Below are 141,022 nucleotides of genomic sequence, written 5' to 3' on the forward strand. Positions count from 1 at the left end.
TCCAATTTTAATTATGTTGCCCTTATTTATTTTTATGCTGCTTTGTTATAAAGACAACAACCAGCATCTGTCTTTAGTTACTACTCCTGTGTTGTGATTTATAATAAGACATAGTTCGGTCTACGATCATGGCTCTGGCTCACAGCTCCCATAACCCTTGTCATTTTCTAAGTGTTTAGAGCAAAAGGGGCAACTTTTTGTTATGATATTTGGGATTTTGAGGCTCCAGAAATAGCCCCATTATTCCTTATGCCACTGCCCAGCCTGACGGTGTGTCCTGTTTGTACAGGGGAGCGGAAAGAGCCACAGAAGTTGGAGAAGAAGCGAGAACAGGCTCACTGGGGGAAGCAGATGGAAAACTGGGCAGACCCAGTGTCAGGAGGATGGTAAGGAGAGCTCCCTCGCTCCCTTTTTCTTCTTCTCTTATTTCTTCCATACACAGTTGCCGAGCCCTCTGAGGACGGTGTGTGGAGTATACGAGACGTTTCTTTCCTGTGGCTGTGGGGAGATGGCAAGCCTGGCTGTACATGTTTAGGTTACAAATCGCCACGGATATTTTTGCTTGCTTGTTTCTTATGTAAGGAGACTATTTAAATAAGTAATGAAACCGGGTCAGGGCTCCCTACTTAGACGTGGATACTCTTTCTGAGCCGGGGCCCAATCTGACTTCCAAACCGGACTATGCATAAGATTGTCTTTTAAAAAATACATCCCCCTTGCCTCCTCCAGCAAAAAAAAAACGGGGCGGGGAGGCACCTGGGTGGCTCAGTCGGTTAAGCGTCCTGATCTCCGGGTCCTGGGATAGAGCTCTGCGCCTGGATCCTGGCTCAGTGGAGGGGGAGGCCTGCTTCTCCCTCTCCCTCTGCCACTCCCCCTGCTCAGCTCGCTCTCTCTCTCAAATAAATAAACAAAATCTTATTAAAAAAAAAAGGCACAAATACCATTCAGGAGGGCTCCACCCTCATGATCCAAGCATCTTCCAAAGACCCCATCTCCCAACAGCATGGTGGGGATGGTGAAGAGTTGGAGGATTTCAACATAAGAATTTTGCAGGGACACATGCCAAAGAGGAATTAAAGTAGCACATGGCATTGAGGTCGCTAATCAACTCGCTTGAAAATAGGGAGATTATCCTGGATTATCTGGGTGGGCTCAATGTCATCACAGGGATATAATGTCCTTAAAAGTGGAAGAATGAGGCAGAAGAGGGAATCAGAGATATGGCAGCATGAAGAAGACACCCCCTGGGACTCCCAGGTGGCACAGTCGTCATTAAGTGTCTGCCTTTGGTGCAGGTTCTGGTCCCAAAGTCCTGGGATAGAGCCCCAAGTTGGGCTCCCTGTGCGGCGGGGGGCTTGCTTCTCCCTCTCCCACTCCCCCCTGCTTGTGTTCCTTCTCTCGAAGTCTCTCTCTGTCAAATAAATAAATAAAATCTTAAAAAAAAAAAAAAGAAGACTCGCCCTGATGTTGCAGGGTTTGAAGACGGAGGAAGGAGCCACTGAGCCACCCAGGTGCCCCGCATTTTTAAAAAATATTTTATTTATTTATTCGACACAGACATTACAAGTAGGCAGAGAGGCAGGCAGAGAGAGGAGGGGGGAAGCAGGCTCCCCGGTGAGCAGAGAGCCCGATGTGGGGCTCGATCCCAGGAACCTGGGATCATGACCTGAGCTGAAGGCAGAGGCTTAACCCACTGGGCCACCCAGGCGCCCCGCATTTTTTTTTTTTTTTAAAGAAAAGGACGTCAACAAAAGGCCCGCGGGGAGTAGCTGATAGGTACCCACGATGATCATTCTCTTATGCTGAGAGCTCCAGTAGAGATGAGGTGGGGAATATGGCTAGGTAGACAAATGTGGGCAGAAAACAGGGAGCTCTCTGGGTGTTCAGGGCAGGGGAGGACGGTGGCTGACTAGCAGGGTGGGCTGGAGGAGAGATGGGTGTAGGATGCTAGTTCACTGCCGGAAGGAGCAGTGGGCCTTGGAGTAGAGAGAAGCCGTAGGCAAGAGATGTCAGCGGGGAGGCTGGCCAGCACTTGGACAAGGGTGAGAGGGAAGATGGGTCCAACTGCCCGGGGTTGCTGAGCCGTGTGCTTACGCCGGGGGAATCTGTGAACAGACTGGAGAATCCTAGAGAGCTCGCCTCTTTCATGACCCTTAGCGTGCTCTGCCTTGTGTTGTCTTTTCCTCCTGCTTTCCTTACCCTCACCTCAAGGGCAGGGAGTGTCTTACTCATCTTGGCATCACATAGCGTCCTGTATGCCATAGAGCTACAACAGGTGCTCAGGCAGTACTTACGGAGTTGTTTTTAGATAAGCAGGGCTTGAGAAACGGATGCGCCACCTTTGATCCCATTAGTTCTAGAATCATCCCGTCCCTCCAGCATGCTGGTTCAGCTCTTCCAGTCCTCTGTCAGGCAGATGTTACTCCCGGGCCTCTCATGAGCAAGACAGCATGTGCCTGTCAAATCGGAACGTCCATCAGTCACGAATGCCTGAACATAGACTGTGTCACATTCAGAATTAGCTAGGCATTTCTCTGGGGCACACTGAAGGAAGTTTCTCTAGAGGGCGGAGAAGTAGCCACTACCAATCAATGCAAAGGGTCTCCTGCCTCCTTTGTATCTCCTGAGGCAGTTACTATACCCTAAATACCGCAGGCATCGATAAATGCCTATGGGGCGGAGGGGTGTAGGGAGCAAGGGAGCTGCACTCAAAATGAAACATTCACCCAAATATTTATTGAGCATGTTCTACAACGTGTGGACACAGGCCCCGCATGTACCCTAGTTTCAGAGGTCAGCTTCAAGGCTCTGTTCTCCCAAAAGCCCCTGGACCCCCCCCCCCTCATGTGGATTAGGGCTATCATAGCACCTTGAACTTACTTGACCCTATCATTTTTTTTTAAAGATTTTATTTATTTATTTGCCAGAGAGAGAAAGAGAGTGAGCACAGGCAGACAGAGTGGTAGAGGGAGAGGCAGGCTCCCTGCGGAGCAAGGAGCCCGATGCAGGACTCGATTCCAGGACCCTGGGATCATGACCCGAGCCGAAGGCAGCCGCTTAACCAACTGAGCCACCCAGGCGTCCCGACCCTATCATTTATAAAACATTTTAAACGCCCGTTTTCTGGTCGGCATGTTCTTCCAAACTGGAAGCTCTCTGAAGGCAAAACCCCAGATTTTGTCCTCAGCATTGACCACATCGCCCTGGACAACGCAGGCACCGGATTAAATCAGACCAGGGCGTAGAGAGCGAAGTGGAACCCGAGGAGATCAGGGCAGGGCTTCTCTGAGTCGCATCTGGACGTTACAAGGGTCAGTGGTCAGTTCACCAGGTAAAGCGATGCGAGAACTCCGGCTGTGGAACAGGTGTGTGCAAAGTTCGGGAGGCATTCTTGAGAAAGGTGTGAAATTCTGCGGTTGGAGCCCAGCAGTGTTATCTGGAAAGCGAGGGTGCTGGAGACCAGACGCAACAGAACCGCGCACCCGTTAGGGTCAAGGGCATAAAACGTAGTCGAGGCAGCAACCATGGCCAGAGGACCAAGGTGCCAACCCCCAAACCCCCGAGAGCTAAGGACCCCACTGGGAGCGCCTCGCACCTCGCCTTGCCCGCAGCACGTGCCGCCCGCCTGCCGCGCACCCCTGCCTGCTTGGGGACCAAGGGGACTCCCAGGGCGCCCAGGGAGCACCGCCCCGGGCGGGACGCGCAGGCGCGCTGAGGCCTCGAGCCCCAAGAGGCGGGCGGGTGCGCGCGCTTCCTCGCGCACGCGCGCACGGAGGGGGCGACGGCCGCGGTGACGCTGCTGCGGCGGGCGGGCGGCGGCGCGTGAGGCGCGCGATTCCCCGTGTCTTGGGAGCAGTGTCCCGGCCCCCGCCGCTCCCGCTACCGCCATGTCGGGCCGGTCGGTCCGGGCCGAGACCCGCAGTCGGGCCAAGGACGACATCAAGAAGGTGATGGCGGCCATCGAGAAAGTGCGGAAATGGTGAGGGGTCGGACCCCAGGGTGCCGGCGAGGTCGCCGGCCCAGGCCCACAGGAGCGCAGGACTGGCTGGCGGGGTGGGAGCCGACCGGCGGACGCTTGGGGGGAGGGGGGAGCGCGAGAAGGCGGGAGGAGGGCGCAGCTCGCGTCGGCGTGAGGTCAGAGGGCGCGCCGGTTCCCACCAATCAGGGGGTCGCCCGGCTCGCGGGCCCGCCCACCTGCCCGCGGGCCGCGCGTCTCCCGGCGGGGTTGCGGGCTTCCGGCTGCGCGAGGGGCTGCGGGGCTTTGCCCGCACGCAGGACCCGGCTGCTTCCTCCCCGCCGTCGTGGGTCTCCGGAGCCCTTCGCGTTCCGAGCTGCCCGCTGTAGTAGCTGACATGTCCGGGGGGTTCCCGCCGGCCGGACCGGGCGCTCTACGTATCAGTTCTAAGTTTGGCGAGAGCGGCTCGCGGAATTTGCCCCGAGAGCCGGCGTGGCCGTCGGCCTCGGAGCCCCTGTCTTCCCCCGGTGCTGGGCCGCACGGAGCCTGCGGGGCAGGCTCGTGCTGCGAGCTGGTGAGGGAGTCGAGAGCTGCCCTTACTTGGAAACGGCTTGTGTCATGTTCCTTGCGGGGCCGGTTGCCCGCCTGTCTCGGACCAGGAACTCCGACGATTTATGACGTTCAAGTCTAACAGCTCACTGTTGGCGCCGACTTTCCAGTCCCTTTTCTCTGGCTGACTCCGAGTCCTAGCTTTAAAGCCCGGTTAGGGGTTAGCTCCCTCCAGGAAGCCTTCCTTTCCAAGACCTCCACCCCCTATGGGGGCATCATTACCTGGTTTTTTTTTTTGGGGGGGGGGGGGTTGTTTATTGGTTCAATTCCCCACAAGTTCCTTATCTCGTATATAAGGGTTTTATATTAGTTAAATAATTAATGATTTTTTTTTCTTCCTTCAAATCTAATCCTTGTAGGATTTTTTGGTGAACCTAAGAACCACCACACCTTTCTCTTTTGGCAATCTCTACCTGCGGATTCCCTCTTCCCCCAGCCCCCAGCCCCCAGCCCCCAGCCCCCAGCAGCCTAGGCCAGATGACCATCCTCTCTCTCCTGGAACTCTTAGCTTGCTTCAGCTCTTGCGCCATTACCCAGTCCATTCCTCACACTGCACGGAGTGATTTCACTTTTTTTTTTTTTTAAGATTTTATTTATTTATTTGACAGAGATCACAAGTAGGCGGAGAGGCAGGCAGAGAGAGGAGGAAGCAGGCTCCCCGCTGAGCAGAGAGCCCAATGCGGGGCTGGATCCCAGGACCCTGAGATCACAGCATGAGCTGAAGGCAGAGGCTTTAACCCACTAAGCCACCCAGGAGCCCCGCAGAGTGATTTCACTTTTCTCGAGAGTAAATATTATAGCACTCCCCTGCTGTAGAAACAAGGCTTCAGTGACTCTTCTTGATCTTAGGTTAAAGACCAGATGGTCCTTGCCATCTCACCAGACCGGCCTCAAACTGCCCTCTTTCTGGGAGTTTCTTGTCATCTTTCAGCTGGAGCCACATGCTGCCTGACAGCCTCTACCCTCTTTTCCTCCTTGCCTAGTTAACTCCTGGCTCTGCATAAAACTTGCTTTCTCAAGGGACACCTTTCAAGATCCCTAATCTAAATCAGGTCACCTTCATAGAACTTTCCACAATTGTATTAGATTGAATTGTAAGACATTTCCTGTATTTGACTTTTTAACTTAACAGAAGGGGCAGTTTGATGTGGTCAAACCTAATGATTAAGTGACTACAAAATGAGTTGTTTGATGTCTGTTTCCGATTGGAGTGAGGCTCTGTGAAGCTAGGGTCCGTCTACCTTGCTGCCTGTGTGCCCAGGGTCTAGCACAGGGTCATGTGTAATATTCGCTGAGTAAAGGATGAAGTGAAATGGTCTGTCCAGGAATTGATTTTGATTTCCTAAGTCTGTAGTTCATTCTTCTTTCTGTTTGCTGAACAGCATCATCAATATCTGCATTCACAACAGTTACTTTTTCTTTTCTTTTTTTTTTTTTTTTTCCTTTTTTGTAACCTCACATTTGGATTTGAAACATTTAGGCTCCCCAACTCTGCTTGTCCATTATCTGGTCCTTACTCAAGAATGTCACTTTCATGTCCCCAAATGGGGGAAATTTCTTTTAGCCTTAATTTTTTTAAGGCTTATCTCAAATGTAGCTTTCTCTGTAGGATAAAACCTTAAAGCAGTCTTTGCTTTAAGGTTTCAGAAACCAGTGTAAGACTTGGAAGCACCCCGTCCTGTGCCTGCAATTATTATTTTTTTTTTTTTAAGATTTTATTTAGTTATTTGACAGATCACAAGTAGGCAGAGAAGCAGGCAGAGAGAGAGGAGGAAGCAGGCTTCCTGTTGAGCAGAGAGCCCGATGCGGGGCTTGATTCCAGGACCTTGAGATCATGACCTGAGCCGAAGGCAGAGGCTTAACCCACTGAGCCACCCAGGCGCCCCGCTGCAATTATTTCTAAGTGGAATCATGTTTCAACCAAAGTTTCACAGAGGTCCTGGGAACTCTCCTTCCATGCCATAGCCCAGTCTTTCAGCCTTCTTCTCAACTTCCTTTTTTTTTTTTTATAAGTACTACAATGATTTGATGCTTTAAAGTTTCACTCCACCCCCCCCTTTTTTTTTTAAGATTTTTATTTTATTTATTTGACAGACAGAGATCACAAGTAGGTAGAAAGGCAGGCAGAGAGAGGAAGGGAAGCTGGTTCCCTGCGGAGCAGAGAGCCTGATGTGGGGCTCAATCCCAGGATCTTGGGATCATGACCTGAGCTGAAGGCAGAGGCTTAACCCACTGAGCCACCCAGGGGCCCCTCTTCTCAACTTCCTTATCACCATGTATCACAATGATGTCCTTACTTAGTTTTTTATTCCTATGTGCTGCTATGTGGGACCGTATCTTATACATTCTTTATCTCCTATAGGGCCTTGTGTAATAGGGCTTTATAAATATAAGTGGAATTGAATTAATTTTTTTTCAAGATTTTATTTATTTGAGAGAGAGAGAAAGAGGTAGTGAGAGAGAGAGCATGAGTGGGGAGGAGAGGGTGAAGCAGGGTTCCAGCTGAGCAAGGAGCCCATGTAGGGCTCAATCCCAGGACCCTGGGATCATGACCTGGTCGGAAAGTAGTGGCTTAACGGACTGAGCCACCCAGGTGCCCCTGAATTACTTTTTGAAAAATAAAGAAATAATGCCAGGTAGATACCTGAGTGTGAAAATGTGCTGGTACTCAGTACGGATGTAGTGTGTGAGGTAAAAAGGGCTTTGGTACACTGAGAAAAGGCAAGTAGGGGGTTCAGAGCTAAAGGAATTTGATAGGGAAGTCTTTCTTGAAGGGATGATTTGCAAGGTAGGATATAGGTATAATTTGATGGAAAGAAGTTTAGAAGACGTTTAAGATTGAAGGAGGTTGGGGCACCTATCTGGCCCAGTTGGAGAGGATGTGCTCCTTGATGTTGGGCTTGTGAGTTTGAGCCCCACGTTGAGTGTAGACATGACTGAAATAAAATAAACTTAAATTTAAAAAAAATATTAAAAAGATTGAAGGAATGATCCACTGAGAAGTAGCAAATCACATTATGAGCAAAAAATCTGTTCCATAATCGGTTTTAAGAAGTGTTTTTCTTTCAGGGAGAAAAAGTGGGTGACCGTGGGTGACACGTCCCTTAGAATATTTAAATGGGTTCCTGTGACAGACAGCAAGGAGGTAAGTGTGGAAGAAAATCAAAACAATAAAAAGGTACCGTTTATTTCCTTTGCTTCTTTCCTTGGTTGTCTCTTAATTATAAAGGAATTTATTTCCCAAAATCGAGTTGAAAGTACTTCAAGGCACCCTTGAAGGTGGTTGATCCATGCAAAGCCTCTCTTTCTGTATTATTTCCCCCCTTTATTCCCTTTTCTTAACCCCTTCCTTTTTTTCCAAGGCTTGGTGAACCACAGCCCAGGCCTGCTCCTTGTGATTGTCAATATGGTTTTATTGGAACACAGCTATGCCCAGTGGTTTCCTCATCATCTGTGTCCGCTTTTGAGTCGTAAGGGCAGAGTCAAATAGGTCCATAAGACCTAAACTCCTGCAAAGCCAAAAATATTTCTTATCTGGCATTGTAAGAAAAAGTTTGCTGACTCCTGCTCTTACCTGACTAGCTATCCGCTGTAGTGTATCATACGTGCTTTATGTGTGTATATACTTTTCTAATCCCTCTTCCCTGGGTTTTTGTGGATAGCAGTGTATTCTTGAAAGCTACATAGTGCTGGGGCACATGGGTGCAGCAGTCAGTTGAGCGTCCAACTCTTGGTTTCTGCTTGGGTCGTGAGCTCAGGGTGGTGAGATAGGAGCCCGGGGTGGGGAGGATAGAGCCCCTTGGGCTCTGCACTCATTGTGGAGTCTGCTTCAGATTCTCTCTCCCTTTCCTTCTGTCCCTCCTGCTCTGCGCTTTTACGTGTTCTCTCTCTCTCTCTCAAATAAATAAGTCTTTAAAAAAGAGAAGGAAAGAAAAATATGTAGCATTGCATGGTATTTGTATTTTAAAATTTATAGAGCATTGTGCTAAAAACTTGTTTCTTTTCTTTTGCTCAGCCTTGTTTTTGAGAACCGTCTGAGTTTCTATAACTGTAAATAGAGTTACTGCCTTTGCATCTTGCATTGTGTTCTCTTACACACAGTGACCACATTTACCTACACCTTCCCCGAGTGGTAAACACCCAGATTGTCTCCAACTTGTGTTCCCGAATTGTTTTCAAAAAGCTCAGATTTAAAACACATACGGAGGGCACCTGGGTGGCTCAGTTGGTTAATCGTCTGCCTTCGGCTTAGGTCATGATCCCAGAGCCCCAGTATCGAGTCCCACATCGTGCTCCCAGTTCCATGGGGAGTCTGCTTCTCCCTCTGACCTTCTCTCCTCCTGTGCTCTCTCACTTTCTCTCTCTCTCTCTCTCTCTCTTAAATAAATACATTTTAAAAATAAATAAATAAAATACATACAGAAAAGAACGTAAGTCGTAAATATATGGCATAAGGAAGAAACATAAAGCTAGTACCCTGGTAAAAATCACGCAGGTCAAAACATAGAGCATTGCCAACTTCCCGAGAGACCTCTGCTGGACTTGTCCCAGCTTCCCCTCCCTGGCCCAAGAGTCTTTCTCCTACTTTTGCTTCTCTTACCACTTCTCTACTCATTTGTAAACACTTCTTTCTTTCTTTCTTTCTTTCTTTCTTTCTTTCTTTCTTTCTTTCTTTCTTTCTTTCTTTTTTTTTAAAGATTTTATTTATTTATTGGTCAGAGAGAGAGAGAGAACACAGGCAGACAGAGTGGCAGGCAGAGGCAGAGGGAGAAGCAGGCTCCCCGCCAAGCAGAGAGCCCGATGTGGGACTCGATCCGAGGACGCTGGGATCATGACTTGAGCCGGAGGCAGCTGTTTAACCAGCTGAGCCACCCAGGGGTCCCTGTAAACACTTCTTTAACTTTATATAAACAGCATCATAAATGATCTGTTTCGTGTGTCTTGCTTTTTCTGCACAGTGTAATGTATGTAAAATTGATCGATGTTGTCCTTGGAGCCATTTGTCCCTCTCCAGTGCCGGGTGGAATTTTATTATAGGCCCGTACCATGATTTACCTCTCAGGTCCTCCTGTAGATGGATGTTTGGGTTATTCCCAGTTTGGGGTAGCAGGAATCATGCTCCTGTGAACACTCTTATTCCGTATGTGGGTCAGCAGATACATGGGTTTTCCTAGGATATGTTCCTGGCAGTGGAATTGCTGGGTCTCGGAGTCTGCCTGTGTCGACCTATAGTAGTTCATGCCAAACTCTTTCTCAAAGTGATGGCACCAGTCTGTTCCCACCAGAAATAGGAGAGTTCACATGACTCCGCATCCTCATGAACAGTTGGTATTGTTTTTTATATGTAAAGAACTTGTGCTTTTAACTTGGTGACTAAGTATGTAATTACTAACAACGTTGAGCACCTTTTCAACGTTTAGGATTGAACCTCTCAGATTTCCTGTTTCAGGAAGTGCCTCTTTCATCCATTTGCTTGTTTCTTCCTTATGACTTGTAGGAATTCTCTGTGTTCTAGACACAAAGTCTTTATTGATTCTGTACTAGGCAGACCTTTTTCCATTCCACGGCTGCCTTTGCACTTTCTTTAGGCTGCCTTGAGTCACGGAAGTTGCTAATTTCAATGTAGACAAAATAATTAATCTTCTCTGTTACAGGAAGCAGGCTCCCTGCCGAGCAGAGAGTCCGATGCGGGGCTCCATCCCAGGACCCTGGGATCATGACCTGAGCCAAAGGCAGAGGCTTTAACCCACTGGGCCACCCAGGTGCCCCAAGATAGCAATGGTTTAAGAAGTTTATTTTACTCATTTTCTTAGTTGTCTATGGCTAGTGCTTAGAAGCTTGTATTCCAGGACTGGTGTGGTTCTGCTCCAGAAACCTCTAGGGGCCCAGGTTTCTTCCAGGCTTTCTGCTCCTTTTTTTTTTTTTAAACTTTTAAAGAGATTAATGAAAATTATTAATAAATTAATTTTGGTTTATAAATTTATTAATAAATTAATTTTAGTTTAACATACCATAATTTTACCATCTTAACCATTTTTTAAATGTACAGTGTTTTTTTATGTCTACATGTACAGTTTAGTGGTATTAAGTACATTCACCTTGTGCAGTGGTATTAAGTGGTATTAAATGTTATTAAGTACGTTCACCTTGTGCAGTGAATCTCTAGTCTTCATCTTGAAAAATTAAACTCTATACCGTTAAGTAACTCCCCCTTCCTCTGAGCCAGTTTTGACCTTGTATTCCAAGGTCAAGATCCAGCCATTTATTCTACACATTTAGGCTCTAACCAGCAGAGCAGAAGGATGGGCAGATAGAATTTTCATGATTTTTAGTAGGAGTCTCCTAGAAATTGCCTCAGGACTTATATATTTACCGTGTGTGTTTGTAATAGCCTGTGTGGCATCTAGTGGCCAGGATGGCTGGGGAAGTTTGACTACCTAAAAATTCTATTAATATGGACAAGGATTTTTGCCATAATACACTCTTTTTTTTCTCTCTTTGCCTCACGATGGCTAGACAAACTTTTCTTTGCTGATTTGAAAGTTCTGCATTCTGTTTTCATTTTTTTATTGCCTACTTCTAACTTAATAAGACTTATACTTACTGTTCTTCCATGTCAATGTATGAAGCTTATCAAAATCTGCATTTACCCTTGGAACCTGGTAACACCCGTAACACATTTTTAACCGCTTTTCCTTTAGTCCTCTCCTACTTCCATCCGTACCCTGTCCTCAGTTTTGACTGGAATTTCAGATCAGATATTTCAGTTCTTACAGAAGTTTCTTGTTTTAGTCACTGCTTAGACAAAGTAAATGTTACGTATTATGTACTCTTTGCCCCTATTTTATCATTGCTTTCTCCTAGATTCATTTTTCTTGCTGCAACATGTCCTCCAAGAGTTTTGTCAGAGAGAGCTTTTGTGGGGAAAACTTTCTGAAAATATCTTTTTACTCCTGAAAATATCTTTGTTTCACTTTTATGTTTGACTGATCATTTTACCCACGTCTGAAGTTCTAGGTTTTCCTTCAGCATTTTGAAACTATTGCTCAATTGTTGTGCTTCTGGTATTGCTATTGAACAATCTAGCGTCACACTAATTCTTCTGGATTCTTCCTAGGTGGTCTTGCATTCCTGGAAACTTCTAGAATTTCTTCCCTGTCTTTGCTCTCCCAGGACTTCTGTAAGACTATCCTGTGATGTTGATATCTAGCTTCTTTATTTTTCCCTTTCTTCTCATTTGTTTCATCTCTTCATTCTTTCTCATGTACTCTTGATTTCTCAACCAAGGTTTTGCTTGTTTTCAGCTGTACCTATTTCTGCTACTAGACTCGGTCACTTAATTTTTATTTTCAACAATTACATTAACCATACCAAATTTCCTCAATTGGTGGTTCTTCAAAACAACTTTCCAGCATCCTTATCTTTCTGAGGAGATTATGGTTTTTTTTTTTTTTTTTTTTTTTTCTTTTTTTTTGAGAGAGGGAGGGCCACACGTGAGTTGGGGTGGGGGGGGGGTTAGGGGGCAGAGGGAGAGAGAGAGAAAGAATCCTAAGCAGGCTCCACACTTGGCCCCGAGCCCAGTGAGGGGCTCAGTCTCATCACCCGGCGGTCATGACCTGAGCCAAAATCAGTAGTCAGACGCTCAACCACCCGAGCCACCCAGGCGCCCCGAGACTTACTGTTTTATTTAAATTCTCACGTCTTCCTAGCCTCCTTCTTCTAGTATAGCTTCTTCTATTTATTGTCTTTAATGGAGCTTGTTTCTTCCAGTGTCTGGCTAGTGTTTTCTGTGCACTTCTTTCTTTCTTTCTTTTTTTTTTTAACTAGCCTTTTTTTTTTTTTTTTTTTTAAACTTTTTTTTTTTTTTTTTTTGTAAACATATATTTTTATCCCCAGGTGTACAGGTCTGTGAATCGCCAGGTTTACACACTTCACAGCACTCACCATAGCACATCCCCTCCCCGATGTCCATAACCCCACCCCCCCTCCCAACCCCCCTCCCCCCAGCAACCCTCAGTTTGTTTTGTGAGATTAAGAGTCACTTATGGTTTGTCTCCCTCCCGATCCCATCTTGTTTCATTTACTCTTCTCCTGCCCCCTTAACCCCCCGTGTTGCATCTCCTCTCCCTCATATCAGGGGGATCATATAATAGTTGTCTTTCTCCGATTGACTTATTTCGCTAAGCATGATACCCTCTAGTTCCATCCACGTCGTCGCAAATGGCAAGATCATTTCTTTTGATGGCTGCATAGTATTCCATTGTGTATATATACCACATCTTCTTTATCCATTCATTTGTTGATGGACATCTAGGTTCTTTCCATAGTTTGGCTATTGTAGACATTGCTGCTGTAAACATTCGGGTGCACGTGCCCCTTCGGATCACTACGTTTGTATCTTTAGGGTAAATACCCAGTATCTGTGCACTTATTTCTTATTCCCTGGGGACTCTGAGCTGCCTTGGTTAGCGATATGTAGTTGAGGGAGGATGTAAGCTCGGGCTGTGGTTTTCCTTCCTCCCGGTGAATTTAGGTCACTGGGTGAGCTTTAAGATTCAGCCTTTCCCTCACCCCTACTCCCTCTTCCCCTCCCTCTCAGGGAGCTCCCTAGTACCAGTCTTCCAGGTGCTGCCTTTATCTGGGAGCTGCCGTCCTTCCTTGTCCCTGCCAGTCCCAGGGAGCTGGTGGGTGAAAGTTAGGGCAGCTCCGCTACCACCCTTGCTTTTTCATCCAGTCCTGGCTCTAGTGGTGCCATTACCCACAGGGGCCAAAGGTCAGGCAGTTAAAGCTCTTGGGCTTGTGAATGGGGAGTCGCGGGCACTGGTAGAAAGTCCTTCCCCGCCCTAACCCAGTTCTCACATGTAAGCCCCTGGCCCTTGCCTAATTCCAGTTCTCCCTGCCTGGGACCCAGCTCCCTTTGTCTCCCAAGGGCTTCTCCCAGTTTTTGCTCAGGCCTCTGAGTTTATCGTCCCTCCAGCAGTCCGTGGTAGAGGGCCATCCTGTAAGGAATTAGTATAGACCTGCCAGATTAGGAAAATGGGAAATGACAATCAAATTGGTGAAGAAGTGGGAAGGATCCGAGGGAATGGGACATCACTGACCAGAGAGTAGATTGACACAAACTCCACGTAGTGTATATTTCAAAGTTTTCAACGGGACGCCTGGGTGGCTCAGCTGGTTGGGTGTCCGACTCTTGATTTTGGCTTGGGTCATGATTGCAGTATCGTGGGTTCGAGCCCCACTTTGGGCTCTGCTGCTCAGTGTGGAGTCTGCTTGGGATTCTTTCTCCCTCTCCTACTGACCCCCGCCCCGCTCAAGCACGTGCTCTCTCTTAATAGATATTTTTTTTTAAATCGTGTTTTTGTAGTTTCTGTGGTTAAGTGTGAAGTGTAATTGCGTTAAAGTCATGTCTGCATATGAAAAAAGTGAAGGGAAAGTGGTTGGTGAATGTGCAGATGATTGACGGCAGGTTTGAGAGTAACAAAAATTAGATTCATGTATAATAAATAGACATGTATAAAAAGTATAAATTAGTAAATTTGAGATTTCTCCCAGATTTCAACTTTGGGCTGTTGGGGGTGCTCTCATTTGGAAATGTTTGGATGGATTTATTTCCTTTCCTTAGGGCTCATTCTTCGCAAGCTAGTGCTTACCTTTGCCCTGTGTTTCCCCACGTCTGTAACCTACATCGTGCTTGACGGAAATGGTGTTATAGGCAGAGGTGCACATGGGGTGGTCATTCTGGGTGGATGGCTTGACTGGTCAGTAATCAGGCTAGTGGGGCCTCTTTGTCCTGTCCCTACTTGCCTTACGTATAAAGCGACTCCTTCCTGGGTCCAATTAGAGACCCATTTTTCCTTTTTCCTGCTGTGCTACCAGAATAGGAATCCTCAAATGGGTTCTCTGTATTTCTCTTCCATCCACATGAGGATGGTTGGGATAGAGCATTCTGCTCAGGGCAGAAAGCAGAAGAGAACCACAGGGAGCGCTAGTGGAAGCCCATGTGTCTGCGTCTCCCTTCTGAGTCACGATATTTGCACCGGCAGGATCCGTTTTACAAGAAAGAGCAGAGACCCTGAGGCTTGGGGACACCTTATCCAGGATTCTGTTATTCCTTGGGTCCTAAATTCTCACACTGTTGTCGTTACTCCTGTTCAGTCCTAATCCAGACCTCTGTGGTGTCTCACACAGCACCCTTCTCCCTCTCTGTGGGTCTCCTGCTTGGCTCTGTCACATTCCTCTTTTTTTCCTTTTCTAGAAAGAAAAGTCAAAATCGAACAGTTCAGCAGCCCGGGAACCTAATGGCTTTCCCTCTGATGCCTCAGCCAATTCCTCTCTTCTTCTTGAATTCCAGGGTGAGTTGCATCCATATGTCTTCCTTGCAGGAAAAGCAGCACTTAGATCTGAACCCATTAGTGATGGGAAGAATAGTTCCACGTGTCCCTTCAGTGCCTGCTGCTCTGCTGATATCTTGCTGGCACTTTACATCAAGTCTTTTCCTTGAAGCCTCACAACAACCGTGCAAGGCAGATGATCGGAGCTTCGTGTTCCATTTGGGGAAACCGAGGCTCAGAGGGGTGAAGTTCTGTATCTCAGGGTACATAACCAGTAAGTGACAGACCCCGTGTTAGGTTTTCTGGCTCAGAAGCTCTCTTCTTCAGATGGTGTGTTTTATGACGATAGTGCCTTGGAGTAGGCCACCCAAAGCCAGGGCCTCTCCCGTCCACTTTCAGCCAAGTTCCACCTCCTGAATCAGTCTTCAGTAAATGTCCCGCCTGTGCTGGCCCTGCGGTCCCCGTACTACCTTCACACCTGGGTGGTGGCTGCTGTTCAGAAGGACTTGCCCTTGAGCTTCTTGTTTTTATCCTTACCTCAGCCTGTGATGTAAAGCAGGCGGTTATCATCAGCCCTATTGAAGGAAGCCGATGCTCAGGGAAGAAGTGTTTGCCTAAGCTCAAAAGTGACAGAGCTTTATTCTTTTTCTAGTAAAATGCTGCTTCTGTTTTAGTGTAGAAGATCCTGGTCTTTGTGGGAGTAAAGACTAGAAAGGGCTTACGATTTTCCCTTTGGAACAAGACTGGGAGCCTGCAGGTATCCACTCCCCGGCTCTCCCCCAGGCCCCCAAGGTCAGCGAGTATGATAGAGGAAGGGGAATGCAAGGGAACGGTTTTCTAGCTATGTTTGGGGTGTCCAGTAATCACAAAACTCTGGGGGACGTATGAAGCCCCGTTTCCCCAATCTGGCCACCATCCCCTTCCTTTCATTCAGTGAACATTTGATAAACTCCTGCTGTGTGCCAGGTACTGGGTAGCACACTGGAGATCCCAGGACGAGCCAGCCACAAAGCCTGCCTGCACAGCATGTAATAGAAGGAAATCAGCGTGTAAAATAATGAGTGTGGGTGTGCGTGTGATACAACAGGAATGTGATAGAGAAGGTGGTCATTTCCACCCAAGGGAGCCTGGGACACAGGGCTCACAGAGGACGTGGTGCTTGAGCTGAACAGTGCTCTATATTGGGGCTTTCCGGGAAGACTGGAAAGAGCAAGTCCTGCTGGACACCTGTGTGTGAAGCGGGTCTCCGTGCAGCTGGAGCCCAGGCTCGAGTGTGGACGATCAGTGGGCAGTGAGCCTGGAGGTCAGAGGAGATTTTGTAGGTTGTGATAGGGCCATCTGTGCCTGCCCTGGGGAAGCCCCGGAGTTTGGATTGTAACCTTCGGGCAGCAGGGAGCCACGGAAGGATTTAGAGTGATCACCCTGGTGACGGTGTGAAGTACAGGTGGGAGGACAGGAGACTGAAGGAAGGGCGGTCGGGGTGTGGCGAGAGCCAGAGGCCTGCCCTAAGATGGCAGGAGTGGAAGGAAGGAATGGTGGTGATGTCAGAGCAGTAGGATGGGTCAGCTCCGGGGACCAGCTGCTGCAGGGGAGGGAAGGGGAGGGAGGGGAGGGAGTTTCTGCCTCCTAGGTGTTGAGGTCAGGTGGAGACTTGCAGCCTTCAGACAGACCTTCCCAGGTGGGAATTTCTCGGTCCTCGAGGAGGTCCGGTGGCGCCCGGGCCGCTGAAGGGCCTGTGTGACCACCTGCCGGTACCACCACCTTCCTTGAGATAGCCAAGAAGGCCGCGCAGACTTTAGCGTTTTCTACACACCCCGTGTTGAGAAAGGTTGAGGGCACAGCTGCGTCCCTCCCTTCCACTGGACGTAAGAAAATATCACGTCCAGACTCTAATTGGTGGGTAATAAAGAAGGGATTACCAAGCCCATCCTGACCTTCCTGAAATATAAATGTTGCATAACCCTAAAGATTCCGGCTGCCTCTGGTGCTTAGAATGTGTGTTGTGAAAGAGAAAATGTTTAGATTATTCAACTCAGACTGGTGACCGTTTGCCCTACCTTGGTCTGTCTGCCTTTGGCTCAGGGGGCGTCCGGGCAGTGATCATTCCATTTGGTTGTGCCCATGGCTGCCTGAGGAGGCACCAGGCCCTCCGCTGCGAACTGTTCCTCCCAAGAAAAATGACTGCTCTCAGCTGTTGCCTCTGTCGTGCTTGGTTTTCAGATGAAAACAGCAACCAGAGTTCGGTGTCCGATGTCTATCAACTCAAGGTGGATAGCAGCACCAACTCGAGCCCCAGCCCCCAGCAGAGTGAGTCCCTGAGCCCAGCACACACCTCTGACTTCCGCACAGACGACTCCCAGCCCCCGACGCTGGGTCAGGAGATCCTCGAGGGTGAGTCGCAGTTGGCCCAGGACGAGCGTCTTGGAGGGGCCTGTACTCTTGAAGTTTCTTTTCTTTGGAGGAAGAGGTTAGAGAAGGTGCCTCTGGCCTGGCAGCCTTGAGCCATTTATTAACAGTGTGGGCTTTTGGGGGGAAGGGTTGTGTCTTCCCCGCTCGCGGGGTGAAGAAGGGAACAAGCAGCATGCCCGAGCAGCCGGCTCTGTGCGAGGCACTTTTCCCATCGATGCCTGGTGTACTGCTCTGAAACCCCGGGGCAAGGCAGGTGTGACCTCCGCTGTGCGGACGAGGGAGTGGAGCCTTAGAAAGGTTAAATGGCTTGTGCAGGGTCGCATAGCCAGTAACTGGTGGAACCGAAGTCTCCAGATTCATGCCTCCTGACTTCGGAAGTGATGCTTTTCCCACTGTATCCTGCGCATTTCTTCTGATAACATGTGTCGATTCTCCAGCCAGTGCTGGCCTCCACCGGCGTGGCTCTTAGGGAAGCTCCCTCAGCCTGAGGCAGGAGGCCGTGCAGTTGGACTGATCTTGCTGCCTTTTTTGTTTTTGTTTGGTTTTGTTTTGTTTTTAGAGGGGCAGGGTGAGGGAGAGGGAGACACAGAACTTTTTTTTTTTTTCTTTTTAAAGATTTTATTTATGTATTTGTCAGAGAGAGAGCACACAAGCAGGCAGAGGGAGAAGCAGGCCCCCTGCTGAGCAAGGAGCCCGATGTGGGACTTGATCCCAGGACCCTGGGATCATGACCTGAGCTGAAGGCAGTGGCTTAACCACCTGAGCCACCCAGGCGTCCCAAGACAGAGAACCTTCAGCAGGCTCCATGTGGAGCTTGACATGGGTCTTGATCTCACAACCGCAAGGTCACAACCTGAGCTGAAATCAAGAGTCAGATGCTTAACCGATTGAGCCAGCCAGGCCCGCCTGACCTTGCTGCTTTTTCAGAGCCCTCCCTGCCTGCCTCAGAAGTCGCTGATGAACCTCCCACCCTCACGAAGGAAGAACCAGTTCCACTAGAGACACAGGTAAGGAACACTTTGGGTTTTCCAGTTTTTTTGCTTTTCTTAAAAAAGATTTTATTTATTTATTTGACAGAGATCACAAGTAGGGGGAGAGGCAGGCAGAGAGAGGGGGAAGCAGGCTCCCCGCTGAGCAGAGAGCCCGATGTGGGGCTCCATTCCAGGACCCTGAGATCATGACCCGAGCCAAAGGCAGAGGCTTTGACCCACTGAGCCATCCAGGTGCTCCGGGTTTTCCAGTTTTTTTAAAAAAAGGGACTCTGTTGATATGAATTAGACTTTATAGCATCGAACATAGGGTGCGGAGGCAGCAAGGGAAACTGGTATGTCCGCTTATGAGGCGGAGGAAGAAGTTTGTCTGCAGGAAGGTTGCGGGCGGGCTTCTGAGCTGCAGTTAGGGTGGATGGGAGGTTCTAGTAGAGGGGGAGGCCCTATTTTAATTGCATGCTCTGTTCCTAGGTTGCCGAGGAAGAGGAAGACTCCGGTGCCCCGCCCCTGAAACGCTTCTGCGGGGACCAGCCCACAGCGCCGCAGACAGCATCAGAGAGCTAGCACCGTCCTGGCGCGCTCCGCCTCCTGGCCCCTTGCCTCTATTTATTGCGTTCTGGTTCTGGCCGTGCTTTGTTGCTGGGGTAAGGGCAAGCACTGGGGTCCAGAGCCTGCACATAGGAGCCTTCTGGGCTGGAAGGTGGGACTTGGGGTTGTAGCATCATCTTCCCGTCCCTGGCACCTGTGTCTGCGTGCTCCTGAGAAGAGGAGCACTCATGTCTTTTTTGCACCCCAAGCAGGCTGGAATGTCAGCCATCCCAAGGTCCATCTGTCACCTCCAGGTAGCAAGCAGTCTCTGCTCCAGGACCTCTGGACTGAGCTGCTGGCGCTTCTACAGGAGGAAAGAGATGTGGAAGGCGCCCTCTAGAGAAGAGAGTGCCTAGGTTACTTGAACTTGAGTGCAGACTGTACTTTCATGAACTTTCCCATTCGGCTCGGGGCCTGTAAGCTGCCATTGGAGAAGGCCTGGTAGAGACTTTGGAAGGAAGGGACGGGCTCTACACGAGGGCAGGAAAGTCTGTATAAGTTTCCTGCTGTCCTGGCACTTCTGCCCATTCCTGAGTTGTCCTGCCTCTCATGGGCTCTCCAGCTGTTGACAGTCCTTTGTTCCCTGCTGTAACCATCCTCTTCCCCCAACACACACCGAGCTTTCCCCAGTTCTCACCTGTACATTGCATTCCAGCATCCCCTGCTCCTGTTCGGTCCCCTGCCTCCTGCCACAGACTCTGCCCCAGCGAGGATTTGAGGTTCTGAAAACAGTACCCATCCCCCCCCCAACAGTACTCCTTCAGCTCAGACTTTCTAGAAAGTTCCCTCTTCTTTGAAATTTGCATGTTTAATTGAACTTTGTGATTTTATTTTTTGTTCAAAAAAGTTTAAGAAAATGGAAATGGGCAACAGTGAGTGAAGACATATTTTAGCACTGAATAGAATATTTTTAAAATTAAACTATTTGAAATATGTTTTGTTGGTATTGGAGTGCTTCATTCTTGATGGTCTTGGGGGCAGGAGCTAGTGGGGGGATGGCTGAGGGCCTGCCAATTGTCTTACTCCCACAAAGGGATCTTCTTCTTTTTTTTTTTTTTTTTTAAGATTTTATTTATTTATTTGACAGAGATCACAAGCAGGCAGAGAGGCAGGCAAAGAGAGAGAGGGGAGGGGTAAGCAGGAGAGAGCCTGATGCGGGGCTCGATCCCAGGACCCTGGGATCATGACCTGAGCTGAAGGCAGAGGCTTTAATCCACTGAGCCACCCAGGCACCCCACAAAGGGATCTTCTGATAGAAATGATTTGGAGACCCGCTTTGAAGTTGTCATGCAGTCTTGATTTATATTTCTGTCTCTGTGTACAGTGAATTCAGCCAATGTTTGTTTGCTGTGTCTCCAGGTCCTCAGGAGGCACTCATGAATGTTTTTTGTTTTTTACTTTTTTTATATTGTGGTAAAATGTACGTAACATAAAATTTACCATTTTAACCACTTAGAAGTACAGAGCTCTGTGGCACTAAGTACATTCACGGTACTGTGCAGTCATCACACAGAGGCCAGGAATCCTGTCCCTCGGGAGACCACCTGGCGAGGGAGTAGACCTGCCTCGAACCTCCTAGAGCACAGTGGAGTATAGGTGCTGGCGTGAAGCCCACGAAGGAGCATGTGGGATGATGAAAAAGATGTACCGGAAACCATCCTCTTCTCTGGCTGACTTCCACTTTAGCACCACCCCTCACTGATACTCTAAGAAACCAGGCTAGCAGTCTCCAGCAGCATCCCAGAATCTTGATGGACTAAGTAAGGGTTAGAGAAGAAAAAGAGAAGAGGAAACGTCAAGCAATGACCGCAGATTATTTGCAAATAATTCAGAAAACTCCCTCTGAAAATCAGTAGGCCCGATGCATAGGCACATTCGATTATTAAGAAAAATAGATACGAGCCCACAAACTAAATTCACTGAATAGAGTAAGCACAAAAGAGCAGCAGAGCTCGGATTTTGCCCAGGAGCATGTGGGAGTTCGGAAAAGTTGAGGCCGCGGGAGCAGACCTCCACGCCTCGGTTTGGGCCATCCTGAAAAACGGCATCTTTTTTACAAATATTTGTTGCAAGTATAGTCTGGGTTCTCTGTATGTAAAATACAACTGGTAGACGGGTGTCTGCCTTTCCGGAGCTTACAGTCTGGTGAGGTAGAGAAGAGAGACAGGAGCGTGTGCCACGGCAAGGGCGGAGAAGGTAGAGGACTCTGAGGGTCCAGAGGAAAACCTGGAGGCTTTGAGATCACAGAAGGCTTACAGAAGAGGTGGCTGGGCCTTGAAAACTGTTCTCTGGTTATGAGGAAAGACCACTCGGGGCAGGTTAGCATGGGCTAACCTAACGAATGGAGTCCAGGAAGCACGGGGTTATGTGCAGGGAGTCACCAGGGAATTGGGTTTCTATTTTCTCCAACTTTTTGAGACTTCAAAACTACAGAGAGCTGAACAAGATAGTTCAGTAAACTCTGTCCTTCATCTAGACTCACCAATGATTAACATTTGGCACATTCGCATCTCAATACACGTTTTTTTCTTTCTTTTTTTTGGAGTGGGGTGAGGTGGGTGAATTAACCTGAAAATAGCTGGCTGTCATTCTCACACTTGAGGCCGTGAATACTTGAGCCTGTATGTCCGAAGAACAAGGACATTCCTCAACAGGACCAGAGTATCACCATCACACTCAAGACATTGAACAGTGATACAACCATCGTATTTAATATGAACATATTTAAATTGCCCCAACTGTCCCAATAATAGTAGTAGTTCCTTCAAGCCCCTATCCCCAGACCCGGGATCCAATCCGTTGCATCTAGCTCTCACATCTCTTTCGTCCATCTGTCCGTCCTTCTTCCTTCCTTCCTTTTTTTCCCTCTTCCCTTCAAGATATTTATTTGATAGAGTGAGCGCACAACCAAGGGGAACAGCAGAGTGAGAGGGAGAAGCAGACCCCCTGCTGAGCGGGGAGCCCCTACACAGGGCTCGATCCCAGGACCCTGAGATCATAACCTGAGCCCAAGGGAGACACTTAACCAACTGAGCCACCCAGGAGCCCCTATTTATTTATTTCTAAAGATTTTATTTATTTTAGAGGACATGAGCAGGGGGAGGGACAGCGGGAGAGGGACAAGCAGATTCCCTGCTGAGTAGGGAGCCAGATGCTAGTCTCCATCCCAGAACCCTGAGATCGTGACGTGAGCTGAAACCAAGAGTTGGATGCTTAACTGAGCCACCCAGACGCCCCTAGTCTCCTTTTAGAGCCTTCTTTTGGAAGTAGGTGGATAGGTGTCTCTCGTCATTGATATTTTTGAAGGGTCTAGGCAGTTATTTGTAAAATGTCTCACAAACTGCATTTATCTATTTTTTTTAAGTTTTTTTTTTTTATTTATTTGACAGATCACAAGTAGGCAGAGAGAGAGGAGGGAGGAGGCAGGCTCTCCGCTGAGCAGAGAGCCCGATGCGGGACTCGATCCCAGGACCCCGAGACCACGACTCGAGCCGAAGGCAGAGGCTTTAACCACTGAGCCACCCAGGCGCCCCTATCTATTTTTTTTTCTAAGGATTTCAGGTGAAATTTTTTTGGTTAGAATACTGCAGAGGTGATACGTATTTTTTCATTGCCTGTATCAAGAGAAACATTGTCCTCTTCTCTCATTTTTGATAATGCCAAGATTGATCATTTGGCTAAGGTGTCTGTCACACCTTCCCACCTTCAGGGCACTTTTACATAAATAATCTGTTGGGGGATGATAATTCTAGACCGTTCACTTAGACCAGTGATTTCGGTATCCACTGATGATCTATTTCTGAATCAGTTACTTCACTGGAGTTTGCAAAGTGGTGAGTTTTTCTAAATCTTTCTACATTCATTCACTGGCAGCCTTCAGTAGATAACAGATTTCCCTTCTCTACACTTCTCTCTCTCCCTCTCTGCCTCCCTTCCTTTCTCTCTGAATATTACTACAGGCTCATGGTTTCCCTTTACATTCAATGCGTTCACAATCTGTTGCTGTCATTTTTAAAAAATGTTCAAATTGTCCCAGATTCAGCAGGAATCCCTTCCTGCTGGCTCCTGTGTCCTTTTGACGTGTCCCCATCACTATTTGAGCACTTCCTTACTTTCAGGGACAATGTTCCTGGCTCACCTTGACCTTTGCCAGCCCCAGTCCTTTTCCCAGGAGCCCTGGATCCTTTTACTGGAGAATGTATTTAGAAACCTACATAAACCTTGGCACCTGGGTGGCTCAGTTGGTTAGAAACCTCAATAAACCTAATTTACTGGAGTAGGGGGTTCAAGGGAAGTGGTAGAAAGATTGAAAACAGATCTTGGGGCAGGGTTGGGGGGAGCTTGAAGACCAGGCCAAAGAGTTTGGTTTTACTCTGTGGGCTTTAGGGAGCCAACCACTGAAAGCCAAGAGCAGGGGAGTGATTGTAGTGAGCAAATGCCACTGTGAGGAAAGAGCAGGGGGACGGGGGTACAAATTGGAACACCAGGGAGAGAGTGGTGATCGGTACATAGAAAATGAATTGAAAAATAGGCTGAAGCAAACCCGCAAAGACAAAAGAAAGGAAATGTGATCCGTCCACCATGTGGATCATCTGAATAATACATAATCATAAGTTTTACAGTGAATCGTGATTTAACCAATTGCAACAATTATTTTTGGAATGTGATCGCGTGTGTGAGGTTTGGGGAAATGTAAGAGGGTTATGTCCTCATCTTCCATTCAAGAAAAGTCAGCAGCTAATACTAAAACTGAGCAGCTAAAAAAACAGCAACATATATGTTCAGAAATATTCAGAAAATGGAGGCAAAAAATTAGTGGAAATAGCTTTTAACCTTAAAAACAAAACTGTCCTTTATTTCACCAGCAAAATGGGTTAATTCAGGAATAGGAAATCACAATTCAGAACCCACAGGTTACAGCAAAACCATAGACATGTCTACAGAACAAAGCACAGGAAACCTTGATGGAGAAAAGGGAGAAGTTGGGAAGGCTATTAGGAACAAGCCCATTGGTGGAAACTGGGAGTTGGAAGTGTGGTGGCTTCTCATTGGCTGAATGCTGACTCTCTCATTGGCTTGGCTGTTGCTGGGGGAGTAGGAAAGCTTTCTTCCTGTTGATGGGGTAGTGAAGTATGGGCTTCTTCGTATAGAAGAAGCAATTTACCAGTCTTAAATTGTGAGAGCTCCCACTTCTGGCCTTCTGGTTCCATTTTAAATGAAGTTACCTTTTACCATTTTTTTTTTTTTAAACTTTATTTATTTATTTGAGAGAGAGTATGAGTGAGGAGAAGGTCAGAGAGAGAAGCAGACTCCCCATGGAGCTGGGAGCCCGATGCGGGACTCGATCCCGGGACTCCAAGATCATGACCTGAGCTGAAAGCAGTCGCTTAACCAACAGAGCCACCCAGGCGCCCACCTTTTACCATTTTTTAAAAAAAGATTTTATTTATTTATTTGACAGACAGAGATCACGAGTAGGCAGAGGGGCAGGCAGAGAGAGAGGGGGAAGCAGGCTCCCCACTGAGCAGAGAGCCCCATGTGGGGCTCAATCCCAGAACTCTGGGATCATGTCCTGAGCCGAAGGCAGAGGCTTTAACACACTGAGCCACCCAGGTGCCCACCTTTTACCAATTTTAACACAGCTTAACAATTTGAAAATGGATGCTCGAGGGAGCAGGAAGTGCATGGGGGAGAGTTCCCCATGGCTGCTTTTTGTAGAAGCATTTGTTGTTTAAAGTACACTTACATGTTTCCTTTTGGGAACTATGCTCATTTTACCATTTTAAAGATATAATTTCAATGTAGTTTAAAACATTTTAAAAGAAGAGGGGCACCTGGCTGGCTCAGTTGTGCATAGAGCCTACTTAAAAATAAATTAAGACATTTTAGGGGCACCTGGGTGGCTCAATGGGTTAAAGCCTCTGCCTTCGGCTCAGGCCATGATCCCAGGGTCCTGGAATTGAGCCCCGCATCGGGCTCTCTGCTCCACAGGGAGCCTGCTTCCTCCTCTCTCTCTCTCTCTGCCTACCTGCGATCTCACTTATTCAAATAAATAAATAAAATCTTTAAAAAAAATAAATTAAGACATTTTAAAAGAAGAAAGTCATTATAGTAGTAAGGTTGGGCCAGAAATAATAAAGGCCTGAAGTAGGATGTTGTGGGGATGGCAAGAAAGGGATAGTTCAAGATTTCGTGCGGGTAGAATAGACGTTATCTGGTTGACCCTGTGGCTGTGGAGCTGGAGAAGTCAAGCCTGAGCCTGTGAGGTTGTGAGTGGGGCACTAAACAGAAATGGAAACCATCCAGATAAAGCAGATGATGAAGGGAAAGAAGATGGTGAGATTGTGGGTTTGGGATGTTTTGAGTTTGAGGATCCAACGGGACAGGGAGGAAAAGACCAGCTGGAACTGTCTGAGCAAGGGTTTGTGTCTGAATCAATGGCGGAGGGTTATGTGGCAGGGCACAAGTCCCCGTGACACAGACCACAGAAACAGATCTCGCTGACTGAGCTCATGTCCTAAAACTACCCAGCGGAGATCCACGTAGAGAAATGAGCGGTGCTTCTCTAGACAGTCTTACTCTTCCAGCCAAGCACCCACAGCTGACTTGGAGCAGTAGAAGCTTTGGTGCAGATACCCAGAAACGACACATTTTAATCTCTGCCCCTTTTTATTAACTTGTTTATTCAAATGTTGGGAAAGAAAACCACGAATTTCGCTACAATTACAATTTTAAGAAGCCTTGAGCGTTTAGTGAAAGCGGATGTGGGCTGGAACAATCGGGAAAAGGCGTTAGGAAGTGTGGGATTTAGATGCCCAGAGGAGAAAAAAGTACATTTCCGGCAGTTGGTAGTAATAAAGCTGATGAATTCCGGGAATTAGAAGGAAGTAGTCAACTTGGGGCCTTGCTTGGTCAAGAGCTTGAAGACTGAACAGGAAGAGCAAACTGAGTAGAGTTTTTGTTGTTGTTGTTGTTTAAAGATTTTTATTTATTTGACAGACAGATTACAAGCAGGCAGAGAGAGAGAGAGGGGAAGCAGGCTCCCTGCTGAGCAGAGAGCCCGATGTGGGGCTCGATCCCAGGACCCTGAGACCATGAGACCATGAGACCATGACCTGAGCCGAAGGTAGAGGCCTTAACCCACTGAGCCACCCAGGCGCCCCTCAGTAGAGTTTTGTCTGCCACAGGAGTCAACAAAAATATCAGAGCAGGAAACTGATAGTTACATTAATTTAGTCTGTTCTACTTTTTTCTTTCTTTTTAAATTTATTTTTTTTAAGTAAGTTTTACGCCCAAGGTGGGACTTGAACTCATGACCCCTGCGATCAAGAGTTGCATGCTCTACTAACTGAGCCAGCTAGGTACCCCCCGATTCTCCCATTTTAGATCTCTGTCTCACCAACACCAGGGTTGGGTTCTAGCCTACGGTGGCCCCAAGCCCTGAAATGATTACAGTCCCTATTCTCATGTGCAATTAGGAGCTTTTTTTGAAATATCAAAATTTTCCAAAATGTGTTTCTTAATGTTTTTGGAGTCCTTACTCTGTGTGTCATCTCCTATTAGGTACCTGGTCCTACAAGTGTCCATCCCGTTTGTCACCTAGTATGTGCCTCTTGAATCTGTCTCCCATGATCTTATTACATTTGGATTCCTTCTAAGTGGTCACTCCAAGCATCACACGCTGTGACCACGGTGATCTCTTCCTTTGCCACTCTGATCTCTTGATACTTTCCACCTCAACACCTCTGAAGTTTTAGGTCTGTTGTCCTGAATTTACCAACTCGGCCCTGCTGCTCCTCCTGCCAAGAACGTACATCTCTCATTTCTCTGCCTAGGGAAAGTGCTACTTATCTTTTCACAGTCAACTCAAATGCTCTGTCTTCTGAGGTTGCTCCTAATCCTCCTAGAAGAAAAGGCTACTGAAGAAGGACATTCTCCCATCTCTGCTAAGGGTTCAGAGGCACCTCCATAGCGATGGTGTCTGACCTGGAACTTAACACTTTACTGGGGTTGGGGGAGGGGGGATACGTCTCACCTCAAAATGAGAAGAAAAGGAGAGAAGGGCCTGGCACTGGCATGTGCCACGGCTTTCAGGGACACCTCAAAGTCTAGCTCTGCTCAAGGACAGGCTGGAAAGTAGGTACATTCTGAGGTCAGTGATCTTTGCACCAAAGGGGAGGATTTACTAGAGAGAGAATTATGGATGTGTTTCAGGTTATGCTGGAACACGTCGGGGACGACGTGGTGCAGTCTGCTTGGAGAAACGGCTGGAATGTCCTCACTCTCCCGGCCTTCAGTGCTGACTTCCTACTGTGCACTTCGCAGAGCCCGGATCACAGTCCTGTCCTACTTGGGCCTCTTATTTGCTCAGGGCAGGCTCTCATTTTCTCCCCTCTGCAGCTCCCAGTACAGGGCCCTGAACGCTGGAGGTGCCAGCAAAGGCTACCCGAATTAATGGGTATATCTTTAATAGGTACGCCCTTGAATATATTTTTCCAAAGAAGCTTGTCTATCATCTTTTTCCGCCAAGCTCCTAAAAACAAGCATCATACCCAGGTCTCAACCTCACTCTCTTCCAGAAGTTAACTTCGGGGTGAGCAATACTGAGGCTCCAGCGGTCCTTCAGCAGAACCTTCGCGGGGGTAAGGTCCTGGGTTTCTTCCCGCCAACGCCTCCTCCCTTCCGCCCCACCCGCGCATCCCCGGGCGTGGCCGAGCGCGGCGCCTTTAAGGAGGGGGCGGAGCACAAGTGGAAAGACAAAGCCCCTGGCCGCGCGCTCCCCCTCCCCCTCCGGCGCACCACACGGACAGTGGTGCCCGGATGTCGGTGTCGCCGTCGGTGACAGATGGCGCAGTGTCTGTATATGTTAAGGGGCTTCTCTAGCCTGACCTCTTTGAATTCCAGGCCTTTCGGTCCCCCGCTGTCCCCCATTTTCAACTCCGCTGCTGGAGGCCCTTAGGCCTCACAACAGCGCTTACATAACGTGACCTTTCACCTCTTCATACTGCCCTCTAGTGCGCTGCAACCCAACTACGCGGCCGGGAAAGGGGGCGGGACTCAAGCGCCAGAGCGGCAGCTCCCCTGAGCCAATAGACTGTGAGCCCTGATCAGCTCTCCGCCTATTGGAGCATTCGCCACCGGCGCCACAGGGGAGCAAGTTAGTGTGTGCGCTGGCCGGGCGGGGGGGAGGAGGGGAATCTCCCGCCATTTTTCAATAATTTCCTCCGGTGCAGCTGAGCAGGAGTCGTGACTGCCGAACGCGGGGACCCGCAGCGAAGGTTGGGCCGGAGGCTGCCGGGCGGCGCAGCGGTGTGCGTGGGAGTTCCGTGTCCTCGCGTCCCGTTGCATGGCCCTCGCGCGGCCGCGCCAGCACTGAGGGAGCCGAGTTCGCGCCGCCCTCTCACCCCTCCCCTCCCCCACCCCACCCCCGGGAACCAGGCGCTCGCTCCGGGCCGCGGGGCCTAGTGCTGCGCCGCGGGCTCGCCGAGGAGCCGCCGCCTTCCGGGCCGCTGCCTCCGCCGCTACCACCGCCGCGATGGCGCCGCTCCTGGGCCGCAAGCCCTTCCCGCTGGTGAAGCCGCTTCCCGGCGAGGAGCCGCTCTTCACCATCGCGCACACTCAGGAGGCCTTCCGCACCCGGGAGTATCCTTTCCAGCGCGGCCGCCGGGCCGCCCGCGGGGTGGGGCGGGATGGGCCGGGGGGCTCGCCGGGGCCGGGCGGGCCGCGCAGCCCGCGCGGGTGGCAGCTGTCAGCGCGCCGGGCGCCGGAGGGCCTGCATCCCGAGCCGGAGCTCGAGCCCGCCGTTCCGCGGGGGTGGGGGCGCGGGCCGGCCCGGAGCTCCGCGCCCTCCATCCTTTCCACCGGCTCCGCACTTTGTCCCCGGGCCTCGCTTTCGACCAGCGGCGCCCCTGCCCCCGGGTGGCTTTAGGCCCGAAGCACGGACGGGAGACGGCTTTCCTTCTGCTGCGTTTTTCTTTCCTTTTAAATTAAACCTTCAACTTAAGTTTTTGAAATTGTACCCACGCGGCCTCGTGATCCGGCTTGTGCAAGATTTTTTTTTTTTTTTTTTTTTTTGGGTTTTTTCCCGGCCCCCCCCAGGGCTTTTGTTTTTTTTTGCTTTTTTTTTTTTTTTTTTTTTTTTTTTTCCTCCCCTCCTCCGGAGTGGAGACCTGAGGCTGGTGATGAGCTGACAAGACCGTGAGGCGCGTCACCAAGAGCGGATTCCCAGACTTAGGGGAAGGGCAAGGAAAAGTTGTCTCGGAGGAGCCTGCCTTCCCCGGCTCGCCCAGGTCTGAAATGCTGACGGCCGAAGAGGCGATCGGCACGCATTGGACAAACACCGAGGCATGCTTCAAGTTTTCATGGTGCATTTCAGAAATGGGAGACTGGTGTTTTCCAGAAGACGCACCCCCTCTTTTCTGATGGCTGAAGGTTCCTTGCACAAGCTCGGTCTTTCCGTTGTATGACGTTGATTTACTTTTTTTTTCTTTTATGGATGCCCGATTTGAAGCTTCAGTGTAAAAAGTAGATTGCCGAATCACGCTTTTTTTAGGCAAAGCTTCAAGGCCGAAGGCCACTGTATTACGGAGTTTCATCAGCCCTTTCCTTGGAAGCACTGGGTTTTTTAGTTTCTCTCTGCTTCTTTGCCCTCCGTATGGGAGGAGGTGCCCATGCGAGCGATGTCATTTGATTTCATGTCTCTTTGATCCTCTCTTTAATGCAGTCTTGTACAAGATAACCTCATTCTTGTTCCAGTGCGGTTTGTGGAGTTGGATGTTTACGTACAAAAGGACCCAGAAAGTGGGCCCGTGCTGTTAGGAAGGCTCTTGGAGAAAGACAGCTGGAGTAGCATCTTGTAGCTGAAATGGATCTCGGGGATGGTCAGGTTCTCCTGCCTCGTTTGCCAGGTGGGCCCAGAGGGTTGAGGTTGACCTGTTAAAGGTCAGACACTGAAATGATGAAAGTCAGGGGTAGGATGCAGTGCTTTTTCTACCGTATCCCTATAAGTAGATCCAGAAAAAAAGGCAAGTTCCGTGTCGTGGTTTGAGGTGAGGTGCCTTTCAGGGACGGGTTCAGGTGGTAATGCGGTTCTTTTTCTTGTCCTGTTAGGACTTTCAGAAAGCTTTGGAGAAGTACTCCACCTCCGCTGAGCACAGCATTATTCTAACGGTGTCCTACTTTTTATTTTTGTTTAATTTTTTAAAAAAGATTTTTATTTATTTAGTTGGCAGAGACAGACACAGCAAGAGAGGGAACACAAGCAAGGGGAGTGGGAGAGGGAGAATCAGGCTTCCCACGGAGCAGGGAGCGGATGCGGGGCTCCATCCCAGGACGCTGAGATCAGGACCTGAAGCAAAGGCAGATGCTTAACGACTGAGCCACCCAGGCGCCCCTTGTTTTTATTTTTTGAGATATTTAAAAACATCAGTGGGGTAAAAAAATTACTGTAGGAATCTGCCATATCCTTTTAAAACGGTATTTAAATATCATTTTTTGAACACTTGATGGGTACTCACTAATACTATCAGATGTTTATTTTTCATGTCTGGTTCTAGTGTAGCATGCGAAACACGCAGTAGAGACAAGTTCAAAGTCTGATAGGTATTGAGCCATGTAAAAAATGGTTATAGATGGTTAATTTAGAACTGGCAGCCCTGGCCTTTTTGTATCCTTTACTGAAATCATTGAAATGTAGTCCTGTATTGGAGGAGGTTCTGTTAACAATGACAGTAGAAAATGGAAACCTGAAACTTTTTTTTTTTTTTTAAGATTTTATTTATTTGACAGAGGTCACAAGCAGGCAGGGAGGCAGGCAGAGAGAGAAGGGGAAGCACGCTCCCCGCGGAGCAGAGAGACTGATGCGGGGCTCGGTCCCAGGACCCTGGGATCATGACCTGAGCCGAAGGCAGAGGCCTTAACCCACTGAGCCTCCCAGACGCCCGAAACCTGAAACTTTAAGTGTTAGGTATTTAAAAAAAATTCATTAAAAAAATCTCCTATGCTGGTATTTAGAACCCTTTTTAACAAAGGAGTTCTTAAATTGAGTTGCATAATGAGGGGGAAATTGCTTCCTTGGGAATTTCTACAAGTGTACGCACTTCAAGGATGCTTTTAAACAGTTGTACTGTGTGGTTCGCAGGTTATTACGTTTATTAGGCTCTTAGTGATTTCATAGGGAACAAGTATGTGGTTGGTTAACAGCTGCATTTGAAGTATGTTCTTTCTGCTTCTTAATTTATATTTACAATTCTGTTTTTAATAGAATTTGATACTTTAATTTTCTCCTAACACTTACTTTTGATTGCATGTATATGCCAGAGCAAATCAGTGAGATGTTTTATTAACTCAACGCTGTGAGTGTTGGTATGTTCTTTGAAGGCATTATTGTACCTCCTCATTAAACTTACAGTGGTAGCTGGGAATGATGCACACATTTAATGACTGAGTTTTATACATTGATGATTATGTTTATTATATTACAGCTTTGAATCTATGGTACAAAAGTTGCTTCCTGGGTTAGTCCTAAGGCAGAACACTGGATCTTCCTTGGTGAGAGTAACTTTATCAGAATCATTCTTGATGAGATTATCTGACAACAGGATAATCACAGTGGCTAAATCAAGATGGGTTTTGAGGAGGAACGGAAACTGCACGCAGCCTGCTGTAGGCTGGGGTTTTTGTTGTGTAGCTTTAACTGTCCTCCTCCTTAAAGCTTAGAAACAACTGCTTTGTAATCTTTGTAGCCTCAATATACGAGAGCTTTTAAAAGGTCTGATGAGGAGGGGTTGTAAGAACAGTTCATCTGGCAGTAGGCAAGAGTGAGTAGAGCATGTTTTAAGAGTTGGAGTTAAATTGTCGTTGCAAGCCAGGATTTTTTACTGGATGTTGGAATAGTGAGTTTGTATGTTGATTTTTATAATTTAATTTCTTTAAAGTTACACTAAATGAGAGTTGCTTTTCACTTGATGAAGACTGTTCCAAAGACAAAATAAAAAGCAGATTTTGAGTTGGTGCTTTGTCATTTCACATGGAACTCTGAGGGTTATAGTTATACTTGTTTAACCTCCATACTTTTCTGGGCCACTTCCTTTCAGGCTATCAAGTACTTTATTGAAAGAAACAGTCCTTACAAGGCTAAAGAGAACAAAGAAGCAGCATATTGTGGTAAGGAGGTAGCTCTTGAAATCACAAAAAAGTAGGTGCATAATGAGATATATAGGATTGATTTGAGAACATCTTGTCGTTTATAACTTACACAACCTTTGGAGAATTGCTTTGACATTTTGTCTGCAATTATATGTGCAACAGTGGCTGGAACATGAAAACCTCAATTGGCATTTGCTCTGAGTAGTTATTTGAGAGTAAGTGACTTATTTTGGTAACCTAAAATCTGAAATAGGATTTAGAGGCAGCTGACCGAATATCCTTGTAATGGACTTTTTTTCCTCTTGATTTTGACTTTTTTTCGTTCTTTCTCCGGTAATAACCAGAACAGAGTTACATAAACTTAAAAATACCCAATGTTGAGGTTGTAGGAATTCTAGTTTTGAACTTTTGAGATTAATCTTAGATGACTAGTCAATTAAAATTTTTATTGTTAGAGGGCATTCATTCATTCCTAGATGTAAACCTTATTAGGTAGATAGTGTTGTCCAATAGAAACATCATGTGCCAAATAAATAAATAAAATTAAGAAAAAAAGGGAGGGATGCCTGGGTGGCCCTGTTGGTTTAAATGTTTGCCTTTAGCGCCGTCCTGATGGGTCCTGGGATCGAGGCCCGCATCACGCTCCTTACTCAGCAGAGCCTGCTGCTCCCTCTGCTTGTGCATGCACGCTCTCCCTCTGAAAAATAATTAAAGTCTTAAAAAAAAAAATACAATGTGAGCCATGTGGGATTAAAGGTTTTCTAGTGGCCACATGTGGAAAAAAAGGTGAAAAAGAGGACAGACATAACTTTTCTTATTCCAGGACCCAGGCTGAAGGAGCAGTTCTTGTCTCTAACGTGCTTTTCTAGTGGCCGAAAGACCTGGAGAACACCAGGATGGCTTTTTCAGCTTCTTGGTGGTGGCATCTATCCTGTCTGTCCACATCTGTTCACCGAAGCAAGTCATGTGGCCGAGCCTAGCATCAGTGGGGAGGGTTGGGGGATGGGCACTACTCCTGTCTGAGACCTTGCAAGCCACAGGGCAGAGGATGAAGTAGAATCCTTTTCTGGAACAGAGGTGACTGTGTGGAAAGAAGAGTACAATCTACCCTATTTCAGGGTTAGGGAGTGTTTCCTGGGGGAGGTTACTTCTCAGTTGAGATCTACAGTATAAGCAGAATGTTGTAGTTAGATGAAGAGTAGAGGACTGTGCTTTTTGAAGAGTTTGTGAATTTGAAGGTTCTTGAATTTTAACACTTGGAAGAGGTTTTCTGTAGCTGGAGTGAAGAAGTGGGAATGGAGATAGAACTGCCAAGTGGGGCTGGACATAGATCCTTGGCAGACAGGTTGAGGAATTTGGTCTTTGTCGTAAGTTTATGGGAAGCGGTTTATAAATCTGAGCAGGGTAGACGCTGACTCTTAGGAAGCTGTCTGTGGCTGCCGTGTTGAGAATGGATCTGTAGCCTGAAGACAAGCGGCCATGAAACTAGGGAGGCCATTATGCAGTAAACCAGGCCACAGGTCTGGAGGTCTGCACAAATTTACTACCCCTTGAGGAGTACAGTAGATTTCAGAAATAAGTCAGGGAGATTTTTTTTTTTTTTAAGATTTTATTTATTTATTTGACAGAGATCACAAGTAGGCAGAGAGGCAGACAGAGATCACAAGTAGGCAGAGAGGCAGGCAGAGAGAGAGAGGAAGGGAAGCAGGCTCCCCGATGAGCAGAGAGCCCGATGCGGGACTCGATCCCAGGACCCTGAGATCATGACCTGAGCCAAAGGCAGCGGCTCAACCCACTGAGCCACCCAGGCACCCAAGTTAGGTAGATTTGATAGGATTTGGTGATTGGGGAGGAAACAAGGATAATGTTGTGGTTGTCATTTGGTTAGTGGGTCATTCTCAGATAAGAAGAGAACGCTGGAAGAGGGGCTAGTCGTTTTTTCCTTTTCGTTTTGCTTGGGAATGGGTGGGGAGGGTAGGAAGTGAGTGTTTAGTTTGGAAGTTTTTCTTTTGAGTTGCTGTGCATATATCGGAATGGAGGTGTCTGTATTGCTGGTGTATTCTAGGGGTCTGGAGTTCAGAGAGGAGACTGAGCTGGTGATAGAAATTCCTGGCAGATAGGTAGTAGTTGAAGTTAGGGGAATGGATGCAGTCAGTCCCCCAGAATGAGAATGCTCTTCTGATAGTGAATTTTCAAAGGAGGGTGAGAAAGATAAGTCTCAGAGTAGGAGGCTCTTTTATGGTTTGCAAATGCGTAATCAGTAAAAAATTATTTGGTATTTAAGGGGCGCCTGGGTGGCTCAGTGGGTTAAATAAAGCTTCTGCCTTCAGCTCAGGTCCTGGGATCGAGCCCCACATCAGGCTCTCTGCTCAGGAGGGAGCCTGCTTCCTCCCCCTCTCTGCCTGCCTCTCTGCCTACTTGTGATCTGTGTCTGTCAAATAAATGAAATCTTTAAAAAAGGGACGCCTGGGTGGCTCAGTTGGTTAAGCAGCTGCCTTCAGCTCAGGTCATGGTCTCAGGGTCCTGGGATCGAGCCCCACATCCCCACATCAGGCTCCTTGCTCGGCAGGGAGCCTACTTCTCCCTCTGCCTCTGCCTGCCACTCTGTCTGCCTGTGCTCACTCTCTCTGACAAATAAATAAATAAAATCTTTAAAAAAATCCTTAAAAAATTTTGGTATTTAAATACGTATTTGAGGAAAAAAGCTTCTCTCTTTTCTTTCTTAAAAGAATAAAAATCATGGAACTTGCTCAACAAAATCTTGATTGGTGGAGTGATTTTCAGTCCTGTGGGAGCCAGAGGCTTGCTTCCCAGTGTGAATATATTTGCATTTCAGGGGCCGGCGGGCAAATGAGATTTTAAAGGAAGAAGAACTGGGTTTAAAAACAAATACGTTTGAGAAGAAGGTTGTTTGGGTGAGAAGCATAAAAGACCAGAGGAGGATTACCAGTGAGGCCAATTAAAATGTTTAAAAATGTTGTGGCTAGCTGAGAAGTGAGGTTCAGAAGCTGAATTTGAATAATGGCTCTGTTGCGGAAGAGGAAGGATTGAACTGAGCAGTAAGTGCGTGGTTGCACTTAGGGACTGAAGAACTGAGGAGGATTCCTTGGTTTCTGACTTGGACACGAGGGTCTTTCAGTGGGAATCACTGTTACCGACACATCTTAGGAAGGAGGGAAGGGGTAATAAAAGGTTGGATTGTAGGTATCACTGAGGCATCCGGGTGATACCACGTAGCTGGCCCTGTAGGTCTAGATCAAAGGAGGATGACTGGGCACATTATTCCTGCCTTTAAAAATAACGCTAATAACAAAAGCTAAAATTCTTTCTTTAGGACATGTTTGTCTCACATTCTCTCTGATCATCTAGTGAATTTCTTCAGTGTAAGTAAATACTGCGTTAGAATTATCAGATGTTTTGAATGTTTCAGTCCGCTTACTGATTCTGTCATTATTTTACCTCCCCTTCCCCAGTGGAAATAGACAAAACCAGAAAACAAACTTATCTTGTTGATCAGTTACGATCATGTCGCTGTGGAAGGCATGCTGTTTCCTGCCTGTAAGTTTTTATAAATTTTCAGTGAGATTGAATTTACGTAATATTATATGGATGCTTGCCTCCTGGCTTTTGGTGGTACTGCTCTTTTGTTCAGTCGTTTAAATAATAGTACCCCCAGCCCCCAGGAAAATAGACTTACTGTTTTGCTTTTGGCAGACCCAGAGAAAGGTACAGTAAGGGAAGGTGCTATACTCTTGGCTAAAACTACTGTTTCTGGATTACTTCTGGATTTTTCCCCGTCCTCTGTCTTTTCACTGATCATTAACCCTGGAAAACAAAGAATCTTCATATATAAACAATGAATTATTTGTTTAGTTGTAAGGTAATATTGCAGACGGGCTGTTTAAATACATTTATGTCAACTACTATAAAAAGCGTCACTTGGAAAGTACAGAGATTGGCAGCTAATTCCGTAGTTGTGGTATCAGTTTATTTTCTTGGTAGCGTCTGTTGCTGTGCCTAATTAGTTAGTTGTCATTTGAATTTGAATGTGGCTGGCTGATAGTGAATTCTAGTCCGGATGGGTGTGGAAAGTTACCATTTATATGGCGCTAACTAAAGGCCGATCTCTTCATCTGCCTTACAAAGACTGAACAAGCGTTTCTTTCTTTTTTTTTTTTTTTTAAGATTTTATTTATTTATTTGACAGACAGAGATCACAAGTAGGCAGAGAGGCAGGCAGAGAGGGGAAAGCAGGCTCCCCGCTGAGCAGAGAGCCCAATGTGGGGCTCGATCCCAGGACCCCGAGACCATGACCTGAGCTGAAGGCAGAGGCTTAAACCACTGAGCCACCCAGGCGCCCCTGAACAAGCGTTTCTTAAGCGACTTGTGAGTGTAGTATTATTGGAGACAACGTAAAGACTGGGTAAATATGGTATCAAAATTATTTTTAGGGCTTTATGGAATTTATTTTTTTAAACTCTAAGGACCGGGCGCCTGGGTGGCTCAGTTGGTTAAGCGACTGCCTTCAGCTCAGGTCCTGATCCTGGAGTCCTGGGATCGAGTCCTGCATCCTGCTCCCTGCTCAGCAGGGAGTCTGCTTCTCCGCTGACCTCTCTCCTCTCACACTTTCTCTCTTCCATTCTCAAATAAATAAATAAATCTTAAAAAAACAACAACAACAACAAAAACAAAACTCTGAGGACCAACCAACAGGTGATTCTGAGGTAGACTGGACGGCTTCTAGTAAATGGATCATTAGTATATGCACAGGATTATTCCAGACTGCCTGTGAAACTGGGGCAGTCCTCTCTCTCATCTTTCCATGGAGCAGACTCAAGCTTGCTGACCATCTCAGTTGTGTAACAATTCCACATACCTTAAATTCTTATTCCTTATGACTTGTGTTTAATTTACCTTTATATTATAAATTTTCAGTGCTGTGGGAGTCTTCTTAAGATGAAATAGGTGAAGTGAAGAAATCACGTAACAATACTAATTTTTAAAATTTATTTTTAAGTAATTTCTACATCCGATGTGGGGCTCGAACCAGCAATCCCAGGGTCAGGAGTTGCGTGCTCCGCCGACTGAGCCATCCAGGTGCCCCTACAATACTAATATTTTATTTGTAAAACAAAACCATGACAAACCATTTTAGTCATTCTTCAGCTTTAATCATTTTATTTGGATTTGCCACTTGAAAACTCTAATTTCTATTTTAGTTTTTTATGCTATACGTTATAGAAAGGATGCTGTAGTTTTTTCTTTATGTTATGAAGTATTTTATGGATGTGGATAAGTTGTCTCTGTTGCTTGAATATCGTTTTCCTGAGCCACCGCTAACAGAGAGTATGAGGCCCGCCTGGAAAGGTACAGTGAGCGCATTTGGACATGTAAGAGTACCGGAAGCAGTCAGCTAACACACAAGGAGGCCTGGGAGGAGGAACAGGAAGTTGCTGAACTGTAAGTAATAAAAGTATTGCTCTTCTAGCACCATCTTCATATTACTAAGAAGGGGGGAGTATTGACAGTAAAACTATATTTAAAATTATGGGCATACATTGGACTGTATTACACGAGTACAGTGTGTTGGTGTCTTAGTGCCCTTGCCTAGTGGCATTTTGCTGGTAACAAAGTACATGGAATATATAGTTGTGTACACTTAGCTGTTTACCAGGCTCTTGCGTGTTCTTGCTCTATTCTTTTACCTTGAAAATACTCTGGAAATGTAGGTTTTGTTTTGCTTTGTTTTTTTAAAGAGAGCGAGTACATGCATGAGGGGTATAGAAGGGCAGAGGGAGAAGGAGAGAATCTTAAGCAGGCTACATGCTCTGCACAGCCCAATGTGGGGCTGGCGGGGCCTGATCTCACAACCCTGAGATCCTGACCTGAGCCAAAATCAAGAGTCAGGCACTTAACCAGCTGAGCTACCCAGGCACCCCTGGAAATGTGGTTCTGAGCAAAGGAAGTTGATAATAATCTAGAAGTAATACAGAGTCAGCAATTTAGAAAGATTTCTTTATTTTGTGGTCATTTGAAATTTTAGGACAGTCTTTCAGTAGCTATCAAAAATAAATACATGGTTTGAAGACAGTTTATCTAAATGGGTTAAGCCTCTGCCTTCGGCTCAGGTCATGATCCCCGGGGTCCTGGGATCCAGCCCCATATCTGGCTCTTTGCTTGGCGGGGAGCCTGCTTCCCCCTCTCTCTCTGCCTGCCTCTCTGTCTACTTGTGATCTCTGTCTGTCAAATAAATAAATAAAATCTTAAAAAAAAAAATCCTGTCTGTGTTCAGAGTACCTACCCATCTGGGTGTTGCCTCAAAGAAAACAATTTGGGGCAGTAGGAGCATGCAAAAGATACATGAAACCAGGGGTGATAATAAAACAACTCTTCTAGGAATTGGGAAGAGAAGCTTTTTCTGTGGATTTTTTCATTGACTTCTCTTGATAGCAGATAGACTGAGAGCATACGGTTGAGTAATCTGATACTGTTCTACTCTTCTGCTGGTGTGAAGACCCTAGGTTCAGTTGACACCTGGTTCTAGTAATGGCTTCATAACTGACTAGTAATTGTTGGGTCTGTTAACCTGGTGTTTGTTCCTTCTTTGCTTGGTCACTTACATTGTTCCATTTTGGATTAGTGTAATTTATGTATATATTTTGTTTTGTACATTAGACCAGGGGTTAGCCTGCCTTATCTGTAAAGTGCCAGTTAGTAAATATTTTAGGGTCTGTGGGTTGCGTGATTTCTGTCTCAACTGTTCATCTCTGACATAGTACAGTGAAAACAGCCATAGGTAAAATGTAAATGAATGTGAATGGCTGTAAATAGAAGAGAATTTTATGTACAAAAACTAGTGGGTAGCTGAGTTTTACCCATGGGCTGTTACCGGCCCTCATAGTAGCTTGTAGACTTCTTGAGGGCAGGTCTCATGTTTGACTTATTCAGGAATTGGTTATGGTGTTTAGGCACTATCCTCTGCGCTATATAAGCATTTACGGCTTGCTCTTTGCAAATAGAGATAATGCTGCCTTTTCTGGGTGTCTTTTTGAGTCAAAGAGATGTGTGTGATGAAAATTCATTGTAAATAAAAAGATGGTGACCAGTGACCTACGATAGAGAGTATGAAGACTACTAAGGAGCAAGTCAGTGATTGTTACTTGTAATATGATTGTGTACCAGAAAAACCCAAAGAGAATCAAGTGAAACACTGTTAGGAATAAGTAAGAGAATTCACTTTCAAAATGTGAATAATGTAGGCTTTTCTATATGCAGACAAACGATGGGAATTTAGAGGCTAGGGACTAACCTGGAGTTGTTAGGGAAAACTTCATGGGGCTGCCTTTTTTTTTTTTAAAGATTTTATTTATTACAGAGAAAGAGATGGTGAGAGCAGGAACACAAGCAGGGGTAATGGGAGAGGGAGAAGCAGGCCTCCCCCAGAGCAGAGAGCCTGATGTGGGGCTCGATGCCAGGTCCCTAGGATCATGACCTGAGCCAAAGGCAGATGCTTAACGACTGAGCTACCCGGGCGCCCCTTCATGGGGCTTCTTGAGGAAGGTGAACTTGACAGGATAGTTTGTACCAAATTATAGAAGACAGGATGAGACATTTGTATTTAATTTAGTGAGTAGTGGGACAGTAATTTTTGAACAGGAGAGAAATACAAGATTGGAGTTAGGCTTTGAGATTAATCTAGAAGCAGTGTATAGGGTGAGTTAGAGAAGGACGAGCAGATGGATGTTGATGCAGGCTTCCCTGGGATAGTATTCAAATAGAGAGTCATGGCATTATTGGGAATAGAACTAATAAGATGGCTTCTGTAATTGTTCTTGAAAAGAGGGTTTTTAGCCCTAACTTTGGAAAAGCTCTACTAACGTTGTTCTTGAAAAGTCATAAAACACATGAGCATATTAAAGGTTTTCAGAAGACTTCCAGTAAAGAAACTGTAGCTTGGTTTAACCTTGTGGGTTTCAAACTCACTTGACCTTAGAAGCCATTACAGCAGAGGGAAGTTCTAAAGAACACATTTGGGGTATGTTTTATGTGATTTGATAGTGAACAGAATATAGGGTGTAATGGGAGGGATTACTGAAAATGTATGGGTTTACAGTTTTTATTCAAAGTAGAACTCACGTTTTTTCCATTTATAAAAGTTATGCGTACTTTTTATAAGAATGTAAGCAATATATCAGGGACCCCTGGGTGGCTCTGCAGGGAGCCTGCTTCTCCCCCTGCTCTCGCTGTCAAATAAATAAATAAATAAATAAAATATTTAAAAAAAAAAAAGAATGTGAGCAATACAGAGTTGATATAAAGATCTGAACATCACTGTCCAGCCTCACTGCCCAGAAGTAACTGTGGATAGTGACCTTTGAATTCTGGTGACTGGGAGGCTTGATGGAGAGCGGGCTTTTATAAGGGTCAGGAGAGGCCTCATGGAGTTAGGGAAGTCTGAGGGCATCTTGGGGCGGTGATTAAACTGGGAGGGAGAATGGTAGGGAAAGGATAAAGGTAACAGCCTTAACAAAGGCAGAGAGACTTCTGTTGATTGGACTGGGGAATAGCAGATAACTCCATAGGTAAATTGTAAGGCAGTATGATAAGAGATTTTTAAGGCTAGGACTCAGTTGGAGGAACATTTTTGGGTATAAACAGCACAGAATGATTGGGAGTATTACGATTGTAAGCCTGATAGGCTGTCTGCAGTGCATGAGTGCCACATCGCACTCCTCATTTGTTGCTGTTGGGTATGTTAATTAAAATTCTTTTAGTTTATTAAGTGAAAAGTAGTACTTCATTGTTTTACTTTTGCAAGGACTTTGGGTTCAAGTTATGGTTCCATCATGTTAACCCTTCCTGATTTATTTCCCTTATTCATAAAGTGGTAATTCTAGATACCTCACAAGGTATTGTGAGACCTTTTAATGAATGTGAATACATAGGAAAAAATTCATTGACTGAGACTTAACACAAATAGAATCAAGATTTGGGCTTCTAGCAAAAAAAAAGGATGGGGGTAAGGATATGAGTAAATAATTCACACCTAAAAAGGAAAATCTCCTATATAAACAAATGGGAAAATGTTCAGCCTTACAGATGATGTGCCTATTAATTTTATTTTCCAGATGAGAAAATTAACCTGGATAGGCCCATCTGACAGAGCTTCTTTGCAGTTCTGCCTTCGTCCTGCGTGCCACATGGTTTTAAAGCTTTGTATTCCCCAGTGCTTGCTTGTATTTGCCAAAGAAGTGTTTGCACTAACTTGAATTAATTCTCTAGATAGGTTTTTCTGCATTTTCTTGGTAACTAATAACATGTTTGTTTAGTTTGAAGGAGGAGTTCCCGGCCTGGTATGAGAAGCTTGTTCTGGAAATGGTTCACCATAACACAGCGTCTTTAGAGAAATTAGTAGATACCGCTTGGCTGGAGATCATGACAAAATACGCTGTGGGAGAAGAGTGTGATTTTGAGGTAAGCCCATTTTTTGGGGGTACGATTTGACTCACTAGCCATACATTGAGATTAGAGCTTCCAGCATAGATCACAGAACGTGGTTCTGTTTGTAAAACTGTGTTATGTTTGAAGTCTGCTTTACTTAGTATCAGATATTGTAAGGAACTGTTAGAACTCTAGTGTAGGAATATAACAAATTTTAGAACTGTATTCATTGTTGGGAATGTTTAACATTATGTTAGTATTATGGTAATTGTTGGGGCACCTGGGTGGCTCAGTCATTTAATTGTCTGCCTTTGGCTCAGGTCATGATCCCAAGGTCCTGGGATCGAGCCCCCATCCAGCTCCCTGCTTAGTGAGGAGTCTGCTTGTCCCTCTCCCTTTGCCCCCCTGCCACTCCCCCCGCTTGTGCACTCTCTCTTGCTCACATGCTCTATCTCTCACAAATAAATAAAATCTTTTTTTAAAAACTTTTATTATTTACTTGACAGAGATTACAAGTAGGCAGAGAGGTGGCAGAGAGAGAGAGGGGGAAGCAGTCTCCCTGCTGAGCAGAGAGCCCAAGGTGGGGCTCGGTCCTAGGACACTGAGATCGTGACCTGAGCTAAAGGCAGAGGCTTAACCTACCGAGCTACCACGTGCTCCTCTTTTTTTTTTTTTTAAACTAAATTTGTTTTTTAATTTTCTAGTCCAGATAGTACCAGGGTAGCAATGATTAAAGTGAAAACCTAACACTAAAGAAATCCCTGTATAATCCTTTGAAAGCTTAAAGTAAGATTCAGGAGGAAGGGGACTAACATTTGTTAAATATTTGTATGTACTGGAAATCAGGCTGATTGCTTTGCCATAATATCTTGCAGAATGTGCACAAAAAATGTCGAGGTGGTAAACAAGCTCACCTATTTATCTATTTTTTAAATTTATTTTTCTTTTTTAATTTAAATTCAATTTAATGAACATATAGTGTATCATTAATTTCAGAGGTACTTTTGTGATTCATCAGTTGCATAGAGCACGCAGTGCTCATTCCATCGCATGCCCTCCTCAGTGCCCATCACCCAGTTACCCCATCCCTCCACCTACCACCCCGCCAGGAACCTTCAGTTTGTTTCCTGTAGTTAACAGTCTCTTATGGTGTGTCTCCCTCTCTGATTCTGTCTGATTCTATTTTTTCTTCCCTTCCCCCATGTTCATTTGTTTCGTTTCTGAAATTCCACATGTGAGTGAAATCATAGGATATTTATCTTTCTCTGACTTAATTTCACTTAATCCTCTAGTTCCAGCCACGTCATTGCAAATGGCAAGATTTCATTCTTTTTTGATGCCTGAGTAATATACTCCATTGTGTGTGTGTGTGTACACACCACATCTTAATTCATCTGTCGATGGACATCTCAGCTCTTTCCATAGTTTGGCTGTTGTGGCTGTTGGTGCTGTAAACACTGGGTGCATGTTGCATGTCAGGCTCAAATATTTAAATAGCTTGTTTAGGTAAGGCTCCTGGCTGGCTCAGTTGGTGGAGCATGTGACTCTTCATCTTGGGGCCATGAGTTTAAGCCCCATGTTGGGTGTAGAGATCACTCAAAAAAAACCAAAACAAAAACTTAAAATATCTTGTTCAGATTGATTTTTTTTCTTTTTTAAAGATTTTATGTGTCAGAGAGCGCGAGCCAGCACAAATGGGGGAGTGGCAGGCAGAGGGGGAAGCAGGTTTTCTGCTGAGCAGGGAGCCCGATGCGGGACTCGATCCCTGGACCCTAGGATCATGACCTGAGCTGAAGGCAGCCCCTTAACCAGACTGAGTCACCCACCCAGGGATCACCAGATTGATATGTTTTAGTTAAGAATGGTTTCAGCTGTATGTAACGAAATAGCCGACTAGCAGTGTCAAGTACTTCTCAAACTTGAGCCTCAATGAAATCACTTGGAGGACTTCTGAAGATACATTCTTGGGCACCATTCCCTGACAGTTTGGTTCAGAAGGTCAGAGGTAGGGCCCAAAAGTATGCAGTTCTGACCAGCTGCAGGGTGTGATGATGACACTCTGGGGACATACTTTGAGTAGTCTTGGCTTGAGCAGTGAAGACATTTAATTGTCTCACATAGCAAGTCGTAGGGGCAGGTGGTACCAGGTTTGGGGTAGAGGCTGGGTAGTATTGTCAAGGACCTATACTTCTTGTCTTTCTGCTCTGCTCTGTTCAGGGTTTTGAGTTGTGTCCTTAGCTTTGTTGCCTCTCGGTTGTGAACTCGCGACTGTGTTCAGAGTGAGAAAGTGCCTACCTGAGCGTCATAAGAAAACTTCACCAGAAGCACGCACTAGACCCTCACCCTTACTGTGGCGTGGCTAGACTGTGTCTGTGTAGCTGTCCCTAGCTGCACGGGGGCTGGGAAAGTGAATATCGCCTTTTCTTTTTTCTTTGAGATTTTACTTATTTGAGAGAGAGCACAAGAGAGAGCATGAGCTATAGGGAGGGACTGAGGGAGAGGGGAAAGCAGGCTCCCTGCCAAGCAGGGAGTGTGATATAGACTCGATCCCAGGACCCCGAGATCATGACCTGAGCTGAAGGCAGACGCTTAACTGACTGAGCCACCCAGGCCTCCCCCTGATTTTTTTTAAAAGCCTCAGAAAAAGGCAGCCTGGCAAGAGAAAGGGGGGAGGGGAATGGGTTAGTAGCTTAACAGTAGCCAGTAATTACATGTTGGGACAAGGATTCAAACTTATGTCTGTTTGTGTGGTTCCAAAGTTCTTGTTCTTTTCCCTAATTTACTTTGACTCTCTGGAGCTCCTAGCTAGTTCTTTTTCTATTTGTAACGTCTGTGGGTTTTAATCACATACTTCACATTAGTCAGAGTCCTGGCAGGAAACAGATGGCATATTCAAATGGTGGAATTGAACTGAATTGAATTAAGGGACTATGGATGACAGACAACAGTGTGATCTCAGTTAAAACTGTCAAGGAAAGGTTAAGTACCTGATTGTTACCAACAGTAGAGAGACTACCACTTCTAAACCCCAAAGAAACAAGGGAGCAAGTGGGTACTGGAACGAGAAGAGAGTGTGTAGTTATAGAAGAGTACTTTGGTAGTAAGATGTAACCAATTTTCTAGGGAGACAATCAAGGGAATAAATACCCCAACATCACTTTTCCTCTACTATCCATCTGATTTTCTGCTCTTGCTTCCTGTGGGTTGAACTCAACAAAATCTAGACAGCAAGGGAGCCTTTTGGTGTTAGAATTTATGAGATGCTGCCTACGGTAGAAGTTAGGAGAAATGTATAGCGCTAAACAACCAGACAACTTATAGGTCTCGAAGCGTTGACCTTGGATTCTACCTTAAGAGATAAGAAAGAGAAGAGCAAATTAAATCAAAGAAAACAGAAGAAGAAAGGATTTAGTAAAGATCAAAGTAGAAATGAGTAAAATAGAAAACAGGAAAATCAGCGATACCAGAAGCTGCTAATTCAGTACAATTAATAAACCTCCAACCAAAATTCCAGGAAAAAAAGACACAAATTAACCAACATGAAGAATTAGGTGATACCTATAGTCTATAGATATTGACAGGGTAATAAGGGAATATTATGAACATTTTGACACCAATAAATTTGACAACTAAAGTGGACAAATCCCTCGAAAGATACAAACTACCAAAACCCATTCAACAACAAATAATACAAACCTTAATAGGTGATCTTGTGATCTGTCAAATAAATAAATAAAATATTAAAAAAACAAAACAAAACAAACTTGACGAAACTCCATGCCCAAATGTCTTCGTTGGTGAATTCTGTCAAACATTTAAGGAAGATACAATACCAATTCTATACAAGTGTTATCAGAAAATAGAAGAGGAGAGGGAGGTGTGAATTCTTTGGAGCTCATTATGTAAGGTCAGCATTACCCTGATGCCAAAACTGTATAAGCACATTAAGAGAAAAAACTATGCATTAAGAAAAAAAGTCTGTGTTCACAAAACCCCATTGTGAACACAGATGCAAATTTTTCTTTCTTTCTTTTTTTTTTAAGATTTTATTTATTTATTTGACAGACAGAGATCACAAGTAGGCAGAGAGGCAGGCAGAGGGAGAGGAACGGAAGCAGGCTCCCCGCTGAGCAGAGAGCCCGATGCGGGGCTCGATCCCAGGACCCTGAGATCATGACCTGAGCCGAAGGCAGAGGCTTAACCCACTGAGCCACCCAGGTGCCCCAGATGCAAAATTTTCTAATCAAAATTTTAGCAAATGAAATCCAGCACTAGGAAAAGGACAGTTTATCATAATTCAATGGGGTTTATTCTACAAATGCAAAGTTGTTATAAATTTATAATTCTCCTTATAAACAGGATGAAAAACCATATGGTCATCTCATTTTATACACAAAAAGCATTCAACAAAATCCAGCATCAGTTTCTAATAAAAAGTCCCAACAAACTGCAAATAGAAATGCCTTCAGTCTAATAAAGGGTATTTACAGAATAATCTCCAGCTAACAACATACCTAATGGTAAAAGAGTGAATGTCTGCTGTTCCACTCCATTTAACATTGTATTGGTGGTTCTAGTCAGTAAGTATGTCCAGAAAAGGAAATAAAGGGCATTTATATTGGGAAGGAAGAAATAGAGTTATCTTTATTTGCAGACAGCGTGATTGTCTATGTAGAAAATCTCCTAGAATCTCCCATAAAAGCCACTCGAGCTAATAAGTGAGTTTATGAGCAGGGTAGCAGGATACAAGATAAATAATAGAAAAACCAAACAATTGGATAAAATTTAGAAAGATCAGTACCATTAAAGATTTTTTGTTTGTATATTTTTGAGAGAGAGAGAGAACATGAGCAGGGCGAAGCGCAGAGGGAGAAGCAGACTCCCTGCTAAGTAGGAAACTCGATGTGGGACTTGAACCAGGACCCAGGGTCATGCCCCAAGCTGAGGGCAGACACCTCACGGACTGAGCCACCCAGGCTCCCAGAAAGATCAGCCATTCATGGTAATGTCAAAACATGTGAAATACTCTGGGAGTAATTTGACAAGAGATACACAAGATCCGTACACTAAAAAGTATAAAATGTTCCTGAGAGAAATTTAAGAGGGCCTTAAATGATAGATACATCTTTGCGCGTGGGCTGGAAAACTCAGTATTGTCAAACTATCAGTTCTTCCTAAATTGATGTGTAGATTCACCACAATTGCAATAAAATCCCAGCAGCTTTTCAATTACACTCAAAAAATAATAATAAAATCCCAGCAGCTCTTCTGTAGGAATTGTCAAGCTGATTGTAAAGTTCCTGTGGAAGGGTGCCTGGGTGGCTTGGTCCAACTCTTGGTCCCCCGCCCCTTTAAAGATTTATTTATTTATTTATTTATTTACTTATTTGACAGACAGAGATCACAAGCAGGCAGAGAGACAGGCAGAGAGAGAGGGGGAGGCAGGCTCCTTGCTGATTAGAGAGCCCGATGTGGGGCTTGATCCCAGGACCCTGAGATCATGACCTGAGCTGAAGGCAGAGGCTTAAACCACTGAGCCATCCAGGGGCCCCCCGATACATAAATCTTAAAAAAAAAAAAAAATAATTAGTGTGGAAATGCAGAGCCCAGCCAAAAAGAACTTTGACAAAGAACAACAAAGTTAGGTATAATACTGTCTGATTTTGGTTAAGATCATATGCAGTTGGTATAAAGATAGACTGATAGATCAGTGAAACAGAGTAGCATTCAGAAATAGACTCGTATCCATCCATACACACACTACTGATGTGGAGCCCAACATGGGGCTGATACTCCCAACCCTGAGATAAAGACCTGAGCTGAGATCAAGAGTCGGATGCTTAACCGACTGAGCCACCCAGGTGCCCTCAACTACTGATTTTTGATAGAGGTAGAAAGATAATTAAGTGAAGAAAAGATTGTCTTTTCTACACGTGATTCTAGAATACTTGGATAGCCATATGGATAGTTGAAATTTATTTACTAATTTTTTCGAGATTTTATTTTTAAGCAGTCTGCACCAAACATGGGGCTCAGACTCACAACCTTGAGATCACGATTCCTGTGCTCTTCCTACTGAGCCGGCCAGATGCTCCTGTAGAGTTGGTTTTCTTAAAAATGGAAATTCTTAAACTGTATTTTACATATATGTCAGGTTAGTGTAGTGATTGCCTTTTGGCCTTAGGACATTGGTGTGTGAATCATGAACTAGATAGTGGTCATTTTATTTCTTAAGGTATCCTGTTTCAATTTAGAAGTCTTAGAAATGACGTTGAAAAAAATCACTACTTGGCTACTTCAGAGTTTCAGTGAATTTTTGTCAGGTGAAGTGGGATGGATATTGGATAATAAATTCTAAACATCTTTAGCTTTCTGGTTCTTACTATCGTTGATTCTCGCCCGTCTCCTTTATAGGTTGGGAAGGAAAAAATGCTCAAGGTGAGGATTGTGAAGATTCATCCTTTGGAAAAAGTAGATGAAGAGGCGGCTGAAAAGAAATCGGATGGTGCCTGTGACTCTCCCTCCAGCGACAAAGAGAACTCGGGTCAGATTCCTCAGGATCATCAGAAGAAGGAAGCGATTGTAAAAGAGGATGAAGGAAGGAGAGAGAGTATTAGTATGTATGATGCTAGCTTTCCTTAGTGAGTTGTGCTACTCTGTTTATTTTATACACAAATCTTTCTGAGTTCTCCTGCACTTAGATTAGGATTTGAGTTTTGTAGATAGCTAGACATGTTTTTGTTCATTTATGATTCAGAAAGCAAAATATTCAGCAAGCGAATTAAGATTTTAAATCCACCCCACCACACACACAAAATATTTAAATCTCCCTGTACAGTTAAGACCATTGAGAAGTCATTACCTCTGGCTGCTTAGAAATCTGTGTGCACGCACCTGTCTACCCAGGATGGGAAAGAAAGGTTTACTTTCCTTTTCTCTAAGTTGGATATATGGAAGTAAGTGTGGAAGCAGGGGGATTGGCGTAGGAGGGGCTCATTCTAATTTCTGTTTCTTTTCATATTATAAGCCAGTGTGGTGCTTTTAAGATACTTCCTTTTGTCTATATTCTGTAATTCAGGTCCCTCCCAGATGGGGGCTGCCGGAATTGTGAAACACTAAAAATAATTTTTAGGGACCTGGAGACTTAACCAGTGATGTTTTCAAAGTTGAGAAACTGAAATGTTGCTTACTGGGGAGACTTTTCAGCCTCTGAGGGCTTCGTTGTTATTATTATTGTTATTATTATTTTTTAAAATTTGTGTAAATAAGGAATTTGACTAGATTCCTTCTCTCTCCAAAAATAGGAGCACTCAGAGTGTGTGTTTATCAGTCCCTTTCTCTGTGACTGTTCGAGGATTAAACAGTTTTCCCTCATTCTTTAACTGTCACAAAGTTTGAATTAGAATATTACATTAAAATGTTCTGCTCTGTGCCTTCCATTCTGTTTTGTGTCTCCGGGGGTCTGGGATATGTGCAGATGGTCTTAGAGGGCTGTCCTTACCCAGGCCCAAGGATGCTTTCTCCAGAGCGTGTAGCCGCTCCCTTCTCACCGTTGATGCTGCAGTTTTTGTTTTCTTCTCTACTGTGTTACGAATGCTAATGTCTGCGTTTTTCAGTTTCTCTCTTCTTTTGACACTGAAGCTTTATAATATGTGTGTTACAGTTCTGTTTTGGCTTGGTTGTTTTGGGTAGGTGTTGGCGGATCAGTCTTCTAACACTTCTAGAATGAGGATCATTGGAATACCCATGATGTGTTACAGCTGTTAGTTTTACACCTTAAGCATTATGTACCAGGATCTGCTGGTTTTAGGCTTTGGCTTATTTTTTAGAGTGTGTGCCCTAAGTGCAGGTTTTAATTACTGGGATATAATGTTATTGCTACTTTGTTGATAAGAGTAGTAGGTGGGCTACTAGAATTAATGTTATGGTATATTTGCATTTCTTCAGGGGAAAAATTCATTAGAATTTCCATAGAAATACGAGAGGCAAATTCTACTATGCAAAATATTTTCTTAACTGTGTGACCTTTTCTTTTACTTTGTGGGGGGAAGCAAGAATTTTTCAGGTTTGTGTTCCTAACCTCCCTCGTAGGACTCTGTTCTCCATCTTAGATGGGAGCTCTCTTTTCTCTTGGCCAAGATACTTGTGCTTTGAATACCATTTCCTCTGGGGCCCCTGGGTGGTTCAGTCGGTTAAGCATCTGCCTTCAGCTCAGGTCATGATTCCAGGGTCCTGGGATCAAGCCCCGCATCTGACTTCTTGCTCAGCGGGAAGCCTGCCAGTTCCCCTGCTTGGGCGTTGTCTTTCTCTTTCTTTCTCTCTTTTTTATAAATAAATCTCTTAAAAAAAAAGTGAATACCGTTCCCTCTTAGTTTCTCAAGGGCTGGGTAAACTTTTATCATTCTACCATACGCTGTTTTTTTTAAAGTAGGCTCCATGCCCAGCATGGAGCCCAATGCAGGGCGTGAAGACACGACCCTGAGATCCAGACCTGAGCTGATACCAAGAGTCGGACCCTTAACCAGCTGAGCCACCCAAGTGCCCCTCTACTTATACAGTGTTTTAAACTCTCTTTCTAATGGTTCTTCTCAGATTATAAACCAAGTCTCATTTTCTAAAAACAAAAGCATATCTTCCCTTGATCCTTTTCCATTTCTGTCTTACTTATTCGAGGTAAGATTCTTGAGAATGTCGTCTCCACTTTCTGACCACAAGTTTAGTCTTATGCTGTTACAATGTTCCTTCTGCGTCTTTACTCCTCAAACTGTTCCCAGCAAGATTAACAGGCGGCCTCCCTAATGGAGGATTCACGGATTTCTCCTTTGTGTTTGACTTTCCCGTTCCAGCAAACCGACACTGTTGGCCACTCTTGTATCTTTCAGCTTGTTTGATACCATAGTCTCCCTGGGTTTCCTCACTACTTTTCTGGGAGGAGGGGTTATTTGCTTTTTGTTTTTAAGTGTCTTCTGCCTAACGTGGGACTCCCGACTCATGACCTCGAGATGAAGAGTTTACACACTTTTTTCCGACATTAAATTATTTTTCATAGGATTTTGTTCTGCCTCCTTTTAATTTTTTTGTACAAGGGCATTGTTCTATTTCATTCCTGCCCACAGTTTAAATTCTTAATCTCTGTAAAGGCTGATGATTCCCAGACCCATGTCAGCTTAGCTTCTTACCTCTAGACCCAGTCTTCACGTGTATGTCCCAGGCAGTTTAAATTTAACACCTGTAAGGCTAAATTGTTCATCTTACTCTTTATGTTATCTTCCCAAGGCACCTCAACAAGAATTGCCCTGCTTTTCTTTCTTTCTCTTTCTTTCTTTCTTTCTTGCTTTGACAGACAGAGATCACAAGCAGGCAGAGAGGCAGGCAGAGAGAGAGAGGAGGAAGCAGGCTCCCCGCTGAGCAGAGAGCCCCATGCAGGGCTCGATCCCAGGACCCCGGGATCATGACCTGAGCCGAAGGCAGAGGCCCTAACCTACTGAGCCACCCGGGTGCCCCGTGTCCTGCTTTTCTTTCAACATTCTCTTACTCAGTTAATGATCCCCCCTCATCTTGGTCCCTAAAGCAGAAAACTTGGAAATTGTTAGCATTTCCACATCTAGTTGGTTACCAATCTGTCTTCTAAATGCCTCTTGACTCTCCATTTGAACCTCTTGAACCTTCATTCCACTTAAATTCATTCACATGTTTAGTGCTGTTTCTTGTGATTCCCAGTCTTTAGTCTCAGCTGACCTTTTCATTCATTTTCTAACTGCAGAAAGTGTTTAATTTTTTCATAGTAGTGATCTTTCACACCATAGTTAGACGGAAATCCTTTGTTTCCTTAGTGCCCACGAGACACATTCATCTCTTTAAATGGCATTCATTGTTGGGGCTCCTGGCTGCCTTAGTCAATAGAGCATGTGACTCTTGATCTTAGGGTTGTGAGTTAAGTTCAAGTTCAAGCCCCCACATTGGACATGGAGCCTACTTTAAGACAAAACAAAACAAAACAAAAACAAATTATTTGTAATTTGGCCCCTTAACTCTTTGAAGTTTTTACTGCAGTCTAGATGACAGTCACTCATCTCGTTGCTTATAGTCTATAAACGAGTCTTACTTTTTCTTCCAGACCAAGTTAGACATTGCTTCTCTTTCCTCTCACTGTATTTTTCTGTATCAGTCTGTCATAGTAGTTTATCACATTGTACTGTAATTTTTGTAGACTCATAGACTATCTGCTTTAGGTAAGGATTTTATAATTCATAGAGTAGGTGTTCGTTAAGATTATGAGTAATGAATGAATGGATGAAATTAAAGACTTGTTTTTTTCACTAATTTTCTATTGATTTGATTAGATGACAGAGCACGTAGATCTCCACGAAAACTCCCTACTTCATTAAAAAAAGGAGAAAGGAAATGGGCTCCACCAAAATTTCTGCCTCACAAATACGATGTGAAATTACAAAATGAAGATAAGGTTAGTTGGTACTTTGTATTAAACCTTTTACACGTAGTAAATGTTATTTCAGAAAATGTAGGGCTAGTTTTCTCGGAGAAAATGTGCTAAAAAAAATATGAATGAATGTGTTTCTACAATAAATTCTGAGGGTTTTTCTAGTCTTTGTAATTATGACCTTAAGTTAAATTGTATTTTTTCTCTAGGAGATAGCATGCTTTTTTTCTTTTAATATGAATTATTAGGGTATAAAAATAATTTGTATTTGAGCTTCAAGCTGAGTTTGAAAAATAAGAATCCGTTCCCCGCAGTTAAGGACTTTTCCCCAGGTAATAGCTCTTCCCAGTCAAAAATAAAGCAATTTGTAATATACTTAAACTCAGAAACTGAGTCAGTTCTAATCAGTACTTTTACAAGGAATTTATGAAGCTACTAATCTAGAATAGTAAATACCTTTAAAATGACTTAGTGCTTTGTTTTACTGATTTATTGATCCAGAGTCATGATACACCTTTAAAAAAAAAATACATATATATATATTTATTTTAGAGAGGTGGGGTTGGGGGGGGCACAGAGGAAGAGGGAGAGAGTCCCAAGCAGACTCTACACTGAGCTCAGAGCCCGACATGGGGCTCAGTTTCATGACCCTGCAGTCGTGACCTGAGTTGAAACCAAGAGTTGCATGCTTAACTGACTGACCCACCCAGGTGCCCCTGGTGGTTAGCTTTTAAATAAAAATAGGAGTATTCTGTATGTACTATTTTGTAGCTTGGTTTTTTTCATTTAGTATGCAGTAAACATCTGTGATGTCATTAAATTTTTCCCAAAACAGTGTTTTCAGGTTGTAGGGTGTATGATAGTCACCAGGGGAATTTACTAAAGATGTAGATGCCCAGGCTGTGCTGCCGGAGATACTTCTGATTCAATAAGTTTGGGGCCCAAACATCTGCATTTTAATAACACCCTAGATGATTCTGATAAATTTGTCCTGATTAAGAAATGTTTTTCCCCTAAGGTTGTATATATTATAGGTAATATATTTTATGGTTATATATGTTACATGCAGTATATTACATATATTTATATGTATATAATGGTTGCCTTCATTATATGGATGTATTTTAATTTAAAAAATGATTCCATTGCTGATGTACCTTTACGTAATTTTCCCTTCTGATTTTTTTTTTTTTTCATTTTATAAGCAGTTGGTGATGACTGTCCATTTACTTCTAAATTGTTGTGTTTTTTTTAAGGTGTTATTTATTTGACAGAGACTGTGAGAGAGGGAACACAAGCAGGGGGAGTGGGAAAGGGAGAAGCAGGCCCCCTGCCAAGCAGAGAGCCTGATGTGGGGCTCTATCCCAGGACCCTGGGATCATGACCCGAGCCAAAGGCAGACATCTAATGACTGAGCCACACACGCACCCCTTACTTCTAAATTCTTAACAAGAGGAATTGCTGATTCAGGGGCACCTGGGTGGTTCAGTTGGTTAAGTGTCTGCCTTCTGCTCAGGTCATGATCCCAGGGTCCTGGGATCAAGCCCCACATCAGACTATGTGCTCAGAGTCTGCTTCTCCTGGTGCCCCTCCACCCCACTCATGCTCTCACTCTCAAATAAATGAGATCTTTAAAAAAAAAAAAAAGAGGAATTGCTGGTTCAGTGGGTATGCACATTTTTAGGACTTTGATACATACTGATAAATTGCGTAGGGATGTGTTTAACATTCTGTCTCAGAAAATTCCTCTTTTTGTTTCATCTAGCTTATAGTAGCTGTATTTTATAGAGGGGATTCTGATTTTTCTGGAGAGAACATAAATCTTTGTTCTCAGTAGTTAATTGCTTATTACCCAGTGGTAAGTTATTTGTATTTGTTCACCTAGATCATCAGTAATGTGCCAGCAGACAGCTTGATTCGTACAGAACGCCCGCCAAATAAGGAGATACTTCGATACTTTATACGGCATAACGCGTTACGGGCCGGTACTGGTGAAAATGCACCATGGGTGGTAGAAGACGAATTGGTGAAGAAATACTCCCTCCCTAGCAAGTTCAGTGACTTTTTACTTGATCCATACAAGGTAAGGTCACTCTAATTTTTGAACAGCAAGATAGAATACTTTTAGATGAGTTTGTTTTCTCTGGTAGCTCCATTTAGATTAGATTGTGAGCTTTTAAAACAGAAAATGGATTCAGAAATTTTCACATCTGTCTGTTTTATGTAGGTGATGATGTGGGGTTGGTATTGAATATCTCCCCTAGTTCTATGTATGGTTTTTTAAATTGTGGTTGCATGATTAAAAAAAAATACATACTTTTTTGCTTCATTCTTCTTGGAATGAGGTATGTTATAAATAGAAAAAAAAACTGAATTTAAATATCAGATAAAATGATCAAAGACACCAGCAGCCTTGAAAAAGACTTGAAATGAGTATTACTTTGTGTGACAGATTAGTAGAAAATCTAGCATTTCCCTCTTGAGAATGTGTTGGACTTTTTTCCGTCAGTCAGCTCATTTGATCTTCAAAACATTTCTTACGAGGTCGTGGGGGTGGAGCGAGTGTGTGTGTATGTGTGAGTATAATCTTATTTTCCAGATGCACAAGCTGAGGCTAGTCTAATTAGAACCAACAGAAAGTAAAATGACAAAAGCCAAGACATTGGCCTCAGATTTCTGATTGTCTTTTTCATCTCAGGGTTTCTCCAATAAGATCTTTTTTATTTCAGTAAGATTTTTTTTTTTAAGATTTTATTTATTTATTTGACAGACAGAGATCACAAGTAGGCAGAGAGGCAGGCAGAGAGAGAGGAGGAAGCAGGCTCCCTGCCGAGCAGAGAGCCCGATGCAGGGCTCAATCCCAGGATCCCAAGATCGTGACCTGAGCTGAAGGCAGAGGCTTTAACCCACAGAGCCACCCAGGGGCCCCAAGATTTTTTTTTTAATGTAGGTTTTGAGAGTATTTTTGCTCTTTGTGGCAAGTTTACTGGTTTGCATACTGATAGTTCACCTTGATCTTAGGGTGGGAATGGGGGCCAGAGTCGCTGGTTCCTTAAGACCAAGTCAGAGTTCCATGATTGTTTTTTCCCTTTCCTTTTCATTTTGAAAAAAAACTAAGCACATCTGGTGTCATACAACTAAGTTGCCTCAATTATTTTAGGTTCATTTTGCTGAAAAAAGTATATGAGGGGCGCTTGGGTGGCTCAGTGAGTTAAGCCTCCGCCTTCAGCTCAGGTCATGATCCCAGGGTCCTGGGATCGAGCCCCGCATCAGGCTCTCTACTCGGCAGGGAGCCTGCTTCCCCCTCTCTCTCTGTCTGCCTCTCTGCCTACCTGTGCGCTCTCTCTGTGTCAAATAAATTAAATCTTTAAAAAAAAAAAAAGTATAATGAGAAATAATTTTTTATTTCTCCAACCATAGTTTAGCACTTAGCATGTTTTCTTATTCCAGACCAGCATGACCAAGCATTTTCTTTCTGTGCTCTTTAAATTTTTATTTGCATAAAAAGAAAAATTTAGAAATTAATAGGCTTTTTCTGGATTAGGACTAAAGTTTCTATGGAACTTTGGTAAACCTAAATTTTGTTTATTCACTGAGGGAAAATTTTAATTCTTTGCCATTTTATTGCTCTAGAGTTTTGGAGCTGTGATAACGGCTTTCAGTGGTTACAACATAAGATGATGATTATTATCTTATCATAAGATGATGATGATTAGTGTACGAAAATCCCATGCAGAATCATCTCTGAATGAGTTTCAGACTGTTGGATCATTTGAGTCCTTACATATTTTCCTCTTTTTAAATCTTACAGCTTTTATGTATTTTAGTTTAGGGATTCAAGTATATGAATAACATGGAAAAAAAAAAGAATAAAAAAAGAAAGGCCAAGTATTATTTATGGGTAAAAGGTCTTTGGGGCTTACTGGAACAAAAAAGCTGATCCACACTTTTTGTAGGAGCCAGAGACTAGAATTTTAGGAACTTGTATCTTGAAAAGGAGTTTCTGAAGAAATCAGTTACTCTCAAATTTTCTACTGAGGACTTTAGATACTTAATAGAATTTGGCTGTAATTAAGGTTGAGACTAGGAAGTATTAGCTTGTTTGGACTAAAGTGTTGTAAGAAGACAGTGATTCCGTTTAGAGAACTTGAGAACTTGTAAAATACCAGTCTAAGTAATAAATCTTACTCCCCAGTACTATTTGACATTTCCCTGATTTTGTCACCTGAGTTTTGCACATAAGTTGTGTTTTTCCTGTTTGTAGTTTCCTTCCTTCCTCCCTCCCTTCCTTCCTTCCTTCTTTCCTTCCTAAGATTTCATTTATTTGTCAGAGACAGAGAGAGAGAAAGCACAAAAGGGAAGCGGCAGGCAGGGGGAGAAGCAGGCTCCCTGGGGAGCCGCATGTGGGACTCAGTCCTAGGACTCCAGGATCATGACCTGAGCCAGAGGAAGACGCTTAACTGACTGAGCCACCCACGTGCCCTATTTGTAGTTTTCTTAAAGAACTTGGAGTATCTCTGCCAGGACGATATAGTAAAGAAACAGATAAGTAGACCATGAAACAGTGTTTCGGATTTTTTCCTCATCTAAAGGAAATTTTAAGTCATGCATTGAGGATTCAAGTTGATCACATAAAATCTGCCTTTCCCAAAGGCAATAAGTTTAAAATTTTTTTTTCTCTCTTCGTCTTCTCTTTGGTTTTCATAGAATCTCCTTTGGTTTTCAGCCAGGTGCAGCTCCTGTGAAGAGAGAGGAGACGTGGAGTTTAGGAAGCAAGTTCTGAGCAGTAGTTTAGGGAAAGGACCGATGGGGATCCTAGGTTGGGAGAGAAGAAAGTTAGAGATTTGGAAGTTGGAGTGTTACCTGAGTAGGGCCTGATGTGATGACGAGTGTGTGTTTGTGGTCTTGTAAATTTTAGAACATAAATTACTTGAAAATGAGAACGAGCTTACTCATTTTGTGTTCTGTAATATTTAGCATAGGTGTAATAGGTAAGTGGCTGGTGAATTCATCTCTTTAAGTATCATTTGTTGAGAAAAAATGCAAAAACAGTTGAGTTTAGGGATAATGACTTGGGGGAATGACCTACAAGGAATTTGTATGGTAACGGTCATGTAAGGTGAAATGTGCCATTTTGGCTCATTGCTCTTCCGTGGAATATATTGCAACTCCATTGTTTTGTTACTCATGCCACAGTGTTTGAACTCTTAATTTCAGGCTGCCAAATGCTCAGTAGGGAGGCTTTTGGATAGAGATGTAACAACTAAATACTACTTTTTTTTAAAGAGCTTTGGAATCCTGTCATAATTTGGACTGCTTTAATAGGGTTTTTAAATGCACTTTAAGAACATCTTATTTTGAAATAATTTCATACTGAAAGTAGACAAATTACTGTGAAGAATTTCTTCTGTATACCTTCAAGTGAATTTCCCAGATGTTAACATTTACCACATTTGTTTTATTATTTTCTCTCTTTTCAAACACACAAATTATTTTTTTCTGAGCCACTGAGAAGGCCCTTTCATTTGAATATATGGGATATTTTCTTTTTCTTGGTTATTTTTTTATTTTTTTATTTTACTTATTTGAGAGAGTGAGAGCATCAGCAGGAGGAGGGACAGAAGGAAAGGGAGAATCTCAAGCAGACTTCAAGCTGAGCCCAGAGCCCATTGCGGGACTCAGTCTCATGACCCTGAGATCATGATCTGAGCCAAAACCAAGAGTCAGATGCTTAACTGACTGAGCCACGTAGGGAACCCAAGCACAAGGCTATTTTCTAATGTAACTATAGTACAGTTTGCAAAATCAGGAAGTTAACATTGAAACAATACTATTATCTGTTAGTCCTTACACAAATTTTGAAAACTGTCCCAGCCCTGCCCTTTTAGCCAAAAAAAATATTGGTTTGGTTTCAGTAGGATCCAATACAGTATCATGTATGATGTTTCCTTGTTTTGTTTTGTTAAGAGACTGATCTCTGATCTGGAGCCATCTCTCAGCCTTTCTTTGTCTTTCCAGAACCTTGACATTTTTTTAAGAATACAAGCCAGTGACTTTTGTGTGATGCTTCTCAATTTGTGTCTATTTCCATATGATTATATTCAGGCTATGGATTTTGGGAGGAAATGCCACAGAACTGATGTGTTTTTCTTAGTGAATCATATCAGAAGGCACATGATGTAATTTTGCCTCATTACTAGTGATGTTAATTATATATTTTTAAAGATGTTTATCTCTTCTAGTTGTTTCAAGTAAGTGTTCATGGTTTAGATTTTTTCTTTAAATTGCCTTTTGATTTTTATTTATGAGTTAGAGACTAGAGCAGAAGCACTTTAAAAAATAAATTATGTTAACTTTAAAAGCACTTAAAACCTGATTTACGGCAACAGATTTTGCATATTGGCTGATAAAGATATCTGGAGATTGAAGCAAGTCCACTGTGCCAGTGTTGCCTTGAAACTCCTACCATGGCTCCTTGGGTGACTGAGAAGAGTGCAGTAAAAATCAAAATAATAGATTGCCTAAGTTTTCCAATTCATGGTTTTTTCTGCTTATTGTTAAGTTAAATTTAGCATCTGAATGAGCTGCTGTAAATAAAGTTTCTTCATTTTTATCTTAATAGATTTCCTTTCCTTATTTGTGGTGGTGGTTTGTTTTCAGGTGTGACAGGCAGCCAGGTATAGAATTGTATACTGTTTTTCTCAACGGCTTTCATGTTGCTGAGTCATTCATAAATATTTTGTTCCTGTTTAGCATTTAGGAAGGGCCTTTGCCTAAAACCTACATACAGTACTGCTATTTCGATGTCCATTCTTTTCTCCCTCCCTGTGCACTACGCTGGTAGATTACCTGTGCTAGGGGATAGGGGAGACCCTTAGCACATAAGCGGTTTTATACTTTTTCAGATCCCCCTGAGTCCAGCCATGCCGGCTCCCATTTGGCTGTGACCGCCCAGCATGCCCTATGCTGAGATGATCCAGTTACTGAAGGACTGCTCAAGCGGGGAGCCGGCCTGTTGGGAGGGGGTTGGGTGAGTTAATTTCTTTCATTTTTAAGAAAAAAAATTATGCGGTGTGGTTTGGCAAGAAAAACACACCTTATACATAAAAATAGGTTGCTGGACCCTCTCGTAGCTGAGACATCCCAGCTTTTTCTTACATCATTTCTGCATAATACGGTGCTTCTAAGTAGAAGAAATTGAAAGAACCTTACGATAATTTGAGTGACTTTTAAACAGGAAAAAAAAGCAAATTATGAAGTGGCCCTTATAATAGACCCTCTTAAAAGATAAGTGGTAAAATTGAAACCTACTCACACTAGTCTCCTTTTTAGTGATAAATTTCATTTTAGAATAACTTTAAATGTAGTCTGTTATCCTGAGCATTAGAAGTATCCGCTTTTTACTCTGAAGATGCTCTAAGGCCAGTGGAGGCACATATTAGTCGTTGATTTCTGCCTGGGTTGCTCTGGGCCGCCTGTGATTTGTAGGGTGAGTCCTGCAGCACTGGTCTCTTTGGGGTATTGCTACCATTACTGCCCTTCAGGGAGAGCCCTACGTAAGTCATCTTCGCTTACTCAGTTTAACATTTTGAAATCTAGGTGTGGTGAAACAGAACTAGGAAATTCTGCTTCTGGGGAAAGTACCCCCCAAGTTGAGGATGGATACTGTTTCTATTCCGTAAACTATGAAACCTCTTCGTCAGCCAAGACGGAGGACGGTAATTGGGGAACAGAAATAGCCAGCTGGAGGAAAATAACCTGTAATTGCCTTAGTCCTTAAAAGGCAGATTGGCCTTTGAAGTTTGGAGACTTGGCCAGGACGAGGATGTTAGGGGCAGCCCGCTCATTCTTCACAGACCAGATCTCTCCTGTTGCTGCTGCCTGGGTTCTGGGAGTGTGTCTGGTGGTTATATCCGTACTGTTTCCATCTTACTTGACATCGCGGTACAGCTTACTAAATTTTGCCGTGCCTGTCTGGTCACGCCTGACAACAGTGTCGGTGTTCCTCCGCGTCCTCTCTCTGGGATCGCTGTTGCTGTGCTGCTCCCCTCGTCTTTCTCAAGGGTCTCACGATTTTGTCTTCCGTAGTCTGCAGCTGCCTCCTTGCCTGCAGTGTCTCTCATGCTGACCTGCTGCTTCCATGTTGTTTCTCTGAAGTTCATCCTTCCCACTTAGAATCCTCGAGTTAGGTTCAAGGCTCCAAGTGCCTTCTGTGCTTAGTCGCTTTTGGTAACAGAAATCACATCTTCTGGAGATTATCTAGTTTCCATCCTACTCCTTTGAATTTTTGTGAAATTGGCTGTACCTTTTCATTGCTTCAGTATTTAATTTAGTTTGCAGTTCAGCTTTTTTTCTTTGTAATTACATTCTTGAAAGTTCCAAAATCAGCAGTTGGGGTTTTTTTTTAAACACACACTTCAACAGAAACAATAGTATTATGACAAGTTGACTGGTTCTAGCCTGTTAACTAATTCTCCGTAAGGGGACAGAAGATGTGTGTCCAGGGGAAAGGGAAGTGAATGGAGAAAGGGACATATCATGTCATTACTGGGTGGCATTTAGGATGCACTTGAGGTACCCGCTTCTGAATTTAAAGGGAGACCACACACTGTCTTTGTATCTTCTGTTGCAGTCATGGGTAAGCTGAACATGTGCACGCCAAAGGTAGCTCGGTGTAATAGAGCAGGAGAGACCAGGGAAGCGTAGGTTTATGCAAGACAGATTATAATAATGGACTGGAGTTTCACGCGGGTAGAAAGGACAAGGAAGTGAGTGTAGGGAAAGTGTGGTTGAATTAATGGGTTTAAGGTCCTGGCGGGATTGAAGGATTATAGTTGGGCTACTAGAGGGAGTGAATTTGAAAGCTGTGAGGGATGATGAAAGAGAAGAGTATGAGATTGAGACTGTAGAGGGCTTAGAGTTAATAACGTATTCATGAGGATGAGTTCTTGATGCGTGGGTAGAGAAAGGGAAGTTTGAGGAACCAGGGGCAGGAGGGCTCCCTGTTTGTCAGCAGTGATTTTTTTTTTGTTGTGGTGGTATTTTTAATAAAATATGCTTCTTCATTTGGACAAAAAAAACTTCATATACTTTCTACTTAAAAGGATATAATGTTCCCAGTTGGAACAGAGGTTTAAAGGCTTACAAATCAGAGTAAATCTTGATTAACTTCTTAGATGTTGCCATTATTTAAATCAGGTATCCTCAGTCTGGGATCCACGGACACACTCTGAAATTGTATGCATAATTTTTGTGTGTTTCTTCTGGGGAAAGGGTGCACAGATTTCATAAAAGTGTATAAGAATCGCTAGCACTGTATATTAATAGAAAACCAGTTACATAGCAGAAAGGTCTAATTTTACAGTATACATTTTTAAGTCTAGATATTAAGAGAATTTTGTATTGATGTGGCCAAAACATTAGCTAACATTCATGTGTTTGTTTCTTCAGGGGCATAGTGTCTGTGGGCAGAAATGAATCTGTAGCTTTACCTGGATAGCTGGGGAAAAGGGCCTACATGATGCTTTAATATTGCTTCTTCAAATTAGTTTTTTTTTTTTTAATTAATTTTGCTCTTGTTCTTAAATTCTAGTACATGACTCTCAACCCTTCTACTAAGAGGAAGAATACTGGATCCCCAGATAGGAAGCCCTCAAAAAAATCCAAGACAGACAACTCTTCTCTGAGTTCACCCCTAAATCCCAAGTTATGGTGTCACGTACACTTGAAGAAGTCCCTGAATGGCTCGCCGCTCAAAGTGAAGAACTCCAAAAATTCCAGATCTCCAGAAGAACATTTGGAAGAAGTGATGAAGATGATGTCGCCCGCCAAGCTCCATAGTAACTTTCACATCCCCAAGAAGGGCCCTCCTGCCAGGAAGTCGGGCAAGCACAGCGATAAACCTTTGAAAGCAAAGGGCAGAAGCAAAGGCATCCTTAATGGACAGAAATCTACAGGTAATTCCAAGTCTCCCAAAAAGGGCTTGAAGACTCCTAAAACCAAAATGAAGCAGATGACTCTGTTGGATATGGCCAAAGGCACTCAGAAGATGACACGCGCCCCACGGAACTCTGGGGGTACAGCCAGGTCCTCTAGTAAGCCCCACAAACATCTGCCTCCTGCTGCCCTACACCTTATTGCTTACTACAAAGAAAACAAAGACAGGGAGGACAAGAAGAGTGCCCTGTCCTGTGTTATCTCCAAAACAGCTCGCCTTCTCTCCAGCGAAGATAGAGCCCGTCTCCCAGAAGAGCTGCGAAATCTTGTTCAAAAACGCTTTGAACTTCTCGAGCATAAAAAGCGGTGGGCCTCGATGTCTGAGGAGCAACGGAAAGAATATTTGAAAAAGAAACGAGAGGAGCTGAAAGAAAAGTTGAAGGAGAAAGCCAAGGAGCGGAGAGAGAAGGAAATGCTTGAGAAGCTAGAAAAACAGAAGAGGTACGAGGACCAGGAGTTATCTGGCAAAAGCCTTCCAGCATTTAGACTGGTGGATACCCCTGAAGGGCTGCCCAACACGCTCTTTGGGGATGTGGCCATGGTGGTGGAGTTCTTGAGCTGTTACTCTGGGCTGCTCTTACCGGATGCTCAGTACCCCATTACTGCTGTGTCCCTCATGGAGGCCTTGAGTGCAGAAAAAGGCGGCTTTTTATACCTCAATAGGGTGTTGGTCATCCTCTTACAGACCTTATTACAGGACGAAATAGCGGAAGACTATGGTGAACTGGGAATGAAGCTGTCGGAGATCCCGCTGACTCTCCATTCTGTTTCAGAGCTGGTGCGGCTCTGCCTGCGCAGATCTGACGTTCAGGAAGAAAGCGAGGGCTCCGACGCAGATGACAATAAGGATTCGGCGCCATTTGAGGACAATGAGGTACAAGATGAGTTCCTAGAGAAGCTGGAGACCTCGGAGTTTTTTGAATTAACGTCAGAGGAGAAGCTGCAGATCTTGACTGCGCTCTGCCACCGCATCCTCATGACGTACTCGGTGCAGGACCACATGGAAACCAGACAGCAGATGTCGGCGGAGCTGTGGAAAGAACGGCTTGCTGTCCTGAAGGAAGAGAATGATAAGAAGAGAGCAGAGAAACAGAAAAGGAAAGAAATGGAAGCCAGAAACAAGGAAAACGGGAAAGAAGAGAACGGGCTAGGCAAACCGGATAGGAAAAAAGAGGTGGTGAAGTTTGAGCCCCATGTGGACCTGGGAGCCGAAGACATGATCAGTGCTGTGAAGAGCCGGCGGCTGCTCGCCATCCAGGCCAAGAAGGAGCGTGAGATCCAGGAGAGAGAGATGAAAGGTAAGGGCTTGTGTTGAGAGCAGAAGGGAGACCCTTTAGAAGACAGTAGAAGGAAGGAAGTTGCCAGGGTAACGGTAGAGGCTCTGCTTGTCGTAACTCTTCAGTTATCTTGGTGTGCGGCAGCCCAGACCCCACTGGGTGTGTGATGCTTGGTGGAAGTGTGCAGCCTGGCCTTCTGCAGCTAATGATGCTTTGACTTGGATTGATGTGACGGTGGCATCTTCTCTGGATTTGGTAAAGGACCAAAGTCACAAGTAGACATCGTGGAAAGACTACAGGGCTTGGGAATTGCTGGCCTGGTTTCAAACCCTGCCTCTGACTTCGTTGTAGTTTTTTGGGCAAGTTACTTTCTGTGCCTCAGTGTCCTCCTGTGCCCATTAAGATTGTTTTAACAATTGAGTGACAAGGTGTTTGAAGCCCTCAGTGCAGTCGCCAACTCAGATACGGATCTTTCCCTTATTACGATGTACGAGTGTAAATATTTGGGGCTTTGATAGCACCATCAGATCTGAATTTTTTTTTTTTTTAAAGATTTATTTATTTGAGAAAGAGAGTGTAGACGGTGGGGCAGAGGGAAAGGGAGAGAGAAACGCAGACTCTCTGCTGAGCGCAGAGCCCGTTGTGGGGCTTGGTCTCATGACCCTGAGATCACGACCTGAGCCGAAACCAAGAGTTGGATGCTCGACCGACTGTGCCACCCAGGGGCCCCAAAGCTGAACATTTTTAAAACAGCTTTATTAAATAGTTCACATACCATACAACTCGTCTATTTATAACATATAACTCATTTTTTTTAATATATTCATAGGTATGTGCAACTTTAGAACAATTTTAGAACATACTCATCTTCTCAAAAACAATACCTCTAAATTCTTTTTTTTTTTTTAAGATTTATTTATTTTTTTATTTATTTGACAGAGATCACAGTTAGGCAGAAAGGCAGGCAGAAAGAGAGGGGGGAAGCAGACTCCCTGATGAGCAGAGAGCCCGATGCGGGGCTCAGTCCCAGGACCCTGAGATCATGACCTGAGCCGAAGGCAGAGGCTTAACCTGAGCCACCCAGGCGCCCTTATTGGGGTTTTTGGTCTTTACACTATTTTAGTCGGTGCTGTAGTTTCCAGCCGTATCAGCGATTCCAGCTTATAAAGTGAAGATGGTAAAAACCATTTATTTGTCAAAGTTGGATCCTAGATACCTAGAAATAACTTTAGTAGCACTTTCTGAATATATAATAATTTCTTTTAAAACCGATTCTAGTTTATACTACCTAAGGCCACTGAAATGTCTTCACATGGATACAGGTACACTGTGCATCTGTATATACATATGTTTCAGTTTTAAAGACCATATATTGCATTCCAAGTAAAATAGCATGTAGATCAACTTTGTGTATATGTCACACTGCCGCTTATGTTACCTGAAATGTAATGACTTCTCCTTGAGTTTCTGAAGTGTTCCTGTGTGTGTTTTAGACACAGGACAAAGGAAAGGTCATGTGATACTCTTAAATTGATACATAGAAATAAGGGACAAAGAAAGTTAATATTTTGCCAAGGGTCAGTTCACTTCATTTGGTATCTAGTTCAGTGCTGTAACCTCTGGAACCGAGTTTGGTCTTTTGATAACTTGCCCAAGGTGGCTTTTTGTTTGTTTGTGGCCCTAAGAGAAAGAACTTTTCCTTGATTGTGATTTGGCCATTACTGTTTGTATTGTTTAGCTTTGTACTGACTTCTTCTGTAAGCACTGTTGCGAACATTTTGTTCCATTCAGGAGAGCAAATTTTGTTAAAGGAAGTGAGTATCATGTCGGTTTTGAATAAATGAGATGTGGGGCGCCTGGGTGGCTCAGTGGGTTAAGCCGCTGCCTTCGGCTCAGGTCATGATCTCAGGGTCCTGGGATCGAGTCCCGCGTCGGGCTCTCTGCTCAGCAGGGAGCCTGCTTCCCTCTCTCTCTCTCTATCTCTCTGCCTGCCTCTCTGTCTACTTGTGATCTCTCTCTGTCAAATCAATAAATAAAATCTTTAAAAAAAAATAAAAATTAAAAAAAAAATGAATAAATGAGATGTGTCTTAATTTTTTAAAGTAGCCTCTTTAGACTGATGTATTTTCCAGATTCTCACCATAATTAATGTAGATGTTCTCTCATCAGTAGAGTATCAGTATTGCACATTCTGGAGTTGTAAATAGTAGCGCTGTGTTTCAGAATTTTTTACAGTTATAGAAAAACTTAAAAGGCAAGATTACTGGGCTATTCTTGTTGTTGAGAGAAATTTCTGTCTGGATGAAATAAACCCATATAATGAATGATCAGAAATAAATTAATAAAAATTTTCTTCTTGCGATTTTATTTATTTTAGATTGCACAAGCATGGGCAGGGACAGGGGAGAGAGAGAATCTCAAGCAGAGAGAGTTGGTGCAGGGCTTGATTCCACGACCTGAACTGAAACCAAGAGTCGGGTGCTTAACCTGAGCCACCCAGGCACCCCCACACTTTTTTTCATCATTAACAGTAGTGACTTGCCGAAGAACTCCCCAGATAGTATTCAGTACGTAGTGATTGCTTTTATGCACAAGTGCTTGCCTGCCTTTGCTCTCCGGTCTTTTTTCTTGTCACCAAGGCTACTAAGCTTAATTATGGTCAAATTCCTCAGGACTGAAATAGGTTTTGTTTTGAAATAGCTGGTCTGGTTTTATTCATTCTGGTCATTTTGAGGATCAATTAATTCCATTTAAAAACTTCTAATAGAACTTACTACGACATAAAGTCTAGTTGATTCTTTTGATCTTTACCAGTGAAACTAGAACGCGAAGCTGAGGAAGAACGAATACGAAGGCACAAGGCAGCTGCTGAGAAGGCTTTCCAGGAGGGAATTGCCAAGGCAAAGCTAGTCATGCGTAGGACTCCTATTGGTACAGATCGAAACCATAACAGGTAACTTATTAGACTTAATTTTTGTCACCTTTTAGGGTTATTGTATTGTTCCTAGTTTTGAAACGCTGAAGTTCTAGAATAAATAAGCTATTCCGTTTATGGATTTTGGAAACCCTCGGTTATCACACATTTATTGAATGTTTTCTATGCCACAGGCTGGAGTTACACAGTTAAATAAGACACCAACCTGTTCTTTTTTTTTTTTTTTTTTTTAAGATTTTAATTATTTATTTAACAGAGATCACAAGTAGGCAGAGAGGCAGGCAAGGGGAGGGGGAAGCAGGCTCCCCACTGAGCAGGGAGCCCAGTGAGGGGCTCGATCCCAGGACCCTGAGATGACCTGAGCCGAAGGCAGAAGCTTAACCCACTGAGCCACCCAGGTGTCCCAGACACAAAGCTATTCTTTTAAAAAAAAAAAAAAAAGAAGGGGCGCCTGGGTGGCTCAGTGGGTTTAAGCCTCTGCCTTCAGCCCAGGTCATGATCTCAGGGTCCTGGGATCGAGTCCTGAATCGGGCTCTCTGCTCGGCGGAGAGCCTGCTTCTCCCTCTCTCTCTGCCTGCCTCTCTGCCTACTTGTGATCTCTCTCTCTCCCTCTGTGTCCAAAAAAACAAAAAAAGACACAACCCTCTTTTTGAAGATACCACAAATAGGAAACCTAAATTATTATGATGGGTGAAACGTAATCCAAACAGAGGTCATTAGAAATGGTAATACATTTTACATGTGTGTATTGGTTGGAACCTGAAGTAGAAAATACTAGAAGTTATAAAAATTATAGATACGAAGCGAACCTCATATTTCAAAAATGTTGGTATTCTGTGCCTTACCTTATCAGTTGGATGGGTCTGAACGCTCAGTGACACTCTGTAATCATGTCCCCCAACAGTAAAGTCATCCCATGCTCATGATCTGTCATTATTTTATTAACATACGGTTGTGATTTATAGGTACTGGCTCTTCTCAGATGAAGTTCCGGGATTGTTCATTGAAAAAGGCTGGGTGCATGACAGCATCGACTATCGATTCAGTCACCGCAAAGATCGTGCGGACCCTGCTGATGAAGATTACTGTCCCCGGAGTATGTGTATCTATCAGTTCTTATACCCTGCTCGAGTAGACTCATTAGTAAGGACTGTCTTTCCTTGGTCACTTTTTCTTTTTGCAAAGTTTATTTTCTCCTTAGGTAGATGTATTTGAGTGGGGTGGGAGGATATGAAATGCGTTGAAGAAGGAAGGAAACTAACATTTGGTTATGAGCTTTGTTCCAGGTGTAGTGTGGAAAGATAACGAGCTTGAATATTAGGTTATTTGGGTATTAGATTTTTTTTTAAAGATTTTATTTATTTGTTTGACACAGAGAGAGCAAGAGAGGGGATACAAGCAGGGGGAGTGGGAGAGAGAGAAGCAGGCTTCCCGCTGAGCAAGGAGCCCGATATGGGGCTCGATCCCAGGACCCTAGGATCATGACCTTGAGCCAAAGGCAGGCATTTAATGACTGAGCCACCCACGCACCCCTGGGTATTAGATTTTATACAAGTAGTCTCCAAACTCTCTTCCTTGGAAGTCTCTCTGTAGGTACCTTAATGGCTGGAATTGAGGTAAAGGGCTAAGAAGACAACTTCATAATTTATTTATTCAGTATATATGGAGCATCTCATGTGTGCCAACCAGTTTTTCATGTTTTGTGGTACCAGAAAGCAAACACGACAGATAGGTCCTAAATGTCATTTAATTAAAGTTCTAGTGAGGGGGGAACACAGCAAATAACTAAAAATAAGTGACTGAGAAAGAGTCATAAAGGGGCACTGATGTTCTTTTTCTTGGCCTGGGTTCTGATTACATGGGTGTGTTTGATTTGTAAAATAAATTAAGTATAATTTTATAAATGTGCATATGTATTTTTTTGAGGCGCATATATACATTGAACATAGATAATGTGTAACATTTGTAACACGCATATGTTATTTCAAGAAGTGAAAAGGGGGACTGCCTGGGTTGTTCAGTCCTTAAGCGTCTGCCTTCGGCTCAGGTCATGAACCTGGGGTCCTGGGATTGAGCCCTGTATCGGGGCTGCATGCTCAACAGGGTGCCTGCTTCTCTCTCCCACTCCCCCTACTTGTGTTCCCTGTGTCTCTATCTCTCTGTCAAATACATAAAATCTTAAAAAAAATAAAATAAAATAAAATTTTTTTTTAAATTAAGAAAACCCAGGTGGTCAGGTTAGATTAGTTTCCCTCATCCTCAGTATTATTAACATTTTGGGTCAGATCTTTTTTTTGTTTAAGAGTTGGGCGGGGTAGAGGGAGAGAGAGGGAATGCGACGCAGGGCCCAGTCCCATGATACTGGGATCATAACTTGAGCGAAATCAAGAATTGGACACTTAAGTGACTAAGCCACGCAGACACCCTCAGGTCATTCATAGGTGGGGCTGGTCCTGTGCGTTGTCACACATTTAGCAGTGTCCCTGGCCTCAGTGGAATAAGTGCTAATAGTGACAATTAAATGTGTCTCCAGGGCGCCTGGGTGGCTCAGTGGGTTAAGCCGCTGCCTTCGGCTCAGGTCATGATCTCAGGGTCCTGGGATCGAGTCCCGCGTCGGGCTCTCTGCTCAGCGGGGAGCCTGCTTCCCTCTCTCTCTCTCTCTGCCTGCCTCTCCATCTACTTGTGATCTCTGTCTGTCAAATAAATAAATAAAAATCTTTAAATGTGTCTCCAGACATTGCCACGTGTCCGCTGGGAGGCAGCCTGGTTCCCTGTGGAGAACCACTGGGTTAAATGATCTGCAGGTTTCCTGCTAGCTCTGCTTTCTGTGACCTAATGAAGATTACTTCTCAAGTATTAGATCATTAGTTTCTTTCAGAAATCTTTTTAAAGGCAGTTTTCCTTCATTTTAGAGACGCTCCTATCCTAAACTTAAAACTCACAAAATTGTTAAATAAGGAAATTAATATGTAGCCCAAAGTTTCACAGTTCAGGCCTTATTATACTGTGTTAATAATAGTAAGTGTTACGTTGCAGCACTTCGGTAGAAAAATCTAGTTTTGGTAGAGCTCATAAATACTTACATAAGGGCAGTTATGTTTGAGAGTGGTAAATGTACAGTCAGGACCTTTAGACCTGGGGGACAGTTTCCAGCTGGAGGAGACACTGATTTTATGATGTTTTCCAGAAGCTTAATGGGTGTCCTTAGAAATCAGGTCTCCATAGTTGTAGCTCCCAGGAGAAGATGGGCGTTCCGGGCCCGCACTCCTGGCGCATCCTGGTGGGCATTGTTGCTTCGTGTTCTCATCCCGGCAGGACCGGGTGTCTTCAAAATCACGTGACTCAGAAGACTAACAGGGTGATGTGTTTGTAGTGCAGGGAAGGTGCGGAGGGTTAAAGGGGAGAGGGAGGGGGCAGGGGACAGAACCAGTTACAGTGTTAGGTGAGGCCTCAGAGATTGGCTTAAGATCCACCCGTATGCATGTCCTACCGTGTGGGAGCTGACTTAGAAAGAAGTTCATCGTGTTTGACTTTTTGAGGTCTCCAAGGGGTAAGTTTATAGTAGTTTATGTGTTTCATTTGTGCCTTTGTGCTAAGCCTAACGTACAAAGAGCAAATGGATTATATGCTTTGATATAAGGGTGTTGAGTCATCCCGCTCCATTCTGAGTTGTGATACTCTGAACTTGGAACTGTGCAGCTGTTCAGCTGTGTGGCCCGCAGGCATCTCAACGAAGGTGCTGTGTGTAAGCCGTTGAAGAGAAGGCCACGCCTGTCGCACACTGGATGGCTTGGATAGGCAGCATCTGTGTTACTGGTTGTTGGATTGGCACTGCGTCCTGCTTAGGTTTGAAATGAGGGATTGGGGGGCGCCTGAGTGGCTCCGTCAGTAAGCGTCTGCCTTTGGCTCGGGTCATGATCCCGGGGTCCTGGGATGGAGCCCCACATCGGGCTCTGCCCCTCAGTGGGAAGCCTGCTTCTCCCTCTCCCACTCCCCCTGCTTGTTTTCCTTCTCTATCAAATAATTATAAATAAAATCTTAAAAAAAATGTGGAATTGGGTATTTACTGTATTAACCTAATGTTTACATTTTTTTTTTTTAGGTAAGAAAGCAAACCTAGGCAAAAATGCAAATATGAACGCACAACCTGGACCAGCAACAGAAGTTGCTGTAGAGACCACCATACCCAAACAAGGCCAGAATCTATGGTAACGTGAGCATTCATTGGGTTGCTCTTTCTTTTTCCTTTTTCATGTTAAGAAGATGTTTAATCTAGTGACACCAGTCTTTACATCTGTTAAGATCATTTTGTATGATTTTTGATTTCTTAGATATGTAAACTTACTGCTTTAAAAGCAGGTTTGAGTTTTGTTTTGTTGGGTTTTTTTTGATAAGAATATATTCTAAGCTTTGGAATTTTATTTCCCTGTTAGAACGTAAGTTTGTATATGTTCTTGGGGTAGATACAGGATTTTCATCTTTATTTATTTATTATTTTTTAAAGATTTTGTTTATTTATTTGGCAGATAGAGATCACAAGTAGGCAGAGAGGCAGGCAGAGACAGAGAGGAGGAAGCAGGCTCCCTCCTGAGCAGAGAACCTGATGTGGGGCTCGATCCCAGGACCCTGAGATCATGACCTGAGCCAAAGGCAGAGGCTTAACCCACTGAGCCACCCAGGTGCCCCAGGATTTTCATCTTTATTAATTGAAGAATATAAATTGTATACATAGCCATTGATTTGCTTTTATGTCCATATTCTTTTAGGCAGGGAAACAGGTTTTGAGAGGGTCCCTTTTATTTTGTGATTGCATTCACTGTTTTGCCTATGATTCCTTTTGGTTTAATGACCTTCTATCTTTAATTTTTAGATGTAGGTTTACTCTTCTCAGGTATATGGACAAGTGTGTCAGTTGACTTTATAAAATTTGTCTCGTATTTTATTAATTTTTTAAAGATTTTATTTATTTATTTGGCTGATAGAGATCACAAGTAGGCAGAGAGGCAGGCAGGGAGAGAGGAAGGGAAGCCGGGTTCCTGCTGAGCAGAGAGCCCGATGCGGGGCTTGATCCCAGGACCCCAAGATCATGACCTGAGCCGAAGGCAGAGGCTTTAACCTACTGAGCCACCCAGGCGCCCCTGTCTCGTATTTTAGTAGGAAATATTGGCTCCGGTATCCTAGGATAAAGTTAGCGTTAGGTCTCATTGAAATAATAAATTATCTATTCTGCTTGTGAGCAAGATTGGAATTCTGTTCTCCCAACTTCCACCAACAATCTTAGACCCGAGTTACTGATTCTGTGTTGCTCCTTTTAGGTTTTTATGTGATAGTCAGAAGGAACTGGATGAGTTGCTAAATTGCCTTCACCCTCAGGGAATAAGAGAAAGTCAACTTAAAGAGAGACTCGAGAAGAGGTAAGGATTTTCATCTTGCTCTTCATGGCTTCTCTTCAGCAGATGTGTTATAAATGTCTTAGGGCTTATTTGTTTATCCATAAAACCAGTAAACGTAAATTTTAAAAAAGTATCCGTAACCCTTTTATGTTCTTATTGCTTGGGAGTTTCTTGACTCATGCTTATTTGGAAAAGCATATTTTTTTTTTTTTTTTAAAGATTTTATTTATTTGACAGACAGAGATGACAAGTAGGCAGAGCAACAGGCAGAGAGAGAGGGGGAAGCAGGCTCCCCGCCGTGCAGAGAGCCCGATGTGGGGCTCGATCCCAGGACCCTGGGATCACGACCTGAGCCGAAGGCAGAGGCTTAACCCACTGAGCCACCCAGGCGCCCCATGGAAAAGCATATTTTTAAATGTATTTTTTTTTAAATTTTAATTAATTATTTATTTATTTTAATTTTTAAATAAACATATAATGCATTATTAGCCCCAGGAGTACAGGTCTGTGAATCGCCAGGTTTACACACTTCACGGCACTCACACCATAGCACATCCCCTCCCCAATGTCCATAACCCCACCACTCTTTCCCCCACTCTCAGTTTGTTTTGTGACATTAAGAGTCTCTTATGGTTTGTCTCCCTCCTGATCTCATCTTGTTTCATTTATTCTTTTCCTACCCCCCAAACCCTACACCTTGCATCTTCCTCATATCAGGGAGATCTTATGATAGTTGTCTTTCTCCGATTGACTTATTTCGTGGAAAAGCATATTTTTAAGCCACGTAGATACAGTGCAGCAGGATTTTTCATTGATGCCTGTGTGTCATGCACTGAGCTAGACCCTCATTAGAGTTAGGCAGCCTTACAAGGGCCGTTCCACGGCAGTTGGCATTCAGAAGTATTGTCAGTATTGGAAACAGCCAGAAAATGAAAACTCCCTAAATGCCCGTCAGCCGACGGGCGAACAGAACGTGGCACATGCGTAAATTCAGCCACGACACGGAACCAAGTACCGACACGTGCTGTAGCTGCAACGGGGCTGAAACGAAAAAACGGACCGAATCAAAGAAGCTAGACAAAGGCCCATATCGTATGGTTCTGTTTGTTTATTTTTATTATTTATTTGAGAGAGAGATTGCAGAGAGAGAGATAGAGCATGAGTTGCGGGGGAGGCGCAAGGACGGAGGGAGAAACAGGCTCCCCACTGCGCAGGGAGCCCAATGCAGGGCTCCAGCCCAGGACTCTGGGATCGTGACCTGAGCCGAAGGCAGACGCTCAGCCAACTGAGCCACCCAGGTGTCCACAGTAGGATTCCATTTATGTAAGACTTCCAGAGTAGGCACATCCACAGGGACAGAAAGAAGGTAGACTTGTGGTTTCCATGGGCTGGGGGAAGGGGAGAATTGGGATTGAGGTATGGGGTTTCTTCTGGGGTGATGAAAGTTTTGGAATTAGGTAGTTTTGATGGTTCTACAACATTAAAACCACTGCAAATGTATGCTTTAAAGTGGTGAGTTTAAGACTGAATTGTATTTTTAGAAAGCTCCAAACAAATACTATCTACGTCTAGATTTGCTGGTGTCCTTCCTGTTCTAGGCATTGCTCCTGTCAAAGCCAGGGCAAGGTTTTGGCTTAAGGCCACCTTTAGTATCTGACTGCATGCTTTCATAGTTGAATTTGGGTTTGATTGAAGGAAGAAATAATGTATCATTCAGTCTATCTACAGTTGCAAGTTTTCTAGACTTTTGTGAATGATAATGGATGGGCACATGATACTAGTCCACTGCTTAATGAATAAATTAATTAAAATTGTATTTAGAATCATGGTGTCTTATTGAGATGAACAGGTAAATTAAGAAAAGGGAAAATGTCAGTACACCAGTGACAAAGTAGTATGGTTCTATGATGTGCCTTCTGTTTGTTAACATATTTGATTGTCAGGGTTAAAAACAAAACTTACACTTTGTTTGGTTTTGTTGAGCATTAAAAAAAACCCCAGGGACGCCTGGGTGGCTCAGCGGGTTAAGCCGCTGCCTTCGGCTCAGGTCATGATCCCAGGTTCCTGGGATCGAGTCCCGCATCGGGCTCCTTGCTCGGCAGGGAACCTGCTTCTTTCGCTGCCTCTGCCTGCTTGTGTGTACTTGCTTACTCTCTCTCTCTCTCTGGCAAATAAAATCTTTAAAAAAAAAAAAAAAAAACCCCAAACACATATCTTGCTTTTCTGGGTTTGAACTTTCTAGAGGCTGTCAAGCATACATAATCTTCAGAGAATTAATGTTCCTTCCTTAGCATTATTTTACTATAGAGCCATCCATGTTTCATACTGTTTTGTTTTGTGTTTAATTGAAGTATAGTTAATATGCAAAGCACTGGTGATTTCAGGTTTCATCCATGATTTTTATAACTGAGTTCTGTCATTTTCCTTTCTATATACTGTTCTGGGAATTTGTATAATCTTTGTGATTCTACTTTATTTATCTCTTCTCTTGCTGGTGGTTATTTGTATTTCCTTTGGGTAGCCAAGGGGATAGGATAATGTATCTTAGACCATTTGAAGTTCACATTTATAAAACAGTTATATATGCTCTTTACAAGAAAGTTTAAGTGATGAAGGATATAAATTACAGGGTGTGCACTCAGTTACTCATTTCAATAAAAAAAGGAGTTTATATTTTTTAAGATTTTATTTATTTGAGAGAGACCACAAGCTGGGTAAGGAGAAAGAAAAAAGCAGACGTGAGCAGGGTGATGGGCAGAGAGAGAAGGAGAAGCTAACTCTCCTCTGAGCAGGAAGCCCAGTGTTGGGGGCGTAGGCCCATGACTCCAGGATCATGACCTGAGCTGAAAGCAGACACTTAACCAGCTGAGCCACCCCAGTGCCCCTCAGTAAAAAAGGAATTTAAAAACAAAATGATACCAAGCCAGTTGGAAAACAGAGAAGTAAAGTTTTTTCTATCCATTGAACATTTATAAAAATTAATCATATACTTAGCCACAAAAGCAGTCTCAACGGATTTTAAAAATAGAGTTTCGGGATATGTTCTCTGATCAGATTGCAATAAAATTAGAAACAAGTACCTTAAACATGTCCAAAGAGATCTTAACTGACAGGCAGTTAAACACATTCATAGATAACGTCAAAGAAGAAAATAAAGCGAATTCTGCAAAGCAAGGGAAATCCTTTGCAAGAAAACCAGTGGGACACAATGAAGCTGTATTCAGAGGAAAATAATATTAAAAATGCTTATTTAGGGGTGCCTGGGTGGCTCAGTGGGTTAAAGCCTCTGCCTTCAGCTCAAGTCATGATCCCAGGGTCTTGGGATTGAGCCCCGCATCGGGCTCTCAGCTCAGCAGGGAGCCTGCTTCCCTTCCTCTCTCTCTCTGCCTGCCTCTCTGCCTACTCGTGATCTCTGTCTGTCAAATGAAAAAAACAAACAAACAAAAAAACCGAAATGGGAGGGGCGCCTGGGTGGCTCAGTCATTGAGTATCTGCCTTCGGTTTGGGTCATGATCCCATGGTCCTGAGATCGAGTCCCTCACTGGGCTCCCCGCTCTGTGGGGAGCCTGCTTCTCCCTCTCCCACTCCCCCAGCTTGTGTTTCATCTCTCGCGGTCTCTCTCTCTCTGTCAAATAAATAAATAGATCTTAAAAAAAAAAAAAAAAAAAAGAATGAAATGGGAACTTAGTATACTTCAGCTGAGATGACCTTGAGCTCAAGTTTGCATTTTGTTGTAAGAAACCAACAGTGAAGCTTATGGTCTCGCCAGAGTGTGTGGCTGGGACCTCAGCGGGTCAGTCTTTAATGTGAGAGTGAACTTGGAGGTCCTTGTGTAGAATTTCAGCCGTTTGACATTTTTACTATGTTATGAAGCATTCTGGCAGGTGATTTAAAGTTGTCTCATGTTGGTAGCATTTCCTGTAGCTGACATGAGCAAGTGGATATTCTCTCTGGAGGAGCCCAGCTTCAAACCAGGCCTCAAAAGAATTTCCACAGATGAAATCCGAGAAATACATGGTGAAAAGGTTAAAAAAAAAAAAAAATACACAGACCAGGAACCATGAATGAGAGCTAGGTGTTAAGCAGGACACTTCAGGTACTGGGATTATCAAATACCAAAAATAAGAAGCGTGTTTTTCAAATGAATCAAGAATAAGACAAATTTGAAAATTTGTACAAGAAACACAAACCTAAAGAGATCACCAAGGAGAAATGAAGATCTGAGCAAGTCTTCTAGAAATGAGGCCTGTCATTCAGAGGTTCTTTATTTTCTCTTCTTGCTCCCCAACTTTTCTAGGTACCAGGACATCATTCATTCTCTTCATCTGGCCCGGAAGCCAAATTTGGGTCTAAAATCCTGTGATGGCAACCAGGAGCTTTTAAACTTTCTTCGTAGTGATCTCATTGAAGTTGCAACTAGGTTACAAAAGGGGGGACTTGGTTATGTGGAAGAAACATCGGAATTTGAAGCCCGGGTAAGAACATAAGCAAACACCCTTAGGAGATCTGTTACTCATGGAAACTCCATTTGGAATTATTCCCTGATATTGTTCTTGACTTCCCCGTATGACCCTGGAAATCATGTGTGGGTTTGTTTTGAAAGACCTGTGGAACCAAAAATTCTCCATGTACATTTGATACTTTTCCTTTGATATCCAGAAAAATGTAAGTGGCTTGGATCCTTTATTCAAAAAGAGCTTTTCTGGTTTTGTTTTTTTAAGATTTTATTATTTTTTAAAAAGACTATTTATTTGAGAGCAAGTGAGCACGAGCCGGGGGAGTAGGGGAAAGGGAGAGGGGAGAAGCAGACTTCCCACTTGAGCAGGGAGCCCCACACAGGGCTGATCCTAGGACCCTGAGATTATGACCTGAGCCGAAGTCAGACCCTTCATCAGCTGAGCCACCCAGGCGCCTCTAAGATTTATTTTATTTTATTTTATCTTTTTAAAGATTTTATTTATTTGACAGACCACAAGTTGGCAGAGAGGCAGGCAGAGAGAGAGGGGGAAACAGGCTCCCCGCTGAGCAGAGAGCCCGATGTGGGGCTCTATGCCAGGACCCTGGGATCTGACCTGAGCCGAAGGCAGAGGCTCAACCCACTGAGCCACCCACGCGCCCCTAATTTTAAATAACAAAGTCCACGTAACTCGGAGGACGCTAATAATTGTGGGTCTTTTCAAATCACTCATATGCATTACACCATGTGTATTAGTCCTATGTTTTGAGCAGTTGCATCTTTTTTCTCAATTTATAGAAGTACATTCCATTTCTTTCAGTCTTTATATCACTTTGGGGTACATAAAATAGCCCATGGAGTTGATAGGATAAATCTTCTACTGTTAAGACTTTTGTATTTTTATTTCTTTACTATTAGAATTAGCATATTATATATGCATCTTATGTATGTAGCTTTCTCTTTCTCCTTTATTTTTATTTATTTATTTTTTTTAAGTAACCTCAGTACCCACTGTGGGGCTCAATCTCATAGTCCTGAGATTTAGAGTCATGGGCTCTACAAAGTGAGCCAGCCAGGCACCCTCACTCTTTTTTTTTTTAAACTAGTCTGGTTATGAATTCATGGTACATTTTGTAAGAAAAAGGATTTAAATATCTGTATTGTTCTAATGATTTTTTACTTTATTTTTTTAAAGGTTGTATTTATTTGTCAGAGAGAGAGAGCACTAGCAGGGGTAGCAGCAGGCAGAGCAGGCATAGGGAAAAGCAGGCTCTCTGCTGAGCAGGGAGCCCCATACGGGACTCAAGCCCAGCATCCTGGGATCATGACCTGAGCTGAAGGCAGCTGCTTAACCCACTGAGCTGCCCAGGTGTTCCTGTTCTAATGATCTTTTAAGGAATTATTCAACACTAAGTATTTTTGCCAGTTTTAAATATAATGATTAACTTTTTTTTTGTTGTTTATTCATTTATTTATTTAAAGATTTTGTTTGAGAGAGAGAGAGCGCATGAGAAGGGGGAATGTCAGAGGGAGAAGCAGACTCCCCTCTGAGAAGGGAGCCTGATGGGCGACTCGATCCTGGAACTCCAGGATCATGATCTGAGCCAAAGGTAGTCACTTAACCAACTGAGCCACGCAGGTCCCCTACTTTTTTGTTTATTTAGCAGATATTTACCATTTGCCTACTTTGTGCTGAACCCAGGCTCACACCCTGCTAACATTGGGTTATCGTCATTTTTTGTTTCTCTTTGTAGTTACAAAATGGTATTTTTTTAATTGACATGTTTTGCATGACTGAGAAGGTAACGTTCATTCAAGAGTATGACTTGGATCAAAGTGATTTAGCTTCTGTTCTTAAGCATAAAATAGATGCGAGGCTTAGATGACACCGAGTATGGAAAGTGGATTACCTGGCTTACAGTGTGTGAGCTATGTAGTGGGTCAGTAAATGTTTATTTTCCTTCTCAGTTTTTCTTTCCCCTGAGTCTGTTGTTCGCACATAGTAAGCACTCGGTTGCTGAGTGACTGAATGAGCTCCCTAACTTCGTAAATTAAGTAGAGCGAGTTTCAGCATCCCGTGGGTCTCATTGTTGGGGAAATGGAAGTAGTCAGCTTCTTTTAAACCTATAAACCACCCACTGAACTGAGGACCAAGGTAAATTCATGTGGTGCGACCCGTTTGGGGCCCAGATTGATCTGAATTTAGTCAAGGATGGTCTCCTTTTTCTTTCCCCCTCTCAGACAGCATTCGTTGCTTTGAGTACATACAGAATTTTACTACCACATGTGGGGAGGGGTTAGCTTCAGTGAAAGACCTTTACCTCCTAGGAAAACCCCCAGTGAAGTTGCTTTTGGATGAACTTTCCCAGTGATGCTGAAACTGGTGGGGAGTTGCCACCGGGCAGCCTTACGATTAACTTCCCCACAACGCACGTCAAGACTAGTGCAGAGGTGACCGGAGTCCCGGTGTGGGGAGGAGGGGAGAGTCTCCCGTCACCTCAGCCTTCGTTCATGCTGTTGTTTCTGTCGTTTCCTGTAGGTGATCTCGTTAGAGAAACTAAAGGATTTTGGGGAGTGTGTGATTGCCCTACAAGCCAGCGTCATAAAGAAGTTTCTCCAAGGCTTCATGGCTCCCAAGCAGAAGAGGAGAAAGCTCCAGAGCGAAGATTCAGCAAAGCTGGAGGAGGTAGACGAAGAGAAGAAGCTGGCGGAGGAGGCGGAGGTCCGTTGTTCGCGAAGACGGGTTTTGTGCCTGGGAGCGCGGCTCTGATTCTGAATGGGCTCACCCGGCGCTTGTGCCGCCGTAAAGCCCCGTGTCCTGAGCTGGTGTTCATTTCCTCACTTCTCCTAAATGCTCTGGTTTTCACACTGGTCTGTGGAGCACAGCTGGACAAGGTCTCCGAGGGCCCCGTCCCCTCTTACCGGGGCTGATGGCTTTTTAAAAGGCGGTAGCAGTTTTTAAATTGGGAAAAATGGTGGTAAAATCACATAAGGAACAATGTGGCATCTTAACTGTTGCTACGTCGTGTGTTGTTACATCCGGTCACAGTGTTGTGCACCTGTCACCGCCATCCATCTCCAGAACGTTCTCCTCTTCCCAGACTGAAACTGCCCCCGCCAAAGACTGCACTGCCCGTTTCGCTGTGCCCTCGACCCCTGGCAACCCCATTTTCTTTCTGGGTCTGTAGGTTCAACTAACTCTGAAGAGTGTTACATAGAAGTGGAATCACCGTATATGTCTTCGTGACTCGTTTGTTTAACTTAGCGTAATGTTTGCGCAGCTCATCTCTGTTGCGTTACGTGCTGGAATTTCCCGTTAGGACTGAGTAACGTTCCCCTCCGTGTATATGCCTCACTGTGTGTTCATCCAGCGGTGCACACTTGGGTCCCTTCCACCTCCTGGCTGTTGTGGCTGCGGTGCTGTGGGCCTTGAGAGCTAGTCTGGAACCTCTAGCAGGGGATGTCGCTGTGCGCCCTTGGTCGAAGGACGAAGGATGATCCCGTGTGTTGGAGAAGGTTGTCCTTTGTGGCAGGGGCATGGCCTCAGGAGGGCTGCGCGGTGAGGGAGGGAGGAGACTGCCACCCAGCCAGCCGCACCAGCCAGGCGTCCTGGAGAACCGTGGGGTGACCGGTGTCACAGCCAGATGGCCCTCACGTCCAGTAATGCTGCTGGGAGCACGGGCGTACAGCTGTCTGTTCCAGTTCTTACGTTCAGTTCTTCTGGCTCTTTATCCAGAGGTAGAGCTGCTGCATCGTGTAGTAATTCTCTTTAGCTTCTTCAAGAACCGCCTTGTTTCCGCGGCGGCCGCACCATTTTCAGTGCCCGACGGTGGTGCACGGGGTTCTCGCTTCTCTACATTCTTGCCAGCGCCCGTCTCGTTCTCTCTCTGTCTTCCTGTGATTGCAGGGATGCTGACGGGTGCGAGGTGGTAGGTAGTTCACAGTTTTGATCTGCATTTCCCTAATAATTAGTGAGGGGCACGTGCTTGTCGGCCGTTTGTCTTCTTTGGGGGAAATGTGTCTTTGAGTAGTCAGCGGTCTTTTAATTGGATTGTGTCTTTCTGTCACTGAGTTATGTAGGTTCTTATATGTTCTGGGCATTAATCCTTTATCAGTTGTATGGTTTGCACCTATTTTCTCCCATCCTGTGAACTGCCTTTTCATCCTGTTGATGCCATCCTCTGATGCACAGAAGTTTTCCAGTTTGGTGAATTCCGCCTTACCAGTTTTCTTCTGTTGCTTCTGCTTGCAGTGTCACATCCAGGAGATCCTTGCCAAATTCAGCGTCACACATCCGGTGTCTTTCCCCTCTCTTTTTTTCTACCTGTCCTAGAACTTTTAGCTTTTACGTTTAAATCTTTGATCCGTTTTGAATTAATATTTGTAGACTAAGTGTCTAAATTCAGTTTTTTGCATGTGGATATCCAGCTTTCTGGTTTCTGTGATCTCTGTCAAATGAATAAATAAAATCTTTTTTTTTTTTTTTTAAGATTTTATTTGACAGAGAGGGAGCGATCACAAGTAGGCAGAGAGGCAGACAGAGAGTGGGGGAAGCAGGCTCCCCGCTGAGCAGAGAGCCCGATGCGGGGCTCGATCCCAGGACCCCAGGGTCATGACCTGAGCCGAAGGCAGAGGCTTTAACCCACTGAGCCACCCAGGCGCCCATGAAGATAGTTTTACTGGAATTTTACAGAACGGAATCATCTGCGTCGTGTTCTGCGTCTCTTACCCATCAACATATTCTGTGTGTCTCCCCCCACTCAGTCCATGTAGATCTATGTGATACCGTGTTTTCTCAGCTCCTTGATTCCTTACTGATGAACGTTACGTCTTCTCTGGTTTGTCTTTATTAGAATTATTAGCAGCTCCATTTTTTTCTGTTTTGTCTGTTAGCTTTTTGCACAAGATTACTTTCAAAGAAAAGAACATGAAACCACTGCGTTAAGAGAGGTCCCAGGCATTATCCCATAGAATCCTTTCCTTTGTGTGTGATTTCTCTCTCCCTTTTCCTTATTTCCTTCTTTCCGCGCCCAGCTGGTAAAGGCTTGTCTTGGGCAGTTCTGTGGTGAGTCTGGAGGTTGTAACGATGAGGAGGAGCCAGGAATCCTTGCCCTCCAAGAGTCCTGTTGGAGTGGGAGGGATGATTGTGGTGGAGTGACAGGTCCTGGCGAGAAAGCGCAGGACTCAGCCTACCTATGAGGGACACCTGGGGCAGGGGAGGGAGAACTCCCCAGAGGGGCAGATGTGTCAGCCGGGGTTTGGAGAATAAGCAGGAGTTAATCCAGTCATGGAAGGGGGCATAGACCTGGTTGGATTGAGCTGAAATTGGCTTTCTCCCCGCTGATAGCTGCTCCTTGTTCTGCCCTCGGCGTTTACACAGAGTGAGTGCACCCTCAGAAGCGCCTCAGATCTGTGTACACTGTTGTCCTGTTCCCTTTCTTCCCAAGGCCAAGTTGATGCGTGATGATGAAAGGAGAGTCCTTCGGGGGGAGGTAAGGAGCAGAGAGCGAGTATTCAGTTAGATCAAGGTCTGTAGTTCCTGGCGTAGATCCAGAGACTGGACACGTGTCAGCGCCTTCCTGGGACTGGGTTCTCACTGCCGTGTGCTCCGTTTAATGGCTGCATGTAGCGTGTGGGTCACCTTCCGGGTGGAGTCCGAGACAGTGGTGTATCGTCTCCTCTGCTCAGTCTCTCCTCGTTAGGCACCAGTTTTAGCCTCGCCAAGTACTCCATGGGCTTTGTTGTTAACTCTGCCAGAAGAGTCTCTTTCTTGATGTGATCTTTCCTTGGCATTTCTTTACCAGTAACATTTTCTTCTCTTGGGAAGTAGTAGCTATAGAATTCTCAAGTTCTTCTTTAGTACTTTTCGCCGTAGCAGAGGAACCTCTTTTTAGCCTATCATAGGAACTTCACTCTTAGTATGATTGGGAGGAAAGTCTGAGCGATGCACAGGTTGACCCTTGGGGCACAGGCCTATAGTACACCAATGGAAAGCATGGACGAGTTTCTTGGAAAATCAGTTAGGTTGCCTACTAAGTAGTTCAACAATGTTCTCCTTTAAAGGGCATCATGCCCTGCCTGCAGTTCCCGACCGAAGGTCGGCATTGCCACCGCTCTGAAGTTTTCCGCCGGCCGTTGCTTTGGAGGGTTCTGCGTGGCCCCGGCCAGCCCGCGTCGTGTGGTGGCAGGTGGTTGCGAGTCCGTTAGTATCCGTCTTCAGTAGGGGTCTCAGTTTCCTTATTTAAAGAAGTAGATTGTTTCTTGAATCCTCTTTTGTAATAGTCCAGATGATTTCAAATATTTAATGTTTGTTTGTTTGTTTCTTTTTGCATTAAGTGGGAAAGACCTTGTATAATTTGGTAAAATCCTGGGTTGTGTTAGGCTGTTTACTTTGGATGCATTTGTCCTGACAACCTGATTATCTCTTCTTCATTTTAAATGTTGTTTTGTGGAAGAATATGGTCGGAAGCCTTGTCCTGTCCTTTCAGGAAGGGATATTGCCTTTTCCTGTTAGTAAAGGGATTCATGGTGACTTTGCATACAAGGTGGCTTCCCTTTCATTCTGTCGTACCCACTTCTACCTAGGAACTGCCTTTACTTAAACATGCTGGAGCATTTGAATTTTTCATCAGGATAATGTGTTTAGCCATCCAGGAGCATTGTCAGACACAGGATTTTACTGGATGCCACTAGTGTTGAGTGTCAAAACTTAGTTGCCACTGTTCATCTGTTCCTAAAAGCTGTGTCTTAAAAAACCAAAACCAAAAGAAAACAAAACAAAAAACCCTGTGTCTTTGAATATGGTGTGGGTTTTGTTTGTTTGTTTTGGTGGGGTTTTTGTTCTAACGTATTAGCCTATTTGGAATTTTTTTCCAATGATGGGAAACCAGGATGGTCTTTTAAATCTTGAGTGCCTAATGTTTTGCCCTCAAAATTAAAGGTTGTTTGGAATCTAGGCTGGTCTGGGTGGATAACTTGGTGGGTTTAACCGACTGCTAGTGATTATCCAGTATCTGTAATGTCAGGAGCATTGCTGTTGTGGAGATGTGAAGGAGACCTGGTCCCAAATTGCTGGGAGACCTTGGGCAGAATTAATAAATGAAAGTTATACAAATGTGCACAAATATTCATAGTAGTGTGACTTATGATAGCCAGAAAAAGGAAACAACCAAGATTCCGTCACCCGATGAGTGGATAAACAGAGTGGGACTGATTGATGCATGCGGTGGAAGAATGTTCCACACTTACAGTGGAGTAAAATACTCTTAAATAAAGTACTGTCACTTGCTACTATTATGTGCCCTAGAAAAATTATGCTCCAAGAAGGCAGTCACAAAAAGCCACACGTTATATGGAATGTCCGGAAGAGGAAAGTCTCCAGACCAGAAGTAGATTAGTGGTTGTCTAAGGCTGGGCAAGTGGTAGGCTGGGGTGGAGAATGGGGAGTGACTGCTAGTGGGGGTGCAGGTTTTCTTTTGGGGGTGATGAAAGTGTTTGAATGAAGGTTATGTTGATAGTTGTATAGCTCTGCAGATACACGTAAAACCAGTTTTTCTTTACAAGCTGAACTTGTTAACATAGAAACTGTATATGCATTAAAATGAGATTAAATAACTTACTTCTAAGACCTTTCAGGGTTTTTAAAAAAGATTTATTTGAGAGAGAGTGTGAGTGTAGAAGGAGGGCCGAGGGAGAGAGAGTCTCCGGCAGACCCTGCGTTGAGCCTGACCTGGGCTCAGTCCCACAGCCTACGTGGTGGCCTGGGCTGAAGCGGGGATTTGGGCGCTCAGCCTTCTGAGCCGCTGGCTGCTCCGGGTGCTGGTGGTGGTTTGCTTGTGTTTTAATGAGGCTGGATGCCCTACTGAGGGCTCAGATCTTACGGTTCATAGGAGGTAAGTAAAAGGCAGTACTGTCTGCTGATAGGATTTTTTTCCTATGTGTGTGCGTCCGAGTGTCCACTAGAGGACAGCAAAGCCCATTTTAGCCACGCGCGCGCCTGTTCCAAATAGGCACTTTGTGTAGGGACTGGACTTAAAATTCCTAAATCCACGTTCCATCGGCGGGATGTGGGTTGTTCACACAGTAAGAGGACCTGGGTGGTGGCATATGTCGGCTCTCCGCTGCCCTGAGGCTAGCTGTGGTGTGGACCTCACAGATGATGGAGGATCTCTGAGCGGGGAGGAAGGCAGTTGTGCTGTGTTTTGAGGGCAAGTGTTGAACTAGCTGCACTGGGGGTTGAGGAATGGGCCCGATTGTACTAGAGTTGTAGCAGCCTCTCATTTTTGTTGTGTTTATGTTACGTATTCTCGTTGTTTATGAGTTTATGCACACAGGGCTCTGTGGTTCTCTGTTTCCAGAAGAAAGAGAAGGGGCAGCCTTTGTTCCCGTCTGTCAACCCTCGCACCACAGCTTCCGAAATAGCTCAGTGTCCCTTGGCAGCTCTGTTTTACAGCCGATGGCCTTCAGCATAACTAGCCCTTCCTGTAGGACGAAGACTCACTTCAGATAGACGCCTTTGCCTGGCGTGGGGCAGGGCAGTGCAGCAGCGGGGTGGTCAGCTAGCTAGAGCTAGTCCAGTTGCCCGAGCGGTGCACTGCTCCCTGGACTTCACTGTACGCACGACCGGGTTAAGGCATGTGGCCCCCACAGGGTGGATGATGGTGGAATGGCGCCCTCTCTCAGCCTCTGCTATAGGGAGGGCCTGACCCTTACCTTTGCCCATCTCTGTGGTGGTTTCTTTTTCTTTCTTTCTTTTGTTTAAGGATTTTATTTGTCAGGGAGAGGGACAGAGTAGAAGCAGGGGCAGCGGCAGGCAGAGAGAGAAGCAGGCTCCCTGCTGAGCAGGGAGCCAGATGTGGGGCTCCATCCTAGGACCCTGGGATCGTGACCCACGGTGAAGGCAGACGCTGAACTGACTTGAGCCCCCCCCAGGCGGGGCCCCCTCTGTGGTGGTCTCTGCCTGTCTGAGAATGATGACACCTGTGGAGGCATTTGTCTCTGCACATGCTGACCTGATTGATCATTTAGGCAAGAAATACTTCGAACACCTAAAAAAAACACCTTTTGACTAAAGAAACAGTAATGGAAATAAGTGAATTATCCTAAAATGGCATTTCTTTTTTTCCTTAGAATGTCTGTTTTATATAGAAGTGAGGGTTGTGTTTTATCATTGAAATTCCTGATTATATTTTCCTCCGTTCTAACTATGTTTTCCTGGGTCATTCTGAATTAATTTAGATTTTCTCACGATGGGAGGAGGCAGTGTCTATTATGCTGAGAGTAACTGCCCAGAAGGAAGTCAGCCTAAGCCCTGGCCCTCTGAAAGTTTCACTTAGTTAGGAGTTAGTGATAAAGTCAAGAGGAATGCTCTGTATCAGTACTTAATATTTTTAAGTGTTGTCGAATGCTTTATAGATGGTATTTACGGTAATGTCCGGGCCCTGTAATCTGGGATTGTGGCACGTACTGCAGAGACCTGTCCTCTTGTTAACCAGAGTTGTGTTAGCTCAGGACAGGGTTCCGTAAGTGTTCCTGCTTTTAAATGGTACTGAATCTTTAAGTGGATTTCATTGGAACAGACGGGTCTCTCATCACCCCTCACCCCTGCCTTCATTCTTTGTGTAACCTTTGGCAAGTTTTCTCACTCTTAGGAGCCTTGATTTTTGCTGTAAAAGAAATGCGTGAGGGGTGGAGAGGCTCTAGGAGGGGAACGTACTCAGCATTCTCTTGCCTCTTCTCCTGCTCTAGTGCTCAGTGCATATGCTCTGTGTCAGTACTATGTGAAAACTCTGTGTGTCATGTCCTTAAGGTCATTGTAGTAACGCTGACCTGGTTTGGTCTCTGTTCAGGTCGCATCTGCTCTGGAAAAGTGGAAGACCGCGATCCGTGAGGCTCAGACTTTCTCGCGGATGCACGTTCTGCTTGGGATGCTGGATGCCTGTATTAAGTGGGATATGTCAGCAGAAAATGCTCGATGCAAAGTTTGTCGAAAGAAAGGTATGTTTAGATCAGTGTTGCTTATCTGAGTGCAGTAGGGACTAGAATTTCCATTCCAAAGATATTTTCTCCCCTGAAGAATCCCGGGCACCTAACTTTGAAGTACAGTGGGACAGATTTACCCTCTTCCAGAGGTCTGTAAAATGCTCTTTTACATGAAGTAAATCAAAGCAAGCGCCTTATTCCTTAAGTTTGAGGATAAGAGCAGTTTATCTCTCCAATCTTTAAATTTTCTGCAGGGGACAAATCAACCTAAAATTTTATTTTTTATTTATTTTTTAGATTTTATTTATTTGACAGAGAGAGATCACAAGTAGGCAGAGAAGCAGGCAGAGAGGCTGGGGGGAAGCAGGCTCCCCGCCAAGCAGAGAGCCCGACGTGGGGCTCGATCCCAGGACCTGAGATCATGACCTAGGCCGAAGGCAGAGGCCCAACCCACTGAGCCACCCAGGCGCCCCCAACCTAAAATTTTAAATCTCTTTTCTCATCTCCTGGAGTTTGTAGTCATCCATGAAGTAAGACATCTGCCAGCAGAGGGCAGTATTTCCACACTCCCGCCGGGCCCACTGCCCAAGTCCTGCAGAGCAGGACTTTAATGGTCACAGCTTCTAGAACCTGTGTGAAAGAAACTTCATGACTGATAGCCCTCCAGCTATTGAGTCCTCGGTGGCTAACGTTATTTTGTGAGGTAGGTTAGGGTTTAATTCGCAAAGATAGAAAAACCCGTGAAAAACCTGTTCATTGCTCTAAACACTGTTTTAGAGTGAAGGTTGGAGAGGGAGGAGACCGTGTCGGGTCAGTTCTGTGCCTTTTTGGCACCAGGTGGTTTAAGAGAAACCACGTCAGATAGAAGTTGGGAAGTGCCGGGGGTGGAGGAAGAGGACGGGCAGTAAGTGTACTACTTCACGGGGGTTCCTTTCTTAGCGGGAGGTGAGCAGCGACCGTCCTTGCCATGACTTGGTTTTTGCTGCTGCTTCATAAATGTTTTAACTGTCCTCTCCTAGGCCGAGCTGGATTTGGGGATATAAGTCAGAAGGCCTGAGTTTAAATTACCAGTAGCCTAGTTTATGCTACATTTCTTTCTTTTTTTTTTTTTTAAGATTTTATTTTATTTGTGTATGTGAGCGAGAGCACGAGCAGGGGTAGGGAAAACAGACTCCTTGCTGCTGAGCAGGGAGCCTGACACGGGGCTCGATCCCAGCACCCTGAGATCATGACCCGAGCCAAAGGTAGATGCTCAACCAGCTGAGCCACCAGGCATCCCTGTGCTGCATTTCTTTTCAGAAATGACTGCATTAGGAAAAAAAACGTGATAATACTCTGCTGGACTGTTTGCTCCCCCGTGGTGCTAATCGAGGGCAAGTGGCTCTTCATTACAGCTCGCTGACCGTCGCCGTGCTCCCAGCAGTGCCGTCATACAGGTTTTTCTCCTTGCAGGTGAGGATGACAAGCTGATCTTGTGTGATGAATGTAATAAAGCCTTCCACCTGTTCTGTCTGAGGCCCGCCCTCTACGAGGTCCCGGACGGCGAGTGGCAGTGCCCTGCTTGCCAGCCTGCGACCGCCAGGCGCAACTCCCGTGGCAGGTGAGATTTTCTTCTCTCGGAAACGAATCCGTGAGGTGGCTGTTCACAGGTAAGCTGTAGTTATTCAAACAGAATGATTCTAAGGAGTGTAAGTTCATCTTTTGCATACGGAGCCTGATCATTGGAATTACTACGGTAGGAGCTCACGGGCTCTGATTTCATTTCAGCTCAATGTTGACATTCCTGGTTTTCACAATTTTCACTACCAGACGTGAGCTGTATCTCGGCGTCATACCTTCTCAGATAACATTTCTCTCCTGTTGCTTCTACTTTGCCCCCTTCGCGGTGACTTCTGCAGTCACCCCCTGCTCAGAGTCCTGGAACTCATGACCTTCCTTACCTATGCCTGTTGTTTTCCCTTCTTTATCATAGTTAGAACTCTGGGGTCGGCTTAGACATCTTCCTCTCCCTCAGCTTCCGTGCTCTGTTGACGCCGGTTCCGTGTCCAGATATCTCAGGAGTCCGTCTCCTGTTGCCCACTCTCCGTGGTCCCTGCTGTCGGTCGCCCGTCTCCATCTCTCCTCCGGGCTCCTTTGGAGGCTTCTCAGCTCCTTACCTCAGTGCTTGCCCGTCCTGTTCAGCCAGCCGTGGAGGGGGCACCAGAACAGTTTAGGCATAAAGATAAGCTCATGTCACTATCCTGAAATTTAAGGCTTTCCATCGCCTCTAGAAAAGTCCAGACTGCCTGGCCTCATTTCTGAGACTTACAGGATACCGGTCTCCGTTTTTGTGAGCCCTTATCCCCTGCCGTGTGCTCTCTGCAGGCCCTCCCCCGGGTATCCTTGCCTGCTGGGCTTGCCTCCTGGCTGGGAGTGGTCCCTCTCCCTAGAACTGAGGGACCGGCCCGTGGCCTACCTAAGATGGCACTGCTTTTGTGAAATGTTTTTACATTCTTCGGGTTGATCCTTTCTCTGTTCCAGCCAAGCGTCCATCTCTCAGTCTTTGCATGCGTCTTGCCTGACACGGGACTGTCTCCCCGCGAGGGTGTTAGTGTCCTGAGGTTAGGGGTCGTGCTTTGTTCTTCTTCCTCATCCCAGTGAGGCCTCATAAGGATGCCTGAGACTTGCCAAGTTAGTACCGTGGTTTTCCATGTTGCAGTTTGAGGTGGTGAAAGGGCAGCTCGTAGGCGCTCTGGCGTGGTCTCTGAGGGGGCAGAGCTGTGTGACCCTGACCCCATCCAACAGCGTTCCCCGGTTACTCTCGTTACCCCCCCAGCTGCACTTGGAGCCAAGTAAGGCGCACTGCCCTGAGATGGCGGGGCTCTGCACCAGCTGTTCTGAGCTGGGATTACCACGGCTTTGATGTGACGGTCATCCGCAAGCTGTTCCACTCCTGGAAGGGGGCCATCAAGGTGGCGGAACACCTGTCCAGGCCGTTGATCCTTTCAGTCCACCCAGAGTTGGGAACAGCTTTTAATAGCTGAAATGTCACATTATCCGGGTGATTTTGTGAGACAAAAGGAATAGGTTTTTGTATCGGTTGATGTGAGGAGAGGTGGGGAAGCATTTGGGAGCCTGGCGGGGAGGCCTGCTGCTGACGCTTGGGCGCTCGTGCTGTGGCCCGTGTCCTGGTCTCGAGTCAGGTTCCCTCCCCTCGCCGTCAGCTCTGCCCGGTCTGTGACGAGGGTTCCCCGTGGGACTGCGTCCTTTCTTAGGGCCACTTGGGCCTGGAACCGCGTTCCCTATATGTGTTTCCCTCCCTACAGGAATTACACGGAAGAGTCCGCCTCTGAGGACAGCGAAGATGATGAGAGCGATGACGAGGAGGAGGAGGAGGAGGAGGAGGAGGCAGACTACGAGGTGGCCGGGCTGCGATGTGAGTGTCCCGTTTGCCTTCACGGTTTTCCAGGCTGGCCTGGGAGGACGGGGTTGGCAGTAGCCGCCCGCCCAGCTCTGCCGTCGGGCCGTCTTCTCTCTCACGTGTCGTGGCTGTGGGGTGACTCCACTGCTGTGGTTTTAAAAGGATTTTTAGGTGCCACGTAACCACCTTCCTAGTGGGAGGTTGGATGGCTTGGTCTTAAGAACATTCGGGCCGAGATTTAGTGGAATTCAAAGCCCCAAATGTGTTTATGCAGAGTCTGCTGGGGCAGGCCACTCGGTGTGGGGACAGTGGGGGCTGGGGGTAAGGAGGGCCTAGGCCTGCCGTCCTCTCCTAACGGTGGGCTTGGCTTCTGCTGCAGCGCTGCTTTCAGAGAAGTGATCTTTCCTCTTGTCATCGTGTGCAGGGGGCTAGCTGGGCTAGTTTGAAAAGAGAAGACTAGTTTTTTCATGGCTTCGGGTGGTTGTTAGGAAGGTTCAGATCCGTTTCTCACTAGATGCCCGGGGGGCTCTTCTTTACACGTAAGTTACTCTTTGACTCTCACTCTCTAATGGCCATTCTTTAGGAGCCATTTTCTCGGGTAAACCTAAAGCCCTGTAGCCCGGCCTTTTACGGCCGCCTCTGCGGTACAGATCAGACCCTTCCTTGTGGGTTAGGGGAAGAGGTCACAGATCAAGATTTTGATGAGCTTTTGAAGAGATGGTACAGTCCCAAGGTCATAGCACTCGGAGCGTTGGGAGCCTGAGAAGATGCTTGGCGTGACCAGTCTTGCAGCAGGGGCGCCGCTAAAGCCCGGAGCGGTCTGGGTTTGCACGCCTGCCGCCGTCGTCGCAGTCGTGCAGGGCTCTCCGTTGGGAACCCCTTCCTTTCTCTCGTTCCTGAGGGCTCCTTCCGTTTGTTCACTGGCATGATCTCGCAGTTGTCCAGGGTCAGGAGACACGTAGTCCCTGAACCCCAGATTACGGAGGGACCGCGTCTGCTAGCTGGAGAGAGCGACTGGGGTGCAGGCCTGTTCGGGACTAGATCCCGAATGTCAGAGTGTGCTCATTGTGTTGGTTTTCAGAGTCGTGGATGCTTTCCTCTTGCAAGTTAACTGTTTTCTCTCCAAGAAATCGTCCTCTCCAGGTTTCTAGGGCCTTACCTGCCAAAGGAGTCCGGGAAGTGTTGGTCCTTGAGAGTACTTTGTCTTCTCCACCGTTTAGGCTCCTGGGGATGTGGTGTTCCCTGGGTCCCACCTCAAGGCCCTGGGTTGGTAGCTGTCTCTAGCATTCTGAGTCTCATCCTCGGTGTCAGCTTCTTCTCTCTTCCTGCCTGGCCTTGAGCTTGGAGACCTTAAAATAGCCAGTGAAGGGTTACCAGGGTCTAGAAGTAGAGTGAAACATTGTTTATTGATTCTTTTCCATCACTGGCTCTGTATACCTCTGTTTTTGTACAAATATCACCTCCCTACTTTGAAGGGAAAATGTGTTCAGTGGAGAGGCTTTTTTTTTTTTTAAAAGATTTTATTTATTTGACAGAGACATAGCGGGAGAGGGAACACAAGCAAGGGGAGTGGGAGGGGGAGAAGCAGGCTTCCCGCTGAGCAGGGAGCCCAATACAGGGTTCGCTCTCCGGACCCTGGGATCATGACCTGAGCCGAAGGCAGACCGTTAATGATTGAGCACCCCAGGCGCCCCTGAGCTAATCCTAATGGAGTGTTGCTCCCTGGGGACGTATTGAGAAATGTTGGTTTGTCTGACGTCGACTACCCGTTGTCAGCCTGAGACACGGGTCATCTCAGGGACCTTTGTATTCCATATTCTCCCTTTGGGGGTGCCGGGCAAAGCTCTTACGGCAGTGGCCTGGCCCACTGTCTGGTTTTCAGAAATGCAAGAAAGCAGGACTGGGCCGAGCTTAAATTGGGTTCATGGAGAACGACTTAGAGTAGGTATCGGTTTTGCTCTCAGAAGACGGTGGTGGCAAGTGTAGGGTTCCTTGGGGGAACTAGGGGGCGGGAACTGCCCTCCAGCCAGATGCCACCTCACACGGGAGCACACGCACTCGCAGGCCCACTCGGGCTGTCCAGAGCCGTCAGCACGCGGCCTCTCCGGCCTGCGCCGCTTCGCCGTGGCCTCCTTCAGAGGCCGCGTTCGTGGGACTAGCTGTGAGCAGTGCGGGGCGGGGAGGCGCCGTTCCGAAGGGACCGGCCTGCCCAAGGGGCTCGTGGAAGGGCCTCAGCAGCCGAGAGGTGTCCGTGCATCTGCTTCTCCACCTTTCAAGTGTCCCCTCGGGGCAGGAGAGAAAGGGCAGGAGCGCCGTACGACCAAAGGGAGCTGTCGCCCTGCTCGACCAGCTGCTCTCTGCGCCCCGCAGATGTGCTCCCCCATCCCCTGTCGGCTCTGAAGTCCGTGTTTTCTGTTCCAGTGAGACCTCGAAAGACGGCCCGGGCCAAGCAGGGCGTCCTCCCCGCTGTGGTGAGGCCGGGGCGCCGGCCGGGTAAGAAGCCGCATCCCGCCAGGAAGTCTCGGCCAAAGGCGCCGCCTGTGGACGACGCAGAGGTCGAGGAGCTGGTGAGTGATTCCCGTCCTCCCCGCGGCGGTCGGTCAGTCCCCACTCCAGTGCCGGGCGTCCGGCCGGCAACAGGTGGGACCTCCCCCTTCGGAGGCCGCCGCGGCCCCGGCCCCCCAGGAGCAGCTATGTCCGGCATCCCCCGCTCAGCCCGCGGACGTCGTCTCCCCGAGTTAATAGGCAGCCTGTGACTCGTTAAGGATTTTAAAATAGTATCCATGTGTCTCCAGCAGCTCCGAGGGGCTGGGTCTCCATTGTGGGAATGTCAGCAATGTTGGCGCCTCAGCACTCGGGTCTTTTGCCCACAGTTGTTGCGGGAGGGGCGTGCGCCTCCCCTCTGCTCGTCAGCCGGTGTAATTTCCGTGGATTTCCTTCAGGTTTCACTGGAGCTTTAAAGAGCAGTAAGAGGCTCTTGGAAACGGACTGACTTTGGCAGAGCGAACTGGGGTTGGGGGTGGGGTGGGGCATAAAGCAAGCCATTAGGGAGCTCGAGGGCATTGCGAGATCCTTCTGCTGGCCCAGACCTCATTAACCCTTCAAGCCTTGGGGCTCCGATCGCCGAGTCACAGCAGCGATGGCTCCCTGGAGGGGACGCCCACCCTTTCCTCCTCCGCCACTTAGCTCCCACGTGCTAAGCAGGAGGGTGCGGGAGAGGAATCGTACCTCTTGCCTTGCTTTCCTCAGAGCCGCAGCCCCACAGAATTGGCTGCCGGTGGTCCCTGTAACCCCAGGTCCGTCTCGCACTGGCGTGCCGGTGACCGTGGCCTCTCTGGCCGACCTCGGGCAGGAGCGCCGTACCAGGGCAGCCGCTGCCTGCCCTCTGCCGCTTTGAGGAGCGTCCGCGGGGGCGGCGGGGGAGCTGATGGGGCGATGGCTGCCCCCCGGCTGAGCGCGCTCCCTGCCTTGAACGCCGGATGATTTTGACCATCTCTGCTCCGAGACAGTGGTTGAACTTTTCGTTTTTCTTCCTTTCAGACGATACCTAGTCTTCTGTTCTGTCCACTCTTCCCTTAGACCTGCAATAACGCGTCTCTTTTTGGGTGCCAGGTCCTTCAGACCAAGCGGAGCTCGCGGAGGCAGAGCCTCGAGCTGCAGAAGTGTGAGGAGATCCTCCACAAGATCGTCAAGTACCGCTTCAGCTGGCCCTTCAGGTGCGCGTGGCGTGCTCGGGCCCGGGAAGCAGGACCGGCTCGGGGGCGCTCCGCGTGTGCAGACGGGCAGCTGCCGGGGGGCGCCGAGCTGAGGTCCTAGGGACGGCCCTGAGCCTTCCTTTAGGCCGTGTCTGAGTGTCAGGGGAGTCCCGCCCAGCCCCGCAGAGACCACACGTCAGCCGGGGTCAGCACGCCGTTTCCGCCGCCGGCTGGCCCATCCGCAGCGGGGTGGGCGTTGCGCGAGTGGTGGCCCGAGAGCGGGTTGCGGTCTGTCCTGGAGGCTGTGCTCAGATCTCCGTTCGCTGCTTCTCCGCAGGGAGCCCGTGACCAGAGACGAGGCTGAGGATTACTACGACGTCATCACTCACCCCATGGACTTCCAGACAATGCAGAACAAGTGTTCCTGTGGGAGCTACCGCTCCGTGCAGGAGTTTCTCACCGACATGAAGCAAGTGTTTGCCAATGCCGAGCTTTACAACTGCCAAGGCAGCCACGTGCTGACCTGCACGGTGAAGACAGAACAGTGTCTGGTGGCTCTGCTGCATAAACACCTTCCCGGCCACCCGTACATCCGCAGGAAACGCAAGAAGTTTCCCGATCGGCTTGCTGAAGATGAAGGGGACAGTGAGTCAGAGACCATTGGACAGTCCAGGGGACGAAGGCAGAAGAAATAGAGAGGCAGGGCCCTGGTAAGGGAGGCGGGGGTACCGGAGAGAGCCGGGAGGGTGGGAGGGAGTGGGAGAGGAAGATGGAGAAGAATGTGGAAGGGAGGAGATCACAGGGAGTCCAGAAATGCCTGTCATCCCAGGCTCGTGCTGCCTTGCCCAGCTCTCCAGAGGGCCCTAAGCAGGCCGAGCTCTTCGCGGAACCCGCTCTTGGGCTGGTGGTCTGTGCCAGGGCTCCCTGGGCAGGGGGCCGCCTTAACCCTGCTGAGAGCTTCCAGGGAGAGGCCAAGGGTATGGCTTTCTTGTGGGCCCACATCCTTTAACTTTCTTCTTTCCTGCGGCCCCTCCTGCTTTGGCCACCACGACTGTGCCAAGCCTCTGGTCTCGAGGGGAGGGATGACAGCACGACACGGAAGGATCGGGGTAATCAGGCCAAACGGGGAGGCGGTGTTGATTTTTTAATTTCTATTTACACACAGTCTTGTTTCTTGAAGCCAGTCCTGCCCCCTCCCCCTTCAGGTGACGGTAGCCGCGAGTGCCGTACCGCATTCTGTGTTCACCAGCATCAGGAGACACTCGTGCTCTTTGAGTTGTTGCTCTTGGCAGAGTAAAGGGACATGTCCTGGAGCCATTCCTGAATACCCCTCCCCTTCTTTGTGACAGCTCTCGCCCCTCTCCCGCCCCACCTCACCCCTTCAAAATCAAAAACAAAAAAAACTGAAGAAAAAAAAAAAAAAAAACAACAACAACAACTAAAAAACCCACAAAGAACCTAAGGCACTTCATGTAGAGACTGGAGCCCTGCTTATCATCGTGCACGTGACCTTCACCTGGATGGATCTGGCCAGAGGGTGTTGGAGCCCAGCCCACCCACATACCAGACACAAGCTCTTAGGGGAGCAGAAGAAAAGCAGGAAGAATTTAAATGTTTAATTTTTTTTAAATTGACTTTTCTAGTTACCGAAAGTTGCTTGTTTCAGCAGTGATATTGTATAAAGAACATCTTGTAAAATACTCCTGTCATCTTGCTTTGGCACATGTACAGTACAGTTTATATGATAACGTGTTTGCTTTACTTCGCCCGTCTCCTCCCCAGCCCGTCCTCTTGCCTTCAGAGACGTGGGGGTGGAGGCTCCACAGGGCAAGCGGTGGGACCCGGCCGGGCGGGGACATCCCTCTGCCTGCCCTGCCAGCCATTTCTGCCTCCTCCATCTCCAGCCGCCTCCTCCCTCCTCCCGAGCCTGTTCTGAGCCTGTTCTGGACTCGGATGCGGATGCTGATGTGGAGCTCCCCGAGCGAGAAGCTGAATCTTGCAGGGTCTGCAGGGTCTGGGGCGGTGGGGGCGGAAGAGGGGCTCGGCGGGGCCCCTTCTGCTGGCGTTAGTCATTCTAATTAGGCGGGACTTTGTAGTCTTTCCCTTTTATGGCAGATTTTGATGAAAATGCAAAACAGGGTTTAATTTTCTTTTCTATCAGCTTTGAATTTAGAAAATGTGAGCACCTCAGCTCCTCTGTACCTATTTAAGTTAAGGGAAAAGATGTCCACCAAGGGGATTGCAGCTCTGAGAACTTGAGAATGAAGCCTCTTAATTCTGAACTTCAAGGTGTGGTCCCTGCCTCACCCCGCCTGCCCTGCCTGGAGGCTGGGGATCTGCTCCAGTGGCTGCTGGATGGGGTTCCGGTCCCTTCTCCCACAGGTTCGGGCTTAGCACTGATGCTCCAGTTCCATTACCCCAGCCGCTGGCACCGGGCGCCGCCTCTGACCCCAGAGCCGGTCTGTTCTTGTTCACAGTGAGACTCCTGTGTTCCCACTTCAGTGACACCTGAACTGTTTGTGGTTGTTTTGTTTTTGTTTTGTTTTGTTTTGTTTTCTAATTGTCTTTAAGGAGGAAGGGCCCCATTAAAGGGTAAACTTGTAATAAATTGGAATTTCAAATAAACATTATGTACTTGTGTTTATAAAGAAGAAACGCTTCTGGTCAATCTTTGTCTTTGGGGGGAGGGAGTGGATCGTGCAGAGTCCGGAGTGCTGGTCCAGCTGCCTCTTGGAGCAAGAGGACACCTGACGCGTGACCTTCAAGCTTCTCCTGGCCTTGTCCTTAACCCCCTCCCCCCAAAATTTTCATTAGAATTTTAGGAATTCAGGCAAAATGCTCTTAAAGACTTCACTGTGGGCATTGGTACAGCGCTTGAGGACTTAATTTGGGGGCAACTCCTGACATTTTGCAACCCCTGAAGGAAAATTTCAAGCATACAACACGAAAAGTGAAAACCATGAACTCCCATGCCCTGCAGCCGGTCCCCACACGGCCAGTCTTAACTCATGTCTGCATTTGTTTTCTGTGCTGAGAATTGTTAAAGTCCGAGTGCTTGATCGCAGTAGGTCACTGCTAGGCGGCCACCGGCTTGCGGAACTCAGAGATGGTGCAGAGCCCACTGTGTGGCCCCATCCCCCGAGAGGTGGCACTCTGGCTCCGGGCCACCCAAACCTGGGGTGGCGGTGAGTAAAACCAAAAGAAACCAGAGGCGATCCCGAAGCCCTGGGTGTGGCTTCTGGCCTTGCTGAGTGGGGGCCTGGAGCCAGGCCTGCGCCAAGCACTGGGGAGTTTCAGTTCTCCGGGGGCTGGCGGCGGGGTGGGGTGGGGGGGCACCTGTCCCAAGGTCAGCTCCAATGTGGCCAGCGCTCTGGCTCTGGGGAAGGAAGCTGTGCGACCTCTGAGCATTTCCTACACGGTCACAGCCGGACACGAGGGTCCAGCCACGTCCGTGAAGTCACGTTCCCCAATGGGTTTCGCAGGGTGCCCCAGGATGGCACCCATGGGGCCATGTCTCCTCATCTAGGGCGCTCTGGTCCTGTTAAACCATCAGCCTCCCTGCCAAGGGTGTGACCTTACGGGAGCCACCTGACCTGGGCTGACTCCTGCAAACGGGGAAAAAGTACTTTTCCCTGCAGATGGGGGCCTGAGCGGAGCCCTCCCCCTCGTCCTGCCCATGCTGCCTCCTCAGACCCTGTCGCTGGGGAGGCCGCGGAACTGTGTCCGGGGTGGCGGTGAGGTGGGGTCTGGATTGTTCCGGAGCCGGGGCATCCTCAGGCAGGGCGCTGAGTGAGAAACTCAAGCCGGGCAGGAAGGGAGGGTGCTGCTTCCGTGACTACGCAGGGGGTGCGGCTGAGAGCAGGCAGGGAGAGCAGCTACTGACCACCAGGGACCACCGCTGCCTCCTGGGAACTCGGCCCCGTTTCCGTGGAACTAATACCCAGGTCAGGGCTAAGAAGTCCCCTTACCTCGGGCCTCCCACACACAGGCTCAGCCGGCCGGCCAGGCGTAGGCCGCAGGGACAAGTGTGCAGATGTGCGCCAGGGCCGTGGCTAGGAGAGGCCAGGGGCACCCCGTGCACAGGCTAGCAGGTGTTGGTTTCTGAGGCACTTCCCCTGGGTTCTGGAATTTCCTTTGCGGGGCTTGGGGGAGGCCCAGCTGTGGGAGGGGTTTCTCTGGACAAAACCGCCCTAGGTTCTAACACCTGCCTTCCCGCTGGCATCCGGGGTGCAGTGGAGGTCAGAGGCTCTGGAGGCCGCAGGCTGCCTGGCCCTGTGAGCTCCAGCACCAAGCTCTCCACGCCTCCCCCTGTCTGTAAAACGGCAGAGAAGGATCCAGTGGAAGCCTTCTGTAAAAGGTCTCTAAGCAATGTTTCCTTCTTCCCTCTCCTCCAGGCTCTGGGACTTTTCCAGTGTCCCCCAGTGCTGAGAAGCCACCGGCCACCTCTCCCCTCCCTGTTGTTTTGGAAACCCAAATCTTGTTTCTGCTGGGCAGGACCTAGCTGACCACCACCGCTCCCTGGCCACTGACTGGCAAGGGACAGGGGTGGACTGGTGCCACTCCTGATACACATGTCACTGCCTCTCTCTTCCCTGGTCTCCAGAATCTTCTCCTTTGGCTTCTGCTGCCCCTACCCCCTTGACAGCTTCAGCTTTGCTCCGTGCAGACCCGGCCCGCCAGCCCAGTTTAATGCAGCCACTTTGCCCCCCATCTGCCCCGGGCCCCTGTCGCCTTCAACAAGCGCAATCACTTAGTCACGGACCCTAACAGGGAGTGAGGAGGCTTGGCTTTGCTGATTAAAAAAAAAAAAAAAGGCCAGAGGACTTCCTGTGTGCTCCGTGAGGGGGAGGGCTTTGGGGAGGGGGGGGGCTATGCAGGAAATGCATAAGCACAGGTGCCCAGCGCTGCCCCCTCCCCCAGAGTTCCCCTGGGGGTCAAGGCCAGTCCTTGCTGGGAGGGACAGCCCTTTACTCTCAACTCCCCCTGGGAACTTGACACCGCCTGTTTGATCTTCAGTTGGTGTCTTTCTTGTCCCGCTGCCCCGCTGAGACTGGTGGTTGGTAACTCAGCCCGACTACTGACAGGGAGCAGGCGTCCTCGGAGGAGAGGCTGGAGCCTTGGGGCCTCCAGGGCAGTGACACAGAGTGCTCGCTCGGGATGGTGACAAAGATCCTCACCTGGCTGAAGTCACAGTGGCTAGAGCAGAGGCCAAGATGGGGCTCTGGGGTCTGACCCCCACCTGCGGCCCCAGGTTGATGAGGGTCTCCGTGGGATGGCCACACACGCCTTACAGTGGGCAGAGATGGCAGGTCCCCGCCGCCCTGGGCTTCCCTGGTGCTCAGACACACATGTACCTTTCCCCATCCCCTGACACACAGGTGTGTGAGGTGCCCTGGAGCAGCTGTGCACGCGCCCCTGCACCTGCTCCGTCTCTCACAGCAGCTCTCCACACCTCAAATCCTTCCGCAGCCTCCAGAGCTGGGGGCCCCATTCCCACTAGACTCCAGGGCTTCCCATGTCCCCTGTCTGAGCTGCCAAGATGCCCACAAACCAGTCTGGCCCCACTCCACTCCCCCCAGAGAATTGAGGGGAGGTGTTGGGGTGCCCTGACGAGGACCCCAGGGAGTGAGGGGGCCGCCAGCACACCTGGCATGGAATGAGGACAGTACTGCAGCGTCAGCCCTCAGGCCCTGGGAAGGGACAGCGGGACCCAAATAGGCGGGATCAGGTCCTGAGCCTCCGAGAGAACCTTGGAGACAGGTCGATGCCCTGATTTCCATACGAGTGAAGAAAGCAGCCCCACTCACAGCCCCCAGACAGGTTAGAGTCTCCAAGGCCACAGGTGTCCTCCCAGGGGATTCCTGGAGGGCCCCAGCAGGCGTCCCAGGCACACTTTGCAAAACAGGAACTCAGGACTCAGGCAAAGGAGCAGAGACAGGCAAATGGGGAAAACACACACGTACACACACACGCACACACGCACATACACGGGGACCTCTGCAGAAACTGCTGCTCCACAGGGACACCCTCCTGACCGGTGGGGAGCCCGAGAACTGGGCCCAGCACAGGAGGCCAGCACCCACCCAGCTCTGCCCACCGGGGAGACTCCCGCAGGGCCCTCACCCTCCGACCTACCCTCTGCCCGGCCCACGGAGGACTCAGCAGTGCCACACGGGGTGGGGGGGGTTTAATTCCAGTCACAGCTTCCAGAGAAACTCAACAATAAATTACATCATTAAATAAACTCCCTGCTGGACCACGCCCCCTTCTGCCCCCCCTCCTCGCTACATGCTCCCCCAGGACCCTGTGGGGACCTGGCCAGGCCCACTCCCTGCCCTCGGCCGCCGCCGGGGAGTGAGCCTCACTTGGTCCCGGCAACTGAGGGTGGCAACAGGAGAGTCTCCCCGCCCTGGTCCTTGGCCCCTCGAACTCACTTGCCTGACCTTGACAGCTGGGCAGCTGCTAGTCAGCTGTCTCCTCCGGAGGGGGGCGGGGGGCAGGCAACAGCCGCCCCGCGCAGGCCTGGGTCCCTAGAGGTGCGTGGGGTTCTCCAGAGAAGGGTCTGTCTTAGTCATGTGCAAGACCACGGTGGGGGCCTTGTAGTGGCAGTGGGTGCCACGGCCGTAGCCCCCTGGAGCCCGGCAGGCCTTGGCCCGGGCCCGGCCAGCTGCCATCTTACGGTGGCACAGGCTCTGCCAGGTCTGGAAAGTCTTGGAGCTCCACACCCAGACACCACTGGTGATGCCCACCACCAGCGACATGAAGATTTTGAGCATAAAGACAGCCACGGTGGGCACCGAGCCCCCTGGGAGCGAGCAGTCCCTCCGGCCCCCGGGCATGCTGGCGGCCGAGCAGGGCTGCTCTGTGGCCCGAAGGCGCCAGAAGTCCATGTTGAGGCGTTCGTAGACGTAGCACACGATGACGCAGGTGGCGGGCACCGTGTAGAGGATGGAGAAGACCCCAATCTTGACCATGAGTTTCTCCAGCTTCTCCGTGTTGGTGCCGCCCGTCTTCATGATCTTGCGGATGTGGAAGAGGGCCACGAAGCCGGTCAGGAGGAAGCTGGTGCCCAGCACCAGGTAGCAGGAGAGGGGCACCAGCACGAAGCCCGTCAGTGCGGCCGCATCCATGCTGGCCACGTAGCAGAGCCCCGTGAGCTCGTCCCCGGCCACCTTGCGCAGTGTCAGGATGACGATGGTCTTGAGGGCCGGCAGGCCCCAGGCCGCCATGTGGAAGTAGCTGCCATGGGCCTCGATGGCCTCGTGGCCCCACTTCTTGCCGGCGGCCAGGAACCAGGTGAGGGTCAGCACCACCCACCACAGCGAGCTGGCCATGCCGAAGTAGTAGAGCAGCAGGAAGACGAGGGTGCAGCCCGTGTTCTCCAGGCCCTCCTGGATCACGTACAGGGCGCCCGCCTCCTGGTCGCAGGCCACGCTCTGCGCGCCGGCCACCGCGCGGATGAGGAAGGCCAGCGAGTAGACGTTGTAGCACATGGACAGGAAGATGATGGGGCGCTCGGGGTACTGGAAGCGGTGCGGCTCCAGCAGGAAGGTGAGCACGGTGAAGGCCGTGGAGAAGAAGCACAGCGCCGACCACACGGCCATCCAGACGAGCGCGAAGTCCTTGTCGCGCCGCGACCAGAACACCTCGACGCCGGGCCCGCAGCGCGGCGCGCACGAGCGGCTCTTCTCCACGTACTGGAACTTCTCGGGGTTCTCGCAGGTGCCGCCGCCGCCGCCGGGGCCGGGGCCCGAGGCCGGGTCGCCGGGGGGCCGCGCGGGCCGGGGTGCCACGGGCAGCATGCCCAGGCCCTTGTGGGGCTCGGCGGGGCCGGCCGTGGCGTTCTCGGGCGCCTCCATGCAGAGCGCGTGCGGGTCGTTGCGCGTGGGCAGCCGGGCGCAGTCCAGCGAGTCGGGCCAGCCGAAGTGGAACTGCTCCATGATGGGCGCGCAGCGGAGGCGCGCCTGCTCGCACATGGGCCGGCAGGCGGGGATGGGCGTCGACACCTGGTCCGTGCACATGGGCGCGTACAGCGAGCACAGGAAGAAGCGCAGGTGGCTGTGGCAGCCGTACTGCACGAGCGGCGCGAACTCCGCCAGCTCCGCGGCCGCCTCGCCCTGCGACGTGTGGCCCAGCAGGTTGGGCATGCGGGTCAGGTTGTAGCCGATGCCGCGGCACATGGGGATCTCCACCGCCTGGCAGGGCGCCGGCCCGCGCCCGCGCTCCGGGTCGAAGCGGCCGATCTCCAGCGCCGCGCCGCCCGCCGCCAGCAGCTGCCACAGCAGCAGCAGCGGCGCCCGGCCGAGCGGCGGCACGGCCATCCCGGGCGGCCCAGGCCGAGGGCGGGAGGGCGGCCCCGGCTCACTCGGGCCGCGCCGTCCGGCGTCCCCGTGCCCGCCCGCCACGTCGCGGGGCGCGGGCCATCGCCGAGCAGCCCGCGTGCGTCCGGGCGCCCCGGCAGCGCGCCGGGAAGCCGCCCGAGGGAGAGGAGGCGCCGAGCCCGCCGAGCCGCCACCGCCGCTGCCAGTCGAGCGGCCGCGGAGCCAGAGCCGGCGCCTCCTCCCGGGGCCGCCGCTACAAGCCTCGGGGCGGGGCGCCGGGCGGACACGCCCAGGGGCGGGCCCTCCGCGCGCCGGGCACGCCCCCCCGCCGGGCTTTAAAGGCGCCGCGTCTGGCCGCGTGCTCACACTCGGTGCTTCCCCTTCCCGTGTTACCCTACTCTCCCCGCGACAAGACAGCTGCAAGGCTCCCCTGCCCTTCGTCTCGGGTCGCCTCTCCTTACCTCAGGCGGCAGACCATTCCTGAGGCCTCCACGCGTTGGGAAGCCTGGGCCTTGGACTCAGTGACAGCTCAAGTGCAGCCTGCGACTTGTCTCCCCTCCCTCAGCCTCAGTTTCCTTTCCTGCAACACAGGCAGAGGATCCTGTGAAAACGAGCAACTCATTTGTTGCACGTGTCCGGCTGATCGGTCACACTGCGCCCATGACCTCCTCGTCTCCATCCAGGTGGGGAGCCGGAGCCTCAGAGAGGAGGGACATACCCAGGAACCCGGAGATACTAAGTGCAGCATCTATGACTGACTGACTCCGGACCTCACACTCGAACTTGCAACCTGGGGGGGGGGGGGGGGGGGGCGGGGCTCAAGGATCACTTACTTTACCGACTGAGCCAGCCAGGCGTCCCCCACCCCTATACTGAGTCCATAAGGTTGCTGTACTCCTCTGGGCTGGGGTGGGGGGCACGTGGTGTCACCCTGTCTCCTGGGAGGCTCCGCTCTCTAGCTTGCCACCTTGACACCTTTGGGAGGGACTTAAGAAGTGCTTCCCTCAAAGGTGAAGGACTTGACTTTTTATTTATTTATTCTTTAAGAATTTTTTAAAAGATTTTATTTATTTGACAGAGATCACAAGTAGGCAGAGAGGCAGGTAGAGAGAGAGGAGGAAGCAGGCTCCCTGTTGAGCAGAGAGCCCGATGGGGGGCTCCATCCCAGGACCCTGAGATCATGACCCGAGCCGAAGGCAGAGGCTTTAACCTACTGAACCACCCAGGCGGCCCAAGATTTTTTTTTTTTAAAGTAATCTCTACACCCAAGGTGGGGCTCAAACTCACGACACTGAGATCTAGAGCTGCAGGTTCCTCTGGTTCCACCAGCCAAGTGCCCCAGGACCCGGCTTTTTAAATCAGAGTGTAATTGACACACAACATTAGTTTCAGGTGTACAACGTGATTTGCTATTTGTCTACACCGGGAACTCATCACCAGTTAAGTCTCCTCACCATCTGTCACCGTACATAGTTACACATTTGTTTTCACATGAGGACTTCCAGGATTCAGTCTTCTAACAGCTCTCAGGCGTACGATACAGCGTTACGGACTGTAGTCACCAGCTTGTACATGGCATCCCCAGGACTTAATTATCACTGGAAGTTTGTACCTCTTGGCCCCCTTCACCCATTTTGCGCACCCCCCCAATCTGCTCTCTGTATCTGTGAGTTTTGTTTTGTCTTTAGATTGCACATATAAGTGAAATCATATAGTATTTGGAGGACTTCATTTTAACATCCCAGTGTCCCCCCGCTTTCTTCACCCCTCCCCTGAGCTCCCTGGGCACAGGATTTTCTCTGGGAGTCCTCTCTGGCTAGAGAACCTGTAGTCACCACCCCAGCAGCCCCTGGAGAGCCCCATTCTCCTTCCTGTGCCTCAGAGCAGAGGGGCCTGCACAGCGACGTCCCACAGATACCTTAGGAGTCCACCTCATACTGTCCTCACGTCTGCTCTCACCTCTGGAAGGGGTACCTGGAAGACCCAGACTCAGACCCCAGCGGTCCAGCCACCCTAGCTGCTGCTCAGGGCGCCTAGAGCACAAGGGGCCACAGGGGGGGCTTGCCCCGCAGGGGGTCTAAGAGATGGACCCAGAACCTCCCACGAGCTACACAGACCCTGGGCCAGGCACTTCCCACCGTGACCATTCTAACCCTCATAATGGTCCTGCCAAGGGATTCTGTCATCATTTTACAGAAGAGAAATTGAGGTGCGGAAAACTCAAGATATTTGCTCGGACTACACAGCTCGATAGGGGCAGGGTGGGCCTTCAGGCTCTGCCCCTGCGTGGGGCTGCCTGTCACCACCAGAGGAAGGGCACCTGCCCCGTGGTGGGGACTCAGGATGGCGTGCTCAGCAGCAACCCCGCCTCCCCAACTCCCGCCACCCAGAGCCACGCTGAGGCAGGGAAGGGAGAAGGAAAGGCGCATGCTCTGCCCGCACCCAGTCTGTGCTCTCCGAGGGGCCCCACAAGACTGGGCGTCCTTGGAGATGCGTGCAGCCCGGTGCCCAGCTCCTCGTCCACACCCGACCCACCGGAGCCGCGAGAGATACGGCTGCGAGATCCTGAACTTCCCAAGGAGGTCAGGTATCTTGCCAAAAAGGACCCGGCGTTGACCGCCTGGTCGGGATAAGAGTTTTCCAGAATTCCAGCAGTGGCTCCCCATTGCCCGCGGTGAAGCTTGTGCTCCTGGGGAGGACAGCGGATGACCTTTGGGCCATGGCCCCCATCTCCTGCCATGACTCCCCCGGTTCCACTGGGAGCACCATGCCAAGTCCCTCCATCACGCTGTCAATCTCCCGCACCCAGGAGGCTCTTGTCTTCTGCTCTGCTGGGCACACCAGTCTCCAGCATCACCTCTCAAGGGACCCCCCCCCCCAGCTCTCCTGGAGGCTCTGCTCCGGGGGCCCAGGGTCCTTGCCTACCCACTGTCCCCTCCCTGTGACTCAGGAGCTGTTAGCCCTCCCTCCGCCCCTGCTGCACTCCAATACCAGCAGCAGCTCAGGGGCCATGGAGACATTTTATTTCTCTGTGCGCCTGGCGCCCCGGGGAGGCAGAGGTGTATGAATGACAGCAGGGCCCCATGTCAGGGTGCCGGTAGGAAGTTGGGGCTCCAGCTGGGTGCAGAGGCCGAGGACGGTGAAGGCTTCCCACTACCCGCATGGGACCGAAGAGCAGGGGTTTTTGTGCCCCTGCCCCCCAGCAGGGCGGAGAGGAGGCTGGGGGCCCTTCTTCTGTCAGCGGCAATGGGGAGGGCACTCCTGGGGTGGGGTGGGGGGGAAATGCCAGGCCTGTCACCATGGCAACAGTTGCTCCTGGGAAGCCAGAGGTGGGGGCTGTGGAAGGGCCCCTCCCCCATGCAGATGCTGCCTGGAGAGAAGAGGCCTCTTGGGCCGCCTGCCCACCCACCCGGCTTTGTCACTTGATCTCTGTCTTTACAAAAGCGGAACAATACCCCTGGGCTCGCTGAAAGGGAGACGATAGACCCGGAGGAGGGGGATTACCGTCGGTGCCCACCCCCTACTCCTGCTTCGCTGGGCAGAGGGGCCGGAGACAGGGGCGAGGTGGTCGTGAACCCCTCTCGGCTCCTTCCTGGGGGCCCTGCACAAATGGGAAGGGATACCCCTTCCTCCTCATCCCCCCCACCCCTCGTCTCCCTGGCTTGCACTCCCAGAGGCCCTTCTCACCACATCCTCCCTATGGCCACCTGTCTCCCCCATTGGACACTTGCTGCCCTGCCCTCGCTTGGCTCAGATCCTACCTTCTCCAGGACAACCGCCTGCCTGATGGCCCTGGTGCCCGCCTCTGTGCCCTGTGGCCACCACACCTGTGCCTATCTTCCCCACAAGCCTGGAAGCACCTGGGTGTCTTGGGTGCCCGGCCTGGAGCGAGTTCCCATAAATGTTTGTTGAATGAAAAACATGCTGCGATGAGAAGGCGCCCCTAGATCTTTCTGGAAGAGCCTGAATGCCGGTGGGGCCTACGGCTGGGGAAGTGTAGCGAGGAAGTGTAGCGATCGGAGCCTGAGCACGGAGGTGTTTGTGTGAGGAAGCAGGCTCAGCCCCCCGCTTCTCCAGGTGCCCAGGACGCCCGGCAGGAGGGCTGCTGCTGGTGCGGGCAGTGGGGGTCAGGGGTGGGGGGGGGACCTGGAAGGTCCACAGATGCACCTGCTCCTGAGCGCTGGGACTGGGCGGCAGGAGTGAGGTAGGCGCAGGGGCCTGCCTGGTCATTCCTGTGTGTGCACACACCCCCGTGCACAGGGCAGGGCTGGCTGACATGCTTGCCGGGGCTCTGGGAATGGGGGAATGGGAGCACCTCCCCAAAACTTGAACCCTGGTTCTGAGTCCGTTTCCCTTGATGACGATGTCAAGGGCTGGTCGAGACTGTTCCATTCTTACTAAAGAAGAATTTTTAAAATTCCTCGTTAAGGCATCCCGATGTTCACCACTCATCAGCATTAGAGGCGAGGAGAGAAGCAAGATGATCACGTCCGCCTTCTCCTTACAAACCCGGCCCTCAGGGAATGGGCATTAAGAGTTCAGGTGCCTCTTGGGCCTCTGGGGGCTCAGTCATTAAGCGTCTGCCTTTGGCTCAGGTCATGATCCCAGGGTCATGGCATCGAGTCCCGCATCGGGTTCCCTGCTCAGCGGGTAGCCTGCTTCTCCCTCTCCCTCTGCTGCTCCTCCTGCTTGTGACCAGCCCCCTTCTCTCTCTGCTAGATAAATAAAATCAAGAAAAAAAAAAAAGGAGTTCAGACACCTCTTTTGATACTTTCTCCTAGACTTTGCAAACACATACATGCTCAGTGCAGTCTTTATTGCTTTTTGTTTTACTAAAATGGAATTAATATTGTACTTTTCTTTTTTGAGGGAGAAAGAATGGGAGAGTGGAGTGGGAGGGAGGGGCAGAGGGAGAGAGGAAGAATCTCAAGCAGGCTCCACGCTCAGTGCAGAGACCATCATGGGGTTCGATCTCATGACCCTGAGATCATGACCTGAACCGAAATCAAAAGTTTGGCGCTCAACCGACTGAGCCACCCAGGCGCCCCGATATCCTATATTTTATACCTTGTTTCTCTCACCTAAAAATCGGTCATGGGTAGATGGATGGAGAAATGATGAAAATAAGTACAGTGGGGCACCTGGGTGGCTCAGTGGGTTAAGCCTCTGCCTTCAGCTCAGGTCATGATCCCACCAGGGTCCTGGGATCGAGTCCTGCGTCAGGCTCTCTGCTCAGCGGGGAGCCTGGTTCCCCCTCTGTCTCTCTGCCTGCCTCTCTGCCTACTTGTGATCTGTCAAATAAATAAAATCTTTAAAAAAAATAATTATTTTAAGTGCAGCAAAATGTTAATGATTGAATCTACACAGTGAGCCTTCAGGTGCTTAACTATAAATTTGGCTTAACTTTTCTGTATATTTTATTTATTTATTTTTTAAAGGTTTTATTTATTTATTTGACAGACAGAGATCACAAGTAGGCAGAGAGGCAGGCAGAGAGAGAGGGAGGGAAGCAGTCTCCCTGCTGAGCAGAGAGCCCCAATGCAGGGCTGGATCCCAGGACCCTGGGATCAAGACCTGAGCTGAAGGCAGAGGCTTTAACCCACTGAGCCACCCAGGTGCCCCTGCTTTTCTATTTTTAAATTCTTATAATAAAATAGTTGAAACAAAAAATCTGTCACTAATGTCTTTCCATGTCAACACATGGGATCCAACCCATTCTTTTTAATTGTCACTCTGATTCCCACAGTGTGGAATTATTATCAATTACTCAGTAACCCCCTTTAGACAGACATTTAGGTGGCTTCTATTACAATTTCTATCACCGCATGAATCCATGAGTGTCTGTATTTGTGTTCCGGGTCTACAAACTGTGCTCCACAGGCCAAACCTGGCCTGCAGCCTGTTTCTGTAAATAAAGTTTTATTGGAACAGAACCACGCTCACTGGTTGACACAGAGTCTCTGGTCTTTGAGCTATGATGGCAGAGGTGAGTTGTTGCGACCGAGACCACATGGGCCACAAAATGGAAAACTTTTACTTTTTGGCTCTTTATAGAAAATGTTTGTCAAGTCCTGAATATGCTTGTGGTTTTATTTTTATAGCGTAGAGCCCAAGAACTTGACGGATCAATGGGTGTGTGAAGTTTTTACAGCATGATTGAGGTACACCATTGACATAGAGTTTCCATATTTGAAGTGTACAATTTGGTGAGTTCCGACATGTGGACATACTTGTGAGATCATCGCCACGATCAATGCAGATAATGACTGTCTTCTGGTTAAAGTGCAAATGTCTTACTGGGAAGCAACACATTAAAATATTAGTAACTCGTACATATGTGACTGCTATAGATAATACTGGCCGGTATGTGCAAAAGGCGGTTAAAGATAAGTATCATTTATTAAGTATTAATTTATATTTTATTTAGTCCTCTTAACACCTTATGAGCTGGTTATTATTATTATTTTTTAAAATATTTTATTTATTTATTTAACAGAGAGAGAGAGAGCGATCACAAGTAGGCAGAGAGGCAGGCAGAGAGAGAGGGGGGAAGCAGGCTCCCCGATGAGCAGAGAGCCCGATGCGGGGCTCGATCCCAGGACCCTGAGACCATGACCTGAGCTGAAGGCAGAGGCTTTAACCCACTGAGCCACCCAGGTGCCCACGAGCTGGTTATTATTTATTTTAATTTTTAGGTGAGGAAACGGGCCTAGAGCTACTGACCAAAGGGCAAGCAACAATGCCAGGGTTAAAAAATAATGCTAATGAGGGACGCCTGGGTGGCTCAGTCGGTTAAGCCGCTGCTGTCTTTAGCCCAGGTCATGATTCCAGGGTCCTGGGATCAAGTCTGGCATCCGGCTCCTTGCTCAGTAGGGAGCCTGCTTCTTTCTCTGCCTCTGCCTGCCTTTCTGCCTACTTGTGCTCTCTCTCTCTCTCTCTCTCTCTCTGGCAAATAAGTAAATAAATAAAATCTTAAAAGTTGTCTTGTACTTTCTCCCTCGCCTCCCCCACCCCCCTTCCCCAGTCCCCCAGTCCCCAGGTGCTGGACTGTGCTCAATACAGTGTAGTTTGCATTCAGTTTGTGTAAGTGGAATGTTAATGTGATTTTGCAGCAATATTTGGCAACAAGCCTTCACTGACCGCCTCCTTTGCACACACAACTCATACTGGGCTAGATGCTGGGGACATAGGACGGGCCAGACTGGGCGCCTGTTGTCCTGTTGCTCACGGGAGGGGGGAGTCAGGGAGAGAAGGGCACCCCTGTGATGTCAGCTGATGTCTGTGATTACAGAGAGGCCCCAGGGCCGGTGTCCAAAGGTGGTGCGGGACCTGGGTCTCAAAGCCAAGTGGGAGTCCAGGGAGAAGAGAGGGAAGGGTGTTCTAGACAGAGGGCACAGCCTTTGCAAAAGCTTTGGAGGGAGAAAGGAGGCAGCCTGCGGGGCTCTGGGTCCTAGGGGAGATGGGGATTTACCCTCAGGCCATGGGGAGCCTGGGATGGTTTTGAGGGAGGGTGTGCACGACTGGGTCTGTGCTGAGAGCTATGGGGGCAAAGGACAAGCGTGGGCTCTGCTGCGGGCAGGCCAGAATCCAAAGAGGGGACCCGCGTGTGAGTGCTGGAGGTGGGGGGCGCTTTCTGGGGTCGAGGGAAGGAGGAAGGCCCCTGAGGCAGCGGGGTACCAAGGCTGCAGCAGGAAGCAGGCCCTTTGGGGGTGCTGCCAGGAAGGGGCACGGCGTCTGCGAGTGCATGGGGTGGGCACAGGGGCGCGCCACCTCCAGGGAGCCCCCGTCCCGAGTCCATTCCCAACCGGGCCGGGGCTGCTGCACTGCCCTGCGGCCAGGACAGGCCTGGAGGCACCGGCGACTGAAAGCCGCTTTTGTGCGGCAGCGAGAGCTCCTGTTTCATTGACGTTGGAACCTGCTGGTTATTTATCCAACTCGAGGGGAAATTCAGCAGCAGCGGAGGGGAAAAAAGTAACCTCAGCTGCGGAGCGGGGAGGAAGGAGGCCCCAGCCTGGCCTCTGCCGCCCTGCCCCGCGCAGACAGGGGTGGGGGGTGTGGGGGGGTTGGGGGGGGTGGGTCCTGGGGCTCGGGGGACCCCCACCCTCTCTGAAGCTGCTGTCTGTGGGGAGGGGTGCAGGGGAGCCCTCTGGGGCTTCTCACGGGACGGGACGAGAGAAGCCTCTTCCGGGCCAAGCCTGGGGAGGCTCCAGGCTGGATGGTCCTGGGTCTCCCGCCCCAGCCCGGCCTGGCCTGCGGCCCACGCAGGAGCCTGGCTCCAGGCCCCACCAGCTGTGAGGGCAGAAGCCTAACAAGGCCTGTCAGATGCCGAGGCGTGACCTTCAGCCACTGCAGACCGTGGCCTCCCACCTCTTCAGGGCTCAGACCACCTCCCCGCTCAGGCTCCAGGGCTTTCGGATTCCGGTCCCGATGCTCCCTGGGTCTGGTGAGGCCCTTTCCTACCCCTGACCTTGTTGGCCCCATTTGAAGACAAGTGGATTGAGGCGGAGAGCTGAGCTGGCCTCGGGCCTGCCCTTCGCCTGTGTCCCGCCTTACCTCTCTACCTAGGTCATCCCACCAGACAGGCCCCGTCCTCCTGTCACTCCCACGGAGGGCTGCCGCGCAGGCAGGGAGCTCGTCCCTCCTCCCCGTCCCTCCTGGTTCTTGCCGGGTCCTGGCCCTTCCCAGGGGCTCGCTGCTGTGGAGAGGCAAAGGACAGGGTGATTGCATGCGAAGGACAGGAGCTCCCCCTCCCACATGTCTCCTCCGGGGGCCTGTGCTACCACTTCCGCAGGCACCGGCCCAGGGCAGACCCCAAGTGGATCTTGGAGGCCTCCAGGCCCCGCGCAGCCCTGTCGCAGGAGGGATCAGAACACGGTCTCTGGATGCAGCGGCATGTGTGCAGACCGTGCCCGGTGGCTGTCATCTCAGGTAATCCGTGTATTGTCCCTGGGCTGCCGAACGGGTGCTCTGGGGTGCTGGGATGGCTCCCCCGTGGTGCACAGCCCGGGGCCGGAGCTCAGTTTGGCTCACACACCACCCTCCCCGCACTCGGCACATGCGTGCACAGGCCTTGGGCACTCTCTCCAGGACTCCGGGCTACCAAGCTCTTGTCCCCAGGTGCCACCACTGCTCCATGTGACTTACACGCTTTGGCCTTCCAGGGCCCCTTTCTCCAGTAAAAACAATATTAAAGATTACGTTTGACAGCTATGTGAGCGTAAAGATGAGTATACTAATATTCTTTTTTTTTTTAAAGATTTTTTATTTATTGATTTGACAGAGAGAGATCACAAGTAGACAGAGCAGCAGGCAGAGAGAGAGAGAGGGAAGCAGGCTCCCCGCTGAGCAGAGAGCCCGATGCGGGACTCGATCCCAGGACCCTGAGATCATGACCCGAGCCGAAGGCAGCGGCTTAACCCACTGAGCCACCCAGGCGCCCAGTATACTAATATTCTATATGAAAATACTTTTTGACCTGCAAAGCTTTTTAATTCTGTTTTTATTTTATTTTATTATTTATTTTTAAGATTTTATTTATTTATTTGACAGAGAGAGACACAGAAAGAGAGGGAACACAAGCCAAAGGGAGAGGGAGAAGCAGGCTCCCCACTGAGCAGGGAGCTCAAGGCGGGGGCTCGATGCCAGGACCCCGGGATCATGACCTGAGCTGAAGGCAGATGCTTAACGACTGACACCCTTAATTCTGGGTTTTTTTTTTTAAAGATTTTATGTATTTATTGTTTTTTTAATGTATTTTTTAAAAGATTTTATGTATTTGTCAGAGAGAGAGAGAGAGAGCACACAAGCGCACCTGACTTATTCTTTTTAAAGAGAAAGGAACATAATATATGTATATAATTTATAATCACATATATTAAGAAAAAAACCCTTGCATTATGCTCTGTGCAAACTTCAGAGTATACATGAGTCTATAATAAAAATTGAAATGGAGGGGCGCCTGGGTGGTTCAGGGCGTTAAAGCCTCTGCCTTCGGCTCAGGTCATGATCCCGGGGTCCTGGGATCGAGCCCCACATCAGGCTCGCTGCTCAGCGGGGAGCCTGCTTCCTCCTCTCTCTCTGCCTTCCTCTCTGCCTAGTTGTGATCTCTGTCTGTGAAATAAATAAAATCTTTAAAAAAAAAGAATCGAGAAGCTCTACATACTGAGCTGTCTGGGGGGCCCCACTGGAATTAAGGTGATGCATGCAGATAGTTTTTTTCTTTATTGCAATAGAATTTGTGTTAAAATGCACAAGTCTTGTGGGTCCCGCTTGACCAATTATTAACAAAGCACATAAGGCCATGTGACCACTTCCCAGCTCAAGAAACGGAGAGGGCGGGCTACTCCCCAGCGCTGCCTCGGGTCCAGCCAGACACTCCGAGGTTCCCACCGCCCCGCTGCCCAGCTTAGCCACACCTGTTCCTGCCCCGGGTAAAAATGGAACCGGGCAGTGCTCGCTCTTTGTGTCTGGCTGCTTGGGCTCGGCGTGGCGTCTGGGCCACTCCTCTGCGGGGCTGCGAGGCTCCGCGACGCGTTTGCTCTCGTTGCCGGGTGGGGCCCCGTCGTACGGGCCTGGCACAGTTGTGTCCTCCTGTTGATGGACATTTGGGCTGTCTCCAGTTTGGGGCTTTCTTATAGGCTGTGTCCGTCCCCCCAAAATTCCTAGGCGGAAAACCAGGGTGATGGCATGAGGTGGTGGGACCTCTGGCAGGCGACAGGTCACAAGGGTGTGGCCCCACGAAGGAGACGCGCATCTTTTTTTTTTTTTTAAGATTTTATTTATTTATTTGACAGAGATGACAAATAGGCAGAGAGGCAGGCAGAGAGAGAGAGGAGGAAGTAGACTCCCTGATGAGAGGAGAGCCCGATGTGGGGCTCGATCCCAGGACCCTGGGATCATGACCTGAGCCGAAGGCAGAGGCTTTAACCCACTGAGCCACCCAGGCGCCCCACGCAGGTGCTCTTGTGATGACAAGTCTCCGTGGGGACACTTTGATTTTGTGCACGTTTCTCTGTGTTTTCTTTCATCACCGAAGAAGGAAAGGGGCGCATGAAGTATAGGGCCAAATCCAAAGGTCCCCATCCTTTTCCCCTGTGCGGAAGTGACACTGCGGGCCTCATTTTGTTCGTGTCCAGAAACTCCTGTGCCCTCACATTCCTCCACACGCGCACGTGTGCAGAATGGGAGTTTCCCTGTGTCTCCTCTCAGCGCATGGATCATTTGGTAGCTTCTTCTCATGTGATGGGTCTCGGACCCTTTCAAAGCCTCCTTTATAAGCACGGGCCAGCATTTCACACGGCGCGGGGGTATTCCTGCGGGACTGGCGAGTAACGGTGCCCGCGGCGTGGGTTGTCAGATCCAAGCGCTTAGAACCGGGCCTGGGACACAGCAGGTGAGCCCTGAGCCAGACAGAGCCCTAACTCCTTTGGCCTCAGTTTCCTTCAATGGAAATGGCGGGCGCTGTGTAAAGGGACTCATGGGACGTTCTGGTGGGTCCCCCCGGGAAGAGCTGCTCCTGGCAGAGCGGGACGCGTGGCTATGCCCCCCGCGGCTGCGCGCACAGGGAATGGGCGGGACCCCTGGGCTTCATGACTGTGAACGTGGACTTCAACTTTCACAGCTGGAAGGGCGGGTCCTTGTCTTTGCAGTTTATGTGGGCCATGGTCTTGGCTCTTGTTTGATTGTCCTCTAGACGAGCTCTGTCATCCACTTCCATAAGTAACCCTACTGGATTTAGAGATTCGTCTGTTGAAGTTCTAAATTGATTCTGGAGAACGGATACATTTAAACACCGAGCCCAGCCTTCTGGAGCCGTGTGATCTCTCCCTGTATTCTGGTCGTTTCCTTCCTTCGCTCGTCGTCCCTTCCTTTCCTGCTTCCTCACCCCGTACCCGTTTGCTGAGCACCTGCTACGGCCCGCCTCTGCGGACGCAGTGAGGAGACAGAGCCGGTCCCTGCCGGCGGGGCTGCCCACCCAGGCGGAGACCAACGCCGATGGGCAGGAGGGGTGGGGGCGCGGCGTGGGGGTGGGAGGGGCCGTCCCAGATTCCAGGTTTTCACCTCAATTCTGAGGCCTCTCACAGTCTTCCCGCCGGAAGGACATGTGCATCCCAAAGCCACACCGAGTGCTGGGTGGGTGGGAAAAGTCCGTCTCACCCCGAGCCCGCGTGGCACCCCCGCACCCGGTCACTGGCGAGCCGGGGCCTGAGCACGGCCGGGGGGCAGCAGTAGGAAGTGTCCGAAGAAGACCCCTAGAGACGGGGTGCCACGCTCAGGTCTGCGTTTCCCGGCAGTGCTCTGGGACCCGGAAAGGGGCCGCTGCCTAAGTCAGGGCTGCAGGGATAGAGAAGAAGGGAGTGCGCCATGTGTTGAATGGATGGATGAATAAAGGGTCAGCCTGTCTGCACACAGCCTGCTGGTCGAAAAGTCCAGAGCTGCGGAAGGGCCAGCCCTCCCCGACTGTCCCCCTGGTGACATCAGGCTGCTCACCGGCTTGGCCCTCGTCAGCCGGGCAGGGCTCTGACCACAGGACGCTCCGGCCTGCAGTCCCCTGTGCAGGGAGGCCTGACGTTGGGCCAGCTGCCTGGCAGGAGTCGGGACCACGAGGGGAGGCTGAGGGCAGGACATCCCCCCACTGAAGGGTGGCATCTGCCTGGGAGGAGATGGGGGGTGGGCAGCTCGTCCAGAAGCCCTCCAAGCTGAGCCAGCAGGTCATGCCAGGAGGGCCCCAGGCCGCAGCGAGGGGCCGTCCCCTGTCTCGAATGCTTGCCTCATCCTCTCCCAGGAGGGGTGGGCACGCGGCAGCCCCCGTCCCGCCCCCGCACAGAAGCCCTTTCATGGACGGCTGGCTCGGAGCGCTGGCAGCCCCTCCGCCCCACGCCTCCTTCCTGCCAGGCCCCCATGCAGATCCCCCTCTCCGGGCTCCCGCGGCAGGCCCAGGGTGGGGAGCAGCCCGGCCCGGAGCACAATGTGGCTCCTTGTTCCCCAGCCTGGCCGAGCCTCCTGAAATTGGCCCATTTCCTGCCTGGGCCGTGGGGCCTTTTCCAAGGTAAATAAACAAATACAGAGAATTTGGGGCCTGGGGTGGAAAGCGGGGTGTTGGGGTTTTCTTTTCCCCCAACCCCAACCCCATGGCCATAGTCGCTGTGTGACCACAGGGGCAGAACGGAAGGCAGGGCCCCCATCCCGGTTTGGTTGGCCCCCGAGAGAACAGGCCCCATGGATGGTTTAGGCCGCCCAGGCCCACCGGGCTCCGGGTCTCCGCTCTCACCCAGGCCTGCCCCCAGAGAGGAAGCAAGGAGCCAGGGAACCCTGGCAGGGGTTCCCAGGCACAGGACGCAGAAGTTGACGGGCGGAAAGGGTTCTGGGGCAGATGGCAGTACCCGGGCCCCCGTCCCAGCTGTGTCACCTCGGGGGGCTGTGATCTCAGGGAAGGAAATGGCCTCCAGCTGCAGAAAGTGCTGGGGAGGAGCTGGTGCCTGGAGGGCCGCACGCCCCTTGCCAGGCTGCCTGACCTGGACAAGTCCCTTCGGCTCCCTGAGTTGGGGAGTAGGACAAGCACCCCGCTTGTCCATACAGGGAGGCGAATGAGTAAGGTCAGGCCTTCCATGTCCTCCGGGGCCTCATCCCCACTCCGGGTGCAGACTGAGCCCACCCTGCCCTGCGGGGATGCGGTGGGGGGTGTGCACGTAGCCCCTGACATTTGCCCCCCCACCCCCTCATCTTCTGCTTGGTTCTCCCACCCCCCACTCCTACCTGCCTCCCCCCTCCAAGGCCGGGCAGGCGCGCCCACTTCCTGGCAGTGTCTGTCTACCTCCTCCAGCCTCAAGTCCTGCTGCCCTCGCTTGTCTTCCCTTAAAAGCAGTGTACCCGCTGGCAGGTCTGATGCCACGGGGGAAACTTCGGGGTGGGGGAGGCATAGCCAGCGCCCCCTGGGAGCAACTAGGAGGCTTCCCAGGAGGCCAAGGTGAGGGAAGCAGACAAGGGACAGGGTCCCATGGGGCGCCTGGGAAGCCTCTGCCTTCAGCTTAGGTCATGATCCCAGGGTCCTGGGATCGAGCCCCGCATCGGGCTCTCTGCTCAGCGGGGAGCCTGCTTCCTCCTCTCTCTCTCTGCCTGCCTCTCTGCCTGCTTGTGATCTCTCTCTCTCTCTGTCAAATAAATAAATAAAATCTTAAAAAAAAAAAAAATAAGGGACAGGGCTCCTGCCCATGTGGAGCTTATATTCTAGATCCTTGGAAAAGGCCTCTGGTTCCCTGACCTTGACTGTACCTTGCTGGTGTGCCTCAACTTCCCCTTACGCTCCGAGCGCTGACAAGGCAGCACTGGTTTTCCCAACAAGGACCTCTGTCATTTGTACGTCTCTGACCTGGCCTGCCTCTGAGCTTGGGCATCCCCCCTGAGAGCCTGACCTTGGTCTCCACTCGGCCATCTGTCTGCCCGCCTGTCAGTCCCACAGACATCTCTGGCTCACCGGGGCCGGAACTGGCTTCTTGTGTGCTCCCACCCCTGCCGGCCCCGCTGCCTCTGCTCTGTCCTCACTGTACGGGGGACATCACATCTGCCCGGGCTTGGTGCTTAGAAACCTGGGCATACCTTGGGTTCCCACGGCCCCGTTCATTGGCCAGTCCGGGGACGATCCTGAATCCGTCCTGCTTGTTGTCATCACACTAGTCCTCCCCGTGCCTTTCTCTGTAAGAACTGGACAACAGGGCACCTGGGTGGCTCAGTGGGTTAAATAAAGCCTCTGTCTTTGGCTCAGGTCATGGTCCCAGGGTCCTGGGATTGAGCCCCGCATCGGGCTCTCTGCTCGGCGGGGAACCTGCTTTCCCCTCTCTCTCTCTCTGCCTCTCTGCCTGCTTGTGATCTCTGCCTGTCAAATAAATAAATTGAAATCTTAAAAAAAAAAAAAAAAAAGAACTGGACAACAAAGAACCTTTAGGGACAGATGGGTTTTCTCTCCGACATACTGACTTGGGCGCGGTCCCATGCAGACAGTCAGAGGGCAGAGTTCAATCTGGAGCTGGGGCTCTGTCTGTTCTCAAGACATGTGGCTCTGAGGCCGGGCTGGGTGCCCACTGTGCATGGCCCAGCCCTTCTGTCCCCTGGGAGCAGGGGCCCGTCCTCCAAGCGGGGTCACCTGGTCTTTGGGCACAGCACGAGGAGGCAGGAGAGCTCTGTCCAGGAGGGGTCCAGCACTCTGACAACGTCCCTGCTAGGAACAAGGCTGGCTCCAGGGAGGGTCCCCTGGAAGTCAGTGTCCCAGAGATCTGGGAGCAGAAGCAGACCTGCCTGAGGCCCTTTGCCGGCTGGAACAATAACACCCAGACTGTCCACCAGAGCTGGGCTGTGTAAGGTTCTGGGAGGGGAATCTATGCTTTCCAGGAGTGCCGTTTTCCTCCCCTCTGCAGCCCTGACACCTGGACCATCCCCCACGGCGCTGGCTGAAGCCCCCATCGCCTAGCACTGTTCCCAGCACAGCCCAGGTGTATGGCCTCCTGGTCTGCCCTTGGCTTGGGTCTGGCCACCCTCTTGCCAGCCCGGGGCGGGTGTGAGGGGGACAGAATGACAGAAAGGGCTGGATTGGGACTCAGAATCACCCTGGCCCTGCTTACACCCACCAGACCCCACGGATGAATCGCACTTCCTGAAGGACCAGGAGAGTAAAGGCATGAAGTTGCTCAGGAGTGTGCTGCTGGGCTGGAGAGACAGGCATCGGGGGGCACTGGGGCACGAGGCTGGGGTGAGCCCCAGTGGGGGAACCCGCCACTGGGAGCAGCTAACTCTGAGAGTTTAAGAATAAAATGCAAGTAAAAAGAGAAGAAATGGCTTACGAATGACCTAAAATCAGTGTAGTTTTAGATTTCTTCACAGGGAAGAGGACGTCTGGGGTGTTTTTAAAGGCAAATGGGAGTTTCTCAGGCTGTCAGGTGGTAGTGGGGACAAGAAAATGCAGGGAAAGAGAAAGGTGGGTGCAAAGATCTGGTGGTGTGGAAGGATGTGGCTCATTCTGGAAACAGTGAGAATTTCAGTGTGTTAGTGACAGGGATAGAAAGGCAGTGGCTTCAACAAGATAGAAGCTTCTCTCCCCGTCCCCTGCCCCCCTTCTCATGGAAAAGTCCAGAGGGAGGCAGTCAGGGCTGACGTGGTGGCTCGGCTCCATGAATTCTTCAGGGACCCTGGCTTTTGCCAGCTCTCACCACACATCCCTGGAATGTGGGTTTTGACCTCTTGGCCCAGGATGGCAGTTAGAGTCCCAGCCATTGCACCCACATTCCAGGCAATGGCATGAAGGAGGTGAAGAAGAAGGGGGGGAAATATACATGTCAGTGTTTTTTGAAGGAAGGCTTTCAGAAGCTGACAGGTGACACTGTTTATAACCTGTTGGCCAGAACTTGGTTTGTAACCACCCTAGCCACAAGGACAGCCAAGAGATTATTCTGGGTGGCCACATGTCCAGCTCGAACTCAGGGGTTCAAATGCCACGGAAAAAGGGGAGGAAGCATATCAAGGGACAGCTAGAGGTCTCTGCCAGCTTTGGCGTGGTTGGAGCCAGCTGTGGGCTGGGGGGGATAGAGAGTCAGAGAAGGCTGAGAGTGGACCCCTGCCCCCCGGGCGAGGGGCTGGCCATGAACCTTAAGCAAGAGAGTGAACTGCTCTGACCTCTTCTGGGGGACAGTGGTGCCAACGGTAGCACACACCTCCCTGCTCTCAGAGAGGGCGGCCAGGATGCACAGGGAGTGAGGGGTGAGGGTCCAGGTTCCTGCTTGCCCAGGGGACTGTGCTGGCCCCTGCTGGTGTCAGCAGGTCCCCAGGATGCAGGCCTGGGTTGGGCCTGGTCGCCCTCAGCTGAGCGGCACCTTGACCATCACAGCCGTCCCCGGAGCTGACCCCTGGCTTCTAACCCAGGACTCGCCCACAGGACACACGCAGATGGGCCTTGGAGAGCTCTGTGTCAGGCTTCTCCTGCCTCACCATGTTGGCCACTGTGTCTGCTTTGATGTGGCTCGGCCCAGGAGGTTTCGTTCATGGTCCCAACAAGCAGCAGGGCGAGAGAGCCCCTCTCCATCTACCTGGAGGCCCAGGTGGGGCCACACGCCACAGTCCCTTCCTTTCCCATAATTCCCAGGGAAAGGGGGTAGAGGACCCCACCCCTGCCCTCTTTCCTCCTATCTGGGTTGTTTTCCTTATCAGAAACTCTACGGTTCAGAGTCATTCTCCAAGCCCGGACCTTGGTCAGTTACGGTGGGAGGTACTAGAAGGACAGTTCATTCCTTTTCAAGATGGTACAACTGTGGGGTTGGGCATCAGACATCCCCTCCCCTGTCCTCTTCCTCTTTGCAGGGCCTGTCCCCGCACAAGGCTCAGAACTGCAGAACAGCAGAACATAGGAACAGCCAAGCATTTCCCTCCACCTCCCACCCTCAAGACAGAAGCCCGAAGGCTCTCGAAGGAGCTGGGGCACAGGGATGTCGCAGCATCTGTCCCTTCTCCCTCTGCTCGCCCCTGAGTATCTCCAGGATCCTCTATCCTGGTCCAGGGCAGATGGCAAAGTTAGTCCAGGAGATGGTTGGGTCACTCCCTCCCCGGCGACCCCCTCCATGGGAGGAGTGTGCCTCCCACCCCATTTAAGTTGGCCTTGGTCGAGACTTGCTATGGCCAAAGGGGTCCGTGCAGATAGATGGGAGGTGAGCAGAGCCTGGGAAAGGGCTTGTGTGACCCGGCTGCCCCCGGACTGCTGACTCGGCTAAAATGTTCGTTACTTCAAGCTTCTGGGTTTTTGAGGGGCTTGTCAGGCAGCAATGCTGTGGCCATAGCGGACTGGCACTCTGAGGTGACCCCGGGGACCCCTTGTGACTTCTAGCAACTGGGATGGGACCCCACCCACCCTTGCTCGGCCGGGTTTGGACATGGACTTCTCCTAAGCGGCTGCCACACAGAGCGACCCCCTCCCGGGAGCAACGGAGCTACGTTCCCAAGGGGGCGAAGGGGAGGCAGCCCTGCCTCCCGCCGGGGCACAGCAGAGTGGTGAGGCTCTGGTCCCTGAGGCCAGGGCTTCTCAGAGGAAGACGATGATGTCAGACCTGGGCTGCCGGCCCTGAGCACCTCCCTGTGCGTCCGGCCTGGCCTGAATCTCACGCACGTCCACCCAGGATGTAGGCATCTTGGTGCCCATTTTCAGAAGAAAATCTGGAGGGTCAGAGAACTCAAGGGACTTGCCCAGGACCTGACACATGGAACAGCCCAGATGACGCTCCCGAGGCAGGATCTCTCCGGGGACCGGTCCGGGCCCAGAGAGGCCCCTCTCTGGGCAGGGGCAGATACGTGGATGCCCTCTCTGTCTGGCCACTCCTCTCCAGGATGGGGCTCTGGTCAGAGGGGCACAGTTGGAGAGGGGCCAGAGCGTTTCCTAAGCCCGTCTCCCTCCTGCCTGCACCCCTCTCTCCTTCTTGTGACCTGGGCTGGCCTGTGAAGGCAGTGCGAACCCCCAATACAAAACCTTTCTCCTCTTTGACCCATCGGAGCCAGGCAACTCTCACTTTTTTTTTTTAAAGATTTTATTTATTTATTTGACAGACAGAGATCACAAGTAGGCAGAGAGGCAGGCAGAGAGAGAGGAGGAAGCAGGCTTTCTGCTGAGCAGAGTCTGATGCGGGACTCGATCCCAGGACCCCGAGATCATGACCTGAGCCGAAGGCAGAGGCTTTAACACACTGAGCCACCCAGGTGCCCCACAACTCTCACTTCTGAAAGCATTTGATAAACCCACTCATACTGAGGCCTGGTGACTGAGAGCTGAGCTACCACGGGCTGGCGGGGAGGGGGAGGACACCCCCCAAAAAGGCCCCATGTGGGCACGACCCAGGGAGGCCCGGGAGGGAGACAGGAGGGAGGCCACACAGGACAGGGCCCGAGCTTCCTCTCCAAGTGAACGAGAGTGTGGGGCCAGGTGTATTTATAACACAGCCCTGAAGGGGACCAGGCCTCCCATAAATCATGCTGTTTCCTTGGCAGGAGTAAAAATAGCCACATGGCATTGGGCACACGCTTGTGCGTGGAACAGAGCTGGCCCAGCCAAGCCCTCCGCCCCTAGGCCCCGCCCTCCGGTCATGCCTCATTTGACCATCAGGACAAAGTTTCCACCTCCTCCTCCCCACCGGGCACCAGGCTGGCCACCTGCCCCTCATCCCCACCGGGGCGGCGGGGGTAGGGGGGGCACCTCCCAGATTGGAGCCGCTGGGTGGGTCCCCTGCAGCCCCGGCCACCAGGCCAAGACTGCTGACTTCCGGGCTGGCTCAGGCCCACTGCTGAAGGGGCAGTACAAACCCTCGGCCAAGGAAAGTTGGGGAAAGATCAGAGGTGGTGAGGAATAAGGGTCGGGGCTGGGCTGCCGTCCGTCCCAGAAAATCCTGAGTCAGGACACCCCGCTACACCATCAGGGCCTCCCGTGAAACGGAGACACAGAATGGGAAGGTGGAACTTAGGGTGACCGTGAACCAGGTTGGGTATTGGGGTGAGACTCCTCGGGCAGGGAGTCCCAAAGGCAGTTTGGGGAGCTCCTCACCATGGAGACACCAGGTCCTGGACTCCTGGGAGTGGGGCGGGAGTGCATTTTAAGCAAGGACCCCGCGGTCTCGGGCCCACTGTCTCTGCCGGCAGCCCAGGCCTCCTCCGAGGCCCCACCCCGGCATAGGACTGAGGCTCTGGGAGGTAGAAGGCAGGGCAGGGGGAAGGCGGTCTGCTCACTGCCCTCCCATCCACCTCCTCTCCTCGGGCAAGCCGGTTTGCCAGCTGTCTCTGGGTCAGCAACAGCGGGAAAAAGTGACCTGCTGGAAAAGTGACCTATTTGAGGCAAGATCACGCCCTACCAGGGTCCCAGCCGCTCTCCGGGAAACCCATTCCTGGCTCGGGCTGGGGAGAGGAGAGGCAGCTTTCTGGGGGCTGAGGCCCTGGGGCCAGGGCTGGGAACTAGGCACACTCACAGCCCTCCCTCTGCATAGTGAACTCTGCCTAACGGCGGATTCCCTGGAGCTGGGATTTGAACCTGGGTCTCTGGCCACAGCCCACTGGCGAGGTCATGGTGGAAAAGCCCGGATTCTTCCTTGTGTCTGAGCTCAGATGATTGCAGAGCTGCCTTCGGTGTCTGTCTCTCGCGATGTGGGTGGGGGAGTGGGGGGAATGTGTGCCCCGCCCCCCCTTGCCAGGCACTGCCTCCCTGCCTGGCAGCCTCCCCGCCCGCCCCCGGTTCTTGCTTTGGCAGAGACTGGCAGGCACTTAATTCATCTAATTAGCCTAAGGGCACTGCTTCTGGCCACACCACGCCCTAGAAGACCTCAGAGGACTTTCTCTTCTCTGAGCCTCCTTTGTGCAGGCGGTGAGCACATACTCAACCGTCGCCCCAGCTCCAACCGGGAATTTGCTCACTCACCCTACATATGTTTATGGGGAACCTCCCACAGGTAAGGCAGCCATCGGGGGCTGGGGCGACAGCAGTGGGAACGGCGAGACGGAGCCTGTCCGCCCTCCTGTCCACATGCCACTTACACTGCAGGGACTCGGTAGCAGCAGAAACTCTAGAACCATCTGGGTTTGAGTCCTGGCTCTCTTACCTCGCTGTGTGGCCTTGGACAAATCACCTAACCTCTCTGTGCCTCAGCTCCCTGGACTGTAGACGGAGGGTAATAGTGGTACTGGTTTTGCCACCGGGAGGGTGAATTGAGTTACTGGCACAGGCTCCGTCCTGGGCATCGAAGCACGGAGTGCCATCATCCGTTCTAGGGGAGTCCCATGATTCTTTCCCTCTGAGGAGTGCCAAGGGCTCTGCTCTGACCTTCTTCTGCTGGGCCGCAGCCTCCTGAATGATGGCGAACCTTCTGATGCCTCCTGCAGCTGGAAGGAGGACACGGGGGCAGAGCAGAAGCAACGTACGCCCCCTTCTCCTGGACTTGGCACAGTTCTTGTCTTTCTTGTTTGCGCCATCTGCTCACCGGGAGGACATCTCAGCACCACTCTGGGGTCTTGTACTGGGTTCATCAGAAAGGAGAGCACCGAGTCCTGGCCCGATGGGGACGGAGGAGGACCACAGTCACAAAGCTGGAGCACCTTTGCGCATGGCGAGCCGTGCTGTCTGCTGAACAATCCGGCCTCGATGACTATCTTTCCTAGCAGCTGGGGTAGCTATGAGTGTGGATCAAGAAGGAATAGAAAGAGACCGCTGAAAATCCTGGGAAGTCTAGTCATCTGGACTCTCTCAGTAAAAGGCCAAAGAGTATTAAAACTTAAACACCTGAGAATATCTTTATATTAAGAAAACCTTGGGACACATTAATAACAGTTCTAAGGCTGCCTGTGTGCCAGACACTATTCTAAATGACTTACAGATGTTAGTGCAGTAATCCCTACAATGCGTCAAGGAGGCCGGTACTGCTGTCCTACTGTTTATCCCCGCATGTCAGAAAGGATGGCTGGAACAGCAGTTCTCAAAGTGTGAGTCCTGGATCATCTTTGCCTGGGAACTTATTAGAAATGAGAATTCGCTAGCACCGGTCCAGATCTGCTAAATCAGAAACTCCGGAGGTAAGGCACTCTGGTTTAGTAAGCCTTCTGGGTAATTCCAGTGCATGCTCATGTTCGAAACCTACAAAGCCAGATTTGCTGTGGTAATGAAACTCCCTACTCTCAGGGGCTTAAAACAACAAAAGAACATTTCTCCCTCACACTGCTTGTCCACCCGGGGGTGGGAGGGGTACTTTGCTCATCACTCCACCCAGGCACCCTTTGGAAATGGTCCTAAAGGCATATAATGAATGAAGAAACATCCGTTCAAGAAAATCTACTAAAAGCTGGTGAGAAGAGTGAGAGTCTATGGTATTGGAACCAACACTTCCCCACCTCCAGCTCATCCAGATGGTAATTCCACTCCAGACCAGTGCAGTGCAGAATACTGAAGTTCCTTTCCCTCCAGCACCCAGGGAGAGGGCTATCTTCCCGGAAGGGGCAGGACACCAGCTCTTCTCAGCCCACCCCCAGCTATCTGTTGCACAGACTTTGCTCTGGGGCCACTTCTGCCCAGTCCCCATTCTGCCATGAGCATGAGACCACTGAGAATTCTAGGTCCCAATCCCCTTCCCTTGGCTGGTAAGGCAGAGGTTCCAACGTGCAAGAGGAAAACCAGGAAGACCTGAGGTCACTGCCCTTCCCCTCTCCCAAGCACTCAGTTGTGCTTTAGCACAACTGTCTGTCAGAGAGAAGCACACCCCATCCCTATCCCCAGCTCCAGAGTCATGGCCCAGAGGTTCTACCTAGAGGAAGAGGCAGACTGTAGAACAGAGCGTCCCCAGTCACTTCCCAAAGGAACTGACTTCATTTAGTATGAAGAAGTTCAAGCCTAGAGTGCTCTAAAAAACAGTGTGGGGGGTGGTAAAATGTATTTGAAAGGGAATTACTAATTCCCTAGTTAGCAATTAGGCTAAACTGTAGGCTGGCTAGTTTGTCAGAGGGAACCTGGGAAAGAGATACCTGGAAAGAGCCTTACTGGGGTCAGGAAAAAACCTCAAGTATTGACCTCGGAACTAGCCCTTCAAATGAGCCCAAATTTGATTGCATCAGTCTGGGAACAACTTATGCCATAGCACATTGTTGCAAATAATAATTAGCCAGCAATCAGTGGAGCTTAATAGACAGGTGTGGTCAGGGAACGAGACAGTCAAAGGGAACCCTGCCAAAACCGCTGTCATTCTAGGGTGACTGTGGGCATATCCATGGTTGGACCCACGTAGGAGCATCATCAGAGTGTAAACACTGAGAGTGAGAAAGGATGGAACAAATAATCCATTCAGCCACTACACACATAAATAGGCAGATAACAGTAACAAGCCCTGGGGGAGGAGACCATACTGAGATCCTACAGTATATTATCTAAAATCTAATGTCTATTCTCTATAATTATCCAGCCTCCAAGAAAAAAAAAATGAAACATTCAAAGAAACAGGAAAGTATGACTCATGTATCAGGAAAAAAATCAGGTAACAGAAACTGTCTATGAGAATGACCAGGTATTGGATCTAATAGATGAAACCCTCAATGGGGCCATTTTATAAATATATCCAAAAAAATAAAGGGAACCACAACAAAAGAGGTGAAGCAAGATGTGATGATAAAGTCACATCAAATAGAGTATATCAATAAAGAGAAATTATACACAGAATCAAATGGAAATTCTGGAGTTATGAAGTATAATAATTAAAATGAAAAAAATCACTAGAGAGACAGAACAGCAGACTTGAACTGGTAGGAAAAAGAATCAGTAAACTTGAAGATAGATTGATAGAGAGAGTGCTGTTTGAAGGACAGAGATTTAAAAGGAACAAAGAAGAATGAACAGATCCTCAGAGAAATGTGGGACATCATTTAACACACCAACATACGTATAATGGGAGCACTAGATAAGAGAAGAGAGAGAAATGAGCAGAAAAAATATTCAAAGAAATAATGGCTGAGAACTTCCTAAATTGAAAAAAAACAACCCAAAAACTAAAAACCTAATCTACACATCCAGGAATCTCAACAAATTTCAAATAGTATGAACACAGTGGATTCATACATAGACACATTGCAGTAAAAATGCTGAAAGTCAAAACAGGAGAGAATCTTGAAAACAGCAGGAGGAGAACAGCTTGTCACTTACGAGGGAACATCAATTAGAGTGACAGCTGACTTTTCATCAGAAAAGATGGGGCCAGAAGGTGCTGGAGTAACACATTCAAAATTCTCACACAAAAAAACTTGTCAACCAAGAAGCTTATATTCGGCAAAGCTAGCTTTCAAAAATCAAGACCAAAAAAAAAAAAAAAGACAAGAAAAGACTTTCTTAAATAAATAAAAACTGAGGTCATTTGTTGCCAGCAGACTTGCCTTATAAGCAGCACTAAAGGGGCACCCAAGTGGCTCAGTCAGTTAAGTGTCTGCCTTCGGCTTGGGTTGTGATCTCCGGGTCTTGGGATTGAGCCCTGAGTTGGGCCCTCTGCTGCTCCCTCACTGCTTGTGCCCTCTCTCTCCCAAATAAATAAATAAATAAATAAATAAATTTCTTTAAAAAAAAAAAAAAAGCAGTACTAAAAGAAGTTCTTTAGGCTGAGAGCAAGTGATCCCAAAACAAGTGACAGAATTCACAGAGGGGGAAAAAAAAAAAAAGAGTAGCAGCAGGTAATTGTGTAATTATAAAAGCACACTTCTTCTTATCTCTTCTTTAAAAAGCAATAACATAAAATAATATGCATATAATGTTGGGCCTATTGGGTCTATAATATATAGAAATGTAATGGGGGTCTTTTGTTCTGTTTTTTTGGGCCAGAAACAGCACAGAAGAGATGAGCAGAAGCAAAACTAAAAATGACTCAAGGAATTAAGGTGAATCCACAGGAACTAATGATGAGATCCAGAATAATATTGTTAAGTTGTAGGTTGAAAGACTTAATATTAAATTAGCCTAAAGATTCAATGCAACTCTTGGAAAAATTTCAACTGCCTTTTACCGCCCCCCCCTCCCCCACAAAATGATCAAGCTGATTCTGAAATTATGTGGAAATACAAAGGACCCAGAATAGCCAAACAATCTTAAAAAAAAAAAAAAAAGTTTGGAGAAGTCACACTTCCTGTCTATAAAATTTGCTACAAAGCAAAATAATCAAGACAGTGTGGTACTAGCATAAGGATAGACGTATATATTGGTAAAATAGAATTGAGAGTCCAAAAAAAACCCTACGTGTCAATGGTCACTGAAATGGTAGCAAGAGTATCCAATAGAGAAGGAATGGTCTCCAGCAGATGGTGCTGGGACAACTGGAGAGCAACATGCAAAAATCTAAAGTTCGATCCTGACCTCACACCATATAAAAAAACCAACTAAACATTGATCAAAAATAAGAAAGCTAAATATGAGAGCTCTCAGAAGAAAGCACAGGGATACATCTTCATGACCTTGACTAGGCAAAAATTTCTTGAATACATCACCAAAAACACAAGCAACAAAACAAGAATATAGAAAATGGAGCTGATCAAAACTTTCCAAAATTTGTGCTTCAGGAGTCCCTATCAAGAAAGTGAAAAGAAACTGACAGAATAGGAAAAATTTTTGCAAATTATGTATCTGGAAAGGAAGTTGTATCTAGACTATAGAAAGAACCCTTACAACTCAATAATTAAAAAAAAATCCCAAATAACCCAATTTAAAAATGACCAAAAGATCTGAATAAATATTTCTCTAAAGAAGATATATGAGGGGCACATGGGTGACTTACTGGGTTAAGTGTCTGACTCTTTTTTTTTTTTTTAAAGATTTTATTTATTTATTTGACAGAGAGAGATATCACAAGCAGGCAGGGAGGCAGGCAGAGAGAGGAGGAAGCAGGCTCCCGCAGAGCAGAGAGCCCGATGCGGGGCTCGATCCCAGGACGCTGGGATCATGACCTGAGCCGAAGGCAGAGGCTTTAACACACTGAGCCACCCAGGTGTCCCTAAGTGTCTGACTCTTAATTTTGACTCTGGTCATGATCTCAGGGCTATGAGATAGAGCCCCATGCCTGGTTCCATGCTTATGGAACCTACTTGGGATTCTCTCTCTCTCTCTCTCCCTCTGTCCCTCCTGCAGTTTGCACCCTCTCTCTCTCTCAAGAAAAAAAACGTATGAATGGCCAATAAGCACATGAAAATGCCTCATTAGGCCTTAGGGAAATGCAAATCAAATCCACAAGATACCACTTCACACCCTCAGAATGACTATAACCAAAGACTCAGATAATAACACGTGTTAGTGAAAATGTGGAGAAATTGGAACCTTCAGGCACAGGTGGTAGGAATGCAAAATGATACAGCTGTTTTGAAAAAAAATGACCTGGCAAGTCTTTAAACAGTTTAACATTCAGTTACCATATGGTTTGGCAATTTCTCTGCTGGGTATATATATCCAAGACAAATGAAAACATACAGCCACAGAACTACTGTGTATATGAATGTTTATACCAGCATCATTCATAGTTGCCAAAAGATGGAAGCAAACCAAATGTTCCTCGGCCGATGAATGGATAAACCAAGTTTGGTAGTTCAGTACAATGAAACACTATCCAACAATCAAAAGGCAAGAAGCACTCATACATGTTACAACACGGATGAACATTGAAAATATTTTGCTAAGTGAAAGAATCTAGTTACAGAAGGCCGCGGACTGCTTGATTTATATGAAATGTCCATTTATAATAAATCTGTAGGAAACACAGGGTACGTTAGTTTTGGCTTAAGTCTGGGAGAGGTAGAGAGGGAGCAAGAGCTAAAGGTTACAAGGCTATTATAATTTTTTTGGAGGTGTTGAAATGTTCTAAAGTTGTCTATGGTGATGACTGTACGTATTTGCTAATGTACTAAAAACTATTGAATTGGACACTTTAAATTGTACGTTTTGTAGGGGCGCCTGGGTGGCTCGTCTGGTTAAGCGTCTGCCTTCGGCTCAGGTCATGATCTGTGGGTCCTGGGATCAAGCCCTGAGTCAGGCTCCCCACTCAGTGGGAGTCTGCATCCCCCTCTCCCTCTGTCCCTCTCCCGTACTCATGCTCCCACTCTCCCTCTCTCAAATAAATAAAATCTTTTAAAAAAATAAGTTGTATATTTTATGAGTTCTATTTGGACAGAGCCATTGTATGATGCAATTCCTAGCAAGATTTTTAAAAGTTTTTTTGTATGAGATTATTCTCAGTATTCAAAACAGATGGAAGTGATATTTTATTAGTATTTTTCATAGTGTCAAATTCATTTACTTTTTAACAATAGCAATCATTTATTAAATTAACTTTAGTCATGGGGCTCCTGGGTGGCTCAGTCAGTTAAGCAACTGCCTTTCGCTCAGGTCATAATCCCACGGTCCGGGGATCGAACCCCACATCAGGCCCTTTTCCATGTCCCCCACTTGTGTTCTCTCGTATAAATAAATATAGTCTTTTAAAAAAATTAACTTGAATCATAAGTTTTGTTTTGGTTATCGCAAATGGGTAAGTATTGGGTTTAAGATTCATTTGCGTGTGCAAGTTCTTCTGTAAATAGCTAAAAATGTTTTTTAAAATAAACTAGTCAAGCTTTCAGAAAAAAAATTCAGAAATTATATAACCAACAGCTAATACAATCCAGCTTTGTCAAATCTGCAACATTTTGCATAATTTGCTTCAGATTTTCTTTGAAGAAATAAAATATCACAAAACCATGACATTCCCTACGTACATCTCCCTTGACCTATTTCCCCCTACCTCCCCGAATTTAGTGTTTATCACTCTCATGAATGTTTTAATATATATATACATGTATATGTCACTCTTATGTTTTTAAAAATAATATACATTTTAAAACCATATATATATATAATCACTACACAATATAGAGTAGTGTTTTGAGTGCTTTTAAACTATGTTAATACTGTCATTTTGACTATGTAGTTTTCAGGGGTTTCTTTTCACACGCTGTTTTCCCCCAAAGAAGAGAATAAGATAACAAACCCCCATGTATCCAGATACCAAATTCAATAATAACTGGTTATGGCTACATATGCTTTATTAAAATGCCTACCCACTCCCTCTCACTCCTCTCACTTATTTTAATTTTAAGATTTTATGTATTTATTTGACAGAGAGAGACAGCGAGAGAGGGAACACAAGCAGGGGGAGTGGAAGAAGGAGAAGCAGGCTCCCCGTTGAGCAGGGAGCCTGATGCGGGGCTCGATCCCAGGACCCTAGGATCATGAGCTGAAGGCAGACGTTTAACCCAATAGAACCATCCAGGCACCCCTGAGAACAAATTTTTTTAGTCTTCTCTTATCTGAACATATCTTTATTCTACCTTAATTCCTGAAGGATAGTCTCACCGGACATAGAATTATGGACTGACAGTTCTGTTCTTTCCACACCTTCAAAATGTTGTTCCACTTCCACCTGGCCCCCATGGTTTCCCACGAGAAATTCACAGTCACCTGAATTCTTCTCCTCTAACGTATGTTTATCCCCTGGTTTCTTTCACGATTTTTTCCTTTCTCATTCATGTTCAACAATTTAATTAGAATGTGTCAGGGTGTGAATTTCTTCGGGCCGACCCTCTTCTGGTTCACTGAGCTTGTTGAATTTGTAGGTTTGTATCTTTTGCCAAATGTGGAGAGTTTCGTGCCATTATTTCTTCAAACATGATTTGTTCATGTTTTAGAGCTTTGCTCTGTGGGAGAGATGGGGTGAGGTATCTTACTTTGTCTCCATTCAAATTCTGGAAACTGAATCTTAAAGTCCATCTTGATATTTCTTGTTACGATTATTTTTATTTTATTTATTTTTTTTGAGAGAGTGAGTGAGTGAGTGAGTGAGTGAGGCAGGGAGGGACAGAGGGAGAAGGAGAGAGAAAATCTCAAGCAGACTCCATACCCAGCACAGAGCCCGACGTGGAGTTGGATCTCCAGACCCTGAGATCATGACCTGAGCCAAAATCAAGTCCAAAGCTGAACGGACTGAGCCATCCATGTGGCCAATTAAAACAGAATTATTTTTGTACACTCCGTACTTCTCTGTGGAGAAATTATCTTGTTCACTAAACCTCTCTTCCGCTATGGCTAATTTGCAGCTTAACCATCCATTGAATTTTTAACTTGAATGACTACATTATCCACGTCTTAACCAACTGAGCCACCCAGGCACCCCTTAATTTACTCTTCATTTTTTTTAAATTGAAGTACAGTCGACTCCTTCTTTTATCATTTTATTTATTTTTTAAGGTTTTTAAAATTTTATTTAAGTAATCCCGGCACCCGATGTGGGGCTTGAACTCACAACCCTGAGACGAAGAGTCCCATGTTTGACTGACGGAGCCAGCCAGGCGCCCCTTCTTCCTTTATCATTTTAAACATACTTATTTCATAGTCTCTATCAGATCGCTTTGGGGTAACCCTGTTGTTTGCGACTCTGCAGACTTTTGATCCCAGGTGAGTGGGATCTTCTGGGCACCATCATTTACCGTCAGCGCGGCTTTTCCCGTGGGAATCCTGGGTGGCCTCAGTGGAGGTCCTGTGCCTCTAGAGCAAGTTTCCAGTTTGTCTCTGTTACGGACCCCAAAGATACCACTAAGCCTGGGACCAGCAGTTCCGTTAATCTCTGTTTTAGGTTTCACAGGGTAGAGTCCTCGTGTATCTAATGCTGTTACGAGCACTGGCTCATTGTAAGAAACTCTCAGGGGGGATTTTTAAAAAAAAAATCCTACCAGCCAGGTTGAGAAAGGCCTATTTCTTTCCTGTCCTTCTGTGCTTAAAGGTTCTTTCTTTTTTCTTTTCTTTTCTTTTTCCTCCCTCCTTCCCTCCATTCCTTCCTTCCCTCTTTCTCTCTCCCTCCCTTTCTCTCTTTCTTTTTTTTTCAGACTTTATTTATTTGAGAGAGAGAGAGAGAGAGAGAGAGCATGAACAGAGAGAAGGGGAAGCAGGCTCCCCGCTGAGCAGAGAGCCCGATGCGGGGCTCGATCCCAGGACCCTGAGATCATGACCTGCGCCAAAAGCAGAGGCTTAACCCACTGAGCCACCCAGGCACCCCAAGGCGCCTGATTTCTTTTTTCCCAGCACAGTATCCCGCCGCGGGTATAGCCCAGACGGCTTCGGCTTCCGCTGGGGACCCTTCAGTGCCCACTTTGGCGAGGTCCAGGGCCTCACCTCCCCCGATGACAACCAGCCCCGCTTTCTGCCTAGCCCGGGGCGCCCCACCTGGCGGCAGGACCGGGACCCCTCGGGAAGGCTCCCCGCCCCCTCCCCGCTGACCTCTGCAAACGGGCCCGTTCATCCTGGGCCTGGGGCGCGGGCGTCGGTCGGAGCCGCCAGCCCGCGCCCCCCCCCCCAGCCCCCGGGCCGCGGGGCGGACACCCCAGCCCAGGCAGCGCCCCCCGGGCGGCCCCGCGCGGGAAGAAAGGCGTTTCTGTCCCGCTCCGAGCCCGCCTCGGCTTTCGCGCTGCCCCTCCCCGGCACCGGCCCGACCTTCACCGCGGAGGGGCTTCTGCAAACGCGCGCGCGCATGTATTTTTGGAAGAAGGGGGGAAATTCCAGGAGAACCTCCGCTCGGTTAAAAATGAAGTGAAGATTATATTAAGAATGAAAGGCGAGCGGGGCCGCTGGGCGCACACAGAAGGGCCTTTCATCGCGCCCGGCCGCGCGCCGCGGGCAGCTGCCAACACAAACGCGGGCGGAGCTGGGCCTGCGGAGCCGCCGGCCGCGCTGCCAGGCCGCGTCCCCGCCGCTCGGGGCTGGCGCCGCTCCCGTTTCCGCTCTGCTGACGCGCCGAAATCGCGGGCGGCGGGGACCCCGGGAGCCGCGCGCGGAGAGCGCCCGGCCGGGCGGGGCTGCGGGCTCCACCTGTGCGGGGGCGCGGGGGCGGGGCGCCTCGGGACTCCGGGCCACACCCCTGCCTGCTCGATCGCGGGGACCGCTCTTCAGCTTGGGGGCCGCTCGTCCTCATCCCGATCCCCGCGCCCCCTTCCTGAGCGCTCGGGGGTGAGGGGGGGGTGCTCAAGGCCGCCTCCTCCGTGAAGCCCGCCTGGGTCACCCCTGCGCTGGACTCCTGCAGGGCTTCCTCGAGGTCCCCGTTAAGTCCGAGCCCCTGCGGGGCTGGGTCCGTGTCCCTCCTGCAGCCCCTTACGCACTGCGAGCCTCCCCCAGTCCCCAAACCTGTTGGTGGGGGTGAAGAAGTAACCCAGGCTTGCCACACCGGCTCCCAATGGAAATCCCGCTGGAGGACAGGCAGCCTAACAGTTTGCCAACCGGGAACTAACTCCCATTAATGCTGGGAAAGCCTCGCCACCCCACACCACACGTTCTGTCATTTGGAATTGAAGAAGTCCCACCCAGTATCCTCACCGCACCTGAAAGGAAAAGCCCGAGCGCTTTGACCTGGGAACCGTGGCATTGACACTGTGTGACCTGCTTCCCTCTCTGGCCTCTAGTGGCCTTACAATCCCACTTTACCATCTACAGAGGGCTTTCGGGGTGAGACCAGAGGTGATCCCCACCACAGGCCTGGCGATGGATAAGGAAACTGGGACTTTTGTGTTAAGGTGGCACCCGAGGTCACACAGGCATTAAGAATGCCAAGGTGTCTCAGACCAGGGAACCCAGCCATGCTCCCTCTGAGCTCCCGTGCGCTCCCACCAGCCTTGCCTAGGACTGCCTGCTCCTGAACCCACATTTGGGGGGCTCCACAGCTGTGTGGCTCTGGTCCTCCCTCTGCTGACCTCAGTGTGTGTCCACCTACCTGCTCCTCCTCTGACCCTGCTGCAGCCTGCCTCGGGTCCCTTGGCACTTGTGCTCCTGATGCTGCGGGCTGGGCTGCAGCACGCCCACCCTCCTCCCTCTGTGCACAGCCTGCCTTATGCCATCTTCGATCTGCCTTTTAAATATTTAGGGGGCAAAAGCCAGAAGATGGGGCAGTGGATGAGATTTCGGAATGGAGGCAAGAGAGAGCATGGGGGCAAGTAGATTTGCTCCTGTCTGGGGTGATACCATTAGCCAGACTCAGGAGCAGGAGAGAGAGGAGAGACCAGGGAGGGGAGGTCTCAGGGTCCCTGCGGGTACAGCGCTAAAGGTCTGGAGAGGGTAAGGCTGGAGGAGGTCTGGGAGGCTCTGAAGTGAAGATGGAAGCTGAGGCCTTGGGAATCAATGAGCTTGTCCAAGAGGAACTCATTCATATGTAAGAGAAGATGATCCAGGAGAAAACCCCCAAATTTAAGGAACTGGGGGAAGATGAGGGCGGTGGGGAAGGGGCAGGAGGAGCAAAGGAGGGAAGGGTCAGCGAAGGAGGCAAAGAGAATGGGAGAGTGGTTTCTAAAAGTGGCATGAGAAGGAATTTTAAGAAAGGAGTGTTGGAAATTGGTGGAAGTTTACAGAGGTCTGTGGGAACCGTCCCAGCAGGAAACTGCTCACTAGACAGTCAATTCAGGGGTCACTGAGGACCTAGGTCAGAGTGGTGTCCTTAGCGTGGTGACAGTAATGGGCCAAGGGGCAACACTGAGAACAGACACCTGAGCCGAGGCCTGGCTAGTGCAGGCTTACCAGACCGGAGGTTTCTACACCTGAAACTGCGGAGTACAACCGGAAGAAATCAAAGGAGTTCTAAGTGGAAAGACATCCATGTTCATGGATGGGGAAGATCTAGTATCGTGAAGCAACATTCCCCAACATGATCTAGATTCAAATCCATCCCTACCAGTCTCCCCAAAAGCTGCCTTTGTCCAGAAATGAAAAAGCTGATCCTGAAACTCATCTGGAAAAATTCTGGGAATCTGGAATAACTAAAACAAAAATGGGGAAAAAAAAAAAAGAACAGTGCTGGAGAACTCACAGTTTCTGATTACAGAACTTAATACTAGCTACAGTAATCAAGACTGTATGCTGTGGGCATGAGACTATAGACTTACAGATACATACATTAGTACAGTAGAATCAAGAGTTGAGGAAGAAACCCATGTATCTATGGTCAATTTATTTATTTATTTATTTATTTAAAAGATTTTATTTATTTATTTGACAGAGAGAGACATAGTGAGAGGGAACACAAGCAGGGGGAGTGAGAGAGGCAGAAGCAGGCTTCCACTGAGCAAGGAGGCCGATGAGGGGCTCGATCCCAGGACCCTGGGGTCATGACCTGACCTGAAGGCAGACGCTTAATAACTGAGACACCCTGGCACTCCCAATTGATTTTTTTTTAAAGATTTTATCTATTTATTTGACAGAGAGAGATCACAAGTAGGCAGAGAGGCAGGCAGAGAGAGAGCAGGGAGCAGGCTCCCTGCCAAGCAGAGAACGCGACACAGGACTCGATCCCAGGACCCTGAGATCATGACCTGAGCCGAAGGCAGAGGCTCAACCCACTGAACCACCCAGGCGCCCCAGGTCAATTGACTTTTTAAAAAAGATTTTATTTATTTGAGAGAGAAAGCATGAGTTGAGAGAGGGGCAGAAGGAGAGGGATAAGCAGACTCTCTTGTGTGCAGGGAGACCGATGTGGGGGTGAGATCTCGAGCCCCGAGATCATGACCTCAGCCAAAGGCAGACGCTTAACTGACTGAGCCACGCAGGTGCCCCACGGTCAATCGATTTTTGACAAGGGGGCCAAGACCATTCAACGGGTCTTGAGTCATTTGTTCTACAAATGGTGCTTGGAAACTAGATATCCACGTGCAAAATTAACTCAAAATGGATCGGCAACCTAAATGTAAGAGCTAAAGATATAAAGTTCTTAAAAGAAGGCAAATCTTCATGACCTTGGATTTGGCAACAGTTCCTGGTATATGACACCACCAGGGTAAGCAACAACAACAAAATATAGGTTATGTTCGGACGGCACTGAAACCCTTGTGTTTCAAAGGACACCATCAAGAAAGTGGAAAGGCAATCTACAGAATGGGAGAACATTTTTGTAAATCATCAATCTGATATGGGACTCGTTTTGGAACATATAAAGAACTCTTACAACTCAACAATAAAAAGACCAGTGACCCAATTAAAATAGGGTCAAAGGACCGAAACAGACATTTCTTCAAAGAAGATATACAAGTGGCTAAAAGCACATGAAAAGATACTCGACTTCAGCTGCCATTAGGGGAACGCACACCAGAGCCACAACGAGACGCCGTTTCGCACTCACTAGGACGGCTATACTAAAAAAGAAAAAGGAGAAGAAAAAAGGAGAACGCTGTTAGCGAGCATGCGGAGAAACCAGAACACGCATACTTGGCTGGTGGCGCAGCCTCTGTGGGAAACAGGAGGGCTGTTCCTCCAAAATTTACACGTAGAATTATCATAGGACGCAGCAATCCTGTTCATAGGTATATATCCCAAAGAAGTGAAAACATACGTGAGGGCTAATTTTATTATTATTATTATTATTTATTATGCGTAATAGTAAAAAAGTGGAAACAACCCACATGTCTATCAGCTGATGCACGGAGGAAGGAAGGGGTGTATCCATACAATGGAATTCTCTGCGACCGTGAAAAGGAACGAAGTCGTGACTCGTGGCATGATGTGGATGACACCGTGAGCCAAAGAAGCCACATACGAAGGGACAAATGTTGCGTGATTACATTTACATGAAATTTCCAGAATACACGAGTCCACAGAGACAGAACGTAGATGGCTGGTTGTCAGGGCCTAAGCGGGGAGGGGAATGGGAGTGACTGAGAATGGGTATGGCGCTTCTTTTGGGTGACCTAAATATCTTCCAATTAAGAGGAGGTGATGGTTGGACAACTTTGTGATCAGGCTCAAAACAAAACAAAAGAAAACCCCCCACTGAATTGCATACTTTAAAAGAGTGAAATTTGGGGCACCTGGGTGACATCTGCCTTCGGCTCGGGTCATGATCCTGGAGTCGTGGGATCGGGCTCCCTGCTCAGCGGGAAACCTGCTTCTCCCTCTCCCACTCCCCCTGCTTGTGTTCCAGCTCTTGCTTGTCTCTCTCTGTCACCTAAATAAATAAATTTAAAAATCTTAAAAAAAAAAAAAGAAATTCATGGTATGTGAATCAGGTCTCATTTTTTCAACAAAGGAGAAACAGACGAAGAGATCCCCTTGTAAAAATTGTGAATCCCCCCAGCCGACGGGGGGCGGGGGGAAGGGAGTGGGATTGGGGATGAGGGACAAGGGAATGAATAGGATAAAATAAAAGGGGTCTGGCTGTGGCTGAAGAGAGGGGTGGGACGGAAGGAGGGTTCTAGTGGGAGGCAGAGGCTAGGCCATGTGCAGAGGCAAGAGGGAGGAGGGCTGAGAACTCTCACGAAGTCAGGAGCAGTTGTCCCAACACAGGCAAGGGGCAGGACCTTTGATCCCCCAGGACCCCGGGGAGGGAGCGGGATGGGCAAAGATACAGAGGGTGAGGAGAAAGGCTGACCTTTACTGTCTCTGCAGAGGAGGAGGCCAGGATGCTGGGCCTGGAGAGCAGAGTGGGGGTACTTGGAAGGGAAGGGGGGGATCAGAGCATCAGGGTGAGGTTAGGAAGGGCCTCCTCATGGAATCGAAAAGGGAACCAGTGACGCATGAAAGGCTGCTGAGTAATTCTGAGGTTGGAAACGCACCTTGGTGATTTTCACTTCCATTCCATGGAGCCTGAGTGAGGCTCTTTGTGCGCTGGGGACACTATGCTATTGATGGCTGGTAGCTATCGGCTGTGGCCATACAGGGGTTGGCCTGCCTGGGTGTCTGCTTTACCCCGCCCCCCACCAGAGTCACCGAGAGGGCAGGAGGTAGTGGGGAAGGAGGTGCACAGTTCTTGCAAAGGAACAAAGTCGATGATGCCCAGGGGAGGGGTTCCTGGGCTGGGGAGTTGCTTCATCTCAGGGGTACGGACTGGTTAGGGCCATGAGAAGAGGCAGCTGACACTGCTGTGGTCTTTAACTGACCCAGCCAAGGCCAAGTTCTGGACAAATATTCACAACCTAAGTTCAAAACCCTCACTGCATTTCCCGCCACCTGGCTGGTGTCTGCCAGGCCCTAGGGCTCTCCAGACACCCAAGGATGCCGTCCTTCGTGCCTTTCCCAGAGAGCATGAAGGCGGAGAAGCAGGGCGCAGAGCATGACTCCGTCCACATGCCTATGGCTCTTCTCTGGGGGGGTGACTATCTGCAGATCTGGAGCCTGCAGACCTGCCTGGGGTCCGTGGCTGCTTTATGGGTCTCTCCCCAAGCCTGCCCCCCAAAATACTTGTCTTTCCCCTTTTAGCAGTCACAGAACCCCAACCCCACCCCATATGAGCTCACAGTCACAGTCACAGACAAAAAGGGTTTGTCTTTTTTTATCAATGGTCCTCGAACCAGATTGCCCTTGACTGGGCAAACCAGTGCAGACCCCTCATTTCCAAGCCACCTATTCTATTATCTTTGTGACTTGTCCGTAAAGGTTTTGTAATGAGACCTATGTATTCCTCCAACAAACTGGGGCTGGTGTCTATCAGACGGTGCTGGGGGACGGACAGCCAAAGTCAGGTGGAACACGGTCACTACCCTCAAGAAGCTCTCACTTGGGGCGCCTGGGTGGCTCAGTGGGTTAAAGCCTCTGCCTTCAGCTCAAGTCATGATCCCAGGGTCCTGGGATTGAGCCCCGCATCGGGCTCTCTGCTCAGCAGGGAGCCTGCTTCCCTTCCTCTCTCTCTCTGCCTGCCTCTCTGCCTCCTTGTGATCTCTGTCAGTCAAATGAATAAATAAAATCTTAAAAAAAAAAAAAAAGAAAGAAAGAAGTTCTCACTCCTGGGGAAGTCGGGCCAGACCACCTGATTCTTGCCATGACACGAGGAACCAGACCTGGGCATTGTAGAAGTAGCTAGGTTAGGGTGGTCAGGAAAGGCTGCCTGGAGGATAAGGGGCTTAAGCTTTAAGTCCTCTCCCCACCCAGGTTTAAGCATATATATTTTTTAAAGACTTTCTTTGAGAGAGCAAGAGAGAGAGCCTGTACAAACAGGGTGAGGGACAGAGGCAGAAGCAGGAAGCCCAACATGGGGCTCGATCCCAGGACCCTGGAATCGTGACTTTAGCCAAAGGCAGACGTTTCACTGACTGAACACCCCTAGGCCACCCCATGTATGTATTTTTAACTATCTTATGTATGTGGTTTTGTATAAAGAAATTATTCAGATTTTTATCTTTTTTTTTTTTTATTTTATTTATTTTATTTTTTTTATTTTGTCAGAGACAGAGGGAGAGAGAGTAAGCGAGCACAGGCAGACAGAGAGGCAGGCAGAAGCAGAGGGAGAAGCAGGGTCCCTGCCGAGCAAGGAGCCCGATGTGGGACTCGATCCCAGGACGCTGGGATCATGACCTGAGCCGAAGGCAGCCGCTTAACCAACTGAGCCACCCAGGCGTCCCAATTATTCAGATTTTTAAAAACGAGAAACATTTTAATACTAAAGAAGAAACTTTCTGTGATTTCATTTGACGGATTGGCAGGGAGAGAAATTCATTCTTGCGCTGAGTGAGTGGCCCCTCTTCCATGCTTGCTGGGACAGCCGATGGTCGCTGGGGACACGTGTGTCTTCACTCCCAGTCCTGCCGCTGTAGGCTGGGGAGACGTGGGGGCTTCCCCTGGAAAGTTCCTATCTTAAACTAAGCTTTGGGGAAGGAGTTGAAATGCAGGCTGGTTAGAGCAGCAGAGGTGCGGGCCGGCGTGAACGGTTGGGGACGGACAGACGACAGCTCAGTGTGGCTGGGAGTCAGGGCGCCTGGCAGACAGTGGCTGGAGGGGGGCCAGGCCTTCTGTGCTAAATCAGGGAGTTTGAACTTTATCTCAAAGGCTACTGGGAGCTACCGAAGCGTTTAAGTCAGGGCAGGACAGAACTAGCAGGTGGAGGAGGGATGGTGGAGCCCAGATTGGACTGGGGAGGCTGGCTGGGAAGGTGATCAAGGTTCGTGTCAGATTCAAACGGGGCACAAAGGAAGAGTTAGAGGCGACACCAGGGACATTAAGGGGGGAAAACTCTCAGCCCTGGAGACATGGGGGGAGGGGGAGGGGGTAGCAGAACGGCAGGGCTGGGAGTCTGCCTCAGGGGACTGCGGGGGTGGGTGGGGGGACAGGCGTGGCAGCAACTGAGGGAAATGACAATCTCCCTCCTGCTAAGGTGTTGAGGGTCACTCTGTGGGTGTGGGGGACACATGAGCTCCACTGAACAAGCAGGAGAGAGTTTCGGAAGCCTAGTCCTCAAGTTCAGGCAACGATGAGACAATATCCCACGCACCCACCTCACAGTTTACCTCAACAGTTTCTTAGAGGGGCGCCCGGGTGGCTCCGTGGGTTAAAGCCTCTGCCTTCGGCTCAGGACATGATCTCCGGGTCCTGGGATGGAGCCCCGCATCGGGCTCTCTGCTCAGCAGGAGCCTGCTTCCCTTCCTCTCTCTCTGCCTGCCTCTCTGCCTGCTTGTGATCTCTGTCTGTCAAATAAATAAATAAAATCTTAAAAAAAAAAAAAAAAGTTTCTTAGAAACCCACATGAGGTTTCCGGAATTCGCATTTGGATTCAGCTGGTGTCCACGGAGCACCCATGGCCGAGTGAATGCCCTCCTGGCACAGGGCCCCGAGGGTCTCTCCAGAGATGCCCAGTGGCTTGGCAGGAGTTAAGCTTGGGGTTCCTTCTGGGGTCTCGTGGCGCCTTTTCCGGAATCCGGAATCCCTCTTTTCCAATGTAGCCATTTTGTCTGCAGCCTGTCTCCTGGTTGCTGTCCTGGTTTCCTGGGCTTTCTCCAAGAGCAGCCCAAAGCCACACTCGCCCCCAAGTCCCGTCTGTTTCCGGATGTGGATGTGCTGGGTATGGACGTGTCAGGGCGTTCCCACCTTGACGAGAGCAGCGAGGGGAAGGTCAGCGGGAGGGAGGTGGTGAGGGAGCAGGACTGGGACATGGGATCTGGCTGATGTCCCTCCCCACCCCCAGCTGTGCTTTTGGCTAGAAGGGAATTAAAAATATCATGTTTATAAGGAAGAGAAAACACTTTTTGGCTTATTATAATATTTATATCCTATTGTGTTATCTGCTAACAGTTTTTCCAGAACGTTTGCCTCCAATGCCCAAACCATGATTGCGTGTGTATAAACGTGTACACGGACACACACACAGACACACAAACACACATGGACATTTTTTTTTGCTTAACTGATGCTTTGGCTTAAGTCAGACGGCTCATACGGTTACTTCATCATCATGATCCATGATTTTGGGGTCTCTAATCTCTTTGGGCAACCAAAGGGATTAGAGAGCTCAAGGTAAGCTTCTTCACCAGGTGAGGAAGGAGGAGGGAGCCGTCTCTCCCTGCAGCCAGCCTGACCCCTGGGCCTGAGAGGATGAGGAGTGTCTCTGGTTTCCCTGGGGAAGGAGAGCCTCAGGGTGCCCCGCTGTTGACAGGAGGATCTGGGTCTCAGGCCCTCCCGCCTTTGCCTTCACCTTTAGCCCTGTGTTTGCTGCCTTTCCCTGGTGGAAGGCAAAGGGCGGGACTCTTGGAGCTCTGGCTCCGCCCCTGAGCAGGAGGGCAGAGGGAAGCCTAGAGCCCTTCTCAGCAGGCCCCCGCCTCCCATGAAGGGTAGTGGGCTGTGGCCGAGGTGGGCTGCGGTTTCTAGGGGGGGCCCCCCACCCCGGGCTCTCTCAGGGAAGCATACCGTGGGTTATGTCGCCACCTGTTGCCTGGTTTGCTCAGCGACAGTCAGCCAGGGCCAAGAACTGAAATCCTTTCTGAAGACAGAGGGGAGCGGTGCTGGACGTCCCAGTGGAAAGTTCAACCAGTCCTCGCTCAGCTCTGGCCACAGGGCCCTGGGGCGAGTCCCTCCTCCCCTGGGCCTCAGCCCCTTCCCTCCAAAGAGACGCTAAGTGGCCCGGGTGCTCGCAGATGCACAGGCAGGGCTGGAGGCAGGGGAGCAAGGCCCCCCCAAGTCTGGGCTGAGCGAGGCGGCGGCTGTGTGGACAGAGGAAGGCCTGTGCGGGCCCGAGGCCCCCTCCCAACCAGCCCCACTGTGGTGCTGAGGCAGGAAAGGTGGTGGTTACACCCAGCCTCTCACAAGGAAGTGTCGGGGGGGTGGGGGGCTCTCAGTCTCCTTATCTTTATTTTTGGAGAGGCAGAGAGACAATCTCAAGCAGGCT

The 141,022-nt window shown here is 48.4% G+C and overlaps 3 protein-coding genes and 1 long non-coding RNA gene across 4 annotated transcripts; 3 read left to right on the forward strand and 1 right to left on the reverse strand.

Annotated features, from left to right (window-relative positions):
• The first annotated feature begins 3,774 nt into the window (after nt 1-3,774).
• BCL7B (BAF chromatin remodeling complex subunit BCL7B) lies at nt 3,775-19,819 on the forward strand. The gene is made up of 6 exons (XM_032872444.1): nt 3,775-3,979; nt 7,634-7,709; nt 14,823-14,919; nt 17,119-17,289; nt 18,235-18,314; nt 18,768-19,819. Exons 1-6 carry the CDS (start codon nt 3,888-3,890, stop codon nt 18,858-18,860), a joined length of 609 nt encoding a protein of 202 aa, XP_032728335.1. The 5' UTR covers nt 3,775-3,887; the 3' UTR covers nt 18,861-19,819.
• An 8,235-nt stretch (nt 19,820-28,054) lies between these two features.
• BAZ1B (bromodomain adjacent to zinc finger domain 1B) lies at nt 28,055-94,432 on the forward strand. Its single transcript, XM_032872445.1, has 19 exons — nt 28,055-28,526; nt 37,374-37,490; nt 41,360-41,504; nt 47,886-48,087; nt 51,815-51,936; nt 53,798-53,995; nt 61,505-63,206; nt 66,000-66,138; nt 67,086-67,216; nt 70,223-70,328; nt 71,436-71,534; nt 75,811-75,988; nt 78,509-78,691; nt 85,818-85,965; nt 87,403-87,550; nt 89,256-89,365; nt 91,772-91,917; nt 92,963-93,066; nt 93,383-94,432. The coding sequence occupies exons 1-19, from the start codon at nt 28,420-28,422 to the stop codon at nt 93,738-93,740; spliced, it is 4,443 nt and encodes a 1,480-aa protein (XP_032728336.1). The 5' UTR covers nt 28,055-28,419; the 3' UTR covers nt 93,741-94,432.
• LOC116876354 lies at nt 29,041-32,100 on the forward strand. Its single transcript, XR_004384380.1, has 3 exons — nt 29,041-29,791; nt 31,367-31,433; nt 31,979-32,100. It is a non-coding gene; the product is annotated as an uncharacterized LOC116876354 (long non-coding RNA).
• A 4,778-nt stretch (nt 94,433-99,210) lies between the features above and the next one.
• Nucleotides 99,211-101,564, reverse strand: FZD9 (frizzled class receptor 9). Its single transcript, XM_032872447.1, has one exon. It carries the CDS (start codon nt 101,364-101,366, stop codon nt 99,576-99,578), a length of 1,791 nt encoding a protein of 596 aa, XP_032728338.1. The 5' UTR covers nt 101,367-101,564; the 3' UTR covers nt 99,211-99,575.
• Between the last annotated feature and the right edge of the window lie 39,458 nt (nt 101,565-141,022).

The sequence above is a fragment of the Lontra canadensis genome, unplaced genomic scaffold (assembly GCF_010015895.1).
Source record: "Lontra canadensis isolate GAN:19392208 unplaced genomic scaffold, GSC_riverotter_1.0 scaffold45, whole genome shotgun sequence".
NCBI classification, from domain to species: Eukaryota; Metazoa; Chordata; class Mammalia; order Carnivora; family Mustelidae; genus Lontra; species Lontra canadensis.

Coding starts and splice junctions, on each gene's coding strand:
- BCL7B (XM_032872444.1), top strand. CDS start 3,888: ATGTCGGGCCGGTCGGTCCGGGCCGAGACCCGCAGTCGGGCCAAGGAC. Junction 14,920..17,118: donor TCTTCTTCTTGAATTCCAGG/GTGAGTTGCATC, acceptor CTTGGTTTTCAG/ATGAAAACAGCAACCAGAGT. Junction 17,290..18,234: donor GGGTCAGGAGATCCTCGAGG/GTGAGTCGCAGT, acceptor CTGCTTTTTCAG/AGCCCTCCCTGCCTGCCTCA.
- BAZ1B (XM_032872445.1), top strand. CDS start 28,420: ATGGCGCCGCTCCTGGGCCGCAAGCCCTTCCCGCTGGTGAAGCCGCTT. Junction 28,527..37,373: donor GAGGCCTTCCGCACCCGGGA/GTATCCTTTCCA, acceptor CACCGCTAACAG/AGAGTATGAGGCCCGCCTGG. Junction 78,692..85,817: donor AGCTGGCGGAGGAGGCGGAG/GTCCGTTGTTCG, acceptor GTCTCTGTTCAG/GTCGCATCTGCTCTGGAAAA.
- FZD9 (XM_032872447.1), bottom strand. CDS start 101,366: ATGGCCGTGCCGCCGCTCGGCCGGGCGCCGCTGCTGCTGCTGTGGCAG.